The sequence below is a fragment of the Gopherus evgoodei genome, chromosome 2, assembly GCF_007399415.2.
Source record: "Gopherus evgoodei ecotype Sinaloan lineage chromosome 2, rGopEvg1_v1.p, whole genome shotgun sequence".
Taxonomy (NCBI): domain Eukaryota; kingdom Metazoa; phylum Chordata; order Testudines; family Testudinidae; genus Gopherus; species Gopherus evgoodei.
Genome location: NC_044323.1, coordinates 162,945,788 through 163,080,216, shown reverse-complemented (window position 1 = coordinate 163,080,216; position 134,429 = coordinate 162,945,788). Strand labels below are relative to the sequence as shown.

Sequence of the window (134,429 nt, the reverse complement as noted above, 5' to 3'; positions counted from 1 at the left end):
AGCAATGTAAGTAACAATCTCCAATTCCCCTCATCTTACTTTTTTTAAAGAATGGACAGTAGTTTTGAAAAACAATTATGCACTATCTTGTTATTACTTAAAATACTTGCTTCACCCCTAAGCATTTCCTGTGGTTTGGGTCATTTTTAGAACAATTTTTTTCCCTTCCATGCTAAAGACATCACTCAACTGCTGTTACTGCAACTGTGTATCTTCATTGTTGTCTGACCATATTCGGGGCCTGCACTTCCTGTGAGAGGCAGATAAAAACCACATTGGCTGCAATGAAGAGTAGGCACTGACCCGTTGCAGAATACTGTAGAGCCAGGCACAGCAGCACAGGCCCTGTGCAGCAGAGCATTTAAGCATCTGCATAAGTCCATCCCTACTCAGCCCTTTAAGCATGTGCTTAAAGTTAATCACGTGCTTGTGTTGAATAGGGATGAATTGGATATCAAATTCCTGAAGAAACATATGCCCTAGTCAAGCTCTTGTAAAAGAAAACTCTTTTTGCAGAGACCCAAGATAAACCCCCTTTATCTCTGGCTGGGTGAAATATACCACCACGCAGATGAGCAGCACATGCCTAAGTGCCACTTAAGACTTCCACCTCCGCACAAGGTTGCACCCAGGGATCCCAGCCGTGGTTGAAGGAGCTATTGTTTTCATAGCCTCCTTTCAAACCACACATTAAATGAAATTATATGGAACATGCAACTCCTCGGCAGTTTCACAGTCCCAGCCATTGATACTGGCTTTTTCTGATTGGCCATGGCAAAACCTTCAAGCAGTGAGTTCCTCTCGATGCCCCTTCCAGGGGAGGGAGCTTTTCCTTCCTGGTTTATCATCTTGACAGTTCCAGCCTGTCATAAATATTTTGCCATTGAGATAGCACCCTGCCACAGACTCAAACATCTCATGGAAATTGTAACCCAAAATGTGTTATTACATCAGGAGAGAACTGCTGCACTCCCTTTACAGCTGTCCCTCTCAACCACCCCAGAGAGCTGCTTGCAGGAGTGCAGGATCCTAGATACCATTTCTATGTACTTCAGCACTGTTACACCAGCCTTGGATCTGGGCGGAAGGATCTGCTTGTCTGCGTGCAATTAGAGAGGGGTGGGCATCTGATCCTAGGGGGATTGATCAGGCAGCAATCATGCCATAGCAAGTCATTCAAAGAACTGTATTTTTTTCTCCTTGCTTCCCCTAGCTGGCTGATTCATGTTTGCCTCTGGACATCGTCTCTGCTGGTGACAGTAAGAACGAACCACCCCTCGCCTACCTCATCCCTCAGTAAAACTCAGCATCATCATCAGAGTTTGTTATTACAGTAGCCCCCCAGAAGACAGCCCTTGCCCCAAGAAGCAGTGTGAACGCACAGATAAAGAACATGCACTGACTGGATGTACATTGGTGGGCAGATTCACTACCTGGAACAGTACAAATACAGTCTAAATACTCCAGTCAGATTCCATGGCCTTTTCCTCACAGCAGGTTTCCTTAAATAACAGAAGCCGCAAAAGTCTCCAGGTAAGTAAAACAGCACATTTAGCAACAGAGACTTACCCCACTTTCTGAAAACTGAGGAGGGCACTTCCCTTCCCGGCCATTATAGGACACACCACCTTCCATGTCCTAGCTACATCCCCTGCTATTGAGGGTAGGCTTTTCCATTTATAGCAGGCATCACTTCCAACCTGGAGTCACATGACCCCTCTGTTATGTGCTCCCGACCTCATAGACTCATAGACTTTAAGGTCAGAATTCAGAAGGGACCATTATGATCTTCTAGTCTGACCTCCCGCACAAAGCAGGCCACAGAATCTCACCCACCCACTTCTGTAACAAACCGTGACCTATGTCTGAGCTACCGAAGTCCTCAACTTGTGGTTTAAAGACTTCAAGGTGCAGAGAATCCTCCAGCAAGTGACCCATGCCCCATGATGCAGAAGAAGGTGAAAAATCCCCAGGGTCTCTGCCAATCTGCCCTGGAGGAAAATTCCTTTCTGATCCCAAATATGGCGATCAGCTAAACCCTGAGCATGTGGGCAAGACTCACCAGTCAGCACCCAGGAAAGAATTCTCTGTAGTAACTCAGATCCCACCCCCACCTAGTGTCCCCTCAGTCTCAGACGCATAAGACTTAGAAACTGTGCACTGTTTCCCAGGAGTCAAGAGGTCTGGTGCTCCATTGCCTTGTACCTTGTGTGGTCATTCACAACGAGCGCAAAGTGAGTATAACAGTCTACCAGGGTGACTGGGCAGCCTTTTAAACTCCCAATGCACCAGGGCACATGGCTGTGCAAGGTACAGGGCAGTGGAGAATCAGGCCCAAGGTTTATAGGGGGCAGTATTGCGGCACAGGTTGCAAAAGGGATAAATACCCAAAGCCATGCTGCCTGGTGACGAGCAGGTGACAGGTTTAGAGGCACTTCATTCAGGGGCGGCTTTAAGCATTTTGCCGCCCCAAGCATGGCAGGCAGGCTGCCTTTGGCGGCTTGCCTGCGAAGGGTCCGCTGGTCTCTTGGCTTCGGCGGACCTCCTGCAGGCAAGCCACCGAAGGCAGCCTGCCTGCCGCCCTCCCAGTGACCAGCAGAGCGCCCCCAGTGGCTTGCCTCCCCAAACACGCGCTTGGTGTGCTGGTGCCTGGAGCCGCCCCTGACTTCATTATGCCCTTTAAAATGTCTTTTTAGGTGGATGAAAGGTGCTGCAGCTTCAGCTACCTTCTGCTTAGGTGGCTCCTTTTTAGCTCACAAGGTCATGTTTCCTAGTCAGCCAGTCATCAAGGTGTGATTGGGTGCATGGTGGGGAATGCAGTTTTTATCATTTCTGTCTCTTATGTTCACTTTAAAATTCCTTTGTACCCAGAACATTTTTGGGCAGCTCCTCCAGCCCTGGGGATGGCCAAGCACATAACGATAACTGAGTTACACATAAAATTATGCATGCGTTTACATATGAGCATATAGTAAGTATCTGCAGAATTATTATGTAAACACCTATAAGCACATCTGCAATCATAAATATGTGTGCATAATACAGATGCAGTATGCAAACTTTCTGTGCAGAAAAAGAGTTGGGTGAACTAGTCTCAGTAAACAATTTATCTGGTGAATGGAGCCTCTTTTTCTTTAAGTGAATTATCCACAGATGGATTTGGCTTTTTCACAGCTATTTTTCTTATTTTTAATGATTTAATTGCTAGTTTGTGCTAACGTACTTCAGCCTGTGGGCTGCTTGCAAGCTATTTGCCATTCTGTATAATTGTTCACCTATGTTACATGGGGCCAGATTTTCAAAAGCTCAGCTCTTATGAAGGCACCAAATTAATTGGCCAGCTTTTCAGAAGAGTTGGATACTGAGGCCTTTTAAAAACCTAATTCTGGGTGCAAAGCACTTGAAAATGTGTCCCATGCTGTTGTTCCTGCTTTTTGACTGAGTGTCTCCCACGTTCTCTGGAAGATCCCAAGTCAGTTGCCTGAAAACATCTGGCATGAATACTTGTGGTCTTGTGCAGAGGCACATTTACACGAGTATTTACGATCCTTCCCCTTTCTGGGAATAAAATGGTGCTTGCACAGATGATAGATAGCCAAAAGTAAACAAGTCAATACATGTGAACACCCTCAAAATTAATGCCTTTTATTCAAATAAGACAAGGAGGGTGAGATAATATCTTTTATTGGATCAACTTCTGTTGGTGAGAAAGAGACAAGCTTTCAAGCCACACAGAGCTCTTCCCCAGGCCTGGGGAAGAGTGTCGCAGCTAAACACAAGATCACACAGATAGTTTAGCACAAGCAGTTAGGGTATATTCTAGACTTATGTCTACACAGCAAAGACAAACTCACGGCTGGCCTGTGCCAAATTAAGCGGCCAGCTTTTCAGAAGGGGTCAGTAAGTTGGGGCCTGAGGCCTTTTAAAATGACTTGGGCTCGTGGGGCCCAGGCTAACGGGATGTTTCATTGCTGTGCAGACTTCTGGGCTTGTGCTGGAGCCCAAGCTCTGGGACCTTCCCGCCCCGCAGGGTCCTTGACCCTGGGCGTCAGCTCAAGCCCAGACATCTACACAGCAATGAAACAGCCCTGCAGCCCAAGGCAGCTAGCATGGGCCAGCTGAGGGTGTCTAGTTGCTCTGTAGACACATGCACCCCAAGAGACCAGTCTAACTCCTTGTGCTAAACTAACCATTTTATCTTGTGTTTAGCTGTGACATTCTGAGAACCTTCCCCAAGCCTGAAGAAGAGCTCTGTGTAAGCTCGAAAGCCTGTCCCTCTCACCAACAGAAGTTGGTACAATAAAAGATATTACCTCACCCACCTTGTTTCTCTAATATGCTGGGACTGACCCAGCTACAACACCACTTTTGTTCATATAAACATGTGTAACAAAAAGTTAGACCTCCCAATCTGGGCTTTTTCATTAGGTTATTCAACAAGTTTGTCTCTTCTAATTATTCTCTGCTTTCCACTCTTTCCATGTGCTCGCTCCCCCCGTGGAAAGTCCTGGTTGATGTCTGTTAGTATTTCAGACACTCTGCTGGTTACACTTAGCAGGAACATCTTTGGGGCAGACACAATGCTCTGCTCTGCTAAGCAAGGCTCTGATCAGCGTTCTCACTCAGGCAGGCACTTTCTGCTGGATTTCTCTTTCAATATTTCCACATGCAGCACAGAAATGGCATTTTTCACCAGCGCATGCTCAGACTACCCCTACCAACTCTTTTTTCCTTTTTCTTTCTGGCTACTTTGCACTGATTAAAATGGTCTATGGAGTATTTTTAGATCGGGGCATCTTTTGCAGACCTTGTGACTGCACTAAGGCCTGGGACTGAAACAGCCCTGTTTTCTACTAGCACAGTCACATGGGATAAGATCACGTGGGCGCTCCTAACATAGTTATGGAATCTGGAGCCTTTCCTCTTATGGCCCTCATTTGACAGATTTTTTTTGCCAGTGAGGCTTGCACAAACTCCCTTTGGAGAGTGGGATAGTATATGCATATAACTGATCCCATTGCTACATCAAGCCTCAGAGCCCCCAGCTACTCCTCCAGCCACTGGGGCTGGGGGATGCAGAACAGGAACTCCCTGATGAGGGTGTTGTGCCAGCCCCTTGAAGCAGCAGGGACTCCCTCAGCAACAACTGGGATCCGCAGCAGGGCAGGGAGAAACCCAGCCAGAGCCCCTTGCCTTTCTCAGCACTCCCAGTGCCGGCTGGCCCCCTGGAGACACCAGGTCCAAACTCCCCATTCCCTCCCCCCCACACGGATAGGCAGAAATAGAACTAGGGGGAAGAGGGTGGACCATGGAGGCGTTGGAACCTTCCTCAGCAATAGTGAAGAGGAGCAGCAGGGGCTTGGCAGGGCAAATCTCAGCTAGTGTGGCCTACCTCCTCCTTCCACATTCCCCATGCCCTCCTCGCCCTGGGACACCATCAGACTCACGGTCCAGCTGGCTCAGTATCCTGTCTGTGTGCCAGAGTGGTCAGCACCACATGCTCCAGAGGAAGGCGCAAGAACCCCACAGTCAGCAGATGTGCAATTTGTCCCCATCCAAACTCTTGATAGACATTGGTGTAAGCCTTGAAGCAAGAGGTTTTATATCTCTTCCAAATTTTTTATTAGCATTAACTGTTGTAACTCTGGGTGTTCTTATTAGCCATACAAGTGTTCAGTTCTTCTTTGAATCTTGCTCAGTTCTTGGCCTCAATGGCATCATATGGCAGGTAGTTCCATAGTTAACTATGTGTTGTGTTAAAATATTTTCTTTTCTCACTTTTGCATTTGCCACTTTTCAATGTCAGTGCATGTCCCCTTGTCTTGAGTTCTGAGGCAGGGAGACTCTGCAGACTTCACTACAGTCTGAGCTCTGGACGTGATCTTCTGTTGGCAGATTGCTATTCTGCCCCAAACTCTACTCTCAGCCTCCCGTCCCCTGACCTCCATGCTTCCCCCCCATTATTATTTCTGATTATTTGTATGATTAGAGCACCTACAATCCCCATTCATGGACCAGAACCCCACTGTGCTAGGCGCTGCACAAACACAGAACAAAAAGACAGTCCCTGCCCCAAAGAACTTACAGTCTAAGTCAAAGACGAGACAACAGCTGGATACAGACAGACAGGGGAGTACAAGGAAACAATGCGACACTCTTGGGCAGTGGCCCAGCTTACCCTCTCCCCTTTGTCCCTCTCCCCTTCCTTGTTTTTCTCTTTGCTCCTACTCACTGCCTGTTTACCTTATCCCAGTCCCATCATACAATAATAATGACAATACATACATTAATTAAATACATACAATCATAGAGAAACAAGAAATGGAGTCAAGAAAACTTATGGCCATTCCAGTAGTGCCGACTCCAAAATGTTCACAAATCATAAGTCCACTTTCACTTCAAAATCATGAACCAGAGCCCAGCACCATGAGATTGGCTTAAATCTAATGGGTTTTTAAACAATAAATGTGTGCGTGGCAGGGGATCTCTTTGTTTGCCTGCTGTGCCTTTAGAGTTCAAATTTTCAATCTTTTTCCCACAATCATGATGTCTAGAAATGCCCCCCCGCCCTTTTAAACAGCAGCTGAGATTCTAAGATAATAACATGACTCCAGGATCTGGGGCTTTAATACAATTCCCCAAATCACAAGAGTTGGCACCCCTGCCATTCTCCCCCAGTCACTTTACTTACACATTGTACTCTTATCTCCACCATGGGTTGGCTGTTTGTCTCTTTACACTGTAAGCTTTTCAGGGCAGGGCCTGCACCGGCCTATGGGTTTGTGCAGCGTCCAGCACAATGGGGCTCCTGATCCCAGTAGGGCATTAAGTGCTACCACAATATAATACATAATAGCCACATGCTGCATGCAGAACACACCCTTCATTATGGGTTCAAAGGCACAGCGTGGTGGGAAGAGGAAAAGCGAGATCTCCCAGCAGGGCTGATTGTAATAAGCAGAAGCTGAATTAGTCACTGTGAAAGTTTAATCTCTTTAGTCTCTATGGACACACAAAGTGCTACTTGTTCAGGGCTGTGTAGCTCATATGACCATGTAACGTGCTAAGAACTGATGCTTCAAGCTCCTTGAGAAGAACAGCGTCATTTCTATGGAGCCATCTGGCTCTTGTTGGTGGGCGGGGGGTTGGCATAGCAGGGTCACATCCTCTAATGCAGCATACTGTGATGGGTGTGCCCAGAGCAGACTCAGGGGCCATGATTAGTTTATACCCAGCTCTGGGTATATTTATAGTCTAGGCCAGGCCCACATCTATACAGTCAGGGAAGGAGAAACCAATCCCCCAAATCCTCGAGTAAACCTGAAAGAACATCCAGTTCTGCATTGGGTTGGCCAGTCAGGGGGCCAGGGGCATCACCCCATTGAGACTCACCTCCCTAGCAATGCCTAAGGCCCTTGCTGTCCCTGGCTGACATTTGTCCTTTTTATTGATTCGTTCTAGAGAAAGGATGTCCAGTGATTAGGGGACTAGCCTAGGACTTGGGAGACCTGGCTCCAGTCCCCTGCTCTGCCAGAGACACTCTGCGTGACCTTGGGCAGCTCTGATGGTATAAACTGTGTCCACTCTAGGGGTGCTTTGTTGGCACAGTATAAGGTGCAGCACTCCTCATACAGACCTGGCCTGGGTGAGCTCCAAGTTAGACAGGGAGGATAGGGAAGTAACTCAACAACTCACTCAGGACCTGTTATACTGCTAGCTTATGGCTTAGCTGTGAAATGAAAAGCAGTATCTTTGATGTGCTTTTCAACTGCAGAGTTTATTTGACTTCTTCCTGGCTTGGTCTCTTGAGATTTAAACAGAAAACAATCTAGAAACCTCTGACTTTAGTGCAGAAAGAAATTAGGGCAAACATATGAGCTGCTAAACTGTTAGTTTTAATAACATCCAGCATTACAGTATTACAGCTAGCAGGTAGGCTGGTTTAACAGCTACCGGTGTATTTCACATTTCCTTTATTGTTGTAACAGCTGAGCTTTCGTAATGAAAAGCATGACACTGCGCAGCATCACGTCACAGGGAACTCAACAGCAATTTCCCAACAACAGCCACTGCAATGAAGATGGGATAGTGAAACTGTGTTGAATCCCCTGCGTTCCTCGTCCCAGCGCTGGAGCCTCTCTGGGGCCCATTGCAGTCATCACTGAAACAGCATTCCAGGGTGGCCCCGCTCACACTCCTGTACCAAGCCTGGTCACAGAAGGACTTGTAGGAACAAGACTTAATGACGCTATCTGAAAAGAAACACACGTATAAACGGTTACATATTATCATGGCAGTAGGCTACTGTATTGAACAATCTCCTTTTCTCCTGGGTTAAGCTGATCTGTCGAGTCCCATCACTGAGTGAGCTAGAGACCTCCTTTATGCTAGAGACGTGCAGTAAAAATGCCACCTTCCCTGCCCCAGAACTGACTCTCCACCAGGAGATACATCAGCTGAGACAGCTGAACAGCAAAGCAGTGCTGCACAGTGAGCCTGGGGAATAATCCACAGAACTGATATGGGTTCAAAGCCCTCCAGAATCAACTCTCACCATCCCACTGTGCAGTAGGTGGCTAAGTATTGTTCACAGCCACATTGTTTGAAAGGCTAAAGCTATACAGTGGAACAGTGGCAGAGCCCAGAGTAGAATTCTGGCCCATCTGCCTTCCCACCCTGTGCTCTCTGCTCCACACCACTCTGCTGTCTTTCAGCTCCTCGGTTGAAGGGAACTTGGTCTTTCTGGTGTCAGACTGTTGTTTCTGGAGGACCAGAACAGCGCATAGTAAAGGACTTTCTCTGGGGTGGAAAATTCTTGCTGTATATCTCAGACCAATTGTGATGATTTTACAGGATGTCACTGCCCTGTGCACTCACTACTAAAAGCAGAGAATGCCACCAATACCCACAACTGCTGCTACTTCTTAACCAGAAGTCAGCATCAGAGCTGCGACTGTGCGCAACAATTATGGAAACTGCTGGGAAAAATCCCAGTTGCACAAAAGGCTTCCTACAAACCATCTTGTGATTGCACACAATCACGACCAGCATATCTCTAACTGGGATCCAATTATGAAAACGCATGAGCTACAGAATTCTTAGTTTCTCCAGAAGAAAATCTAGGGGGAAATGTTGAGATTTTACTTTTGACCAAATTCTCATTAAAATCTCAATTTCTGCACACAAATGTTCTCCAAGTGACGATGGATCATTTTCCCCAGCTGTCCTCAGGTGACCTTTAGAAATTCCTATGGCTTTTAGACTGCTTTCATGCCTTAAGTATTGGAAACATCACCACTTGAATTAAACTGTACATATTTCTGCATAAGTCAGTGAAAAATAAATACATTCATTTCTTCTGCCCAGACTGTTTCTGTTTTCATAGCTGGAAAGGAATTTCCTTGAGCCTGGACTATTTTACATATTCTATTTATTCACCTTTATGTTTTCCTGGAGCTCTCATTGCTGTACTCTCTGAGCTCCTCTAATGGAGCTTTCTGCACATCTCTCAAGAAATACTTTCTCCATTAAACTGAGCCACAGCGAGGGGAAGGCCCCAATCCTCCAATGTACTAAGGTATTAAATATCTGTGAGTATCTGGGCCTACATGACTTGCTGAAAGTCCAGCAGTGAATCTGTGAAGAGACTGGAATTGGGCCCAGCTCCTCCGAGTTCCTTACCTGCAAGCGAGCCCATCTTTCCTCTGGCTGGTTTGTTGAACTAACAGAGTTGCTTGATTTGAATGGCTCCTGGCAAATGCAAGTCCCAGTGGAATGGTATCATACTGGCAAAAGCACATGGTTTTTATGCACACTTCAGTAACTGGAAGTCTGTTAAACAGCCAGGCTAATTGGCCACTGGTAAGCCCACTTGCCTAGGGATGTGGTGGATTTTTTGTCACTTGGATGCAGGAACCACTGGATACAATTCTCTGGCCTGTGCTATGCAGGAAGTCAGCCAAGAAGCTCAGACTGGTCCCTTCAGGCATTAAAAATCTCTGTATCTATGAGTTTTGGCTCAGCGTAAATGAACCTGCTGATTCAATGCAGACCAAACCTCATCCTTGTTAAAGCTGAGCTGTGAACTAACCACAACACACTTTTACTACCTATAAGCTGTTTCAGCATTCTCCTTAGTTCTGCAGTGCATGGAGTTTAAGGCCCCTACTGAGCACTCTGCTTACTCCCTACTGGTCTAGGAAGCCATGTTAGCTGTTAAGTTATTAACACTTCACTATATTGCTTCTTGGTGGAAACAAAGTCAAGCCAATTCCAGTGCTGTTTCTGGCAAGTCTGCTTAGTCCCAGGAGACTGGCTGTTTGTTTGCTGTAGCGTTTCTCCAGCTTGAACATTGACAGCAGCTAGACATTTATTTAGACGTCTCAAACAGGATTTATGGATTTCTGGGATGGCCCAGAACCCAGGACTGCTGTTTTCCATTTGGCCTTCACTGTGACTTCTACTCAAAAGCTTGGAAGCCTTTGCTGAGTCCTTCCTGCAGGCTGCTGACGCTGAACTCACGGTGCCACAGGAGCAGGCTCTGCCAAGCCTCAGTTCTTTGATCTTGCAATCTGGACAAACCCTCCAGCTAATACTGCCTCTGACAAGCCCTTTCTGTGCATCCCCTTCCCTCACAACAGAAGACTCTGGACATCTGCAGAGAATCCCCTGGGGAAAGTGCTGCTTCTTTTCCTGGAACCAATTGAAATCTAAAAGGAACATTTTAAAAATAAACTCCTAGCTGGGGAAGGTTTCCCCTGCTCTGTTTCTGAGCTTTTCCTCCTTGGGTTCTGCCGGCGACTCTCTCTCCTCTATAGCATGTATCCATTATTCTAGCTTTTGCTCACTTTGTGGGGACTATTTTTTCTCTGCCCAGAGTTATCCTCAATCTCAGTTACTTTTGCTTGCCTCCCAACTGCAACCCCCCACCAATTCTCTCATCTCCATCTGCTGCTACCTACTCTCCTCATTCTCAGCACCATCTGCCCCTCCCATCTTACTCCAAATCCGATTCAGAATTGCTCTAATGGCTTTGGGAAAACACTCTCCCCTCACTGCATAGCCACCAGCTTTCCAACTCACTTCTTCCAGCCTGGATCCATCACCCCTCCTTGCTAGCTCTCCACAGGTGATGACTGCACATTCCTGAGTGCTCCCTCATGTCCCTAAACTCGCTTCTCTTCCTCCAAGATGCTGTCTTCTCCTTTTAAAGTCTCTTTTCTCTTTAGCTTGCAGCTGACTTTTTTAAAGAAGTAATTGATGCTGCTGCATGTGAAGTGTTATGTTCCTGGTATATGCACACAGAGAAGTGAGATAAAAACATAAATGTTCTTGCTGGAAGGTTGCAATGTAATATAACTTTATGTCTTAGAATTCATAACAATAACACCCAAGAACCCCAAAACAGAGAGCGACAAAGCAGGCTGCTCCTTAAAACACAGAGGCACAACTCCCTCCACCTTACCTTAGACTGGCTGCCAGCAGACTCCTGCTGGTAGGCCCTGGTCTCACACTTCCCTTCAGATACCTAACCTGTAAGCAGGCCCAGAACCTGTTCTACACTTGGCAATTTAAAGTGATAGCCTACAATTATAAACAGAGTTTTCAATACACCACATGAAGGTCACATTATAGGAAAATTTTTTGCTGCTCTATGGAACATGCCTTTTGGGCCTGACTGTGTGTTTGCTCCCCTAGATATACATTCACTAGCAATTGTTTTGTCCTTGTCAATAGGGACTTACCTGTTGCAACGATGGTGGAGCAGGCATCTGCATAGTGAGGACAGCTGTGGGATCCTTGTTGGTTGCAATCATCCTCATTCGATGCAATGCAGCTGTGGCACTTTAGAGCCATCCCTTGGCAAAGAGGACAAGAGAAAAGCATGAGTGGAATTGTGCTGCATGTCCTGCAGGCCCAGCCTGCTTTGTGTTGCTTTTCTGATCAAACAGCAAAAGGACATATGAGGGTTGTAATACCATGCTGCATGTCCACAGGAAAGCTTGACCATGGGTCCCTCTGCATGACTTGTTAGGAACACAAGAGTTCCCATACGGAATCAGAAGTCATAGATCCATCAAGTCTTATTGCCTGTGTTACAGAGTCACTGGGCGAGGCTCCCCAAGCCAATCAGGACTTTGGGGAGCCTCCTCTCCTTTGGAGCAGACTTGTTCAGGGCAAGAAGCTCACACAGCTTCACCTCCTGGGTCTCTCCTTGGAGCATTCAGCATCCTCTGCCCCTCCGTGCGCTTCCCACAGCGAGTCCACCCCAGCGGGGTCCTGGGGAAGCCACCATGTTCTGCACCCCCCACTTTGCAGTCAGACGTGACTCTCAGCCAGCCAGTAACACAGAGGTTTATTCGGTGACAGGAACAGGGTCTAAAACAGAGCTTGTAGATACAGCGAACCGGACCCCTCGGCTGGGTCCATTCTGGGGGGCAGTGAGCCAGACCCCCAGGTCTGCCCTCCACCCTTGTCCCCAGCCAGCTCCAGACTAACAACCCCTCCCAGCCCCTCCTCTCTCCTCAGCTCCTTTCCCGGGCCAGGAGGTCACCTGATCCCTTTGTCTCCAACACCTTCAGCTGGCACCTTTGCAGAGGAGGGGCCCAGGCCATCAGTTGCTAGGAGACAGAGTGCCAGACATTTAGGTGCACTGGCCATTTGCTCTGCCAGATACTTAAGAACTGCCATGGGGACACTGAGGCACCAATACAGTATTCAGAGAAAACATTAAGAACTTTCCCAGTTCGTCACAGCCTGCCTCCAATGACCAATAGCTAATGCTTCAGACAAGGGTCCTCTTTGATCCCTGTGGTGATTGGTTTATGTCCTGATTCAAGAGAGCCAATTACGGGTTATTGCTCGCTACACGAATTAGCAATGCACATAAAATTATCCTGGCCTTTTATCTGCAAACACCTGGAAGATAATAGGATTATAAGGAATAGCCAGCATAGATTTGTCAAGACCAAGTCAGGCTAAATCAGTCCAATTTCCTTCTTTCCTAGTAGATTGGGGGGCTGGGGGACACAGCAGATGTGATATACTTTGATTTTAGTAAAGCTTTTGACACAGTCCCACATGACATTTTCATGAGCAAACTAGGGAAATGTGGTCTAGATTAACTTACTATCAGGTGTATGCATAACTGCTTGAAAGCCCGGACTCAAAGTGTAGTTATCAATAGTTCACTGTCAAACTGGGAGTTTCTCTTTAGTGTGGTCCTGCAGTGGGTCCCGCACTATTCAATATTTTCATAAATATCTTGGCTAGTGGAGTAGAAAGTACACTTAGAAAATGTGCTGATGACTCAAAGCTAGGAGGGGTTGCAATCACTTTGAAGGACAAGCTTAGAATTCAAAACGACCTTGACAACTTGGAGAATCAGTCTGAATTCAGCATAATAAAATTCAATAAAGACAAGTACAAAGTACTTCACCTCGGAAGGAAAAATCAAACGCACAGCTACAGAATGGGGAGTAAGTGGCTAGGCAGTAGTACTGCTGAAAAGAATCTGGTGGTTATAGTGGCTCACAAACTGAAAATGAGCCAACTATGTGATACAGCTGCAAAAAAAAAAAGCTAATATTCTGGTGTGTATTAATAGGAATGTTGTATGTAAGACAAGGGAGGTAATTGTCCCATGTTACTTGGCACTGATGAGGCCTCAGTTGGAGTACTGTGTTTAATTCCAGGCAGCACACTTCAGGAAAGACGTAGACAAATTGGAGAGAGTTCAGAGGGTTATAAACAAAAATTATATAAAGCTCTGAAAACTCAACCTATGAGGAAAGGCTAAAAAACTGGGCCTGTTTAGTTTTGAGAAAAGAAGATTGAGACTGGGCCTGTTAACAGTCTTCAAATAGGTTAAGGGCTGTTATAAAGAGGACAGTGGTCAATTGTTCTCATGTCCACTGAAGGTAGGAGAAGTAGTAATGGGCTTATTCTGCAGCAAAGGCGACTGAGTTTAGATGTTAGGAAAAACTTTCTAACTCTCAAGTAAAACTATTTCCCCATGTTTATTTTTTCCCCCTACGGTTCCCTAAACCTTCTTGTCAACTGCTGAAAATGGGCCATTTTGATTACCACAAAACGTTTTTTTTTTCTCTCCTGCTGGTAATAGCTCACCTTAATTGATCACTCTCGTTAGAGTGCATATGGTAACACCCATTGTTTCATGTTCTCTGTGTGTATATATATATATATCTTCCTACTGTATTTTCCACTACATGCATCCGATGAAGTGGGTTTTAGCCCACGAAAGCTTATGCCCAAATACATTTGTTAGTCTCTAAGGTGCCACAAGTACTCCTGTTCTTTTTGCGGATACAGACTAACGGGGCTGCTACTCTGAAACTCTCAGGGCAGTTACTCTCTGGAACAGGCTTCCAAGCGAGGTGGTAGAATCCCCAGCACTGGGTCTGGATTTGATGCCCTCGTGAGGGCTCTTCCAGCCTTATAATTCTATGATTTGATTTGATTGTCTCCCACCGCAGTGAATTTACGTGGTAATCTCGTTATCACACAAAACTGTGCCCATAGTAAAGACAATTCTCTCTGCTATGTGACAGGCTTGATTCTGTCAGTCAGTGATTGATTAGGAAGAAACACCTGACTGGTGCTTGAGCTAATTAACTGTAACTTTCCTTTGCAGAACCTATCAAAGGTGCTGCTCTCAGGACGCAGTAAAGGGGAGAAAGTATGAAAGATCATTTATAGCGCTATTCATGCACAGCCCATGTGGACCAGTGGGTAAGGGCCTGGCCTAGGAGTCAGGACACTGAGCATGTCACTTCATCTCCCTCTGTCCTTCACTTTCCCCTGTGTGTGCGAGGGGAAGTGCTTTGAGCCAAGTCTCTCTCAGACATGCAAAATATATTCAAAATCTTCCAGAAGTGACTCAAGCTGATGAGAGCAAAGCTAAACTGGACCCTCCGTTCCTTCCCAGTTCTCGTTCTGCAAAATCTTCCTGACATTACTCTTTCCCCTATTCCCTTAATCTTACCAATCACCAAAAAGAACATTTTCATTAAAAAAACAACTAAAATAACCATCTATAACTCTCTGTGGCCTTTTGTGCCAAATTCCGCTCTGATGTAACTGTTTATGGTGGTGTTTTCAGATGCCATGGCAACAGGCACAGTATACAAACCTGAACAGCACAGACACCCTTGCAGCCATCAGTTTTACCAGGAAAATCATGGCACAAGAACTGCTGTGATGTTGCCGTGGCCTCTGCTGTTCTCATTGGAGAGTAATAGCTGTAAGAAATGACTTAGCAGGGGCATTAATGCAGTTCTGGTTTCCAGCACAAGCAGGGCCTCCCAGAGGATTCAGGGGGCCTGGGGTCTTCGGCGGTGGGGGAGAGGGGGTCGGAATTGTTGCCGAAGACCCGGCACTTCGGCGGCAGGTCCCAGGGTGGAAGGACCCCCTGCCACGGATCTTTGGGGCACTTCGGCGGCGGGTCCCAAAGTGGAAGGACCCCTGGCCACTAAACTGCCGCCGAAGACCCAGAGCGGAAGAAGCTCTGGCGGCTCGGGCCCCACAGGAGTTTTCTGGGGCCCTCAGAGCGAGTGAAGGACCCCGTTCCAGGGGCCCTGAAAAAGTCTCGTGGGGGCCCCTCAGGGCCCGGGGCAAATTGCCTCACTTGTCCCCCGCCTCTAGGCGGTCCTGAGCACAAGTGGCATGCTATGGGAAAGGCCCAAATGCCACACAAACTACTCAGGAGCCTGAAGATATGGGTAAATCCAGCCTGTTAGTATATAAGCATGTCAACATGGACTCCGACACTGGGGAGACCTGTCCATTACTCTAACACATCTCTATGAGCTCTTGAGGCAATCCTCCTGTGCATCACTCTCAGGCTTTTGCATGGTGCCTTCCAAAGAAGAAAGCCTTGTGCTAGAGTAGGACATGCCATGGGTTTAGGCTCTCTGCTTTGGAGAATAGGAACAAAGTCCCTCAGTGGTTCACCCAGCAATCAGTGGTGCTCCGGTTGCAGCTTCTCTGACCTCACACCCCCACAGGAGCGCTAACCTCCACCTCCAGAGTATTCTCAGCACCTGCCTGCTGTGCACACAGCAGCGTTCTTGGAGCTTAAATCCATAACCTCAGGATTGGCCCAAACACGGACATGCTTGCATTATGACATACGGCATGCACACTGGATATGTTGTGCATTTGAATGAATGAAGCTCTGTTGCATGTAGCACCTCACCTGTAAGCTGCATCCCAGTGTGCTGTACAGGAAGGGATTAAACACAGGGTTAAAATGATTGTGAAGCATCACCTGCTCACATAGACCCACTGAGAAGGTGCTAACATGTTTGTGTCACTTGAGGACAAGAGACTTTAAAGCACAACACTGGTTTACAACACCTGCAGACCAAAACCCTCAACAAAAACTAGAGAATCCCATCTGAGTCTAAACCTTGGTATCTACGAGTGTTTGATATTGAACCATCCCTACCGAGATATCATTTATGTGGTCAGCTGTACCTCATGCCAGCACCCATGTTCTCAGCTGAACAGAGCCCTCTCGTGGCCAGAAAAAGAGCTCAGGATACCACTGGGAGAGCAGCTGGGTTTGAATAATCTTGGCTGCCTATTCTGTTGTTGCTGCTGCTGCTGCTGCTGTGTTACGAGGTTCACCTCACAGGAAGCGAGGGACTGGATTTCACAAGGGAAATGGGACCATAATGGGGCCAAATGACAGTAAACGCTAATCATTCTTTCCAAGAAACAGTATAGTCCAATTTATAGAGCCCTGATTCGTTCTCTGTAGTGTCAGCGCAGTGCAGGTGAGTCCTGAAAACCCAACTATTCTGCTTGGAACCACTTGGAGGATTGGTGGTGCCACCCTCCTGTGAAATGGCAGCATGTGCACCCTCTGTGTCAGGGAGAAATTCTGTAGTCAGTGGGAATGTGGCTTGTGTAAAGATTGGGTCAATATTGAGTATGGACTTCAGGATTTGGCTTTAGAGACCTGGATATGCCCCTGGCCAGTGCTCCTGGCTGTATCCTGGCCCCCATATTTGCACTGCCCTCCCCTCCCCCGGCATGTGCACCTGTCTGTATCCTGCCTCCTCACCCCTGCCCTCCCAGTATATGAACAGATGGATATGACCTTCCCGCCCCACCAGGATAGGCATCATTCTATGCTGGTCCCACATACTGCGCAGAGATCTGACTGTCCCTTGTCTGTGAGAGAGGAGAACATTTTCAAATATCAGCCATTGCAAATCACAACATCTCTACAACTTAGGGCACAACACCAACGACCGGCACGGCAGTAACAAGTGTCTAGCTGTAATTCCAGCCATCCCATCTGAACACTGTGGTGTGCATCTGGTTACGTTTACAGAGGCTCTTGCCTCATTGTTTTAAGGTGTCACCTGCTCGCAAACCAAACAGCTCCTTGGTTTCTGAGTATCTAATTGTATCTCCCCAGGACCTCAACGTAGAGGTTCTCCTAGCCCACCGAGATGACTGCTAGCCCAGTCTGGGGAAGCAGAGTGAGGCTTCCAATCCTCCATTGGAGAAGGGGGCAGATCAGACTCCCCGCCGTCACTGCCTGAATGGGAAGGGAGCTGGCAGGAAGAGAGAATTCTCGACAGGGGCCTTTCCTGCTGGGAGGAGAAAACATTCCTGGAAATGGTGCAGAACAGCCTCTAGTGAACGAATAAAAAACGCCAGCGTCTCTTCAAAGAGGTTGTCTAATAGCTCGTCATACCCTTCTAGCCTGGCTGCCTTTGATTTTGCCAAGAAGCAAGTAATAACGCTGCACTAGACTGTAGGACCCGTAAGTCTATATAACAACACACTCTACACCATGGCATAGCACTTTCAGCTGCAAAACAGCTGCTCTGCCTCCCTGCTTCAAAGTAGCTTTTCCAAGAAATGATACCAGAGAGCGAAGTTTTAAACTTGCAACCAACATCCTAGCAATGAAAACATCTCCCTAATCAGGGAACAACTTGGATGATCCAGATCTCCAAAACACAAGGAACCAGCCATTTCTCTTGGGAGAAGCTAGTTCTGGAGTTTCCATATGGTGCAAAGTGGATTTTATGCCTGCTTTTCAAACATCCTGAAGAGGAAAGTGTGAAGGGAGGTTATTTCCCTTTAGGCTCTCTCCAAAAGAGAAGGCACTTTCCTCTGAAGGAAAGTGAATTCTCTGCTGGGAAAGGAATGCACTGTCCAATAGGTGAAGTATTACGCTCTATAGAGATGAAACAGGGCATCAGACAGATAAGCTGGCAGCTAACAAGCAGTGCAAAGTTATGCCAAGAGCTGTTTCTTCTACCATCAATTTCCACTACATGGCACTTACTTTCTGCTGCCAGGGACATGAAGATGACCAGTGCCAGGAGGGTCTTCATAGCAGACATTTCCTGGAGTCTCTGGAATGTTCAGGACAATTTCTGGTGTGTAGTAAGGTCTTCCAAGTAATCTACCAGAGTGATGGGCTCAGCTGTCCAAGGATAACATACTTAGTGCACTATCTGTGGTTAATACCTTCTTAGCCACATAGGACAACAGGCAGCATCCAAGGGCACTGCCAGACCTGCATACAGGGAAGGGTTGACTATAGGCTGTACTCTGGGTATCTCAAGGCATAACTTAGTTTTCAAGGATTTTTTATCCTGTGAAAGAATAAATCAGGAACAGTCAGTGACTTACTTAATGTACCACGGGTGGCTCTGGAGGGACCTCGGTTTTAGCAAAGCACCTGACCACAATATTCTTCCATCAGTTTAGACGTAAGCTCCTTAGGGCAGAAACTTTGTCTTTGTGCCTGTCAGTAGAATGTCTAGTACAGGTAGCACTATACAAAAGATAAATGATAATGGTATGCCTGGCTTGGATGAGTACCCATCCCTGTTACCTCTAATCTCTAGAAAGCACAGTTCAGATACTTCTCCTCTGAGTCAGTAGGTATTGAGTGAAAACAGGCTCATTCAGATGAGCGAGGTATATCTCCAAATCACTTCTTATAATCACAATGAAAAACAATCCCACAGGTAGGAACTGAAAGTGAGGTTCCCTGCCGTTATCAGGATTACCCCTGGATCAAGGGTTGGAATAACACATTCAGAGAGACGCAGAATTGTCTAGTGGTTCATGCAGGCAATTCTGAGACATAATACTCACAAGCTAATCCTGTACCACTGTGACCTTGGCCACGCTCAAATAATGTCTCTGTCTCAATTTTCCCACATGTTCAAAGAAAAGGGGGAACAGTGACACTGCTCTACCCTTGCCAAAGCATTCTGAGATCCTCACACAGAGAGGAAAAGTATCAATGATCATTTATTTAAATCCATTTAACATGTACCTCCCCATTGCTCTGGTTGCACATGTGAGATTTACTACCCAGCTCCAGCAGACTACACAGGCTTGTTTCCAATCTGGGAAACTTTAGTGCAAAGGATCCAGTTATTTCTCAGATGGGGGAAACGGGGGTACATGACTCAGAATGGCAGGGCATTGGGTAGTTCGGCAATTGCACACAGTACTGAAACGTCCTTCTTCCCTTAGAGAGCTGTGTCCTGGCAAGGTGAACCGAGCTGCTGGAAATACAGCATTGAAGTACAGTGTCCCACTCGTTTTTGCATATAGAATGCTTCTCAGCTGCTGGAAAACACTGATGTTGCAGTGGATTTTTAAAATGCCGATAATGCTGATCGACAGTGCTAAAAAAGGAACCTGCCTCCTCCCATTTGAAGGAGCTCAGCCTGGACAGACTTCTTCCATTCCCAAATCCTCCACCTCCATTTACTTTGAAACTCTCCCAGCCTGAGGATTATCAGTGATGAATATTAACACTGAGCATTTACACTGTGTGATGCTTCCTTGCCCTTCACGACCCCACGGTCAGGCTGGGAAATATCTGCCTTTTTACAGATGGAGAAGCTAAAGAGGAGAGGTTACGTGATTTACCTGAGGCCATCAAGAGAATTGGTGTCAGAGCTGGGATTAGAACTGAATCCTGTCTCCTGATCTATGACCACAACCCTTTATTCACCCTTCTGCAGCCAGCCCTCCCAAAATCTGTCACCATGCAAACCCACAAAATACAGGGAACATTCCCTCAAATTAGTATGAAACTATAAAGCATGTGACCTGAAGGCACTGGAAATTAATCATTTTTGAAATTAATTTTGGGTGCATTTTAGAGTCCATAAAAGCCAGTCTCAGGATTTGATTCTGATCACACTTGCAATGGTGTAAATCAGGAGTAACTGCATTGAAATCAATGGAGAGACACCTAACCCTGTGTAAATGAGGTCAGAATCAGGTCCTCAATATACATACAATAAACTAATACAGGAAAAGCATCCAAGAATGGTAAATACAGTTTTTATTCAGGCAATGAAACATGGAAAAAATATATTAGTAATCATTATTATAATCTCATTTGTGTGAGTATAACTCTTACAAATATTTACCTGACATATAAAAGGGAAATTATTGTACATATAAAATTTATGCAGATGGCAGTTACATACACTATACAAAGCAATCCTGATAGTAGTCAATGCAAAGAGTTCTTCTTCCTGCCTCTGGGAGGGAAGAGACTGCACGAGAGATGCAGTGGAAACAGATTTGCAGTCAGGATGGTCATTAATTGGCACTTTACTGCAGACAAGAGATCTACTGCAAATGTACACTTGTAGACGGCAACATTAATAATTTTACAGGCAGGCAACTCTGACAGTTAAAAGGGGTGGTGCAATTCTACAGGAAAAAAGAGAGAGATCATGCTTTGAACTTGGTTCGTGGCCATTTGCAAGTTTCCAAGTATTAGCGATACATCTTGGCTTGTTCATTAGGGAAGGAGTCTTGTGTTCACAAGATACTTGTAAAAATTACTCAGCAAAGCTTGAGTATTGCCATTATCTCCCTGTACAGAGAACAGCACCAACTTTCAGATCTTCCTGCAAATGCTCCTGAATGGCAAACAACGATGTGGCATCTTTACAGACCTGAATAGAAAGGTCTACCGATGATGAGCCAGTGTATACCAAAGCTTTGCCTCTGGGTCTGTACACTATAAAGCAGCATACAAGATAAAACAGACTCACTGATTTAAAGTTCCATACATCTTCCATTATATATAACTATAACCATTATATATGTAACTATAACCATATTATAGTTAATAAATCATTCCTTAGGAATCTCATTTGCCCAAATTCTAACGGCATGCTGAGAGGCACAGAAATGGAACAACACTCAGATGATATAGACAGTGAAAGTGCAATCACTGGACTCTGGGGAACAGACACTAATGGGAAAATGCTCTCAAATCGGATTACTCCTGAGGGGGAGAAAGGAGCTCTCTGTAGAACTGTCTTGCACTTCAGCTCTCTTACCTTTGGAGGAGAAGGAGGTTTGTTAAAGATTGACTTTGCAATTTGCAAGCTACAGTTCTGTATAGATGCTGAGACTCATGACTGTATTTTATGGAGCTGTGTTCTCTGGAGTTTATCAAAACCTCTCTGCAAGGACGCATCATCTCAGAGCAACCAAAAAAAACCCTCAAAGAGAGACAGCTACCTCAAAACATGCTAAGATTTGAAGAATCAGTCTCCCAGTGCCCTAACGCGCTGGATCTCCAGACTTTAGCCCTTAATAAGCAAACCTTTAATACTTTTGTTTTAGTCCCTTATGGCCCCAGTGAGATAGCAAATGCAACTACGTTTGCTCAGAAATCTAATTTCGCTTCTCTTAACACAGGTGGGAGTGAACATGAGTGGCATAATATGGGGCAGTGTATCTGAGGGCAGAGATTACATCAAACAACTATTCATAACAAAGAAAGAATGGACTTAATGGACATATTTTACACTTTTTTAATGTGGATTTTTTTCGGGATGAGGAGAACCTGTGATGTGACTCACACATAAAAGGGGTTTTTATTAAACATGCTTTATTAAGAAACCTCTTCTCAGTTCTGCGGCAAACTTGTGTTTATTCAGAGGCTTTTCTCATCGGGTAGTACAATAATGTTTTACAAAAACTCAGATTTGGTTCTGGAGCTGCCAGGCAGGTTTTCAGTGCCATTTGGCTACTACCTAAACTCTGCTACAACATGGACACTGTTGGCAGAGAGCAAGTCAGCCCAGGATCCTGGCTACTCTTTTACAATTTATGAATGGCTTTATTTAAACTCAACATTTTGAGCACATTGGGTGAAATTCACACCTGTGCAGAGGACTAGTGCCAAGACTAGGTACCACTCAAGTCTTATCAAAATCACGTGCAACATGAGTGGTGCATGGACCTTGTGCTGGAATTTTGCCCATATTTACTAGGAGAGAGTTAAATGGATCCTGATTAAATCAGAAACAACCTGAAATTTGCTCCCAACTCAAAACTAACCCAAAACAACAAATAACTTCGTCTGAGATCTGAAAAAAACTTGATAAACTCTCCTCCCTCACACATCTTTTTTTCCTCTACTTTCTACCCATCCCTGCTGGGGCTGGAAGTGGAGATGACAAGCTCCTCCCACAGAACGGTTGCTCTCAACAAGGTTTCTAGCCCAAATCTGCAGACCCCAGAGGTTCAGAGCTGTATCTCAGTGTTTGGCTTCTTTCCTTTGGGGGCTCACCTTTGATTCATCTATTTGCCATTGTCCACTTGCAGTAACATCTAGCTAACGCCTGTCAAGAAAGAGTCATTATTATTCAAGAATCACAACACGATTTAGGTACGTTCTGCAAACAAGTGAGCGAAAGAGAATGGTCCCACTTCAGTCTGGCCATACTCAAACTATGGTATAACCCAGGGGCAAGCAATTATTTTTTGTCAAGGTCCAAAATTTCTTGGTTAAGGTATAGTGAAGGTCTAGACTTCAGAGAAAATAAGTTAAAAAATAACAATAATGACGATAATAAATAAATTAAAATATTCTGGCATTCGTTCTAAAGCATCTGGCCATCCGGATTTGGCTACCTCTGGTGTAACCGGATCACTGAGGTTGACAGGAAGAGCAGCCTCGTGGCCGCATGCTCTCCTTTGTGTGTGGTTGGCTCACTGACTGCCTGGAGGGGGTGGCCCGTCTCCCTCTGTAGATTCTGATACAAGCTTTCCTACCAACATGCTTGAGGGCTGTGTAACTACTGCACCCGGGGGAACAGCACAGGAATGGGGGGGTTCCTTTCCTGCCATCACAATAGTCACAAAAACGCTGGGGGTCCATATCCCACCAAGGGAACGACCCCGGGCTAATTTTGGAGGGACCTTCTCCAGTGCACAGCAGGATACTACTTTCAAAGGAGGCATGCTAAACTAGTCCCATTAGCTAGTCATGTGCTAGGGGCAGGGTGGCACCATCTTGGTCTTGTTCAATGTATAATCATCATCTCCCTACAGAATACATTTCATAAAGTATATTTCTAGAACTATATCTCCAACAGAAACAGATGTGTGCTCTGCATGGTCCATGTCAGGAACCAGAAAATAGAAGAGTTTGATTTTGGTATGAAACGATAGCAGCCAAAAGACTTGCTAAACTTTTACATCAGCCACTAGCTAGGGCTCAGTTCCAAAACAGCAAATCCTTCCCTGGTTTGATACTTCACCACTATCCACTCAGGACTTTAAAATAGGATCCACTACCACCCCAGCTGTTGCCTAGCACAGCCCATGTTTTGTTCTGGAGTTACATTCTCTGTCTGAAAGGCAGGACTGCTTTGCACAAAACCTCAGACAAATGGTTCCAAAGCATAATTCCCTGACCAAGAGAAATTAGCATGGACAGAACAGTTCATACAGCTTGTGAGCATCACTGCTGTCAGGCTAGGGGTACTGCACCCTCGTGAATGCCATATGGATGAGACCAGCTGCAACTCTGCAGGGTGGGAAAGCATTGCCAATGCGCAAACTGGCAAAAGTCATTGCTAACTTTGGCTCATGCAACTGTATGGTACAAAGTATGGTACAAAACCAAGCTACATACATTTAAATATACATCGCCCTGCAGAACTTCTGGGTCTCTACTGCAGTATGAAAGGTGCTTCAGCAATTCTGCATGAATCTGGCTTGGTCCAAATAAAGGGAAAATGCATACTACAGTTCCACTGAGTGGTTTGCTTTCATAGCTAGTATGATTCAGTTTCCTGCTCATTTGGACCTGCGAGTTTATTTAATGGCTGTTTGCAACTGACTTTGCTTGTACTAGTTTCTGGTCCTTTTAGTATTCGTAAAACTGCAAAGGCATTTCTGAGAGCAAGACACAGTCCAGAGCATTTTGCATCATTTTAAATGGCATTCTGTATGGACTTGGAGAAAAGGATTTTAGGACATTCACCATATGCATAAATTAGGGCCTGCTCCCTTCTTTCTGCAGTCCCCAAAGGGAGAGGTCACTCCTCTAATCTCACAGCAGCATTATGAACCAATACCAAAGAGCTCTGCTTTGCATATTTTGAATTACTATTAAAATACTACTAATCAATGCCAGGAAATGATGGTGCTAGAGGGCAGCACTGGGGAAGTGGTACCATCCCAACAGGATATGTACAAAGTGGGTTACCAAATATGCAAGCACATCTGTCTGGATGGAAGATCCAGCTGTGCAGCTGTGAGGAAGGACCCACCAAGGCTGATGAGAGAGAACAGAGAGCCCTAGTGCAAGGACAATAAAGTGCACTGACCAAGGATACCTCTGCACTGCAATCTGAGGTGTGACTGCAGCTCAGGCTGACACACCTGCGCTAGCCTGGTTAAAGGCAGCAATGTAGATGCGCAGTACAAACATGTCAGGGACCCTGGGTACCTACGTGCATTGCTGAAGCCCATGCTGCTGCATCTATATTGCTATTTTTACCCATGCTAGCACAGGTATGGCTACCTGAGCTGCAATCACACCTCAGAGTGCAGTGTAGACATATCCAGAGAGACACTTGGGCTTCCCTCCCTAGCTGTTGGCAGGACACGGGATCAGGACTTGCTAGGACATGTTACATGAATATACACTTGGATTAGCATATCAGAAATGAATCAAAGCACTTTCAGGCAAACCAGTTCAGGTGTAGGATTAACCAGTTAATCAAAACTACATGCGCGTGTGCGTGTGTGTGTTTGTGATTTCCTGTCAGATACCCCTGATTTTAACATCATTACCTCCCTATCCCAGACACTTCTGCCGAGACCCCACAGTGCCTTCCTTTCTCAAGTTGCCAGTATTGCACTGTCAGCTCTTGGCACCTGGGTGTGGGCTTGGCATCATAGCTGGGACCTCCCCGTTGTTTTTAGGAGAAAAATGCCAGCTGGTTAGCTGCTCGACAGAAGGTACCCAATAAAAATCCCAGCTCTCATATGGGTACAACTGAAAGCAGCTCCCTAGCTGCCAGAAAGGGACCCCAGAAAATGTCCACAGGCCTGACTGAGGTGCTCTCTGTAGGGGTGGGCATGTGGCTGCTGATGACACCACAGGAAATGCACATGTCCTGCCGGATTAGGGAAAAGCTGAGCTGAGCCCTAAAAACCTGGGGTTGCAAACCCTCTGAAACAATCAGACTAGAACCCTTTGGGACACCAGCTTTGACTCTGGGGTGATGGGATCCTGCAGTCAAGTGGGGCAGGCAGCTGTGCATATGTGCTTTCTCTGCTCAGGGGAGATTATTCCTGGAGAATAAGGCAAGGTGCGCAACGTTACAAAATAAGCAGCCAAGTGCAGAGTGTTGGACGAAGGGCAGTGAGGCTCAGTCAGTCTTTCCCATCTTTGCAATCAACTCGTCACAGATCTTGGTCAACTCTTCAATTTCTTGGTTCTGAAAGACAAATGGTCACATGGAGATGAAGAGCTGAAGTTCCCCGATGGCCACAGGTAACCAGTGAGTGATCAATTCCAGACCCCTTCCCCACCGGTAATACAAATAAATCATCTTCATTATCATCATAAAAGGGAAGGCATGGCCCCTTGGGGGAGGGGGGCAGAGCCAATTTGCTTCTGCTGCTGACCCTCTGCAGGGACTGGGGCTCTATCACATGGCATGTGGGGGCCAATGAGATTGCTCTGTAGTTCAGGGCATTCGCTTCTGCAAACAGCTTTATGGCTACTAATCCCTTTGTAATGCCATCCATTGCATTTCAAAGCAGCTATCCTTGTAGTATGCAGGCACTCTGGCATGTGCCAGCTGAGTGAATGGCAGAGAAGGATGTCGAAAAAGAGACTTACTATCCACGCTGGTCTCCAGGAGATCTCCCTAGAATGATGCCAGAGATCTGCATTCCAAGATAGTCCTGCAGGATCTGCTGTCTAGGCAGATCCTGGGGGATCCTAATGACAACTTATCACTCTCCAGCTCCATATAACTGCCCAGGTCCCTGTCTAGGAGCACAGTCCTGATACAGCTCAAGTCGAGGATCAGCTGGGACACACATTCCATGGTGCGTGTGAGTTTAATAGCCGCATGGAGACACCCCAGTATCATTTATCGTCTGGATTTCATGTCCCCAAGTGGACGGTGCAGCTTGAAATGCAGCTGTTCCCAATAGCCACAGCAATATTTCAGTGTGATGTTAAGTGGAGAACAGGCAGAGATTTAAAGAACAGAATTTATATTCCTCCCCTCCTCACCCTGCCTGGCTTTGAGCTAGCTTTTCTGAGACCCTCTCTCTCACGCTGGCTGTGACCTGAGGAATGATCCCAAGATCAGTAGGAGACACTTTAATAGCAACTGTTTCCACTGAAATCAATAGCTAAACAAACACCACTTCAGGATCCAGATGGGGGCAGTGGCCAAAGGGCCTTTACCTTCTGTTGGAGGGCTCTCTCCAGCGATTCCACCTTCATCTGCTCTTTGCGCAGCCCAGCATGGAGAGCTGCACTCTCAGCTTTTGCTTTTGTGCGCACCTGAGCAATTTCTTCATTGGCTCTACGTTGGGGTTTAGAGAGAGAGACACACACAGGGTGAGCAAGAATATTTATCGCATTGGCCACAGCCCAACAGAGTAACATTACACAGTGCCACAGGGTACAGTTATCTAAATGCCTAGCAGAGCAAAGGATAAAGTCACCTGTTAAAGCAACCAGTAACAACTGCACTTGCTGTGCTGGCTCCAGTTCTCCTCCATGTTTATGAGCAATAGATTCTGAGGCTGTGTCTACATGGGGATGTTGCAATAGTTTAAACTTAAATTGGCTTTTAAACTGGTTTATTTAAGATGGGCAAACCCCTGTGTAGACACACTGCTTTCGGTTTCAGAGCAGCTTTTCTTGAGATAGCTTAAGTCAACTGCAACAAGTTTAAGATGAACAAAAATAAGCTCCTTATACCAAAATCAGACTGTGGACCCAGGGGTTTGACTGGTTTAACTACTTCTGTTTAAATTCACACCTTCATGAGCTAATTCAGTTCAAACTAAATGGAAGGATAAACAAAAATGAATCTGTGACTAGTATTTTTGTTTCAAAAGGGCTAACTTTACAAAATTAAGGAAATTAGAGAAGTGGATTGAGCTGAAGAACTTGTGGATCTAAAGGTGGAGGAGGCCTGGAATTACTTCAAGTCAAAGTTGCAGAAACTATCAGAAGTCTGCATCCCAAGAAAGGGGAAAAAAATCATAGGCAGGAGTTGTAAACCAAGTTGGATGAGCAAGGTTCTCAGAGAGGTGATTAAGAAAAAGCAGAAAGCCTACAAGGAGTGGAAGATGGGAGTGATCAGCAAGGAAAGCTATTTTATTGTAGGGTGACCAGATGACAACTCCAAAATATCGGGACCGCCGCAGAGGGAGCGCCTTTTCAGTTGTTACACTCACCGTGTCCGAGTCTTCGGCAGCACTCCGGTGGCCGGTCTTCAGTCGCTGACGGTCTTCAGCGGCATTTCCGTGGTGGGTAATAAATCTTGCTGGCAAAGAAAGAAGTACTTGCTGCCGAAATGCCACCAAAGACTGTCAGTGAGTGAAGGACCTGCCACTGAAATGCCACCGAAGATACGGACACGCCAGGTGAGCGTACTAATTGAAAAGGCGCTCCCTCTGCTTGTCACCACTGCCTGAGCAAAAAAAAAAAAAAAAAGGCCACCCTGCACGAAACAAAATATCAGGACAAAAGGCGTCCTGACCAGAGTTCGGTTGGGACGCAAGACAAACTGCTCAATATTGGGACCGTCTCAATTATATCGGGACATCTGGTCATCCTACCTTATTGAGGTCAGAACATGCAGGGATAAAGTCAGAAAGGCCAAAAGCCATGTAGAGTTGAACCTTGCAAAAGGAATTAAAACCAATAGTAAAATGTTCTATAGCCATATAAATAAGAAGAAAAGAAAGAAAGAAAGAAGTGGAACCGCTAAACACTGAGGATGGAGTGGAGGTTCAGGATAATCTAGGCATGGCCCAATGTCTAAACAAATACTTTGCCTCAGACTTTAATAAGGCTAATGAAGAGCTTAGAGATAATGGTAGGATGGCAAATGGGAATGAGGATATGGAGGTAGATATTACCACATCCAAGGTATAAGCCAAACTCGAACAGCTTAATGGGACTAAAATCGAGGGGCCCAGATAATCTTCATCCAAGAATATTAAAGGAACTGGCACATGAAATTGCAAGCCGATTAGCAAGATTTTTTAATGAATCTGTAAACTCAGTGGTTGTACCGTACGACTGGAGAATTGCTAACATAGTTCCTATTTTTAAGAAAGGAAAAATGTGATCTGGGTAACTACAGGCCTGTTAGTTTGATGTTTGTAGTATGCAAGGTCTTGGAAAAATTTTTGAAGGAGAAAGTAGTTAAGGACATTGAGGTCAATGGTAATTGGGACAAAATACAACATGGTTTTACAAAAGGTAGATCATGCCAAACCAACCTGATCTCCTTCTTTAAGACGGTAACAGATTTTTTAGACAAAGGAAACGCAGTGGATCTAATTTATCTCGATTTTGGATATAATGACAGGATATTCAAAGAGCTTGGCTTGTTCAGCCTAACCAAAAGAAGGCTGAGGGGAGATCTGATTGCTCTCTATAAATATATCAGAGGGATAATTCCTCTCCCTCCTTGGTATTTATTTAAGCTCAGTACCAATGTGGACGCAAGAACAAATGGATATAAACTGACCATCGGGAAGTTTAGACTTGAAATTAGATGAAGGTTTTTAACCATCAGAGGAGTGAAGTTCTGGAACTGCATTCCAAGGGGAGCAGTGGGGGCAAAAGACATATCTGGCTTCAAGACTAAGCTTGATAAGTTTATGGAGTGGATGGTATAATGTGATAGCCTAATTTTAGCAATTAATTGATCTTTGACTATTAGCGGTAAATATGCGCAATGACCCGTGATGGGATGTTAGATGGGGTGGGATCTGAGTTACTACAGAGAATTCTTTCCTGGGTGCTGGCTGGTGAGTCTTGCCCACATGCTCAGGGTTTAGCTGATCACCATATTTGGGGTCAGGAAGGACTTTTCCTCCAGGGCAGATTGGCAGAGGTCCTGGGGGTTTTTCACCTTTCTCTGCAGCATGGGGCACGGGTCGCTTGCTGGAGGATTCTCTGCAACTTGAGGTCTTCAAACCACAATTTGAGGACTTCAATAACTCAGACATAGGTTAGGGGTTTGTTATTGAAGTAGATAGGTGAGATTCTGTGGCCTGCATTGTGCAGGAGGTCAGACTAGATGATCATAATGGTCCCTTTTGACCTTAAAGTCTATGACTCTATGAGTCTATAAACAATGAGCAGGACCCTTCTCAACGTTACAGATTCTTTCAAAGACTCTGGTATGAATCTAATATTTTATTTATAAACCTGGTTGAAAGACTGAAATCAAAGTTCATTCTTGTTTCTCCCGAAGTTCCAGACTCAGCCTGCATTCTGCAGAGCCCACATGTGGGATTCTTACTTGTCTAGTTTTTCTTCTGCATGGATTTTCAGGGCTTGATACCGCTGCTCTTCCTGTTTGACCCGGGCTAAGTAATCCTGAGCACACTTTTTCAAAGCTTCTTCATTCTGGAAGATAAAAATTGCAAAACAATGGTGACTACTTTGAAATGGAGTTGAGCATGTCACACTGTGCTGATACGAACTACAAAACTGACACCCAGATGGAAATTGAGGTTCACAATTTGAAGTATTTTTTATTCTTCTGACAGATTGCTCATTTATGCTACGGCCTTTTTCCGCCACTCTGATAATGTTTTTATAATACCTTGCCTTTGCTCCAGCCCTTTGCTTGGATCCCTCTGTTACTTCTGGGGTCTTATGGTTCACAGAGTACAGGGAGAATGTGACTGTAAAATCTATTAAGAGGAACAGGCTCCCTGCTGCGATCAGCTCCAGCAGCTCTTATCACTGGCTTCCTGTGACATTTACAGCCCAGAAAGGTACCCTGCTTATTCATCCCAATGTTGACAGATAAACGCAAGCACCAGAAACATCCTTCAACTGAGGGCAAGGAGTAGAGCTGGGCAATTTTTTGACTTGTTTTTGGTGAAAAATGGAGATTTGGTGACATTAAAACAATTTGCAAATTTGTGTCAATTTTGCCAAATTGTTTCAAATGAAAAAAAATCTGAAAAAACCTAAACATTTAACTTCAATGTTTTAAAAATAAACCATCCTGATGTTTTTATTTGAAATGACTTTTAGCTTAGAAATGTCCTTTAATTTTATTGTAAAAAATGCTCCATAGCAAAACAAAACATTCTGACCACCCTGAAATGAATTTTTTTTACTTTCTGATTTGCTGAAAATGTCAAAAAAATTCATTTTCAGTTTGACCTGAAACAATTGCGTCTCCCTTCCCTCTCCCCCACCGTCCCAAAATCTTGGCCTTGCCAGTGTATTGAGAAATCTGTTATTTGCCCAACTCTACCGAGGAGCATTGATTCAAAGTAGCGTTGGGGACATAGGACAACCAAAACAGTATTGGACAAGAAACAGTAATAGCCTGTGTGCTTCTATAACCCCTTAACCAGAAACCATTGGACAGAACATCACACAGGCAGCACAGGAGGTACAACAAGGAAGAGGAAAGCAAGTCACTCAAGAGAGTAAAGGACCTTCTTAAACCCTTCCAGAATGCCCTTCAGGTTCTCGTATCTCCGAAACAGATCCGACAGGGACCTTTCTACGGAGTTCAGGTCTGCCAGGGCCTGTTCCTTTTCCATTGTGAGCTGCTGCAGACTCTTCTGGGAGGCCATGTTTGTCCTCTGTTCATCTTCTGTGAATTAGAAGTAAATTATATTTACATCAAAACTGTCCTTTTCTGAAATGGAGACTGCTGCCGCCGCGCCCCAGGGTTATCACTCCAAATTGCCCCGTGACAGCCCTGGCTTGGATTCCAAGCAGGAGGGACTCCCAGGAGCAAGCAGAGATGAAAGTATAGCTGCTGTCACTGCAGTGGTCCTCACTGGCCAACTTCAGATGTTGCTGATGGCTCTTCCAGGGGAGCTTCTGTCAGCCCACTTTGGCTGGACGATACATCGTCACGGTGGAAAGCCGGGGGTAGCGGGATGGGGTGGGGTGTCTAATAGAGAGGAACGTCAGGGCTATGGGAACACATGGAACTTCCCACTTAGAAAACCTAACGGTCATTTGTCAGAATGGAGAGAAGCTGGTCAGGGCAGATGGTGCAGTGGGAGTAAGGGATTCTGCTGCATGCTCCTTATGGAGGCCAGTCCTGGTTGTAACAGCAGATGGGCACTGAACTAGGGGAAACAGATGAAACTGGGTCCATTTTTCTCTGTGTTGTTATTGTGATCAGCATCCCACAAGCCATCCCGAGGCCACTAACTTCCTAACGCTAGTGACGGCTGCCACCTAGAGAGACCTTACCTATCATCTGGGCAATGGTCTTTTCATATTCAGCCACGATTTTCCTAGAACGAAAGGGGACAGGGGACATTTACACACAGTCTGGGGTTTCGTTTGTATTTGTGAAGCTCTGTTGCTGGCAAACTGCAGCTGGTATGTTGTTGCCATGCACACTTCTTATGGCTTTGGAAAACAAAAAGATACCAGCCAGTTCCAGAGGCAGCCTGTGTGCACAGTCTGAAGCTATATATAGTCCCTGAAACAATCTAGACTATAGGATTTTACTCTTAGCACAAAGAACATGATAGACTTGTTACAGTCTGAGCATGATGAGCTCAGGGCTTGTAATATGTTCCATCCTGAGCATGGCTATCCATGTTATTTTATTACCACCAGAGCGAACCAAACCACAAGAATCACAAAAGAAGAGATGCACGAGCAGCTTTTCAGTACCAAGCAATTCAGCACCCCAAAATCAACAGCTTTGCTTCAATATACCCCAGTGGCTGCATGGAATGTCCCCCAAGAGTCAGGCACGATTTGATCTGTAGCTCTGTGTGGAAATGCTAAAGGATAATGTTGGAGAGGTGAACACCTCAGAGCTCAGATTTTTACCTCATTTCCAAGACTTCTTGTCGGCTCTCTTCATATTTTTTCTTCCATTCATTTGCTTCGATCTCCTTAGTGATTATCTACATGATAAAGGAAACAAAATGCAAACTCTAACTCTCCACCTCCAGGCATACAAGGGCTGTTTTCCGGCAGGTGGAGCCCTACAACTGAAGCTCAGCTTCAGACTATGACTTGAGAAAGACATAGAGTATAATCAGAGACATTAAATCCAACCACTAGCAATGCAAAACCTGAACGCTTTGATATTAGCTGAAGACAGCTCTTTAGGGGGGAGGGAGAGGTCAGTGGTTTGAGCATTGACCTGCTAAACCCAGGGCTGTGAGTTCAATCCTTGAAGGGGCCATTTAGGCATCTAGGGCAAAATCTGGGGATTGGGCCTGCTTTGAGCAGGGGGTTTGATTAGATGATCTCCTGATGTCCCTTCCAACCCTGATATTCCAAGATTACTAGCAATGGGCAAAGATTTAATCTAGATTCCAGTGCTGGCTCAAAATGTTTGGAGCGTCTAATTGCAAGCATTTCTGCTGAAAATTATATGCTTATGCCATTTGAAAAATAAACATTAAGTGGCAAACTTGATGCATAAGGAGATGATTGCCCCAAAGCCTGCCACTGCACATCAACACAGGTGCTCACCTGGGGTTTTATAGAAAGGGACCTGTACAAATCTTAGATACATTCATGGCTATAAAACTCTCCCCTTTTGGAGTCTTGCTTTTACCACAAGACGATGGAAGTGTGAGAGTGGGGGGATCTGCTGCTGTCTTCTTTGCAGGCACCTTCTGCAGGCCAGGAGAATTGCTGGCCAAGCAGTAGGAGGGTACCCAAGAGGAACCAAAAGATTCTCCAGCACTCGATGATTTAAAATCCAGACTAGAGGCCTTTCTGGAAGGTGTGCTTCAGCCAGACACAAGATTTTGAGCTCAATACAGAGTAATGGGGTGAAATTGTAATGGCCTGTGCAATAGAGGTCAGCCTAGATCTACTGTTCCCTTCTAGCCTTAAACTTCATCGCCTGCCCCACCTTTTCCGCTGAGAGTGTCACCCCGCAGCATCTCTGCCTCTCTGGGAGGCTAGTTCCCACATCCTGGATACACCTAAGATGTGCGGCAGCAGAGGTTATATTATTAGTGTGTGGTAGACCCTAGAGGCCCCAGGCAGAGATGGATTCCTGCTCTGGGTGAACACATTTTGCTGCCCTAAGCAGGCACCAGCCCCGACAGTGCTGAGTCACCATTACCTCTTCTCTTATTAAAGTGAGCACGGCTGTTTTGTCAGATTCACTGAGGCAAATGCTTTCCAGAGGACTTTCACTTCCACTCGCTCCGGTCGTCATGGCCCCAGGGGCTTTGTCCTTTGAATACAGGCCACAATCACCCTGCGGTGACAAGAATTACTGCTCAATGACACATTCAATCTGCAGTTTTTCTGCCCAACTGCCTGTCTTTGGGGTATGTCTCCACATTCTAAAGTCCTTCCTTCACCCATCCTGTATATGTACACTGAACATTCAGAGGCCCGTCTCCATTGTGGGAAGGAAACAGTGGAGTGTCTGGTCTGGATACAAACCCTATCACTCCAGTCATGCCCAGTCCCCTTCAGGTCCCATTGTCTACTGAGCCAATTCCACCCTCTCTTGAGGCTGGATGAGTGATTCCCTCCAAAGTCACTTGAAAATGCAACTGTCAGATTGGCATATGGGCATACGCTTCCATTGCAGAGTGAGGGGGTTTGACGCATGCTCTAGAAGGAGCAGGAGCTCATAGGATGTGTGCACAGTGAAGGGAAAAAGGCCTCAAGGAAAGTCTCTTGCTAATGCACCTGACGGGCAAGGGTGTGAGTCCCTTCCAGGTCAGCCTGGCCTTTGTCTCTAGGCTACCACCCTTTAGAAATCCAATAAACTTTGAGTCCTGAATAGGATGTTAGATTTAAACCAAACGTAGAAATGACAGAAAGCCTGTTTCGCAGGGCCTATATCAGACAGTTTCTAATGAAGATGTTGCCAGAGCCAGATCCCACAATATTATCACACTCCCTTTGCTACATGCCGCGGGCTGCTACCGATTTAAAACAGCTCCAGGGACATGAGCTTTGCTAAGTGTTGTTAATTGCAGCAGCCTATGTCAGGGCCTGCAGGGGACAGCGTATCCTGTGTCAGTCACCTCCCATTTAATGGGGGATTCACTACAGCCGGAAGCAGTTGTATAGATGTTTGCTCAGCCTGGGTTATTTTGCTGGGCTTCACAAGTGGTTCTAGGGTCAGACAGCCTTCATGCACGGAGCAGTGTCGATTATCTGTCTCTGCAGAGCAGCCATCTATCTGACATTCCTGTGCAGACAGGGTCCAATCATTGCTTCCCTGATTGGAGACAGATTGCCATCCCCTTCCCTCTGCATTAGCATGTGCTGTGCAGCAGCAACCTCTTCTTGGAGCAACTGGGCCAGCCAGGTATTTAACATGCTTCCTTAGAGCAGGAGGTCATCGGATAGGGTCCTTCCAGTCTGTGTTCTCTGGAACGCTTGCTGCATATTCCCTGACCAATTACTCAAAGCAGCCTCATCCAGGACACACCCCATGAAAACCAAGAGTCTCTCCTACCAGGGAGAACTTCACAATCTAATACCCTGATCTGGAAATCAATGCACCTTTCACAGATTTCCCTTGCTAGTCTTACTAATGAGCAAAGTCGCATATGCTCTACCTTGGGACTTCTCCACTCAGAACCCATCTCCTCTTACTTAAATGCAAGGAAATCACAATGCTAAAATCATTTAGAAAAGGCCTCATATACTGCACTGCTGAGGGGGTCTATTCTCCACTGTTGCAATCAATCTAGCTTTAAATATCTCCAATCCTTTCTCTCGGGAGATTCTCCACAACCTGACCGATCTCACTGTTAGAAAATCTTTCCTGATACCTAGTCTCCTAAAATGTCCTTTTCTTAATTGTATGCCACTAATCCCAACTACACTCCCTTCCCAGTTATCTGCTTGGCCACAGGCCACAAAGAGAGAAGCATTATACCGAGGAGCTAGTCAAAGTTTGTGCAATGTTTTGTTAAAGAAAAACACCCTTTCTCTGAGCAGTACATTCTAGTGTTTTTCAGTCGTGAGCCAGATGCAGAATCTTGTTTGGTTAGTGAGGGTGAACTTTCTTATTACGCAGCACAGCGGCAGGTGAGTGAACACAGCACAGTAATGGGAGTGTCAGCTGCTCTCGGCATAAATACTCTGAGACCCCAAGCTGGTGCAGTTGGAAAAATCTTGTTAATGCGACCCCTGCCCAGGGCCATGCAGTGCACCAAGAGAGGAGCTCTTGGATGTAGGTTGGAGATTTCCCTATGATATCCTACACTAGGGCACATGCTCTTGAGCACTCGGCAAGTAACAATCCCCCATGTTTCCCGCCCCCCAAATCGGCCACTCCCACTTTCTGCCAAGCTCCCAGTTCCAAGGAAGGAGCAAGCTGCCCTGGACACTGACCATGACTTGTCTGACTGAGTGGAGAGTCTCCCTCTAATGTGGCTCAATACCCCCCTGAGTCCTGCATGCCCATGTCCACCCCAGAGCCTCTCTGTACCAACTAATGCATTACACTGAACCGTTAGAACAGCTGCAGGGCTCTGGAGACCTGAGCTGGGAATCCCCACAGAAAGCAAGTACTTTCCCCTTGGTTTGCTTTACTCATGTCCTTGGGAGGCTTAGGGTAGTGAAATTTGTCCCAGGGAAGCTGAGCTGGCTGCCGGGGTTAATCTCATTGTCATCTGCCTGTCACCTTCCTCTTTTAGCTGTTCCAGCCGTGTGGAGCTGAGCCAGCATAGCACATCCCCCTGCCCACGGCTCTGTCACAGTAGGGAAGGGATTTTATCTACACACCGGTCACAGCTGCTCTGACACTGCTGCCTGGCTCCCAGCAGTGCTACTGTGCATGAGGCTGAGCTATCAGGACACAGAGCGACTGAGGAGAGTACTGGCAGCAGCAGTGCTCTCTTGATCACCAGAGCTATTTTATCTCGTCCTCAGTGGACACCATTCTAGTTGTAGGGAGGGAGCAAGCAAGCTGGCTTCCAGAAGCAGAGTTTGGGGCCCTTTCCAGTAGGGTGTGAGAGCTCACTTCCCCGTCGCTATTCACTGTGATTGGTTCCAGAGAGACACAGGATTTTTATTCACTCCACCAGTCTGTTTTCTGTTTCTCGCTTTTCCTCTCTTCTCCCATCCCCAGCAGCAGACACTGCAGTGGCACACTACCCGAGACCACTTCAGCTCCATGCAGCGCCCAGCAGAGGGAGCCGAGCATGCAGCCCATGCGGACAGCAGACTAGCTGTGCATTGAGGGGCACAGCTGGCAGCAGTCCCATCAGCTTTTAAAAGAGCCTCTTGCCACATGAATCCAATTCATGTTGCAAGGAGATTACACTGCTGGTCTAATAAAGTCCACAAGAGCATGACACCACATGCCAATCTCCCCAAGCACATGGCAATGGGAAGGCAGCTGGCAAGGACACAGAGATGGTCTGCAGGCAAATGCAGCAGCTGTCACTGCCAGCACCTCACAGCCACCATCTGTCTCTGGGGAGAGTTGTTGCAGCTATCGGGCTGCATTGCCTGCTTTTCACCAGCGGCTGCTACAGGATTCCAAGTGATGGGGACAAGACTCTCCCTTGTCACTGGTTTGAGCTTTATCCCCTGACTTCTCCTCTTCCACTTCATTCGGGCTGTAAAGCTTCATATCTGGGCATCTTAAAAATGCTCCGACAGCATCTGCGTATGTCTCCACTGCCCATCTGATTCTGGGGACCACAAACATCCACTTGTCCATCACGCGCTCCTGACCACGTGTGGCTCACACACTCCCACCTGTCCTGATTCTCCATGGGATTCCTGGGTGTACACAGTACCATCCCTTCTGCGGACAGTTCATTTGCCCCTGCCTTTCCCTGCCTATACCAGCACCCTCCCATCCGCCTGCCTGGACAAGGTTTTGGGCTGCATGCACAGAAGGAAGGCCTCTCTCTAGAAAGCACTTCAAGGGCTGCTGTGAAATCAGGATTGGTTAAATCCCCAGTTCACAATTTTAAATACATTAGCTCCCAAAGAAGCTTTCTCCTGAGGTGCTTTCAGAAAGACTTCCCACCACTGGGTGATCCAGAGGCCACTTGGCCATTTCTGCAGTGCCCTGGAGGATTCAGGCCTGTATCAGGGAATGTGGAATATTAGTGGTCAGAGAGCAGGGATTTGGCGTGCTCACTTAGTATATTCAGCATAGTCTCCCACTTTTCACTGTGCATGCAAGTGTTGCAATATGCAGGCAGAGGCCCAGCTCTTACTCACAAAGAGCACTTCTTACTCATGCAAACAACCCTGCTCAAGTCAAGGAATGTGAGTAAGAATCAGGCCCGTGGTGAATCACAGTGTTTCAAAGGAGGTCACTGGCACAGGAGAAGCGACAGGTCAGAGTAAAGGTGAAGCTGCACTTACCAGGAGGCTGCTGGGCCCATCCTTCTCCTTCTGTTTGGATGTCTCTTTTTCGAACCCTAAAACACAGGGCACGACGTGTTACAGCTGCCTTGAGAGCACGACTGTCACTCCAGCAAAGAGATTTGCTGGAATAGAAGAGTTTAAGGCCATCTCTTGCAGTTCCCTAAGGCTCAGGATTCCAGGCTCTGTGGGGTTCCTGTCCTTACAAAGATGGACAGTTTTATTTTGGGTCAGCACATGGCCTATCAGTTTTCCTTACACACAGGGACATGCCCACCCAGGGGGGAACCTTGACAACAGCAAAGGAGCAGATTTTTTGAGGTTTTTAAGGTCAGGCTTGACAAAGCCCTGGCTGGGATGATTTAGCTGGGGATTGGTCCTGCTGTGAGCAGGGGGTTAGACTAGATGACCTCCTGAGGTCCCTTCCAACCCTGATATTCTATGATACCAGCACCTGCTTACCAAAGGAGCTGGCAAAGTATGCGGAAGACAAAGCAGCAGCTCTGTATAGGTACAGTACCAAACCATACTGATACTGAATAGGGGCCCCAGGGAGGATCAGAGCCCAGAGCAGGAATGATGGGCTAGGGGTGAGGCTGCTGGACTGAAACTCAGGAGACCCAAGTCCAGCTCCTCACCTTGGGCAAATCAATCTATCCTGTGCCTCAGTTCTCCATCCGTGCAATGGAGATGAATGATACCCCACTGCATTCAAGCTGTGGGGATACAAGCCATTAATGACCAGGAAGTGCTCAGATACTGTGGTACGGGGACCATACAACTCCCTAGATAAGCTGCGTTAGGTGCTGTACAAATACACATGAAGATGAGATCTTGAGCTTTTCCTGTTTTCTAACAGGATTTACTTGAGTGTCTACAGTCACAGTCATTACCCATGTACTCTGTAAACTTTGGGGTTTTCCTTGGGGTCCTTTGGCTTGGGAAGTGTCATATCAATGTAACACAGAATCACAGAATTGTAGGGCTGGAAGGGAGCTCGATAGGTCATCTAGTTCAGTCTCCTGCACTGAGGCAGGACCAAGTGTTATTGATCCTGGGAGATGTTTGTCCAACCGGTTCCTGTCAGGAATCTAAGATATTATTAGAATTAATAGTCCCTACGGGATAAGGTGATGTGCAGCATAGGTGGCAACTGCCTACCCTGAGAGCTCTGGGTCAGGCACAGAGGTTTTGCTCTAGCCCCGGGGCTCAAGACAGGAGTAATGGATGGGCACAAAGGAGATCAGAGTTAAGGGGAAAACCCATCACGTGATGGAGCTTAGAAGGGATGAGCTGCTTCACTCATTCAGCATCCTTTGCAGGCCAATCTGTAGAGAGGTCCTGCAGGAGGCAAGGTGGTGCAAGTCTCACTCAGTGGGTGCGAGACTCACTCCCTAGCACGCTCGCTCACTCTCACACACACTCCTAAGCTTATCTCAGTTTTAAGTAAATATATAGAGATTTCAAATATTTTTACTCAGGCACTGCAGGAGACAACAGTAAGCTTGGAAAGATGTTTCCCAAGCTTGTATACTGCAGTAACCATGGAGACTACGGGCCTTTGTGCGATACATGTGCAAGAGGACAGAGGAGGTTACGTGGGGATTGTGCGTGTGAATACTGGATGGGCAAAAAAATATGAGTTTGCCCAAAAAACGAGTTGGACTTGATCAAAAGTTTGCAGCTTCTGCAAAATACAGTTCCATATTTAAACTGCACTGAGCAAATTAATGTCCTCAGTGATCTCCAACCACCCAGGTTTTTGTTCCAACCAGCAAACAATTGTCTTGATTAAAATCCACTAGTTTGCACGGCACATAGAATTCTCACGTGTCCTAGCCTTTAGTGTGAATTAGGACAATGAAGCATTTCCTATGCAATATTAAGCACCGTACATTTTAAAACAAACTATTAAGTGCTGGTTGAATTAAACAGCTGGCCCATTGGATGTCACCAAGGACCAAAGATGAGAGTCCCTGTCTTAAGCAATGACCTAGCACACCTTCTGGAAAGTGTCTCTCTTTGGCCTTGACTCTCACTCTTAAGGACAGCCAGCCCTTAGCATCTCTGTAAAGGGCTGGTGTCCATCTGCTCAATGGGCGTGGGGATAAAGGGATCCATGTAAGTGCAATCAAGGGAGTGAGGACTCTTCCCCTCCAAATGAAAATCACTGGCCCGCTCCCCACAAGGGCACCCAAGAACAAGAGCGGCAGCAAAGCGGTGGGCTTGCTGATTCAGCATTACCCACCCCGTAGGGCTTCCCTTCTGCTGAACTCAGAGCAAAGGGGGGAAGAACGCTTTCGTGGCCATGCTGCCATGTGCAGTTGTCCTTGACAGGTGCCATTCACACCACTCCCCTCGGCTGCTGGATCCTGACCTTGGCAGTGACAAGGTATTTTCCCAAGTTTCGAATTTACCCCCATCTGCATCAGATTGTTGGTAAATGTAGAGACTGTAGGACATTTAAAAAAGACAGAGCAGTTGGGAGTTGGGACTGTCCATGAACAAATTTTGCCTCTGATGTGTGTTCATGGGTTTCCTCTGGCTTCCTGTGCCCCAGGACACCCGTCCCCTCACTGTGCTTTGGCCTCAGAGCCAGCTCTGTCCGAATAAGCATTTAAGGGCAGGGTTTTTCCCCATCTTTGTGCTTGACAAGATGCTGCCCTGATGGCCCATTTTCTCCATTACCACTTAGAGTAGCAATGCTGGTTGGTTTCCGAGAGGAGGGAGGGAGGTGCCCACCATGCCTCTGCCCCCCATACTCTCCCCTGCTGCCACTTGGAGACATTGTCACACACCAAGAGGAGGAAGGGCAATTTCAGTCCTCCAGGGTGCTGCCTCTGAGCAGTTTTGACCACAGCCACTGACCTTTCCAGAACCATACTCAGTTTGGCATGCACACAAGATGTCTCCCATCTTTCCACCACTCTCCAGCTCCACAATCTGGATTTGCACAACCACCGGCAACAAATGTGACGCTGAATACTGACTGAGTGCAAGATCCTTCACTCCCTGCATGCTACCAAACAGGTTTGTATACTCTTCGGCCAAAAAAGACCATTGTGCCCCTCCAATCTGAGTTCCTGTATAACACAGGCCATAGGACGGCCCTGAATTCCTTCCTAACTAGAGTAAATCTTTCAGAAAAACATCCAGTCTTGATTTAGAAATGCCAGTAATAGAGAACCCACCACAAACCTTGGTAAAATCATTCCATAGGGTTAATTACTGGTGCTGCGTTCCACCTGAGATGTGTCTGCATTTCAGTGATGGTTGCAATGACTCACACATATATAGTCTCTGTAAAGCGGAGAGATCATTTGGGATGAAAGGCTGTTGATACTGCAGGTGGTGGCAAGCAACAGCTGTTCCCCCCACTCTGAATAACACAACTATAAGCCTCACACCAACTGGCCCTGATGATCTGTCAAGAGAGTGGTTCAAATGTTCCTTTCTGTTCTCACCAGCAGCAGAGGAGAGTAGACAAAAGCTGCCTCCTCCAATAACTGATGTCTGTGGAAATTGTGCAACCCTACATGACTCCAGTATATAATTTATTAACCCTATGTTCCTAAATTACACCGTGGTGCTCTGTGAATGTGATTGGCAAAAGCAAATGTATCATCAGAATACAATTATGATGGAAAGCAGGAAGTGAAAGGGCTCACTCTCCACTGCTACAAATTCTAGTTCATTTTCTCCACTTGGTCTATTGTTATTTTTTATTGTCTAGATTTTCAGTAGGCCTGATTCTGCATTGCCTTGCACCGTGGCCAATCTCTTCCCTCAGTGGAAAGTGAGTGCCGAATGCAACCAAATCAGAATGGTGGGAAAGATGTAAGTTTTGCACTGTGACGCATGGCTACCCAAAGAGCAGGGTGCTGGGGAATCAGGCCCTGTGAGTCTACAAGAACAAATATGTGAAATAATTGTTTTTCTCCTTATCCCACGAAACCTTTATTTCCCTGGAATACTCAACAGCTCGTGGCGCAGTTAATTTTCAACGGTGACCTCCCATGTAGAGAGAAGTAAGAATTCTCTCCTCCAGGAAATATGCCCACAGAGACTATTACAGTTATTTCTCACATTTCAGGAGAAATGATTAATGTGTAAGAAACAAAACTTGCCAGGAGATGGCTGCAAATTTTCAGTGTGGCAGTTTTTGCCGTTCTCACCTGTAACTTTGACATTGATTTAATATCACCCTTGCTGACTTTTAATTATTTCAAAATGGATTGGCTGGAGCTGCAAATACAATAGAAGACAAAATACTGCCACAACTGTTTCTGCAGACCTTGCTTAGAAAATCCAAATGTCCTTACAGGCATGTATCCAGAACAGTTTTCATTTATATGACTCTTTAATATACAAATCTACATGATCTAGTAGACAGGTCCTGGGACTAAAATCTAGGCACATCCAATTTCTAGTCTAACTCGAATTAATGTGTGACCCTTAGGCAAGTCAGCTTAACCAGTCTGTGTCTCATTGGTTACACTTACGAGTTACAGTGCAATAAAGGAGCCTCGGGTGCCCTAGCTCATTTCTCGTCCACACTGGCAAGGCACGTAGAGCGCTCTGACTCCACAGCTACAGTGCTGCTGGTACTCCACCTCAGTGAGTGGAATAACGTTTGCTAAGCCCCCACTGGAGTGCCGTGGCGCTGGTGTGAACGAGGTGTTGCGTTACTGTGCTCTGATCAGCCTCCGGAAACATCCCACAATCCCCTTAAGTCAAGTGGCCACTCTTGTCGTGAAATCGGCTGCAGGAATGTGGAAATGCCCTTTCAAAGCTCCATTTTGGAGAAGCTCGCTGCTTATCAGCTCCGAGAAAAGGTACTGTTTGCTTTGAGTGAGAGAGAAGCGGGAGGACGGGGGTCTGAACTTACAAGACAGCATGCTGACACACTCTCAGCACCCCAAAAACCGACTCTCTCTCTCCTCCCACATAGGCATAACACACTCCCTGTCACACTCCACCCCACCCCACCCCACTCCACCCATTCGAAAAGCAAGCTGCAGTCACTTGCATGATGGGATAGCTGCCCATAAGACACTGCTCCCAGTGCCACAAATGTGGCCACGCCAATGCGCTTGAAGCTGTCAGTGTGGACAGACTGCAGCGCTTTCCCTACTGCCGTCTATGAAGGTGGGTTTAACTTACAGCGCTCTAAGTCTGCAAGAGTAGCCGTGCCCCTAGTGGCCTCATCCGTAAAATGAAGAGAATACCTTGAGGGATGAGCTACCTTACTGGGCTGTGAGGACTAGTTAACATCTGAATAGTGCTTTGAACACGTGTTATATAAATTGCTCACACTTCTTCTAATTACTGTTACTAAATATCAGTCCACATGTTACCAACTCTCAGTCTCCCCACGCTCACACTGGGCAGATGTCAAAAAAGCAATAGCGCACCCACAGGAATTGATTTTTGATTCATGTTTGATTGTTCTGAAAGAGCACAAGCTGGTTTTCGGCTTGATAAAAGTTTGGTCCCACTTCACCCCACTGGATTCACATGACAGAACAGACTCATGGCTTAGACAGGGAATTTGCAAAAGCGGCAAGGCAGCAAGAGAACCAGTGTTGTGAGAGAGAGGACTGTTTGTGATCCTGGATTTATTCTATACATCCATTGTCTGAGCCAGTTTCCGTCAGTGGCCATGGAGATGAACTTTCTAATGTAATGCTGTGAGCTTCTGTACAGCACTAAAATTAAAAAGGGCCTATATAAAACCAACCTACAATCACTGACTTTTCGTAATGTAAATAATACAGATGAGCAATTTGAGCCTTTAACTAGAATATACTGTAGCTTCCTGCCCAATTAATGTAAATAAGATGTGAGATGCTGCTGCTCACACTGCTCTGTTTGCCGTTAGAGGTTATTTTAGAGGTCACTTGGATTTCTGAGCCTACATGCTGTATATGTCTATAGCGTTAGAGAGAGATATAAATAGATATATGCTTCCATACCTGCTTCTGAGGATGAAAACGCATGATTTATGGTAGATACAGGAACATTGGAACATTCAAAGTACTCCAGGTCGTCTTCTGGCTCACCTTTCACCTCTGGCCCGGATGGTTTCTGACTGGAGGATGTAGATGCCAGCTTCTCTTCATCAGTAGCGTGGCCATCACAGTTTGCAACATCTGGGATTTTTGAGATCAATGCTCCTTCATCCTGTGGGATCAAGGCAGGCAATTCAGCAGGGCTAAACTAATCCATCGGGATCAGGCTAATGCATCATCAGAACAGCTAATGAAAAACAAAAGAAAACTCATCAAGCGGGCAAGCTGCTCCTATTGGCACCTCAGGAAGGTTTTGGAAGAGAGAAACACATGGCAGAAAGGAATGGACAAAATCCATCAAGCTGTGTGATCACAAAACTTGGCACTGCACCGCTGCCCCAGAAATGGACAGGGGACACTTCCAAGGAATTGCCCCAGTTCCCTCCTATGAACAACACAGAAATGTAGAGACCATGGTTTCATTTATTGGCCAAAAAACTTATCAGGGCAGGGAGGGGAAGGATTATCGGATAGTTGCACATAAAACATCTCCATCGTGGATTCTTCCAGCTCCTCCTCATGTTGTTCACCTGCTCCCAGAAGCCAGGATTTGGCGATGTTGAGAGCGATTTTCATCGGACAAGGGGGATGTAGTGCATTCTAGTGTTTTCCGGGACATCTGCAGGCTGGTTCTGGGTTGTTACAGGTAAATATCAGTTTAAAGCTAAGCCCTCCAAGCTCTTCTCATGATTATGTCCCCCCTACATCAGACTGGTATCAGGAAAGACATCCCTGAATCAGGATTGCAAATCCTCCTCCTTCTCAACATGCTCACTGCCCACACACAAGCTCCTGCTGGCCTCCGAAGAACACAGGTAAGTACCATTTGCTTAACTGTACCTGAGTGCAAACATCCAGGACCAGGGATTGCATCTCATATTTCTTCACCTTGCAACCACTCCTGCAACAAGAAAAAGAGACAGATTCAGACCCAGCTTTGCTGTTCTCACCAGGAGGAGGATGGGTGGAAGAAGCAGCATGTGCAGAGAGAGGCTGAAGCAAATGAAGGGCAGCCCCGGTGCTTGCATTGCATTCTGCTGATGGGACAGCCCCAAGCACTCATTAGGAAAATATTATGGCAAAGCACGTTCTTAAAGCAAAACAAAAAAACAACCCAAACCAACCAACCAACCGTTGTTTTCTTCAGAATGTTTACTCCTTTGCAAAGGAAAAGCCCAGAGGAAGCATCTCCAGTCAGCTCTCGCCTGCTGATGGAGAGGATTACAAACAACAATAAGCTCGGCCAAAAAGGGTTTCTCTTACTAGGTCATTGGCCTGAATCTCTAAAGCTTTATCTGGAGATATTATCCAGGGGTTTAACATGCATGTTGGTCTTCCAGTAGGACGAACCATTCCAACAAAGAGACCCTCCACAAGCACCAGTGCATGTCTCCCCAAAGCCATGTGTTACTCTGTTCTATCTACCTCGCGGTTCTGCATAGCGCTCATCTCCATAGTATCCGCACCTTTCCTAGCAAGTCAGATATGCACAGCCAGGCCCGAACAGACTTTATGGGGTCTTCTGCTCTTCTCTCTTCCCTGGTCGTAGTGCACTCTGCTTGGTGTGAAGGGCAGACTCATTTCATTCCTTTGTATTTTAATGATCTATCGAGTGACGGTGAAAACGACGTCTCAAAGAGGAGCGTGCTGCAGTATTCCCTAAAGAAGGCTAAGCTCAGGGTGACTCTGAGCTCTTCTTGTGGCTCATTCCAGACATGGATCCCCTCAAATGAGAATGCTCCATCTCCAGTTCTCAGGCATTTAGTCCTGGGTTTTGCAAGCTGCACTGTCAATAGTAAATCCTGAATGGAGATGTGGTTATAGGTGTATCTGGGTCCTAACACACTGATGGCCCAGGCCTTGAATTAACTCTGGAAGCAGACCAGGAATCAGTGGAGAGACCATATGTCACGGAGTCACCGGGCGATGCTCTGGAACTGCACCCCACCAAGCCAGTCAGGACTTTGGGGAACCTCCTCTCCCTTGGAGCAGACTTGTTCAGGGCAAGAAGGTCACACAGCTTCACCTCCTGGGTCTCTCCTTGGAGCATTCAGCATCCTCTGCCCCTCCGTGCGCTTCCCACAGCGAGCCTGCCCCAGCGGGGTCCTGGGGAAGCCACCGGGTTCTGCACCCCCACTTTGCAGTCAGACGTGACTCTCAGCCAGCCAGTAAAACAGAGGTTTATTCGATGACAGGAACAGGGTCTAAAACAGAGCTTGTAGATACAGCGAACCGGACCCCTCGGCTGGGTCCATTCTGGGGGGCAGTGAGCCAGACCCTCAGGTCTGCCCTCCACCCTTGACCCCAGCCAGCTCCAGACTAACAACCTCTCCCAGCCCCTCCTCTCTGCTCAGCTCCTTTCCCGGGCCAGGAGGTCACCTGATCCCTTTGTCTCCAACACCTTCAGTTGGCACCTTTGCAGAGGAGGGGCCCAGGCCATCAGTTGCTAGGAGACAGAGTGTCAGGCATTTAGGTGCACTGGCCCTTGGCTCTGCCAGATACTTAAGAACTGCCATGGGGACACTGAGGCACCAATACAGTATTCAGAGAAAACATTAAGAACTTTCCCAGTTCGTCACACCATAGCACGGGGGTGAGACATGGTAGCTTGGTACATGTTCCCAGTTGTCAGCCCATTGAGGAGCTGGGTAGCCGCATTCTGCCCAATCTACATTCATAGCCACAATCAGCAAGTGTGGTTTCACTTTCCCACCAGGTTGCATCCTTGCTTTAGGCCCTGTGCTGAGCTTTGCTTGGGTTAAGGGTCTGTTTTTTCTTGGACTCCATGTTGATTCATTTCAACCAATGTGTTAAACAAATCTAGCAGACAGCACTGAGCTTCCAGGGCCGAATCCAGCAGAAAATAACTCAGGCTCTCTGAACTGAGCAGTCAAGCATGCAGGGCTGAGAGGCACTATTCTCATTCTGGCATTTGGCAAAACAGACTGGCCTTGTCCCATGGACTTGGAGCATGCACCGAGGGATGTGGAGGCAGGAGTCTCTGGGGCACAAGAGGAAATGGGGACACCTGCCTTGCAGCAGGATAACATGCACAAGTGCATTCATCTCTCTCACACAGCACAGGAAGTCATGTTTCACCATCTTGGCAGGGAGCAAAGTTTCACCACCACCTCATTGCCCCAGTTAGCAACCTATTGTTCCAGCCCTTGGTTTTTGGTTCCCCAGAGGACAAACATTTGCTGAGCTTAAGACAGATCTTACAGACATTTACAGGAAGGATCACTGCCCCCTGCTTTCTCAATGCTCCTTACCAGCAATTTTGCAGTGCTGAAGTATGAAAAGATTTGCATTGAGGCCCTACTCCAGGAGTCCCCAACGTGGTGCCCGTGGGTGCCATGGTGCCTGCCCGTGGCATCTATGTGCGCCCGCCTACTGGCTGATAGAAAAGCAGCTGCCGAAATGCCGCAGAGAAGTGGCAACGTCAAGACATCAATGTCAAGCGGCCGCTTCTCGGCAGCATTTCGGCAGCTGCTTGTCCAGCGGCCATGCTCCTTGGTGGCTAGTCGTCAAGCGTCCGCCACACTGAAAAGGTTGGGGACCACTGCCCTACTCCATAATAATCCCCTTCTCCCCCCCTCAGTTCACTCTCAAATAGCCCTGTTCTGTTTTCGCGCCTCTGCCCATTTTCCCTCATGGACACTCTCCATGCAGGGATTACTAGTACTCCAACAGAGCACAATGAAATCCATTATATGCTGGCCCATGAGGGAATCTGATTTGGAAGCTAACATTCAAATCTGTGTCTGCCTCAAAACCCCACTCACTCAACTTCAGTTTTCTTCATAAGGTTCTAACACAAGCGGTTGAATCTCAAGTCCAATGGGGCGTGGCAGATAGCAATCTTCATAGGTACAGAAGAGGGCCACAATGCGACCTGCTGGGGAGAGGGTTCTCATATCATCTGGTAACCAGTTTGACCAGAGTACCCTATCCCCTGGTATGCGATCCACAAGCTTGAGGGAAGGAGAAGAACCAGGCTAAGCTGCTCTCAGCCATAGGTTGCTATTACTCACATTCCACTAGCCAGCTAAGTTTTGCTTCTCTCTGCTAGACACATTTGTGCTCTTCTGCTGTTGTTCTAATCCTGGAGCATCAATATAAAGTGACCTGCTTCAATAACCTCCATGGCTTTCAATCAGCAAACCCTGAGGCTACCAGAGTCAACAGGGATATGGGACTACACAAACTAAGGAAAGCAGGCCATGAATTACCTTCTTTCTACAGCACATTGGGTGCCAGTACTTGGGACTCAACTAAAGCAAAGAAGATTGCATTCAGCTCAGGAATAGGTCTGGTAAATGGATTCCTAAATATGTGTACAATAGGAAGCTCCCTAGTCCATAAGTCCCAATTAAAAAACAAAACACCAATAGTCCAGAAAGGCTGGTCAGTTTTCAGTCTGAAGGCAAATGCCAACATTTGCATTCAGTTTTGCTGAATACTGTTCAGTATTGTACATACTGTAACTGACCCTTTCTCTGCTGGCATCTCTAGCTGAGAACTACGCAGACAATAAAGGCACAAATGGGGTAACATAATGTAAATAAACTATGGGTAAGTCTCCCATTCCAGATAGTTCTGAATTTCCCTAAATCTACCAGCATAACCTATATAAATCCTATCTCCTCGGCTGCTCTCCGGAGTGGGTGATGGGCGGTGTTAGACAGTCACGAGTAAGATGAGTCCATCTGTTCCAGGAGAGTAAAAGGACCCTAGAAACCTGGTGTCAGACGATCTCTGCTGCTCTCCTCGTTACTACAGGAAAGCACAAGGGAAAGTGCAGAACTTCCACAGTGACAACACTGGGAAAAACACAGCAAGGGGGGGAAATACTTTCCTACAAGAACACGCAATATTTCACTGGTCCATTGTGGCTGGGGTGCTCATGCAAAGTGCTGTGGCGTACACGACTAGTTTGTTATGGTCAGGCTGATCACACATGCAGGCTGAGCACACCGCTGTGTTACTGTTGGGGGCTGATGCAAGCTGGGGTGGCACATGCTGGTTTGCTATTGTAAGGTTTTGTGATGGGTCTAGATGAGGCTTAGCCTCGTGAGGGACAATACCCCAGCATGTTTCAGTCTATCTGGCTGCTCTAAGCAGGCTTTAGGGGCTCAGTTAAAAAAAGTAGACAATCAAAAAGGTGTCGCCCCAAGGTGAGAGCTATAACCTAGGAGTGAAGACAGCTGCCCCTACCAGTCACTAAGCAGAATTAACCAGAATGGTTTTGTGCCATCAATGTTTGAGTCCATCAAAGGCAGGATTCTCTCCCCACTCACGGCAAGCCTGGGCCCAAATACCAGCTAGATAGCTCAGACTCTTCGGGGCACGTTCCTCTGACAGCGTGGGGTGTCATTCATCACGACCAGCTCCTGAACAGGCTGGCTGCCTGATGTTCTAACCCAGTGCTTCTCAAACTTTTGTACTGGTGACACCTTTCACCTATCCAGCCTCTGAGTGCAACCGCCCCCCCTCTTACAAATTAAAACCACTTTTTAACATAGTTAATAGCATTATAAATGCTGGAGGCAAAGCGGGGTTTTGGGTGGAGGCTGACAGCTCGTGACCCCCCATGTGATAATCTCATGACCCCCTCAGGGGTCTCGGCCCCCAGTTTGAGAACCCCTGTTCTAACCTAACCCTAAGATAACAAGACAGGGCACTGGCCTGGCAGGCAGAAAATCTGGGCCTTATCCCTGGCTCTCCCACGGACCTGCTGTACGACTTTCAGTTACTTGTGTTTTCTGTTTCTCCTGTTACCATTTGTCTGTCCGTTCTATTTAGATGGTAAAATCTCGGAGGCAGGGACTGTCTCTTACAATGTGTCTGTGCAGCAGCTAGCACAACAGAGTTCTGATCTTGGCTGGGGTCTAGGGGGTACTACAGTACAAGTAATTCACATTAATCTATGCACTGAGAGCGTTTGGTCTCCACCCTGCCTAGAGAGAAGCTGTTTACCGTCTCCTTGCCAATCACTGGATAGGGCCAGTAGTAGTTAACTCATAATGCTAATACTTCCCTTGCTGAAGGTTGCTATTCTTTGCAATCCATTCTGGTTTATTTTACTGTGCAGGAGATCTGCACTGAGCCAGGTAAACCCTTCCCAAGTCCTAAAGACATAACCACAGGAAGTATGAAAAAGAAACAGGTTTTCTGAGTCCCTGGGCTCGTCATAGGGCTGGTCTACTCTACGGGGGAAAATCGATCTTAGATACGCAACCTCAGCTACGTGAATAACGTAGCTGAAGTCGAAGTATCTAAGATCGAATTACTCACCGTCCTCACGGCGCGGGATCGATGTCCGCGGCTCCCCCTGTCGATTCCGCAGCTCCGTTCGGGTTGGTGGAGTTACGGAATCGATATAAGCACGTTTGGGGATCGATATATTGCGTCTAGATGAGACGCGATATATCGATCCCCGAGCAATCGATTGCTATCCACCGATATGGCAGGTAGTGAAGACATACCCAAAGCCTCTGTGAAGCTATTTCAAGCTGTTCTGTCCATTGTCCTATTGAGTCTCCTGCCCTTGGAGCCATTCCTTTAGTATTCGCTGCCTGCCTCACTACTTTACAAAGGCTAGTCAGGTGGGGAGACTTCCCCTCCCCGAGGAGAGAATCATCTGAAGGACAAAAACAACCTTTGTCTCTACAGTGTATGGATCCAGGAGAAGATCCCCCTAACTTAGGGGTATGGCTACACTTGCACTTCAAAGCGCTGCCGTGGCAGTGCTTTGAAGTTTCGAGTGTGGTCGCAGCGTCAGCACTGGGAGAGAGCTCTCCCAGCGCTGCACGTACTCCAAATCCTCTACGAGTGTAGCTTGCAGCGCTGGGAGCTGTGCTCCCAGCACTGTGGCACTGTTTACACTGAGGCTTTACAGTGCTGTATCTTGCAGCGTTCGGGGGGTGGTTTTTTCAAACTCCTGAGCGCGAAAGTTGCAGCGCTGTAAAGCGCCAGTGTAGCTATGGCCCCAGTGGTTCTCAACCAGGGGTACGAGTACCCCTCGGGATACATCAACTCAGCTAGATATTTCCCTAGTTTTACAACAGGCTATATAAAAAGCACCGGCAAAGCCAGTACAATCTAAAATTTCATACAATGACTTGTTTATACTGCTCTGTATACTATACACTGAAACTTAAGTACAATATTTATATTCCAATTGATCTATTTTATAATTACATGGTATAAATGAGAAAATAAGCAATATTGGGGTAATAGTGCACTGTGACACTTGTGATTTTATGTCCGATTTTGTTTTTAAGTGAGGTGAACCTTGGGGTACGCAAAATCAGCCTCCTGAAAGGGGTACAGTTGTCTGGAAAGATTGAGAACCTCTGGTCTAACCAACACATTGATTTCATACACTTCTATGTCATCAAAACACACTGGAAGTTGACATGCCATGGTAGCAAGCACAGAAACACACCCACAGTACCACCACCGTCTCCCTTTTTCATTCCTTTGCACACAGTCCATCACAGGGCTAAGCTGTCTGATGAAATAAGGTCTGAGAGGTGTGAACACGAGTCAGACAATGAAACTCAAAAGGTAGGAAGGAGCCTGCATGCCATGGAGAGAAGAGGGGTTGGAGAATGCTAATAAACTCTAGAAACAAATAAAGAAAACAGAAGAGAGTACTTACAACAGAAAACAGAGAAATTTCACTTGTTCAGTAGTCCTGATGCATCAAATAATAGACAGGAAAGAGAGACAGACAGATGGAGAAAAAAAAGCATGTGAAACGACCTGAATATTATCTCTCATTCGAATAAATGTAACAAGTTGCACAGTTCTCTTTTTTGGGGAGGAGCATGCAGATAGGAGATAGTCCAATTCAGTGTTTATTATTATTGGAGAAGACATGAACATTCATGCAAAAATCCAAAACCCCGGGACGCAGGTGCCTGGAACAGTTTATTCTGCTCCTAAATAAAGAAGAGATGGAACCTGAAACTTTAAGTGATATTCCATTGTCTGCTTACTCTTAACCACTTCAGAGACAAATACAGAGGAGTGCTGGGGTTTAACAGATCAATATAGATTCCTTGCAAGATATTTCTGAAAGATGTCAGAGAGACCAGTTCATTCAGGTTTGCCAGGTTTTCTCCATTCTCTCTCAGTTAAAATCCATCCTCCAGGTTTCCCCCCTCATTAAAATTTCACCTAGACAACCAGTGAGCAGAATGGTGGCTTGTTTCATTTTTAATGTCAATTTAAGCACAAACTGTGTGCTTCCCAAACTTCCCCATTTAACCTGTTTCCTGCCTCTCCTTCTTCTGCTGGTTCCATCTGCCCCTTTGGCCGTGTGAATGTCAGTTAATAATTACAAGAAAAAGACCCAAATATTTAGTGCGAAATGATTCTCTTATAATAATCCTTTCTACCTTCCTGCCTGTTCACAAACTACATATTGGGGTTATATCAAAAGATTAAACTGTATTTCTGGTGTTTTGTATGTTGCAACTTCAAACTCTGGGACTCAAGTCACCTGGAGACATCAATAAGGCACAGAGCCTGCTTGGAAGAAACCTGAGATACAACGGGTGAAAGGCTTACAGTGACATAAGATACAATTCAGCCTGCATTCCCAGTTGGCACTGTGAAACCTCAGTACTTACACGACCATTTTAAATAGCATGCTTTAAGAACGAAATATGTATTTAAAGAATCCCACATGTATGTGTACCAAAATAGTCCTGCAAGGGAAGGCAAACTGCACGCTGTCTGGGCAGATGTGATACAGCCGACAGAACAAACGGCCTGACTGTTTAACCATACTTCTCGTCATTAGCTTCTCGTCATGAAAGAGGAGGTTCCAGGATGACCTGAAAACCATTTCAGCAATATATGATGAAAGAGACATCCATTTGTATTGAATGGAAGAACCACAGAGCCTGCAGCACGCCAGCCATTGGAAAGCCCCCTCCTGCCCAACTCTCACATAAAGGATTTGTTTTGAATAAACCATTTAACAGCAGGGGATTTTAAAGTTCATATACTGGAATCTCAACTACCTGTTCTCTCTAACATGCCAGGATCTCAGGTGATTTCTTACAACCAGGTCCCACTAAGAGACACTAGGCTACTTGGCTTTTATGACTAACACATGCACTGCTGAGTGTATTTGGCTTGTTCATCCAGTCAATTCATGAAGAACCACTGGATGAGAAAAAAACAAGACACGGCCACCTGTGTGAAAATACAACAGGGCAGGAACAAACTGTAGTGACACTGCAGAATCTGGCTGCCTGCCATAGTTGTCTCTTTCAGCTCATTCACCAGCACGACTAGCCTGGATGAGAACAAAGTGGCAGAAAACAGGAGCATCACTGCAATTGCTCCCAAGGCATCTGGGAAACAAACAAGCAGGCTGCCATCCCACAAAGCAAACCTCCAGCTGCCTGACCCCACAGAGAGCACAAAGAGCAGCCAACCCAGCACGTGGCATCACTCACGTTATCAAGCGTGACTTGGCCTTCTTCGGAGAGGCTTTGCCTACCGTCAGCTCCTCATCCTGAACCTCCAGGGTCTGAGACTCCAGAATTTCATTGAGATTATTATCAGCTGTGGGGCAGGAGTCAGCAGCTGTGTTGGCTAAGCTCTTGGTTGGTTTAAAAGGATCCACTGTGTCAAAGTTGTTGGGGTCAAAATGATAGGAAGCCTTTGGGAGGGGTGGGGAGTTCTGCATGTTCGAGCTGCTGCCAAAAGGGTTGAAGTTAGGGTCGTCCCACTGACTGGGATCCACCGAGTACAAAGCTTTGGGGAGAGGCACCTCTGCTGGAGCCTTTTCCAGGCCATCAGCACTCACAGGTTTATTAGCAGCTTCTCTTTGTCGTTTAGGGGTTAGTTTGCTGGCAGATTTTCTGCCAATTTTCTTTGGCAGGGCTTTCTTGACCTCTCCGTTCTCCACCCCATCCGTAAAATCAAATTCCAGCTTCAGAGCATGGCCCCGGGGCTCCTCAGCCAACTCCACCCCGGAATCATTGGTGTCGCTGTTTGAAGCCATGAAGGTTTGCTGAGCTGCGGAAGGAGAGTTTTGTATTTTGGAACCTGCCATCACAAAGGGGTTTATTTTCTCATCATACTCAGCAGGACTGAACTGGTAAGATGCTTTGGGGACAGGGATGCCCTCCGTGGGTGCTTCTGTTTCTGGGGTCTCTCCAGCTGTTTTCTTTCCACGGGAAGATGATTTTACTTTCTTGAGCTTGCTCTTGCTCGGCACTGACTCCAGGGCCAAAGTTTCAGCCTTTGACTCAGCATCAGCCAACCCTTCAAGAGTGACAACCATGTCTTCTTCTGACATCACCCACTCTTGGGTAGCTGTGGGTACATTGGATGGTAAAGTCTGGTCTGGAGCCAACACTACTGAAGATGGAGAATCGGTTTCTTTTGTGAATGGTGAAGAAATATCCAAAGGCGGCTCCGTTTCTGGCGCAACTCGGGTCACTGATGAGTCTTCATCAAGTTTGCAGTCAGTTTCTGCTTTAGAATTCTTGTTGGCTTGAAGAACGGCAAGATGAGATTGCACTTCATCTTCAGAGTGCTTCTGGGGTACGTATGTCTCAGAAATTTCAGCTACCAGCTGTTCATCATCTTCACATAATTCTAAAATAGATAAAAGCAGCTATTAAAACCATGCCTGCTCTATAGCATTCTAGCATATTCTGCACCTAGACATCAGCTGAATGAGTTACAGATTGACGTCCCTATGATTTTCCTCTTCTCAAAGCTGCTCCAAGATTCATAGACAAAAAGATTGATGTATTTATTTAGATTTAATTTATCCCCAGCTGCAGATACATTCTGTAGAATTTAAAGTACACAATCCAGAATCTGAAGGTCACCATGAGAGAGAATGCCCACTCACAGACCAGAGCCACTCACCTACCAACAAACCTATAACATCCTCTCCCTATGACAGTACTACCACCGTAATGCCCAAGAAGAAAGATGGGCTTAGAAACTTGATTGGAAAATTAACAAATCTGAGTTGCAGAGAACCTAACCCCTAGCTAGGACTGATCAGACAGCGTTTATTGTGACTCCCAAGTATAAAATCTAGGTTGCAAATGTAGAATAAAAACAACAAAATGCATTATTGTCCACTGCGATGAGAAGTAAAAAAGCCAAATCAGTCTAAAGCAACCACAACTTGAGAAAACAACCTAGAAGTTCCTCTGAAACAACATAATTTTACTTTATTTCACAGACAGCGGCAAAAGGGGCAGGTCTCTAGGGATAAGAGGCAATACAGATATTTTTCAACTACCTTAGTTATATTTTGTCATTGAGCTAATATGTGACAGGGAATTTTTTCAAGTCCTTCTACAAACTACCAGCTTGTGCCTTGCTGTTATTCCATGGCCATAGCTGGAGACGCATGAAGTGGCTTGTTCAAAAGAACACCAGTAGGAGCAGCTATGTACTTTGCCATTTGGATACAGCCAGTTAACAATACTACCAGCGGCCATCTCATAAGCTCCATGCCTTTCTCCATTTCTTTACTTCCCATCCCAATGAGGGGAAGTGTCCTGTTAATGGAAGAGGAGTATGGTACAGTACTACACCACCTTCAGCCAGGGCCGGCGCTTGCATTTAGGTGGCTTAGGCAATCGCCTCGGGCGCCAGCATTATTAGGGGGCTGAATTTTGCTGGAGGGGGCGGCAGGCGGCTCCGGTGAAGCTGCCGCAGAGGTGCCTGCGGAGGGTCCGCTGGTCTGCGGCTCCGGTGGTGCTGCTGCAGTCGTGCCTGCGGATGGTCAGCTGATCCCGCGGCTGCGGTGGACCTCCCGCAGGCACGAATGCGGAAGCTCCACCGGAGCTGCGGGAGCAGCCGACTGTCCACAGGCAGGACTGCGGAGCCGGGGGACCAGCGCGCGGGGCGGCGAAATGGCCGTGCGCCTAGAGCGCTCAAACCTCTAGCGCCAGTCCTGCCTTCAGCCTAAGCATCATTTCTCCCAAGTCCGTGCGATTCACTTGCATTTACAAGGAGGCTGTTTACACCAGTCCAGGGTTCAATTATGTCCGCTTGAAGGCCCCATTACATTGCCAAAAAGCTGTCAAGTGGCCTCAGTGTAAAGAAAAGCAGTCTCAGTGTTTAAAGGACAAATTAAGGCTGCAGCTTGGGTTACAAGGGCAGCTGAGCAGAGCTGGACGGTGCTATGGCAATTTGACTGTGAGTGCACATGTGGGTGTCCATACTTCACTGGGGGAGCAGGTTAACTGCAGGTAGTGTATGGTACACAGTTATTCACCTTTGTACAGTTCCACTTCGAGCAGTAAATGTGTTAGGTACCCAATTCCCTACACCCCTTTGAAAGCCACAACCTAATATCTCTCCTCTATGGCAGCCTTTGTTAGGTGAATGCAGATTTCAGGCAAAAAAACAAAAACAATAAAACAAAACCAAAAAGCAGCCAGAGGAAAGAGTGCTCCCTAAAGTCAGTGTTTGCAGCCCACAGAAGCACAGTGTAACGTCCATGCTGGATTGGTCCCACGATATTCAGCCGCGACATTCTGAGTGAGTTTCCCAAGCCTGAAGAAGAGCTCAGTGTGAGCCCAAAAGTTTGTCTCTCTCTCACCAGCAGAGGTTGGTCCAATAAAAGATATTACCTCCCCCACCTTGCCTGCATTTCAGCATTCCTGCAGGCAAAGGTGCTGTTCACAGCAGACAGGTTGAGACCTTTGAGATGATGGTCCCAACTTTAACTGCTCCCCTGGATTCCAGTCCTCTCGGCTCTAGGGCCACGCTTAAAAGTATCCTGCGAATTTACAGGGAACCTCTGAACATGATGCAGCCCAAGGAAAATCCCTTTGTATGTAGGTCTCTAATCTCCAGCAGTGACCAGTGTCACACGCCTTCCTGCAGGGTGAGCGGTGCTATGCAACTCCCCCGCCCACTCCAGCACACGGAAAAGACATGATGAGGCCTGAATTTGTCACAGTGACACTAGCAAGGGGGATGCTCGTTTAGGTAAGGCAGCACCTGCCCCGAGTAAGGGTGGCTGGATCAGGTGCACAGTAAACGTCTAAAGGTTTCCTAAGGACTCATATGCTGAGCCCCACAGGGCAGGAGTTGGTTTGACAGTGGCTCTGCTTGCTTCTGACATCCTTGTGTTTGCTCTCCAGAAACTGCCTTATTAATCCTGACAAGCACAGCAACCACTTGGGGGCTCATCAGTCACCAAAGAGCCCTCCTGTTGCATAATGCTCCTAACATCAGGGTGGTGATTCTGTGCCCCTTCCGGAGCACTGATCTAAACCAGGAAGCCAAGCCAAGCTGAACTGTCTTAAGCTTTCGCTTGCTGTCATTTATTTTATGCTCCCATTTCCCTTTGAAGGATTCTTTATCTTCCTGGTAGTCATCTTCCTGGGAATGGGCTGTGAGCTCAGAAGCACAGAGCGGTCCCCTCACAAGTCAGGTACCGGGGAAGGCGATTATCTGAAGACAGTTTTTGCAAACATTAAAATGCTGTGTGTCTGAATCAGCAAAGGAGACACATGACCAATCAGTAGGTTCTCTGATTAGTATTTTAAACATCTGCTCTAGGTATAGAAGCCCCATGCCACCGGTTCTCTTTCATTTACACAAAATGCATGGCTCACATCCCTGAGATGTATAAATGGGAGACGCCACAGTGCAGTGAAAGCAGACAAGTGTATATGCTTGAGGGGAAAATATACAAAAGGCAGGGTCTGTTAACAGAACAGAGGGTGTGTTCAAAATGATAGATTTAGCTCACAACCAACCAACCCAGGAATATCTCTGAGTTTTTCTAGAAGATTCTCTCTCCCCACATCCCTGGAATGTTGCCTAATCTCATTCTCATGGCAGCTAGCCCCCTCTGCAGAAATCCTGTCTACATATTCATATCATGCTCAACACTATGCTGTCTGAAAGCCTCAATCCTGGATCCTGACCCACAACTTCATCACTGCCGGCCACAACTACTGCAGTTCCCTCCCGCCATTTGTCTTCCTAAATCCTTTACTTTTTAATCTTTTCTTCTCATTCAAGGGATCCTCCTCTGCTCAGACACTTTGAAAACTACAGCCGTCAAGTGTCTAGATGCAGAAGGGATGGTACAGCTGTGAGCTGGGCTGAGAAGGGAGGGGGAAATGCCTACAGTAATGAAAGCCCATCCTCAACTCTTCTGCATGCCTCCTGCGTTTTGGCAAGGGGCATTTGGCCAGATTTCCCAGTACTCAGCACTCATAATTGAAGCCTGAGTTTTAAGTGCTCATCTCCCATTGCAACCCCTATGGCAACCCCTCTGGATGTCTCTGAAAAATCTGTCCTTGGCTGTGGTGTACAGAGCTTGTTTGAAAATCTGTAATAGCACAGGAGACTTCAAGGCGTAGTGCTAGTCCTGTGAAGCCAGTACCACGACCTGTGATTCTACCTCCGGCCAGCCAGTGTAAGCAGTACAGCAACATGTCTGAAATAATGCAAATGCTAACACACTTTCACAAGGGGAATATGAATTATGGTAGGCGGGACAGCCCATCTGGCCTGCTAAACATCAAAGCACTCATCTTCGTAAGGAATTTATGTCTATCAAAGTGAATCTGTCACCGTTCCATGTTTTCTGGCTTCTGGGTGCACTATGGATCAGCAAAGGAAGGTAAACATGGAGCAGAGAAATATCCACATTCCTGCACTAATCCAGGATGCTGAACCAAGCCTGACTCAGCTGGTGGCTTCTGATTTGCATAATTGATCCTCAATATGCTAAAAGCCTTGGAAATGAAGCATGAAGGACTGTCTGCACTCCAGGCTGGGGAGGGAATGTCCTCCGCTAGAAACTACCTTCCTGCCCTTGTGAAATATATTACCAAATACAACCACAATGAGATGACTTTTGTGAAGCCGTGACTGTATAGCTCTCCAAGTCAGCACTGGGGAGGGTCTTCCTCCCACTTGTTAACAGGATAATTAACCCTTGTTAACAAAGTTCACAGTGCTTTACTAGGCCTGTTCTACAGTGTTTCAGGCTACTGCTGTGGTACCTATTCCTAAGGGAAGATCTGACCCTAAAATTAAAGGGTCACAGGACAGCCACATTTTATACTCCGGGGCAGTGCATTCTCCTCATAGCCAACGTGTTGACAGGCATAAACTTAAATCAGTCTAAATTAATCTACCTTGAGTAAATAAAAGAACAAGCTACTCCATCTCTGTGGAGGTCACCTCTCTGACCTCTGCTGTGAACCACACCCCTGTGTGAGAGTTGCATGCGGGTTTGGGTTCTGCGGGAGAATGACACTTTGCTTACCATCACTTTGAGCTTGGATGTTGAGATTGGCTGGAGCTCCCTCATGGGAAATACTGGTGAACTGACTCTTCTGGGAAGGCACTTTGATTTTGTAATTTGCTCCCTCCTGATGCCCACCAGAGCCCAGACTTGCTAACCCTGCAGGCTGTGGCAGAGCCCACCTTTCCCCTAAGCATGTGGGGAGCTGGGTTATACTGGAAACAGGAAATGTGCATTAAGGACGCTGACAGGCTTGCAGCAAATTCCAAATGGCAAGAGATGGTCACCGCAAGGCACTGATCATTTGGGTGGAGGACTGTCTTAACTTGATGGGAGGGACAGCGGTCACTAAAATCTAAACTGCAGAAACAAACAAATGCAGGACTGGGGTCAGAGCCCCAGCACTTGTGGGGCAACAGGGGATGCAGTGCTGGGTCTGGGGGACAGCCTTTGTAAGAGAGAAAAGCCAGTGGGGCAGTAAAGAGCAGCCTTATCTCTTATTCAAAAAACAATCCAAAAACTCTTCAACCTCCATGGTCACTCAATTACAGACCTAAAAGTTGCAAAAAAACCTTCAGAAACAGACTCCAACGAGAAACTGCTGAATTGAAATTAATTTGCAAACTGGATACCATTAAATTAGACTTGAATAAAGACTAGGAGTGAATGGGTCATTACACAAAGTAAAACTATTTCCCCATGCTAATTTTTCCCCTACTGTTACTCACACCTTCTTGTCAACTGTTGGAAATGGGCCATCCTGATAATCACTACAAAAGTTTTTTTCTCCTGTTGATAATAGCCCACCTTAATTGATTAGTCTTGTTATAGTTGGTATGGACACACCCATTTTTTCATGTTCTCCGTGTATATATATCTTCCTATTGTATTTTCCACTGCATGCATCTGATGAAGTGGGCTGTAACCCACGAAAGGTTATGCCCAAATAAATTTGTTAGTCTCTAAGGTGCCACAAGGACTCCTCATTCTTATCTCTGTAGTAGAAATCCCCTCTTCACATTCCCCGAATGCACATGCCACCCCGCCTCTGAGGTAATCCTGGATTCCAGCTCCGGGGTCTGGCTACCTTGTTAATATCCCACAGGGGACAGCGGTAAGGCAGCAGACGATCCTTGTACACACAGTACACACCCCCTCAGCTGTGTGAGGCCCGGAATGGCACAGTGTGGCTCTGGCCCTTCAGAACTTGCCCACTCTCCCAGCAGCTTTGACTCTCACTGCTTCTCTCCGCAGTGTGTCTGAGGGGGTGTGAGGCTCTGTGCTGATTACGTGATAAGATTATTTTACATGCCATCGGTTTTTCCACATCACGGCCAGGCTGTACACAGCGCCCTGGTGGATCCTAGGCCCACCCAAAACGCCCTACAGGGGTGCTGGTTTATCCACAAAGACCTGTAGCTGAGAGGAGGTCAGGATGAGTAACACTGCTCACCCAAACAGCACTAGAGTGACCAGACAGCAAGGGAGAAAAATCAGGATGGGCGGGGGGGTGGAATAGGAGCCTATATAAGAAAAAGACCCAAATATCGGGACAGTCCCTATAAAATTGGAACATCTGGTCACCCTGAACAGCACTGTGTAAGGACAGGGAGCACGGGAGTTTGAAAATGCCCCTCCTTGAGCCTAGTGGGCCCTTCTCCACAAGTGTCAAACGGCAACATTATCTCAAGCGTGAGGGTGTTTTGCTGCCATGAGCCATCCGGAAGGCCATTCTCCATGGTGTGCTCCCCTGCGCAGGATGCATGCAGGCTTACTATTCAGCAGGGTGTTGGCTGCATAGTTCAAATTCCCCTGTGTAGCCAGTTCATGGCTAGGGCCCACCCTCCTCCCTCCCCAGGGCCCACCCTCTGCAGGGAATCAGTCAGAGGCTGGGGGAGAGGATTAGTCTAAAGAGTTTTGAAATGAGATGTTCCAACAACAACAAAGCCCGTTATTCGATCCGGGCACTGTTCAGTACAAGAGCCCTCTGCTAACCTCCCAGCACCAGCCAATTTCTCTATTCTGCTTCCACTGCTTTTATCTGGGTTGGGGTAGGTGGGTGGAGAGAATAAAAAACTAGTCTCTCAACACTTCATATCCAGCTATGCAAACTGGGCCAAATCCATCTCTCTGGTTTTACTAGCCACTATGCAAATTCACTGCAGCCTAATCTGCCTACCCAGTGGACAGCCCAGCCAGAGAGCCCTCCTCCCCCAAACTGGCAGCTGCTCTTCCTCCTCCCTGCATTTCCTTTGACTCCAACTTGCTTGCCCATCAGTGGCAGAAGAACGACATGCGTTTTTCAGGAACAATGACACAGGATGCAAAATGCAAGTGACCCACAGGGCCTTCCCTGCACTCGGGAGAAAAGTCACTGCAGCAGCAGACGCAAGTACCTGGCAGTCCATCTATCCCTCCAGCTAGCCTGGGAATGAGCAGAGCCATCCCAATTGCTATTGCAAGCTATTCCTTTTGGGAATACTTTCCAGCACTGCCCTTGCTGTGTGCTGCTCTGCTCCTTACGCAGAGGCCTGTGTGTGCATTTACATTCCAAAGAGAGTCTCTCCTGCCGCACAGCCACCCCCACGCTGCTGCTGCGTGAGTCATGTTTGGAGAATGTGCATGCAGGCTGTGCAAAGACCACCAAGCTCCCCTTCCCTCACGTGTGCATGGCAGAAGAGCCCAAGTGCGGCACACTCAGCCGATTCTCCTCAAAGCCCAGCTGCTCCACCAGCCTGACTGCATGGTGCTGGTTTGTATTAAACTCTACCAAACGCTCTAAAGTGACTTGGAAGGAAACAATTTTACGATTGACAGGCTGCTCCCAACCAAAGCCAGGAGGCAGCGCACACTGACCCGCTGAATGCAGCCCGATCACAACTCCTTTGGGGCAACTTTTCTTACTGACTTCTTCGCTGGCTCCTTTGATCATGAAAAGGGCACCCTAATTCTTCTGTGCAGCACGTCAGAGATATGGCCATGCCCCGCAGTCCCACTGTGAAAACAGACCATGCAGTCTGTGAGCCATTCTCTGTGGCTCTGGAATCCACTGCATGCCTGGTCACTTTCACATTGCAAGGGAAGATGAATTGTTTTGTTCAGGCTTTTCACCCACTGTAGATGGTGAAGCCTCCTGTGGCAGTCAGACCCATGGCTAGGGAGAAAGGCTAGTCTTGGGATTGAGGCACAGAGCTGAAATCTAGGAGATGTGGGGCTGGACTCTCCACTGCCCTGCACCTTGGAAACTGGTGGCAGAATGTGAGACCGTTCCATACCCTCATTGCACAGGTGCAAATCACAGCACAAGGTGCTGGGCAGTGGCGAACTGGGCCGCTGAGGTTTATCTCCAGCTCTGCCACTGACTTCCTCCATGACCTCTGGCAATTCACTTCCACTCTCGGAGCCTCAGATTCACCATCTGCAAAACACAGACCCTGATACTCCCCCAGCTCACAGGCATAAGGGCTGGAACAGTTTGTACAGTGGGGGTGCTGAGAGCCATTGAACCAAACTGTAAATCCTGTGTGTGATGGAAACCACTTCAAGCTGGGGGGGTGCTGCCGCACCCTCAGCACCCCTACTTCCAGCACCTATGCTCACTGGGGCAGTGAGGCTTAATGCGTTGGGGTTTGGCAAAGCACTGAGGACCCCCTGATGGAAGGGGATATAGAACTGTAAAGCAGGGTTTCCTCACCTTTTTGATACCAGGGACCCGCTGGCTGCCTTCCTATACAGTGTCAGAGAGACTGGTGCCAGTCCATGGACCGGTCGTTGGGAGATGCTGATGGAAAGGATCGGCTGTGGGGGTGATGAATGCTGTGCACATGCCTAGCAAGGCCGCAGCGCTGGTCCTGTCAGGGTAATTGGTTTGCAGGATGGAATTGGCGAGCAGGTTCCCTATTTTATACTCTCTTGAACAGAATGTATATAGAGGGCACTGCAGTGGTGGCCACCTTATACACATGTACAATAACAATAGTACTCGCTAGTCTAGGGAATGAAATGCAATACTGACTAACCCAAACACAGACCAAACGTCCCATCCTCTGCCATTTCCAAATGAGTCAATAAAAACTGGCAGCAGCAACACGCTGCAAAGACCTTGTTCCCTTTTTATTCTACACATTCCAGCCAAATGAACCAGCAATGATTCCCCACAGCCCGGCATGCCAAGTGCCTACGAGAACAACCCTTTACTATCTATAGCCTTTCCATTTGACTCATTCTTTGTGTGTTCCATATGTTACACATGTCCCTCTTCTTTGGCAGGGCTCAGACACTGAGCAAGCCCAGGACATTTGGACTGCAGACTCAGCTCATATTTTTAAAGCTAGACTTTTCTCTGCTGGTTTTTCACTGTTGTTTAACAGACACTGGTCTGTTTTAAGTCTATTTTGCTGTTAAGCATTAGGATACTTGTGAATGGTGCTTTACAAACCAACCAGTGATAATGCTGTTAATATACAGTATAACATGAGCCTGAATCACAAGTAAGAGAAGTAAATGCTGGTGAGAGCTGCTACAATCCAGGATCTATTTTCAGTCCTTCTGCTTAATTCCTTGTGAAAACTAACTCTGTAGGAGGGAAGGAGGAGGTGTCTTTAGAGAGAGTAGGGCAGAATTAGGGTCTCTATAGTCCTGGATGATAAAGAAAAAAGAGTTAAGAAGATTTTGTGTGGAAAGTGAGAATGAGCCAGTGGCCTGGCCTGAAAAATGAGTGAGACGTTCTGTATTTATGACTCTGACAATGTATCTATCCCTAACTCGACTGTCTATGCAACAGTCCTCCCCCGTTCAGTGCTTTGTCCTTACAGTTTTCGTAACCTAATTTTGTTTCTACATACATCACAATTTTACATGGATAAATGAGTTTCTAGTCCCACTAACCCATCTGAGCACTGGGAATGGCAGTGGCATGTCTGTGCATGAAGCTTCTCCGGACAGCAGCCATTTCCCAAACACTCTGGGCACCCTGATGTCGCTGTCCCTGATACCTCTGTTGTTTAAACACTGATAAGCAGTCGTTAAACTGGATTGACTACTGACTATTGTATCAATGACAGCTACCGCAGCTCTTGAGTGCCAGGCAGCTCGCCAGCTGACTGTGCTAAAGTACACTGCCCTCCCAGCCTCCAGGGGAACCAAGGTGCATTGTTATGAGGAGGGTTTAATGTATGCATTAGCCAAGGTCCAGCAGCCTTATATCCCAGGAAGCCTTCCGAGCATAGTATATGCATCATGAGTGGCCTCACTCCATCATTTCAAGAGCCAGGTACGTCACAGAAATTTTGCTGGAGGGCAATGGATGGAGCCTCCTAACAGACTGTTTTTCGTATCCGGAGAGAGATGGTGACTGCTACCACTGACGGGAACTACCGCAGGCCTGTGCCTGCCTCACTCCATCAGCAGCTCCGAATTGCTCCCTGGTCAAGAGCTCCAGAGACCCAAGTCCATGTGGCTGGAGTTGGGTTTGTGTATTCTGGTAAGGTTCGTGTTTTCTAATGGATCTATTTCATCGGCAGCAGCTGAACCCAACAGCTAACTACCGGAAAGGGACAAGCTCGCCAGGAGCCATCATCTGTACAAGGTGACCTTCCAACAAGACCTCAATCTATGTGCCACTCATGCAATTTGCTGCGCAACACCCATGAGGAGCTGGCTCTAGCAGCCAGTGGCAAACCCCTCCTGTTTACCAGAAGTAGCACCGGTATGTAGCTCACCCCTGACATTCAGCTGTCAGTGAATGAGAACATAAATACAACACTTCCTACAGTCAACTGGTTGCCCTCCCTTAGCAGCCCCAGCCCCATGCCCTGCAATACAGCCCAGGAACACTGCAGCCTTTGTCCATGATACCATGAGGAGCCAGTTCATTTGTGCACTGAATTTTGGCCCAGGCAGTAGTTTTTAGGAATAGTTCTTCCCAGGAAAATCAGTTGCAAAATGCAGTTCTCCGAGGAATTTAAAATGTTTACGTGCCTCCCTGAGGCCTTGTGCAATGTGCTTCCTTGAGCCAGAGTCTTTGTAGAGATGATCAGAAACCTTGCAAAGAAAATCTCCTGAGAAATCCCACTCTCTGCACCCCAGAACATCAGCCTACAAATGGAGTAACCTCTGGCTTTTCTAAAAAGCAAAGGATTGCTCTGCTAGCCCTTGGCAGTCAGAATGCACGAACCTCTCCACTCAGGCAAACAAACAGCACCTGCTGCCAGTCTAGCTGGACCAGCACGAGGGTCTCTGCCCCAGCAACAGCAGGGGACCAGGGTCACTAATGATGGATGGTCCCGTAGTGGAAAGGCCTGGCAGCAGATCCCAGCGCTGACTGCATTCACGTGGCACTGGGGTCTGATGGTGGGCCGGAGTACAGGGAACATCACAGTAAGGAGCAGCTCCAGCTCTTGAGCTCCACAGAGTCACAACTTAGGGCTTGTCTACATCACAAAGTTGCAGCGCTGGTGAGGGGGTTACAGCGCTGCAACTTAGGAGGTGTACACATCTGCAGGGCATCACCAGCGCTGCAACTCCCTGTTTGCAGCGCTGGCCGTACTCCCGTTTTGTCTTGGGTGTAGAGGATCCAGCGCTGGTGATCCAGCGCTGGTAATCAAGTGTAGACACTTACCAGCGCTTTTCTTGACCTCCGTGGAATAAGCAGGTATCCCAGCATACCTGAGGAAGCCTCTGGTAATCAAGCAGGTCTCCTTCCCCGGTTTGCAGGGGAGTTCGGGGAACGCGAGAGCAAACCGCGGCGAAGCTGGTCTCCTTTCCCGGTTTGCTCTCGCGTTCCCCGAACCCCCGTGCAAGCAGGTCTCCTTCCCTGCGGTTTGCAGGGGGGTTCGGGGAACGCGAGAGCAAACCGCGGCAAAGCTGGTCTCCTTCCCCGGTTTGCTCTCGCGTTCCCCGAACCTCCGTGCAAGGAGGTCTCCTTCCCTGCGGTTTGCAGGGGGGTTCGGGGAACGCGAGAGCAAACCGCGGCGAAGCTGGTCTACTTCCCCGGTTTGCTCTCGCGTTCCCCGAACCTCCGTGCAAGCAGGTCTCCTTCCCTGCGGTTTGCTCTCGCGTTCCCCGAATCCCCGAGCAAGCAGGTCTCCTTCCCTGCGGTTTGCTCTCGCGTTCCCCGAATCCCCGAGCAAGCAGGTCTCCTTCCCTGCGGTTTGCTCTCGCGTTCCCCGAATCCCCGAGCAAGCAAGTCTCCTTCCCTGCGGTTTGCAGGGGGGTTCGGGGAACGCGAGAGCAAACCGCGGCGAAGCTGGTCTCCTTCCCCGGTTTGCTCTCGCGTTCCCCGAACTCCCCTTGAAGCCGCCCAACAGCGCTGCAGTGTGGCCACATCTAACACCACTTGCAGCGCTGGTTGCTGTAAGTGTGGCCACTCTGCAGCGCTGGCCCTATACAGCTGTACTAATACAGCTGTAACAACCAGCGCTGCAAAATTGTAGATGTAGACATACCCTTAGAAGGTTTCCCTCAGTCACAGCACCCCACTGGCTGAAACAACCACCTAATGGAGCAGAGGTAACCAGCTGCAGCTCGAGGGAGGTGAATTACAAACCCAGCATAATCAGACTGAGCAATCAGCAAATGCCTGTGAGCTGAACACCAGGGCAATAAGTCCCTGTTGGGTGAGGGAGGGCAGAGACTAGATCAGGTCACCAAGCCAGCGCTGCATGCCCAGTGGGTAGTCCCAATGTACTCCATGTCCCCGGCTACCCTCTCACCCAGAGACACTGTACTGTGCTGTTCCTACCCTCCTACATATGGCCTTGGAGGTCTACAAGTCACCATGCTCTGATGTGATTCAATCACCTTTCCAGCAGATTGAATGGATGAGTGGGGAGGGTCCCACTGAATCCTTTTCACAGATAGCCTTTCACATGGTTTACAAAGCCACCACATTGCAACAAGAAGCAGATGTAGACATGAGATTTGACAACAGCACCAAGTCTCACAGGGGCATTAACCCTGATTTCCACTTAGAAATTCAATCTGGGAGTATGAAGGGCTAACAGGGCTGGCGAGCACCCAGGGTAATTCAGGGTTGCAGCATGTAGGAGAGAGCAGATGACTGGATTGAGATACAACGGTATCATAATTGCATCATGGGATCTTGGTTGATAGCAGCCATAGAGACATGAGAACCTGACTGGGCAATGAAGCCCTTGGTTCTCTGCAGCTCTCACTGGCTGTTTTTTAAACAATGAGGATCCAAGATTTTAACTTTCTAAAATTTTAACAGCAACCACACTGGGAAGAACTATTAAAAACCATTAGTGCATGAGAAGTATGCACATTCCAACCCCTTTTAGGGCCAGCATTTGAACAAAGGTAAATTCAGATAGGATTCCTGGCACTCAGAACTAACATGGCTGTTACTCTTTTGCAGTATATTCAACCTACAGTTTTGTGTCAGAGCAGTGGACTCTGACTATTTCTGCACACAGTTTATATGCAATACCATCCACACACCATGAGATTCCTTGTACAGCTCTGCCAAAGCCCTTCAATGCTGGCCGGTTGGAGCCCCTTCTATTTCAGTGTTAATTCCCCACGCCCCACCCCAGCTCTGCCAATACACCTCAGCTGTCACCTGTTATTCTAGATTTGGGCTTACAATGCACAGGCTATCATGTCAGATTGTCCAGCTATGCTTCTGTTACCTGGACAAATGCCCAGGAACAACTAAAGTGAGACATCCAAATCCACTTAATTTGTGACTCAATCAGTCCCAAGTATCCAGAAGTCAACTTCTGTTATCTCTGCACTGTGCCACTGAGATATAAAATCCCCTTTCCCCATGCAACAAAATCTCAGCTGCAGACAGTATTGAGGAAGGGTTGAGGGATGAAACATCACATCAGCTACTGTGAAAGGCGGCAGAGTTGTGCCATCGCAAATGGCAAAGGGCCTGCCCACTGTAGGGCACCCATCAATCAGCTGACTATCAGGTGACTCCCCGAGCCAACAAGAGACATATTTACCCAGGCAGGGTTTTCAGGAAGATGTTAGGGAGGGCACTTTGAAAAAGAAGAGTCTGCAAATACCCTTTGCTCCCTTCCATTCGACTGAGCAGCTTCTGGCTGCATGCTATGCTTTCCATTGTGCCATGGGAAAAAGCCTCAGCCCCTCGGGGTAACGCACAAAACCAGATCTATAGACATCTTTGCTGTATTGCCACATTCCCGCTTGCTCTTTATCTCTGCTCTAGGGTAGCGGGTGGGTGTGACCAACTATTGCAAAACAACCTGATTATAACTGCGCACCACGAGGGCGTGAGCTGGGAAATCGAACTGACTCTGTCACATATCAGTGCAACTCTTGGCCCCTCAAAACTGTTCAATAAATCAACATTTCACTCAACTTAAAATGGCCCTTTGCAGCAGGTGCATAGCCCAGAGCATCTGCATTTAAACTGCGAACACCTGGCAAGCATTATTCAAAAGAACAACTTCCCCTTCCCAGCCCCAACCCCTTTTCTGCATCCAAAGCAGAATAAAATGAGACCAGAAGATTCATGGATCTCTTTACCTTGGGTTCTGGCCTCGGCCACAGCCAATCCCAGCAATGGGTCACAGATCTCCTTTACAGGTGACCGGATTGGGGTTTCTGCTTCAGGGGTCTCAAAATTGCCTTCCGAATCCGAGCTGCCAAGGAGGGGAAAAGAATGAAGAATTACCACTTTCAAGGCTAGCTCTGAAATGCTTCACATACATTCCCTAAATATGCATCCAGACTGGATTCCAGCTCCCAGGCCAATCAGCAAATCAACCGATCTGCAGATGACATCCCGTAGCTGGAGTGATTCATTCCCAACACACCACGCTAATGAATGGAAAAAGGTAGAGGAGGTGAAACCATGTTACAGTCAATTCCCCTTGAAACTTCCCTTCCAGCCTCCCTCCCCCAGATGCCCATCTATCAGAGATTAATCACATAGCACCAGTACACTCGGGTACCTTTCACACAGATTGTTTTTATGTGAAAACACACACTGACTATCTCAGCATGGGTCAGTGACCCCTGGGACATGGCATCTCTGACTGGAGCCCCTTCCTCTAAAGCTCCAGCTGCTCTGGATGTTGGGAAATTCAGAAAACAAGCCTTTCCCTGCGTGTTTCATGTCTGCTAGCACTTGCATTGAGATCAGAGAGCACCATGTCAGAGCAGCTGCTGGGGCCTGCCGGACTGCTCTGCCACAACTCCCTTTCCCTACGATTGCTGCATCTTCGTGGGACTAAGGCTGCCTAAAATCCACGAAGCTGAACATTTCTGAAAAGGAGCGCAGATCCCAGGGTGCTGGGAATTAATAATGCTAACGCTACACACTGTCTAGGGAGCGGAAGGGAAGGACAGAATTAGCAAAGGCAGATGCAAATGATGAACATTCAATGCACTGAATAGCCAACAAGCTCTTAAGGGAGAACTGATAAGCAGGGTAGATGCAGTACATGGGACTTCACCGAGCCACAGCAGAGCATTTTGTCCCTGGAAGGATGCATCGTGCTATCAATGCCATTACACGTGCAAGTCAGTGGGGACAGGAGATTAATGGGACTGTAACAAGTTCAAAGGCTGAGTCCTAGCAAAGCAGGGATGCTGCATACTTGCCTGAAACTCAATGATTTGGTCTCTGCCTGCGAGTCGTCCTCCTCTATCTCTTGCTTTACCCCACCATCCTCACCGTCTCCAGCACCCCCCCCTCGCACAGCAGACCACGTCCACTTGGCCCACTGGACTGGGGAGAGGATCTGCCAGGGGCTAAACGCCATGAGAGCAGCTTTCCCAGGTCCGGCTGCCAGGGGATTCTTTTCAAAATGGAGGGTAACGGTGACAAATGCCTGTAAATATTTCTAGCTGAGGCACGGATGTGGTTAAAAGTGAACCATCAGATCCCCGCTCTCGGCAGCTTCCTCTGGGGCAGGCTGCCTGCAGAGCTGCGGAGACTCTTCCAGATGCTGCACGCCCCTGTCGCCGAAACTTAAACAGCAGCACTGACTTGCACTTCCAAAGAATGGTAAGAGAAAGGGGCAATTTGTCCCAGATTTCCAAGGTGCTGCACAAACCCTTGTCAGCAGAACCTGCTCCACCACCTCAGCCCTCTTCGCTCCATCCGAGCCCCCTGACTGCTAGAATCAGCTGGCTGCCAGATAACAGACTGTATATTCTCCAAAGAGCCTCCCCCTCGGACTGTACTACTCTCGCTGGCAGGGAGGACGCCTGGCTCTGCGCCTCCCATCCTTGTCGCACGGGAAGCTTATTTCCCCTGCTGCTTGGAGACTGGCTGTGACCAATTTGCGGGGTGAAGTGAGCAGACTTCAGGCTTGCTAAGTTAAAAACACCAAGGGGAGAGGAGAATTCAAAGTAACTCCCCCCTATCCATGCCATAGCAACAAAACATCCACTCTGGGAGTGAGTAATTGCTGCCTTTGATTCAGTGACTATTTATCCTCCCCCTCGCTCGCTATAGAACAGATCTCCTTAGGACCCCAGCTCTTCCAGGTAAATTACAGCTGCACACAGAGACCCCTCCTCCCAGTGCACTTCGAGGCTCCTCTCACAGTGGCTCTATTTATCTCGGTACCCAGGGGGTAAGACACAAAGATGCTGCACCCAATGGAGCTGCCTTGTATTATTTCATGCTGTTGTTGAGATGAACTTTCATTCCTGCCCCCACCCCCTCGCTTTCCCTTCTGCTTTCGCTGGGGTTTCTCTCGCCTTCTTGTCGAGCGAGCGTTTCTGTAGTGAGCTGGCTGACTGGTTAAACCTCAGCTCCTCTGCATTTCTGACGGGTGTGGGGGAGCAGCTGGGCTTCCTGGTTCTCTTTTCACCATGCAGCATGTTTCCTGCTTAGGGGCTGCTGCTCAGAGCAGTTCACATGGGCACTGCCCGCGAGGGGACCGCTACTGTCCTGCAGAGATAGGGTAATGCCGACCACAAGCATGTGACTGCTTCTGAATGTCTTTCGCATGCTGCTCCTAGAGCCTGGCTGAACACCAAGGGCCCAATTCCCCCTGGCCTCGCAACACGTGTGGGGTGTAAAATGTGACCGTTCCACTCTGATAGTCTTTCACCCATGTTGCAACGGTGTAGACTGAGTGCACAAAGGCAGAGGAGGATTGGTCCCAAGGAGCGGGATTTTCCTCTCACTTGCACCAATCTAACTCCACTGAAGTACGCCTCATTTACACCAGCCTGGAGCAGCGGACTCAGCCCTGGGCAGTATCTGTATCCTGCCACGATGCAGCAGGAGGGACTCAATGAGCCAAGAGAGCCCTGCCACTAACTGCCAACAGAGCAAACACGGTGCACTCGTGGGCAAGGGAGTTTTCTCCATTACCCAGACCCACAGACGTTGTGGACAAACAGCACACCTGGCTTTTAGGAGGCCACTCTCCCAGACAGGAGTCCCCATGCCCCACCTTCTTTCTGCAGGACGTGAGGTTTCCGATCCCAGAGGCAGCACAGACCTGGTACAGCCACTGTGGCTGCATGTCCTGCTCCAATGTGGGACCTCTCTGGTTTTTTTGAGACCCAACTGGCATTTTAACCACCTCTGGGCAGCATAACAACTAGAGATCTTCAGTGGGCGTAGGTCCTCAGCCCTGCGTCTCTCCGACATGCGAAAGAAAACATGATTCTGCTGCACAGGAGTGTTAGAGTGGCCCACTTAAAAGAGGAGAAGATGTCTTTGATATCTAAAGAGCAGAATTAATGTCCCCACCCTCTTACCAGCCCCCAGACAGATACTGTCTCCCCCCCGTGCATGCCTAGTCATTGGGAATGGTAGTAGAGACGAGGTCAGCCTGGCAGCCGTCTCTGGGCTTGCAAGCTTACATGGGGTGCTGAACCTCAGCCATATGCCTGAGCACAGCCCCAGGCCTGCACTTGGTGGCCAAAGAGAAAAGGGTATATTGGCCACGGGCTATTTCTCAGGTTCTGTGTTGTGCCCATGTGGAAGGAACAGCCTCATGGTCTTACTATCCAAACCACAAGCATGCACTGTACCACCTCTTCAGAAAGCAGACACTGTCCAAACTCCACCCGAAAGGTCCAGCATGTGGGTAGAGCAGGGATCTGGGCCATGGTATCTGTACAGTAACTGGGGCAAACCCCTGCCCTAGACACTTTCCCGGGAAATTCTGGCTCCATTAGTTTGGGTTGATATTTGAGGCTTTTAAAACCTCCCTGGAGGAGCGTTCCCAGGGCAAACCATTTATTTATTAAAGAAAGGTGTTTTTAAAGAGATTTCAGCCTCGCCTTGGGATGTGACCAAATTCCCTGCAAAAATAAGCTCAGCCAGTAAACACTAGTCAGGTGATAACTCTCCATAAACAAATGCCTCTGGAGCAGTCCCTTGGGAATCTTTCCATAAAGTGGGATCAGGCTCTAAGAGTCATCAGCGCGTAGACAGACTGTCTCCCCAGTTGTCATGGAGTCACCGGGCGATGCTCTGGAACTGCTCCCCACCAAGCCAGTTAGGACTTTGGGGAGCCTTCTCTTTCTTGGAGCAGACTTGTTCAGGGCAAGAAGCTTACACAGCTTTACCTCCTGGGTTTCTCCTTGGAGCATTCAGCATTTTTTGCCCCTCCGTGCGCTTCCCACAGCGTGTCCACCCCAGTGGGGTCCTGGGGAAGCCACCAGGTTTTGCACCCCCACTTTGCAGTCAGACGTGACTGTCAGCCAGCCAGTAACACAGAGGTTTATTTGATGACAGGAACAGGGTTTAAAACAGAGCTTGTAGATACAGCGAACCGGACCCCTCGGCTGGGTCCATGCTGGGGGGCAGTGAGCCAGACCCCCAGGTCTGCCCTCCACCCTTGACCCCAGCCAGCTCCAGACTAACAACCCCTCCCAGCCCCTCCTCTCTCCTCAGCCCCTTTTCCGGGCCAGGAGGTCACCTGATCCCTTTGTCTCCAACACCTTTAGCTGGCACCTTTGCAGGGGAGGGGCCCAGGCCATCAGTTGCTAGGAGACAAAGTGTCAGGCATTTAGGTGCACTGGCCCTTTGCTCTGCCAGATACTTAAGAACTGCCATGGGGACACTGAGGCACCAATACAGTATTCAGAGAAAACATTAAGAACTTTCCTAGTTCGTCACAGGCTCTAAGAGTCATCAGCGTGTAGACAGACTGTCTTGAGTTCATTACTTCCCACACATCAGCGAGAGGTGGACCAGGTCCCCGACACCTCCCAGATTCACAAAATGCCAGGGTGGAATGGACAGGAATTTGGCAGCAGGTTTGTTACAAGCGCTGGCATCATCAGATTTGAGTCAATTGCTGCTAGGACAATCTCAGCCTTCCCAAGCAGAATGTTTGCAGATGAAGATCCAAGCTGCGGGGCGAAATCTTTGCATTACCTTGGAGGAAAAAGGTTTGTGTTTCAGAGTTGACTCATCCATCTTCTTCCCCTGCCACTTCCAGAAACATTCCGGCAAAGGGATAACAATTGGAACAAAAGCTTTGAAACTCAGCTCAGTGCAATGCACAGAAGTAATAGTGACCTTGCACAATTCTACATAGTCTGCATGTGACAGGCCAGGATCACAGACAGCATGCATCTGTAAGGGGACTGTTGCCCCCTTACTAACATTCAGTGGGAGTATTTGGTTGCTAGCTCCCAGCACTAAAAAGGGAGGGGTCGATGGGAAATCAGGAGTCTGAGACTGACAGTCTCCAGGATCAGTGTGGAGAGGCCAATGCTCCAGATCAGCCTGATTGACAGGGCAGGCAGGCTAATCAAGGAGTCAGGAGGCCAGGGGGTCCAATCCTCTGTGTGAGCTGGAATTGTCTGAGTCAGATGAAGTGGGGCCACAAGCTAAGCTGCTGGGAGCAGAGCTGCAGCCCAAAAAGCCAGAGCACAGCCCAGAGAGAGCAGACTTGCCCTGGGAGGGGAGCTGCAGCAACCAGAGCCAGAGGGGCCAGACAAGCAGCCCAGGAAGCGGGTGAGAGCTAAGAGAGAGTCACAGAAGCAGCCTGCAGAGCAGACCTGCCCTGGGAGCAGGGCTGGAGCCAGAGAAGCCAGAGAAGCAGCCCAGGGAGCTGAAGGCAGAGCAGCAGAAGCAGCCATGCTGAGGCAGTGTGGAGCTGGGGCTGGAGCAGTACGGAGCTGGGTGCAGTGAGCAGCAGGGGAGAGCGAGGGGGACCCTGGGCAGTGGGCCCAGCACAGGGAGATGCCTCAGCCAAGAGGCTCTGCAGGCCAGACTCTGTCATAACCCTGACAGAGTGGGGGTGACACTGGGGAGAAGGGTTCTGCCACCCAGAGCCTGAGAGTGTGTGGCCACTGCCAGAGCAAGTGTCCAACCCGCAGCATCCCTGCAGCACAGCCAGGGCCTGAGAAGGAAGCTTGGGACCTACAAGGAACAGACTGTGAACTGCCCTGACATTCCAGAGAGACTTATTGTAATGTTCTCTGCCACAGAGTGGGGTGATGTGTTTTCCTTTAACCTTTTCCATTTTTCCTTATTCTTTTTTTAAATTAATTGTTTATTAAATAACTTGTATTTGCTTTAAATTGTATGATGTGATCAATGGGTCAGGGAGGTGTGCAGTGCAAAGAGAGTACCCTGGAGTGGGGACACCCTAGTCCCTGTCCTAGGTGACCACAGCAGGGTTGGGGGTTGAGTCCCCCAGGAATCCAGGGCCCAGCCTTGTTGGGGTTACGAGGACTCTGCCAGACAGGAGAGTGGAAGGGGAGTCCTCAAGGGCAGGGAGACCTCTGGGTAAAGGAAGTGGGAGCGAGGACTCAGATCCTTCCGCCAGCCCACTTCACTGGGGTAGCGCAGAAGCCAGGAAAGTTCCCCACAATAGCAGAACCATTCCCCCGCTTACACATCTATTCTGTAAATGAGCAGCTAATTGCAATAGTTAGGAATGCTTTCACATGAGCATAGGAATGCCAGATACCAGGGCATAGGTGTACCAGATCAGACCAGTGGTCTGTCTAGTCTAGTGACTGTCTCTAACACTGGCCAGCATCAGATGTTCAAAGGAAGGTGCTGGAATCCCCATTGTGCAGAACTGTCAAATAACATCCCCGATGCGGCCCCATTGTGCTAGGCACTCTGTAAAATCCTGTCTCTCCCCTGAAGAGTTTAGCCTAAATATACAAGACAGGCAAAGGATGGGTGGCGGAGCCAGAAATAGAACTAAAGGAACTTGTTCAAGGTCATGCAGCAGGGCCAGAAATAGAACCAGGTCTTCTGACTCCCGGTCCATGCCCTGTCCACTGGGCCACACTGCCTCCCATGGGACACTTGAGCCCTACGAAATTCACCCTTCCAACACCCCTGTGATGTAGGACCGTGTAATTATCCTCTCTTCACTGAGAGGAAACTGACGCTCCAGCGGCACATGGGATGGTGTGTAGTGTACAGGCATTACCTGTGCTGCTACAGGCCACAGTAGGACATTACATGGCTAATAATTGCAGAGTAGAGTGAGGCGCTGCCTGGATGTGTAGAGAGCCGTGTAGGGTACGTACCCTGGGGGTTCAGGTGTGTAGGGCACTCGCCTCGCCTAAGCTGTGGCTCTAGGGTGACCAGGTGTCCCAATTTTATAGAGACAGTCCCGATTTTGGGATGTTTTTCTTATATAGGCTCCTGTTACCCCCCAGCCCATGTCGCAATTTTTCACACTTGCTGTCTGGTCACCCTATATGGCTACCCATCTACACAGCTATTTATAGCCTTGCTAGCTGAGTGTGCAGTGTCTGTACTCCGCATGCTGCCTGAGTGTAGACATACCAGAGGAGTTAAGTGACTTGTTCAAGGTCACACAGGAAATCAGTGGCAGAGTCAATAATAGAACCTAAGCATCCTGACTCCCAGCACTAGGCTTTAATAACAATACCATCCTCCCCGCTGGCTGGTGGTAATCGGCATAGAAATCAGTTGTTTTTCCCTGCAGTTTGTGCACTTCTGGGCTGCAGAGTATAAGCTGGTTTTGGGGGAAGATCTTTACAGAAGCTGATTTTGAGAGATGTGATGATGTTGCATTAATAGTCCAGTAATGCTGCACACTATAATCTGAACACTGCCTCCCCTGAATCACTTTTTACCCAAGGACCTAGCTAGTGTGACTGCATTGCTGCATTTAAAAATAGAACGTGGCAATTCAGATTTTGCCAGTGGCTCTGCTGAGAAAGATGACAATGCGAACAATGAAGAAGTAAAGATGGCCGGGTTGTCGGCAGTAGAAACACAAGTCCATCTCTGCTGCAAAGAGGAAGTATCTGGCTCAGCAAATTTCTATAAACCTCCACTTGTTGGACGGGGATCAGAGACACGTGAGCCAATCAGGAGGAGGAAATTAACAGCATCCTTCAATTGTGAAGGCTGCACAATCAGTACTGCCAAGAAAGGAGCCTCCTGTCATCCACAGGCAGGGATGGGGGTGGTGAAACCAAACTGTAATGCTTCAGAGGCACTGTAAGAGACGTCAGGCAGGTGGACAAACTTTGTACATGCAGTGCCCGAGGGCGTGAAGATACCAGGGATGGTTTAAGAGCAGAGTCAGCATCCACTTGCCATTTATTTATGATAGACAATTAAGAAAAACACCCAAACCATCCCAGCCTGTCAGTAATGCTGGCACACACAGAGCAACACCCAAGTGAAAGAGCACACAGCTAGGAGGAAACCAGATTTTGACATGCACCTTCAGCATCACCAACAGCCAAATGCTGCTCAGCACCCTCAGCAGGTGTGACCCCCAGAGCAAAGAGAAGAGCGAATCTGCCGGTTTAAAAGCTACTGAGCCCATGACGAGATCCAGTGGGGCACAGGCAGTCTGCAGCCTGTGCCTGGTCTGCCCATCGAGCAGCATCAGTGATTGTATTCACTGCAGTGCAGTATGTTCCTGGATAAGGGCCTCAGTGCGCTAGGTGCTGTACAAACACATGGCAGCATTAGAAAGAGGGTAGTGCCATATAGCCTCGGATTACGCAGCCCAAGTCTGCACCCGGGCTCACTCAGTGCCTCCATCTGGAGCTCCCCACTTCATAGACACACTCCTGCATCACACCATCCAAGGTCCCACGGTGCCCTGCCCTCCAGAGTTTGTCCCCCACTATTTTCTGAAGGGAAGATCTTCAGGACTGAGAGCAGAGGTCAGCACTATCCTCAGACTGTGCCTGAGCCTTCTGTTCTTATGTGAGAATGAGCCATGAAGTTTCCTGTCAGCTTTGTGATATACCAAAGCCCCTGGCAATGCAGGGCAGAAGATTCTGGTCACAGTCACTCTGATTCAGCAGTTCCTGGGCCCTGCTGGGTCCCGCAAACAAATGACTCTCCTGGCTAGCTTTAGTATTACTTTTAAATGAAAGGCTGAAAACCAGAGGCTGTTTCCACACAGCAGCAAAGCTCTGCAGAGGTTTAATATCCATCTATTTAAAGCTCAACTCCCTGTCTCTCTCTGTTCACAGCCTCCTCACTTGGCGCTTTGCTTCGTCAACTACTGTTAGAACAACTCTTATGTGTTCCTTCCACATTACGAACACTGAGAGCTCCATTGCCCCCCAAGGCGCCCTGTGCAATCCAGTCACTGAAAATGTAATTACAACGTCGCTGCTACTACATCAGTGTCTGCAAGGCTATTGTTTGGTGTCCGCTTTAATGGAGGCAGAAAAGCATAAATATTTCACGGACCGACCTGTTCGGTTTTAAAGGTCAGTCTGAACTGAACGTCAATGCATGCAGCTTGCACACTGTTATTGTGTACTTTAACCAGACTTGGCTGGCTCTGCCCTATCCCTTCCTGAGACCTTTCTTTAAAGTGCTCACCACCAGTCAACACCAGTCTCCAAAGGGGCAGCCTTGCAAACTCCCATCAGCACAGGGTGAGCTCCACAAGCAGCATTCACGAATTGCAAATGAATCCCTACATCTGGAGCATGTTCGGAGATGTCTGTGCAGATCAGTGGCTCCAGAGGGAGGGTTATTTTAGAGTCTGTCCTGCATTTTGTGCTCCTGCCTGGTTTCCAAGTGCTTTTGAGATGCTACTTCTGGACGGACGGCAGTATTTGCGGGAGGAAGCCCCTCTCAGTCCTCTTCCCAGCCTCAGCTTGCTCCCCTCGTTCTACAGTGGGTTATGTTTAAAAACCCAACACAACATCACTGCTCCACCTAAATAAGCAAAATGCATTTTTCCCTTTTGTATTTTGCAAGTGAGAAAGGTGACAGCCCGAATGCCTTGGAGAACAAATTTGTCTTGACACAGGTGCCCCATCAACAAAGCAGCTTCATTCACATGGCTCCACCCTAAACTAGAAGGATCCTGTCTCTGCGGGCAAGAGGGAAATGGTCTCCATGGCCCATTCAGCCATCAGCCCCTCTGCTAAGTCTACCAACAGCGAGACCACTTAGTTCCAGTTCTTCATGCACAGATTTGCAGGCCAAAAGAGACCATGATGATGGCCCCATCAGATCTCTCCAATGGTGACTGGGTGATGGAGCAGGAGTGCATCCACCGACTGGCTGCTGAACAGCATTCAGACTGTGATGAATTTGGATTGGGACCAGTAATTCAGAGGTGAAAAGGCTCAATGTCTCCTCACCAGCCAGCCAGTCTCCCCTCAAACGTCACTAGTGACCTTATTAACCTGCTCAGGGACACAAGTCTATCTTTCCCATCTCAACACACCTGCAATCCTTTTGCTTACAGGATCATCCAGCCTCTTGCTACTCCAGCAAATTTTGTGTCCCTGTTGATCACTGGTTTTGCAACGTTTGTGCAGACTCCATTCTAGCTGCTTTCAGGATGGAAGGGGAGAGTGTACAATGCAGGGCATGAATCCCTTGTTCCGTGACAGCAGCTGCACATACCAAAAGGCTCAGAAATCATCTCTAAATTTGTCCCTTGCTCTGGCTTTTCTAACAGGAAAAGTTTCTCTGTTTTCATAAAATCATAGAAATGTAGGGCTCGAAGGGACCTGCAGAGGCCATCCCAGTGCTGAGGCAGGACCAAGTAAACCTAGATCATCCCTGACAGGTGTCTGTCTAATCTGTTCTTAAAAACGTCCAATGACGGGGATTCCACAACCTCCCTCGGTAACCTGTTCCACTGCTTAATTATCCTTAGAGTTAGAAAGATTTTCCTAATATCCAACCTAAATCTCCTTTGCTGCAAACTATAACAATTATTTCTTGTCCTACCCTCAGCGAACAGGGAAAACAATTGCTCACCATCCTCTTGATAACTTTTTTACACATCTAAAGACTTTCATCTCCTCCCCTCCAAAAAAAAAAACAAAAAACAACCCCCCCCCCACCTCTCTCTTCTCTAGACTAAACATGTTCAGTTCTTTCAACCTTGCTTCATGGGACACATTTTCTAAACCTCTTATTTTTGCTGCCGTTCTCTGGACTCTCCAATTTGGCCACGTCTTTTCCTTTAAACTGAGGTGAGCTAAAATAAGGTCTTTTATACAGAGCACCACCTAGTGGCTGAACAGTACAGTACAGTTTAACATTCCACTACACGGTGATAGCAGAGAAGCCAAGGAACGGAGCATGGAGAACGGGTCTTCTCTCTCCCTGGGAGGTGGCTGCTCAAAGACTCATTGACCCTAAGATCACAAGGGACCTTTCATGATCATCTAGTCTGACCTCGTGCACATCACAGGCCGCACAACCTTGTCCACCCACTCCTGTAGCAGGCCCATAACCTCTGGCTGGGTAACTGAATACCTCAAATCATTATTTAAAGATGTCAAGTTACAGAGAATCCCCCATTTACACTAGTTTAAACCTACAGGTGCCTCGTGCTCCATGCTGCAGAGGAAGGTGAAAAACTCCCAGGGTCTCTGCCAATCTAACCTGGAGGAAAATTCCTTCCTGACTCCAAATAGGACTCTCAGTTGGATCCTCAGTTAAGGCTCCTGGACTGCTGGGGGAGCAAATCCATCGCTTAATTTTACTAACACGAAATAAAGCCTGTTGCAAATAGGGGCCAAAGCCCCAGCTACTGCTAAGGAGCGCACAGCACAGACAACGGGTCCTGGGGGGCTGCATACAAAGTTGGAATAACACTCACACATGCACTGCTCCCACCCCAGACAGGTCCTCTGGCAGGTGTTAAAATAGTCTCATGGTTATGCAGGATGCCAATCGCCAAAAATGACATAAAGAACAGCTATACTGGGTCAGACCGATGGTCCATCTAGCCCAGTGTCCTGTCTTCCGATAGTGGCAGGTGCCAGATGCTTCAGAGGGAATGAACAGAACAGGGCAATTATCGGGTGATCCATCCCCTGTTGTGCAGTCCCAGCTTCTCACAGTCAGAGGTTTAGGGACACCCAGAGCATGGGGTTGTGTTCCTAACCTTCTTGGCTTATTTCCATTGATGGACCTATCCTCCAGGAACATATCTAATTATTTTTTTAACCCAATTATACTTTTGGCCTTCACAACATCCCCTGGCAACAAATTCCACAGGTTGATGTGTGTTGGGTGAAATAGTACTTCCTTGTTTTTGTTTTAAACCTGCTGCCTCTTAATTTCCTTGGGTGACCCCTGGTTCCTGTGTTAGGTGAAGGGTAAATAACACTTCATTCTTCTCTTTCTCCAAACCATCTATGATTTTATGGACCTCCATCATATCCCCCTTAATCATCTCTTTTCTAAGTTGAACAGTCCCAGTCTTTTTCATCTCTCCTCATACAGAAGCTGTTCCATTCCCTAATCATCTTTGTTACCCTTCTCTGTACTTTTTCCAATTCTAATACATTTTTTCTGAGATGAGTCGGCCAGAACTGCAGGCAGTATTCCAGGGGAGGGCGTACCATGGGTTGATATAGTGGCATGATATTTTCTGGCATCTGAGGAAATCTATGCTCGCATTCCTTTCTTCAGGGATAGTGATGGCGTAAGAGCCTCTCCAGAGACTCAGCACAGCCAGGGGAACCCCCTTCCTTACACTGGGGTGATCCTCCCAGACACACCAGCCCAATGGCCAGTTCCCTCCAGCAGCGCCACACTCAAGAATCAGGCTCCAGAGCTTTGCAATCCTCAGATCCTTCCGCAGCTGGCAGTCTATGAACACACTGTGCAGGACAGTAAAATAATTATCATCATGGTATCATTTCTTCAGCGGCCCCTGCTCCCTAGCCCGGAGCAGGTATCTCACCGTCCAGTGTGTAATGCGCACACTGCTTTGCCACATTTCCAGCCTATGGGCCTAGTCCTGCAAACCTGCATGGCCAAGGGTAGCCCTCATTGAAGCAGAGACTCTGTGCTCAGTGGGGCTGCGTGAATGAATAAGGCTACTCATGGAGCAAGGGTCAGGCCACAGGACATTATTTCCTTCAGCAACTGCTGCATTTTCCTGATTGCTGCAGTTTTCTTCCTCCAGGAAGGCAGCTGGAAATGCAAGTCTAAAAGCCAACACAGCATGACCAGTGTTTGTCATAGTTTAACCCGAGATGCCCTGGGTTGGAGAAAGGACCGTGTCTGGAATATGTGTTTTGGTCCCGGTGTGCCAGCTCTAGGAAGGTATAGGTCTTGTTTTGATCTTCCTCAGGAGATGCACTGTAAGTCGTCAGCAGTTTAGTTCCTGGTGCACACGTGGCCAGTGGTCCATGGCCATCATTTGTACTTGTCATCAGATTTTCCTTTTTCTCCTTCAGCTGTTCAGCTGACTAAGAAAGATTTCATTTTAACAGTTCTGCTCCTTTGCAGCCTTCAGTTAATTGGTTCCATTGTACTGAATTTTCTCCGGCTGTGATTAATGCCCAACTGGCAATTGCAGAAACTCTATTTTACATAATACATTTCACTACCAATGAACAACAGTATACAAAGGCTAAACAACCCGGAACCCATGGTTTGGGTCAGTGAACTTTAGGAACTTCTCCTGCACAAGAAGTTATATGATCAAAGTTAACTCTTAGGAGTCTAGTTCAGAAAATTACCAGTTTAGGCAACTGAAAAGGCTCTGCTCTGCCCTGGAAAATGTGCCCAAACAGAGCAGGGAGACTGGGGTGGGGGTACATCTCCACAGCCCACAGCAGCGAGTCCCAGAACCTGGGCTGACACACTCAGGCTTGTGGGGCTTGCACAATAGCACTAAACCCAGCTGTGTAGATGTGGCGGCTTGGGCTCTGAAGCTCCCCCGTCACTAGGCTTCAGAGTCCAAACATCCCCACAGTTATGTTTCCTGCTGCAGCATGAGCCGCGAGATGTGCTGCCGTGGGCCGCAGTTCACTGCGTAGGCGTAACTGGGATGTGCACAGAGCTGGGGAGAACTCCAGAACATCACGGGGGCAGTTCACTTCGGGTGAAACTCGTTCCTGTATAGAAGGGCAACATGGCACTTAAACCCTATGCTGAGGGCCTCAGTGGGATTTCAGTGGTGCAAAGACCTTATCTTGGTACTCCAGCTCCACCCCACGATAGCCTGGCTCTCTGGGAAGATGTTTTGCCTCAGTAACAGCAGCACACTCCAGAGACCGAGCCTTGCTAATGAAATCCCTGTTACTGAGCTCAGATGTTTCCTCCTCTATGTGCAGCCAGGCTCCGCACTGAGGCTGCCCACACAGACAGTGGCTTTATCCTCAGTCAATGGCCCTGTGACAGGCTGGATGACAGAAACCTCCCTGGGAGCTGCCAACCAATGTGCCAGAACTACCTCTGCTCCTGTTTTCCCTGCCAGCTCAGGACTCTAGCACCCTGTCTTGCTGAGCCAGACACTCCTGTCTGCTCCAACACAGACCCAGCGTCTGAATTACATGCCCCAAAGCTGCAGGTTTACCTGAAAACAGCTCACAGAAGGGTTCCTGTCTTTAACACTCACATGCCCAACTCCCAATGGGGTCTAAACCCAAATAAATCCGTTTTGCCCTCTGTAACACTGATAGAGAGATATGCACAGTTGTTTGCTCCCCCAGGTATTAATACATACTCTGAGTTAATTAATAAGTAAAAAGTCATTGTATTAAATGCATAAGGTAGGATTTAAGTGGTTCCAAGTAGTAACAGACAGAACAAAGTAAGTCACCAAGCAAAATAAAATAAAATAAAATAAAACACGCAAATCAATGTCTAATCAAACTGAATACAGATAATCTCATCCTTAGAGATGCTTCAGTAAGTTTTTTCCTCAGACTGGATACCTTCCAGGCCTGGATACAATTCTTCCCCCTGGTACAGCTCTTGTTCCAGCTCAGGTGGTAGCTAGGGGATTCTTCATGGTGGTTCTCCTCCTCCTTTGTTCTGTTCCCCCCTTTATATATCTTTTGCATTAGACAGGAATCCTTTGTCCCTCTCTGGCTCCCACTCCCTCCTTCTCAATGGAAAGACACCAGGTTAAAGATGTATTCCAGTTCAGATGACATGATCACATGTCACTGCAAGACTTCATTGCCCACTTGCCAGCACACGCATATACAGGAAGACTTACAGGTAAAACACAGCCATCTGCAGACAATGGTCCTAGTTAATGGGAGTCATCAAGATTCCAAACCACCATTAATGGCCCACACTTTGCATAATTACAATAGGCCCTCAGAGTGATATTTCATATTTCTAGTTTCAGATACAAGAGTGGTACATTTATACAAATAGGATGATCACACTCAGTAGATTCTAAGCGTTGTAATGATACCTTACAAGAGACCTTTTCCATGAAGCATATTTCAGTTACATTATATTCACTTATTATTAAATTTTTATAAAACCATATAGACTGCACAATGTCACAGCCCCATTTCCACAGTGTGCCCAGTCTCCAATCTGAGGGCAATGCCAGCGTGTAAGTATATTTCCTACAGCCTCTCCGTGCCAAGGATGGACAGACACAGTTCACGTGGCAGCCCTGGCCCCATGCTCACTGCTCTTCAGCCAGGGGCTGTTCACCCATGCCGGGTTTCCCTGGATTCGCTCTGCACATTTCACAGAAGTTCAGCTCTAGTGAGGACAAAACAAGAACATCAGCGACTCACAAAATGCTGCTGGCAGCATTGCAGGGCCTTTTGCTGGTGGTCTGGGTGCAGAGGCCCAGGCTGGAGGGAATTCCTCTTACACTAGAGCCAGCCCCTCCAGATCAGGGCAGATACAGTGGGGTGCCAACCTCCTCCCTCACTTGCCCATCAGGAGCGCAGAGCATTCAAGGGCAAGTGGTTGAGCTTAGAGATTGCTTTCACCACAGCACCCTCAGTCAGGAACTGGAAGGGGCTTCTCCAGTGCACCAAACTGGCCCAGTAACCTTGTGGGGAGGTCATGTACGGTCAGGAGCGGCACCAGGATTTTTGGGGCCCTAGGCAAGAGTCCTTCTGCGCTCCCGGTCGTTGGCGGCAATTCTGCGGCGGAGGGGTCCTTCCACGCTCCCGGTCTTCGGGGCACTTTGGCGGCGGGTCCCAGAGTGAGTGAAGGACCCACCGCAGAATTGCCACCGAAGACCCGGAGCGTGGAAGGATCCCCCGCCACCGAGGGTGGCAAAATGCCACCCCCTCAAATCCTAGTGTCCTAGGCGACCGCCGAGGTCACCTAAATGGAAGTGCCAGCCCTGGGTACGGTAACATTTCCCTGGTGCTAAACTGATGAGTTGCCCCTTACTCTGGAGGGCTCCAAGCACACAAAGTGAAGCTCTCCGTAGATGGGAGCATGGCCAAGAGGCCTCAAAATGTGTGCTGTTGTTTCACAAAATCCTGAGAAGGTCCTTTACCCATTTCCTTATCTGAGGTGTCAGGGCTGCCAGCTCCCAGGAGTCTCCTGAGGGCTTGTCTACATCAGAAAGTTGCAGCGCTGGTGAGGGAGTTACAGCGCTGCAACTTTGAAGGTGTACACATCTGCAGGGCACCACCAGCGCTGCAACTCCCTGTTTGCAGCGCTGGCCGTACTCCCGTTTTGTCTCGGGTGTAGAGGATCCAGCGCTGGTGATCCAGCGCTGGTAATCCAATGTAGACAGTTACCAGCGCTTTTCTTGACCTCCGTGGAAGGAGGAAGCCTCTGGTAATCAAGCTGGTTTCCTTTCCCGGTTTGCTCTCTCGGTCCCGGAGCCACCCAGCAAACCGCAGGGAAGGAGACCTGCTTGCTCGGGGTTCCGGGACCGAGAGAGCAAACCGGGAACGCCGCGGTTTGCTCTCTCGGTCCCGGAGCCAGCCAGCAAACCGCAGGGAAGGTGACCTGCTTGCTCGGGGTTCCGGGACCGAGAGAGCAAACCGGGAACGCCGCGGTTTGCTCTCTCGGTCCCGGAGCCACCCAGCAAACCGCAGGGAAGGAGACCTGCTTGCTCGGGGTTCCGGGACCGAGAGAGCAAACCGCGGCGAAGCTGGTTTCCTTTCCCGGTTTGCTCTCTCGGTCCCGGAACCCCGAGCAAGCAGGTCTCCTTCCCTGCGGTTTGCTGGGTGGCTCCGGGACCGAGAGAGCAAACCGCGGCGTTCCCGGTTTGCTCTCTCGGTCCCGGAACCCCGAGCAAGCAGGTCTCCTTCCCTGCGGTTTGCTGGGTGGCTCCGGGAACGCGAGAGCAAACCGCGGCGAAGCTGGTCTCCTTTCCCGGTTTGCTCTCTCGGTCCCGGAACCCCGAGCAAGCAGGTCTCCTTCCCTGCGGTTTGCTGGCTGGCTCCGGGACCGAGAGAGCAAACCGCAGCGTTCCCGGTTTGCTCTCTCGGTCCCGGAACCCCGAGCAAGCAGGTCTCCTTCCCTGCGGTTTGCTGGGTGGCTCCGGGACCGAGAGAGCAAACCGCGGCGTTCCCAGTTTGCTCTCTCGGTCCCGGAACCCCGAGCAAGCAGGTCTCCTTCCCTGCGGTTTGCTGGCTGGCTCCGGGACCGAGAGAGCAAACCGCGGGGAAGCTGGTTTCCTTTCCCGGTTTGCTCTCTCGTCCCGGAACCCCCCTTGAAGCCGCCCAACAGCGCTGCAGTGTGGCCACATCTAACACCACTTGCAGCGCTGGTTGCTGTAAGTGTGGCCACTCTGCAGCGCTGGCCCTATACAGCTGTACTAATACAGCTGTAACAACCAGCGCTGCAAAATTTTAGATGTAGACATGGCCTGAGAGTAGGCATTTCCCTAACAACCCCAGCACCTGAATTCACAGGGAGAACATGAGAACATCAGCCTTCCTTTAAAAAATAAAGTAAGTTTCAAGCCTTCCTGGTTGCAGAGAGAAACCTGAAAACATGACCCCTGATGGCTCCAACAGCAGGAGGTAAACAAACAGACCTCAGTATTTTTTAACTATTTTTTTAAATCTCAGGAATGTAGGGGCCTGACTCAGGATTTCTGAGCTCCGGAGGGATACTGAACACTGCATCCGATCCTCATCCCAGATGCCAGCACAGCTGTTGCTATGGTGATGCTGTTATCTGTGGATAAAGGGGAACAAATGTCTCCGATTTTCCCAGTAGGTGCAGGGGATTTGGGTACCATGCACTCAAACCAGAGATCTGACATGTGGTCATAGTTGAGCTGCTGTCATTTAAATGCTGATGAAAGACGTTCTTCATCTTAGCAGCAGGGCTGAATGGAGAGAGCACATGAGAAATCAGTGATGGGTTTCTTTGATTGTGGGAGGACAGCTGGCGTGGGAGCTGCCTGCACTGGCCACACATTCACCAGGCTGGCTTCCTCCAACTGCTCTGCCATTCAGATCAGTGGGGACCTGAAAGGACCCATTAGCTGCCCCCCAATGACCCCACAGCTGAGACTGCCAATTGTAAGTATGGTGCCAATGTACTAGTCCATGGCATTCAGTAGATTTATGACAGCTGCAGAGGTGAGACCTAAGTTCCCCCTAAGCTGCATGGCCACGCAGCTGCTTATTAAGTCCCATGCAGGGGCTCAGGGCTGTGGCGGGGAGAGGTGCCTCTCCTTGCTGATCCCAGCATGGACGTGCCCCTCCCTCGGCCCCAACCCAGCCCTGGGCACGGACATGCCATGGCCCAGGGAGAGGCATCTCTTCCCCACCCCCAGTCCAGGTGCTACTGTGGGGAGAGAGAGCTGGGGGGAGTCTTCTCGCCACGCCATAGCCCCCAGGTAGGCTGCACCCCAAACCCTCAACCCTGGCCCCACCACAGAGACTGCACCCCCAGTCAGAGCCCTCACCCCCTGCACCGCAAACCTCTGCCCCATCCCTGAGCCCCCATCCCCACCAACCTGAGCCCTTACTCCCCATCACCCACACCAATCCTCTGCCCCACCCCCACCACACGAATTTTGTTATGTGCACCAATAGGGAGGTGATGTGTCAAACATCACCTCCCTATTGGTGCACAGTACAAAATTCATTCTGTACATGTGTGGGAAAAATTAGAGGGAACACTGGGTGAGACTCTAAAATTCAGTTCTCAGACAGTTGCAGACCAGATTTGGACTCTGTTCCCTGGCCAGCGCTTGGCTCCGATAATGGCTTTTGATAGTACTGACTTGCCAGTTTCAGATATAGAATTGAAAGAACAGAGAACCAACATATGGCCAAAGGCGAAACTCAGGACACAGCAGGTTATAGCACCAAGAGGATCAGAGATGCTTTAGATCAAGACAGTACTTGGTCCTGCCATGAGGGCAGGGGACTGGACTCAATGACCTCTCGAGGTCCCTTCCAGTCCTGGAATCTATGAAAAAATATTTGTCCATAACTAGTTATTCAATAAATCACCCAAGGTGCACAATACATTCAAACCATTCCATTTAAACAGTTGTGTGAGGATATATTTACTTCACAGTGGGTGAAGGTTTCACAAAACAAACAGGAAAAGGCTGGATTTTGTGTCAGGTTGCTGTATTTACCATCATGTGGGGTTTTTTTGTTTTAAAATGAGTACCTTTATCATAGTAGAATCATTTATTAAAAACATGTAAATAAACATGATCTTTATCGCTCCATTGCAAAAGAAGCAAACCTTTGGGAATGGTCTTAGAAGAGAATTATTCACAGGAGGAAAAAGTTAATCCAGTGACAGATGCTATAGAAAGCACTGGATAAAAAGGTACATAGAAGGTTTCATAACAAAATTTCCCGACTTCTGTTGCGACACCAAAGAGATGAATGTTGGATAACTCCTGTCTGCCACTCACCTACAGATGTTAGAGAGAAAATTTAAGGAAAGGCTTAATATAGTTCTTTCCTTGACAATCTGCCTAGTCTAGATAAGCAGCATGGACCTAGGAAAGAGTGAGTAACGGAAAGATTCAAAAGGCTACTAGGAAACAAGAATAAAGATGGAAAAAAAGATCACAAATGTATCCCATGGAAAACATTCTGCAAGCAGGAAGGGGAGAAGGAATAAGACAAAGAAAATCAGGGGAATAAAGAGAAATGACTTAAGAGATGGAAAGGTTAAAAAGTCAGGAAATGAGAGATGGCCATTGGTTCATAGCCTGCAGTGAAATTACTGTGTGATCTGATACTCTTACACGGCAGATGAGGTTGAGCTGGGTCACTGCTTGGATGGGAGACCTCAAAAGAAATCCTAGGCCTTGGCTACACTGGAGAGTTGCAGCGCTGGTGGTGGCTTTACAGCGCTGCAACTTACTCACCGTCCACACTTGCAAGGCACATACAGCGCTGCATCTTCCTGGCTACAGCGCTGCATGTACTCCACCTCTGCCTGGGGAATAATGACTGCAGTGCTGGTGATGCAGCGCTGCTCCGCCAGTGTGGCCACCAAAAGCGCTGTTATTGGCCTCCAGGGGTATTCAGAGGTATCCCAGAATGCCTGCTCAGCCACTCTGCTCATCAGTTCAAACTCTACTGCCCTGGCCTCAGGTGACCCGCCCTTTAAATGCCCGGGAATTTTAAAAATCCCCCTTCTTGTTTGCTCAGCCAGGTGTGGAGTGCAATCAGTGAATCTTTCCAGGTGACCATGGCTCCACGTGGCAAACGAGCCCCAGCATGGAGCAATGGCGAGTTGCTGGACCTCATCAGTGTTTGGGGGGAGGAAGCTGTGCAGTCCCAGCTGTGCTCCAGCAGATATCAAGGGCCATGCTGGAAAGGGGCCATGACCAGGATGCAGTGCAGTGCAGGATTAAAGTGAAGGAGCTGTGGAGTGCCTATTGCAAAGCCCGTGAAGGAAACCGCCGGTCTCGTGCTGCCCCCACGACCTGCCATTTTTACAACGAGCTGGACGCGATACTTGGGGGTGATCCCACCACCAATCCAAGGACCACAATGGACACTTCAGAGCGGGGGGGGGAAGGTGGAGGAGGAAGAGAGGGAGGAGGAAACCGAGAGTGAGGGTACTGGGTGGGGGGAGACACCCTGGAGTCCCAGGAGGCATGCAGCCAGGAGCTCTTCTCAAGCCAGGAGAAAGGTAGCCAGTCGCAGCAGCTGGTACTTGGCGAAGGACAAGCAGAGGAGCGGGTTCCCGGTAAGCGGCTTTTATTTTCAGGATCGAAATGTTTCGGGAGAGGAGGGAGGGTTAGGGCTGCATGCATGCCTAGATGTGGAATAGCCCATTGATGTGGTCTATCATGTCGCGGTAATCGGCCTTGGTAATCTCTTCAAAAGTTTCAGTCAGAGTGTGGGCAATGTGCTTGCGCAAGTTTACACGGAGAGCCACTGTGGTCCTTGTCCCAGACAGGCTAATGCATCCGTGCCACTGTGCATGAGGGGTGGGGAGACCATTGCTGCACACAGGCAAGCTGCATAGGGGCCAGGGCGGAATCCGCATTGCTGTAGAAGACCCTCCTGCTCTTCCCAGGTGACCCGCAGCAGCGAGATATCTTCCAGGATCAACTCCTGTGGAAAATTTTGGGAGAGTGTTCAGTGTAGGTGCCCCCTGCAGCTGTTTGCTTTTCCCAATGCACAGAAACCCCTGCACAGCCGTGAAGCAATCAGTCCCCCTTACTCACCATTTCGGGGCTCCTGTGGGTTATGTGTGCTCTCTTTGGTATGGGAAAATTATGCTAAAGTAAAGACTGTAAACTCCTTCACTGTGTGGGAATAACTGTCTGAGATATAAACAATGCTGCCTCTGTTAACTGTTGCCTTTTTTTCCTTTCCACAAGCAACCTTAAGTTCTCAGCTGCCCATGTTAACAGCAGCTCAAAGACTCCAAAACCTGCGGAAGAAGTCGCGAAAAAGCAAAGACGACCTGCTGCAAACAGTTATGGATCACTCTGCCAGAGAGAATAAAAAACTGCAGCACTGGAGGAAAAGAGAAAGCAGGATCTGCCAGAGAAATGCAGCGGCCAGGAAGAAAAGTATAAAGCAGCTGATAAGCATCCTGGCGCGCCAAGCAGACTCTATCCAGCCACTCATAGCCATGCAGGCAGAGCACTACCGCACCGTTCCACCCCCCCCATCCCAAAGCTCTTTCCCTTGCGCCCCCATGTCAGCTCCAAACCCCCTTCCCCAGCATCCAGGTTCTTATCTCCACCAGCTGCCTCCAAAACCTGTACGTTCACCAACCAGCCCTGAGAACTACGACCCTTACCCTCTGCACTCAACCCCCATCACTATGCAGTATTTTCATCCTGAAGTGCAACAGTCATTGCACAGCACTCCAGACAGGATATATTCAAACCTGTGACTGTACAGTTCCCCACCACACCCCCCTGCCCTTTTAGGTTCCCAAAATGTTGTGTGTCTGTCAATAAAGTTATTTTCTTTTCAGTAAATGAATTCTTGGCTTTGAAAACAGTCTTTATTATTGCAGAAAGTCAAAGATACCTTAGCCCAGGAAAGAAACAGGCACTGCAAATCAGCTTAGGAAAAACAGATTCCTACTAACATTGTAACCACTACACTTCACTCCCGTGCAAGGCACCAAACATTACTGTTGATTTTCAGCCTCAAATTCCTCCCTCAAGGCATCCCTGATCCTTGAAGCCCTGTGCTGGGCCCCTCTAATAGCCCTGCTCTCTGGCTGTGCAAATTCAGCCTCCAGGCGTTGAACCTCAGAGGTCCATGCCTGACTGAATCTTTCACCCTTCCCTTCACAAATATTATGGAGGGTACAGCACGCGGATATAACCGCAGGGATGCTGCTTTCCCCCAAGTCTAGCTTCCCATACAGAGATCACCAGCGCCCTTTTAAACGGCCAAAAGCACACTCCACAGTCATTCGGCACCGGCTCAGCCTGTAGTTGAACCGGTCCTTGCTCCTGTCAAGCTTCCCTGTATACAGTTTCATGAGCCAAGGCATTAACGGGTAAGCAGGATCTCCAAAGATCACAATGGGCATTTCATCGTCCCCTACTGTGATCTTCTGGTCTGGGAAAAAAGTCCCTGCCTGCAGCTTCCTGAACAGGCCAGTGTTCCGAAAGATGCATGCATCATGCACCTTTCCAGGCCAGCCTGTGTTAATGTCAATGAAACGCCCACGGTGATCCACAAGCGCCTGGAGAACCATAGAGAAATACCCCTTCCAATTAACGTACTCGGATGCTAGCTGGGGTGGTGCCAGAATAGGAATATGCGTCCCATCTATCGCCCCTCCACAGTTAGGGAAACCCATTTGTGCAAAGCCATCCACAATGTCCTGCACGTTCCCCAGAGTCACGGTTCTTCTTAGCAGGATGCGATAAATGGCCCTGCAAACTTGCATCAAAACGACTCCAACGGTCGACTTTCCCACTCCAAACTGGTTCCCGACCGATCGGTAGCTGTCTGGAGTTGCCAGCTTCCAGACTGCAATAGCCACCCGCTTCTCCACCGGCAGGGCAATTCTCAATCTCTTGTCCTTGCGCCGCAGGGTGGGGTGAGCTCAGCACACAGCCCCATGAAAGTGCCTTTTCTCATCCGAAAGTTCTGCAGCCACTGCTCGTCATCCCAGACTTCCATGACGATGTGATCCCACCACTCAGTGCTTGTTTCCCGAGCCCAAAAGCGGCATTCCATGGTGCTGAGCATTTCCGTGAAAGCCACAAGCAATGTCATGTCGTACACATCAGGCGACTCGCAATCGTCATCGGACTCCTCATCACTTTGGAGCTTAAGGAATAGCTCAACTGCCAAACGTGATGTGCTGGCGAGACTCGTCAGCATACTCCTCAGCAGTTTGGGCTCCATTTCCCACAGAAATCGCTCTGCACAGAAACCTCTGGGAGAGTCACAATGGCGCCAAATGTGGATGTAAAAACAGGGACTGCTGGGATGTAAAGCGATGCATCACGGGGCGTTGGGACAGGAAGCGGAATGACCCGCACCCTTCTGTCCCCTTCCCACAACCCATGGCGCCAAAATGGGACGAGGTGCTCTGTGGGATAGCTGCCCATAATGCACCACTCCCAACAGTGCTGCAAATGCTGCAAATGTGGCCACACTGCAGCGCTGGTAGCTGTCAGTGTGGCCACACTCCAGCGCTTTCCCTGCACAGCTGTACAAAGACAGCTGTAACTCCCAGCGCTGCAGACCTCCAAGTGTAGCCAAGGCCCTAGGAGCTGCAAGAAGAACAATGTTTTGGTGATTCAGCAAGAAGCACTCTGCCCTGTAAGGCTGTGCCCTGCCTTGGTGCTTTCAGAGATGTAAAACTAAGGTCCTGCCCACCTGCAGTCATGACATCCCATTTTCTATTGTGTAAGAGCAGGGATATCAGTTCCAATGGGGTGGAAAAATTCCATCTCAGATGCATTGCTAATTTTCCCCCAGTATCCTCACTTCCTGCCCTGAGCTGTTGTGTGATATTGACATTAAACAACTGCTGTGACCCACCCCAGCCATAGGTGAAATGACCCCTCTGTATCTCTCCTCTACCGCTCAGCAGGGATGTGAGATGTCATTCAGTAATGTATGGAAGCATTCTGCCACTGTTTGCTGGGCAGAAGGCAAGAAGGCACTAGAAGAGTTCAACAGGCTAGCAGTAGATTGAGGTCTTTTCTATGTTTTGGTTCATCTTGGAAAGGAAATAATTCTTGAACAGCTTCATCAGTCCTGTTGTTCTTACCAGCATCCTGCAAATTCAGTCCACACTGGATAAGCTACTGCTAACATGGGCTTTGTTATGGAGAAATCAGAGAAATGTAGGACTGTAAGAGACCTCAGGAGGTCACTGCACTGAGGCAGGACTAAGTATTAACTAGACCATCCCTGACAGGTGTTTGTCTAACCTGCTCTTAAAAATCTACAATGACGGAGATGCCACAGCCTCCCTAGGCAATTTATTCCAGTTCTTAACCACCCTGACCAGCACCGGTGCAAGGAAGTTTCGCGCCCTAGGCGAAACTTCCACCTTGCACCCCCCATCCAGCTAACCCCCCCCCCCCCACGGCAGCTAACTCAGCCCCCCACCTGAGGAGCCCCCCGGCAGCAGCTACCCCCCCCCACCACGACAGCTAACCCCTCTCCCCCCCGTCCCCTCATGGCAACTAACCCTACCTGGGGAGACTTCTCCCCTTTCCCTCCTGGCCACGGCAGCTAACGCTGCCTGGGGAGACCTCCCCCCTTTTTCCTCCCCCCACCACAGCAGCTAACCCTGCCTGGGAAGACCTCCCCCCACGGAAGCTAACTCTGCCTAGGTAGCCCGCCCCAGCTCACCTCGGCTCCGCCTCCTCCACTGAGCACGCTGGTGCTGCTCTAATTCTCCTCCCTGCCCAGGCTTGGGGCGCTGATTGGAGGAGACTTAGAGCTGGGCTGTGTGCTCAGCGGAGGAGGCAGAGTGGAGGTAAGCTGGGGCAGGGAGCTGTTCCCCTGTGCACCCACTCCTCCGTTACTGCGGGCGGCCTTCCCTGCGCACCCCACCCCCAGCTCACCTCCACTCCACCTCCTCGCCTGAGGGGACTTTTAGGAGCCCCCAACCACTAGGTGGCCGCCTAGTTTGCCTAAATGGCTGCATCGGCCCTGACCCTGACAGTTAGGAGGTTTTTCCTAATGTCCAACCTAAACCTCCCTTGCTGCAATTTAAGTCCATTGCTTCTTGTCCTATCCTCAGTGGATAAGGAGAACAATTTATCACCCTCCTCTTTATAACAACATTTTATGTACTTGAAGACTATGATCATGTCTTCCCGCCTGCTCAATCTTCTCTTTCCAAACTAAATAAACCCGTTTCTTTCCATCATTCCTCGTAGATCATGTTTTCTAGAGTTCCAATGATTGTTGTTGTTCTCCTCTGGACATTCTTCAATTTCTCCACTTCTTTCCTGAACTGGACACAATACTCCACTTGAGGCCTTATCAGTGCCCAGTAGAATTACTTCTTGTGTCTTGCTTACAACATTCCTGCTAATACATCCCAGAATGTTTGCTTTTTTTGCAACTGTATTATATTGTTGACTCATGTTTAATTTGTGATACACTATAACTCCCAGATCCTTTTCTGCAGCATTCCATCCCAGGCAGTCATTTTCAATTTTGTTTTTGTGCAATTGATTATTACTTCCTACGTGTAGTACTTTGCATTTGTCTTTACTTAATTTCATCCTGTTTATTTCAGACCAGTTCTCCGTTTGTCCAGATCATTTTGAACTCTAATCCTGTCCTACAAAGCGCTTGCAACCCCTCCCAGCTTGGTATCATCCACAAACATTATGAGTGTACTCTATGCCATTAACCAAACATTTATGAAGATATTGAATAGAACCAGACTAAGGACAGATCCCTGTGGGACCCCACTCGACATGTCTTTCCGACTTAATTTTGAATCTCTGAACTGACTACTCTCTCAGTGTGCTTTTCAAACCAGTTGTGTACCAACCTTATAGTAGGTTCGTCTAGGCTATATTTCTCTAGTTTGTTTATGAGAAGGTCATGTGAGGCAGCATCAAAAGCTTTACTAAAGTAAAGATACATCACATCTACTGGTGCCCCACCCCTCCATACACAAGGCTTATCACCCTGTCAAAGAAGGATATTAGGCAGACTTGACGAGATTTGTTCTTGACAAATCCACATTGACTTTTACTTATCACCTTAGACTTGCTTCCCTATGGAATCTTACCTACCAATTCTATGAGTTTGCTAAAGTCTGCCTTCTTCAAGTCCATTGTTTTCCCTCCTACCATTCCTTAGAATCATGAACTCTTCTTATTTCATGATCATTTCACCCAGGCTGCCTTCTGCTTTCAAATCCTCAACCAGTTCCTCCCTGTTTGTCAGACTCTAATCTAGAAGAGCATCTCCCTTAACTGTTGTCTCCAATGCATTCCACAAACTTGTTGGATAATCTGGGCCCTGCTGTATTATTTTCCCATCAGCGGTTTGGGCAGTTGAATTCCCCCATCACCAACAAATCCTGTGTTTTGGATTATTTTGACAGTTTTAAAAAAAAGCCCCAACCACCTTTGCTTCCTGGTTAGGTGGTCTATAGAAGACATCTACCATGTTATCACCCTTGTCTTTTACCCTTTACCTTTACCCAGAGACTTTCAGCAGGTCTGCATCCCACTCCTATCTCAACCTCAGGGCAAGAGTTTACATCGGGGTCAGCAACCATTCAGAAGTGGTGTGCCGAGTCTTCATTTATTCACTCTAATTTAAGGTTTTGAGTGCCAGTAATACATTTTAATGTTTTTTAGAAGGTCTCAGTCTATATATTATACAACTAAACTAGTGTTGTATTGTAAAATAAACAAGGTTTTCAAAATGTTTAAGAAACTTCATTTAAAATAAAATTAAAATGTTGATCTTATGCTGCTGGCCCGCTCAGCCCGCTGCTGGTCTGGGGTTCTGTTCACCTAGGCCGGCAGCAGGCTGAGAGAGGCCTGCGGCCGGGACCCCTGCTGGCAAGGGTCAGGCAGCCAGAACCCCAGACCAGCAGCAGGCTGTGTGGGGCTGGCGGCCGGGACCCAGAGGGCAGGGGGCAGAGGGCTGGCTATGTGGGGGGGTGCAGGTGTCAGGGCACAGGAGAGCCTGGGTATGTATGGGGGTGCCAGAGTCAGGGCTAGAGTTGTTGGAGGGGGTAGGGAGAAGTGGAGTCAAGCAGAGGGCTGGGTGTGTGAGGGGGGTACAGGGCTCAGGGCAGGGGCCTGGGGTGTGTGTGGGGCAGAGGGCAGTGTGTGTGTGTTGGGGGGAGGGGGTCAGGGCTCAGGGGAGAGGGCTGGATGACTGCCCCCCTGAGAACTCCCAACCCCCCTGCTCCTTGTCTCCTGACCACCCCCTCCTGGAACCCCTGCCCCCAACTGCCCCCCAGGACACCACCCCCTATCTAAGCCTCCCTGTTCCTTGTCCCCAGACTGGATCCTACCCTCTACCTATCCCCTGACTGCCCTGACCCTTATCCACACCCCCATCCCCAGCCAGACCCTCGGGACTCCCATGCCCCATCCAATTGCTCCCTGACAGGACCCCCAGAACTCCCAACCCATCCAACCCCCCCCCGATCCCTGTCTGCCTCAACCCCTCTCCACACCCCTGCCTCCTGACAGGATCCCCAGAACTCCCAACTCATCCAACTCCCCCAACTCCTTGTCCCCTGACCACTCCCTCCAGAGACCCCCGCATCCTAACTGCCCCCCGACCCTCCTTGCTCCCAGTCCCCTGACTGCCCTGACCCCTATCCACCCCCTGCCCCCTGACAGACCCTGGGACTCCCATGCCCCATACACCCCCCTCTGCTCCCTGAATGCCCCCTCCAGAGACCCCCGCCCCTAACCACCCACCCTCCCCATCCAAAGTGCTGGGGGGGGTGCTTGACCCCTGGCTCCACCCTGCCACCCCTTCCCCCAAAGCTCCACCCACCCTGCCCCTTCCCCCCACCCCTGCCCCACCTTTTCCCCCCCAGTTCCGCCCCCTCCCCAAAGCGCGCCACATCCTTGCTCCTCCGTTTGCGGTGGGTGGGAGGCGGACGCACTGATCTGCGGGGCCCACCAGTGGGCAGGAGGTGCTGAGGGGGTGGGGGAGCTGATAGTGGGGCTGCTGGTGGGTGCTCAGCACCCACATTTATTCCTCGTGGGTGCTCCAACCCCGGAGCACCCACAGAGTCAGCGCCTATGCCCTTCTATACCAATACACCAGACATATGAATTATCCCACCAAGTTCCTGTAAAGACAATTACGTTGTAATTGTTATTATTCACTAGTATTTCTAGTTCTTCCTGTTTGTTCTGCATACTTAATTTTTTAAGCAACTTTTCAGTGTATCTATTGGGAACGTTAGAAGCAATAACCACTAGAGGGCTCCTGAGGATGGCTTTTTCAAATGAAGATGACTGAGTTTAACACTTTGGCCCCCCTTCCTGCCACCCACTATAACGATCACTACAGGCGTGTCTGGAACGCAGAGTACATGAGAGGAACAAGTTATTCCTCTTACGGTATAGCCAGTACTAGCCAATGGCTGTGAGGGGAAAGGCTTCAACACTTGTGTATGATTTCCTGCTTTGAGCACCTTTATCTAACTGGATAATTTACACCAATCAGAAAGCTCAAAGCAACGGCAATCGCCACACAACTCCTTTCTCAGAGGGAGTTTAATTTAAAGTGAAAAGTACTGGTTTGGCAACCCCGGAGAGTGAATTCCTCCCTTTATCCAGGCAAGAGCAGTGCCAGCTTCTCCACTGTGCTGCCAGTGCCTGGTCTTGACGGACCACCTTGGGAAGTGAGATGGAAGCTCAGGCTGCAGGACCTCTGCGCTGAGACTGACAGCTGGGGGCTTTTGGGTGTGGACACCTGCCCAAGATGTCTAAGAGCAGCAAATCGCCGCACCTAGGGCACTCAATCGCTTCCAGGCTGGAATGCTTTTCATTCATTTCCTCCCTGCGCCAGACTGGCATCCTGAGCTACAGGCAAATCCCATCACTGAAACTCTCAAACAACCTATGTTCTAAGCACAACAGTCTAAACATCTGCACAGTCCATTCCTGTGTTTTAGCTCCTTACCCAAAATTTTCTACCCTGGTCCTTTCAGCCTATAATTAGGCCTATTATGAAGTACCTCCTCGTGAGCGGAGTTGTGCTGTAACCACAGTTCCATAACATTTTGCCGTTGCTAGGAAATGTGCAGGGGCGAGCAGCTCTGACGAAGCCCAGAGGAATTCTGTAAATGAGTGCAGGAGGTGAGTGCTGCTGCTTGCTGACAGCTATGTTCAGGAGTATCCGTATCTAGCCCTCACCCCATCTCAATAGGATGGGACGCTGCTTTCTCAAATATTTGATGTTTGCCAGCCAAGATCTCTAAAAGGCAATGAATATTCTGCGTGTGACGTGACCTCTGCATCTATTTCTTTGATGATAATTTCTGGCTGCAGAGAAAATGGCAAATAGAAGCCACAGCTGTTTTCTAGGTACAACGCCGTGGTGCATTTCGGCTGTCACAGCAGTTCTCAAACTTTAGCAACCTGAGGACCTCATTTTGATTTAAAAAAATTTTGCAGACTCCCAGCCCCACTCTCAGCCCCACTCCACCCCTTCCCACCAAAGCCCCACCCCTGCCACGCCTCTGCCCCACCCCTTTCTGCCCCCCCAAGTGTGCCTCATCCCCGCACCTCCCTCTCCCTTCCAGCACCTCCTGCATGCTGCTGAACAGCTGTTCTGCGGTGTGCAGGAGGCGCTGGGTGGGGAGAGGGAGGAGTTGATCAGCCATGCTGACAGCCCTGGACATGACTCACAGACCCAATGAGAAACCCTGAGCTATCACAAACAGCACCATGGGATGCACAGCTTCCCCCTCACTACCAACTGCCTCCACATGGAGGGAATAATAATAATAATAATAATTGGAGATATACCAATCTCCTAGAACTGGAAGGGACTCATAGACTCATAGACTCTAGGACTGGAAGGGACCTCGAGAGGTCATCGAGTCCAGTCCCCTGCCCTCATGGCAGGACCAAATACTGTCTAGACCATCTCTAACAGACATTTATCTAACCTACTCTTAAATATCTCCAGAGATGGAGATTCCACAACTTCCCTAGGCAATCTATTCCAGTGTTTAACTACCCTGACAGTTAGGAACTTTTTCCTAATGTCCAACCTAAATCTCCCTTGCTGCAGTTTAAGCCCATTGCTTCTTGTTCTATCATTGGAGGCTAAGGTGAACAAGTTTTCTCCCTCCTCCTGATGACACCCTTTTAGATACCTGAAAACTGCTATCATGTCCCCTCTCAGTCTTCTCTTTTCCAAACTAAACAAACCCAATTCCTTCAGCCTTCCTTCATAGGTCATGTTCTCAAGACCTTTAATCATTCTTGTTGCTCTTCTCTGGACCCTCTCCAGTTTCTCCACATCTTTCTTGAAATGCGGTGCCCAGAACTGGACACAATATTCCAGCTGAGGCCTAACCAGCGCAGAGTAAAGCGGAAGAATGACTTCTCATGTCTTGTTTACAACACACCTGTTAATGCATCCCAGAATCACGTTTGCTTTTTTTGCAACAGTATCACACTGTTGACTCACATTAAGCTGTGGTCTACTATGACCCCAAGATCTCTTTCTGCCATACTCCTTCCTAGACAGTCTCTTCCCATTCTGTATGTGTGAAACTGATTGTTCCTTCCTAGGTAGAGCACTTTGCATTTATCTTTATTGAACTTCATCCTGTTTACCTCAGACCATTTCTCCAATTTGTCCAGATCATTTTGAATTTTGACCCTGTCCTCCAAAGCAGTTGCAATCCCTCCCAGTTTGGTATCGTCCGCAAACTTAATAAGCGTACTTTCTATGCCAACATCTAAATCGTTGATGAAGATATTGAACAGAACCAGTCCCAAAACAGACCCCTGCGGAACCCCACTTGTTATACCTTTCCAGCAGGATTGGGAGCCATTAACAACTACTCTCTGAGTACGGTTATCCAGCCAGTTATGCACCCACCTTATAGTAGCCCCATCTAAATTGTACTTTCCTAGTTTATCTATAAGAATATCATGCAAGACCGTATCAAATGCCTTACTAAAGTCTAGGTATATCACATCCACCGCTCCCTTATCCACAAGGCTCATTATCCTATCAAAGAATGCAATCAGATTACTTTGACACGATTTGTTCTTTACAAATCCATGCTGGCTATTCCCTATCACCTTACCACCTTCCAAGTGTTTGCAGATAATTTCTTTGATTACCTGCTCCATTATCTTCCCTGGCACAGAAGTTAAACTAACTGGTCTGTAGTTTCCTGGGTTGTTTTTATTTCCCTTTTTATAGATGGGCACTATATTTGCCCCCTTCCAGTCTTCTGGAATCTCCCGTCTCCCATGATTTCCCAAAGATAATAGCTAGAGGCTCAGATACCTCTTCTATTAACTCCTTGAGTATTCTAGGATGCATTTCATCAGGCCCTGGTGACTTGCAGGCATGTAACTTTTCTAAGTGATTTTTTACTTGCTCTTTTTTTATTTTCTCTTCTAAACCTACCCTCTTCCCGTAAGCATTCACTATACTAGACATTCCTTCAGACTTCTCAGTGAAGACTGAAACAAAGAAGTCATTAAGCATCTCTGCCATTTCCAAGTCTCCCGTTACTGTTTCCCCCTCCTCATTGAGCAGTGGGCCTACCCTGTCCTTGGTCTTCCTCTTGCTTCTAATGTATTGATAAAAAGTCTTCTTGTTTCCCTTTATTCCCATAGCTAGTTTGAGTTCATTTTGTGCCTTTGCTTTTCTAATCTTGCCTCTTCATTCCTGTGTTATTTGCCTATATTCATCCTTTGTAATCTGACCTAGTTTCCATTTTTTATATGACACCTTTTTATTTTGTAGGTCACGCAAGATCTCGTGGTTAAGCCAAGGTGGTCTTTTGCCACATTTTCTATCTTTCCTAACCATCGGAATAGCTTGCTTTTGGGCCCTTAATAGTGTCCCTTTCAAAAACTGCCAACTTTCTTCAGTTGTTTTTCCCCTCAGTCTTAATTCCCATGGGACCTTACCTATCAGCTCTCTGAGCTTACCAAAATCCGCCTTCCTGAAATCCATTGTCTCTATTCTGCTGTACTCCCTTCTACCCTTCCTTAGAATTGCAAACTCTATGATTTCATGATCATTTTCACCCAAGCTTCCTTCTACTTTCAAATTCTCAACAAGTTCCTCCCTATTTGTTAAAATCAAGTCTAGAACAGCTTCCCCCCAGTAGCTTTTTCAACTTTTTGAAAAAAAAAGTTGTCTGCTATGCAGTCCAGGAACTTATTAGATAGTCTGTGCCCCGCAGTGTTATTTTCCCAACATATATCTGGATAGTTGAAGTCCCCCATCACCACCAAATCTTGGGCTTTGGATGATTTTGTTAGTTGTTTGAAAAAAGCCTCATCCACCTCTTCCACCTGATTAGGTGGCCTGTAGTAGACTCCCAGCACGACATCACCTGTGTTTTTTACCCCTTTTAGCCTAACCCAGAGACTCTCCACCCTTCCGTCTCCTATGTCCATCTCCACCTCAGTCCAAGTGTGTACATTTTTAATATATAAGGCAACACCTCCTCCCTTTTTCCCCTGTCTATCCTTCCTGAGCAAACTATACCCATCCACACCAACATTCCAGTTGTGTGTATTATCCCACCAAGTTTCAGTAATGCCAATAATGTCATAGTTGTATTTAGTTATTAGCACTTCCAGTTCTTCCTGCTTATTACCCATACTTCTTGTATTTGTATATAGGCATCTAAGATACTGGTTTGATCTTGCCTCCCAGCTTTGCCCTGACCCTCCTTTCTCTCTGCCATTATAGCCCGTGCTCCCTCCTGTTTCCAACCCATCTCCCAGGTCTTGTTCCCCACTTACCTGTGGGCTTTGCTCACCTGTCCCCGTCGAACCTAGTTTAAAGCCCTCCTTACTAGGTTAGCCAGTCTGTGTGCAAATAAAGGAGTATCCGTATCTTGACCTTGAAGGTCATCAAGTCCAGCCCCCTGGCTTCACTAGCAGGACCAATTTTTCCCCAGATCCCTAAGTGGCCCCCTCAAGGATTGAACTCACAACCCTGGGTTTAGCAGGCCAATGCTCAGAGATTATTCTCCATGGGCTATGCAGCCGTTGAGATTGCCAACATGAGACATCAGATGGTAATGAGGACTCTGTCACAACTGATCTGGACATATTAATGGAGGTAGAAGGTTCCATGTCCCAGCCTTAGTCCCTTGGACTATCTGCTTCCCCTACGCTTAGCTTTATAGTAGTTTAGTAATTGCTAAATACTGACACGGCATACCATCAAAACCAGTTCATCATTTGGCAGTCTATCAGGCAGATTCTGGCAGCAACACAGTATTAAGCGTCAAACCAAGTGCTTTCCAACTTGTTGTAGGGCATGAAACTTGGACCTGCTACAGGCATCACATTCAGCTTCTAGATAAGTTCCACTTACAACATCTGCATGCCATACTCTGCATCACACAGCAAGATAAAGTTACCAGTAATGGGGTTCTGGAACGTAGTCACTCTGTCGGGACTGAAGCCATGCTCATCACATCACAGTTACGCTGGGCTGGACGTGTGCTGAACAACAAATTCAGTATTTGCCTTAGTATCGCAATCGGCTGGTTGATACAATTACATGAAAATATCAAGCGCAGAGAGAGATTTGGAGAAGAAGCAAAATCTTGCTTGGAGGTTTTAAGAGGCACAACTGATGCTTCAGATTCAATGAAAACTGATGTGTGCCTACTTTTCATGCTGCTCCACAGAATATGAGAACAGAAGGTCACTGGCTTAAATTAACGGCAGACACTAGGAAATACTCTTTTATGCAGCATGAAGCCATCCTGTGGGGCTCCCTGTCACAGGAGTGAAGCACTGTATTACAGCAGAAATGCTAAAAAGGGACCAGGAATAATGTAATAACAACCTGTGTCATTTTGATGGGTAAGATAAGGGTAATCAAATCACATGCTCCAGGATAGAAGCCAGAGGGCAGGAAGGAATCCTACACTTGATATACAGCATTACACAATTGTTCTAGTATATTATGGCAGTTTGCCACTTTCCTCTGAGTTGTCAGGGTTAACCCATTGCCAAGGGAGGATGAAGAACCTGAAGGACAGGTCTGCTCTTCTGTGGGAAAGTTTGTGTGTTTCCGCAATGCGTATGAAAGATGCATTCTAAACATGGACCATTTGACTCCAAGAAACCTAATGAATACAGCCCTGGAATTCGAGGCAGGCAGAATGCAATTTCCTCCCTTCTAAACTCATTATCACTACGCCCTTGTTGCCAGGAGCCAGCAGGAATCTTAACTCCATGGGGCATATATGATGCCCAGGAGAACCCAGAAAGGATATTCTCTGTGGCCTTGAGGAGGTATGAATGAAATGTTTCAGCCCATTGTTATTGGTCACTGCTCCTCGAGATGACATTTGCCAATTGTCAAGGTCCCATAGAGAGATCATTTTGCACAAAATGAATAGGTGGTTACTGCCAAGCGTTGTGAGCCCAAAAGGCCATCAACCAAGAAACAAACCAAGGGTACATTCAAAATATCTTCTCCCACCATTCTGTTACCAAGACATTTAAAAAATAATCACTAATGTTTATATAGGACTTGCACAACAAATGAATGTGCCTGCTGCTTCTGTTGCTAAAGTTAACACACACAACTCACCCTGTGCCGATATTGCTAGTGACAGGATTAGAAGATTCAGTGTGGTCCAGTGGTGAGGATACAATATTGGGATTCAGGAGAATTGGATTCAAATCCTGGTTCTACCACTGAGCTGTTGTATGAACCTGGGCAACTCTCTTTGTCTCTCTATACCTGTTTCTCCTCCAATCCTTTGTCTGCTAACAATTAAGCTCTTCATAGCAGGGACTGGACCTTACTCTATATCTGTACAGTCCCTAGCACAATGTGGTCGTGATCCACATAGGGTCTCTAGGCGGTTACTGTAACACAAACTGTACATTGACCTCATCCTAACCGCAGAGGGGAACATAGTCAGGCTAATATAAGGATTTCGTTTAGAAATCGCTGGTTCACAAATGGATAAAGGACAACAGCAGCCGTGCTGGGGAATATGGCTACCAAAATCAGGTTACATTTGGAATTTCACAGACTGGAAGGGAGACGACAGTTTGCCTAAGGTGACAGTGTGTCTCATGGACACCAGATGCAAGAGGATGCTGACAAGTGGTGATGATAGAGTCACTTCTCTCTGGCCCTCCCTGTCTCTTGCTTGTTCTCATCGGAGGCTGGTTTGGGAATTGGGTAAATGCTCTAAAACTAGTTTTGCTAGCTGGCTCCGGGCTTCTCAGAGAATTAGAATAAAAGGGCAGGTGTCTGAGTTACAGCAGCAGCAGAACTCTGTTTCAAAGATGATGAACTCCTCATGGCATGTACCTTTGTCAAGCAAGATGCAGAATTCAGGTGATCCATACGTTTTTGTTATTAATATAGAATAATCAATAACAAATATTGCCAAGATGGTGAAGACCCAGCACACAATCCTTAGACAGCACCGAGAAGACCATCAGACTACCTAGAGATAGTCAGGTTACATCAGGTAAAATAAGCAAATACCTTTTCTTCCTTGGTCAGTATGATGTACCATCTCATAATGCCAACACCTTCCCTCATACCCAACTCCATCCTGATCAGTTTGCCAACCGAGCTTCTCTCCCTCCTGTAACAGTCATGTGCATTTCATCTCATGCCAGGTCATTGTTATTTCTTTCTTCTTGTTACCAGCCTCCGCTCTCAGACCCCCAGACATTCTGTCTTGGACATTAGCTGTTGTACTAATTGATTTGTTTTTATAATAAACAGTTGTGCCAGGCTTTACTCGGTTTGGCTTGCTTTTGTTACATCCTTGGTTGTTTATTAAGCATCTTTTGCATCTTCCTAAGGGCTACAAAGCAAGCAGCTGCCTTTCCATTGCTGTGGCATGTGCTTTCCTCTCAGGATTTTCTCACACACAGTGTTGGCTAATTTGTCTTCAAACACTGACTCCAGCATTTATAGCAAACAATGGTGTGTTCTTCTGTTTGGGATCACCCTCCATTCACATTCGAGAAAGCATTGTTCATGAGATACAGCAAAGACTTTAAAAGCTAACTTTGCTAACTCCCTCTCTGAATCCAGTGTTTGTGATGCAAACAAGGACTGGCTTGTTAAATATTTACTACAGGTGAACACCTGCTTCGGGTATGTCTCCCTTTCTCCCAAACCTGGCAGAGACATTAACACACTACAGTACACATTTTCATAAAAGGGGCACAGGTTATCTAACTGCATAACTAGAGGCCTACCAAATTCACAGCCCATTTTGGTCAATTTCATGGTCATAGGATTTTTAAAGTTGTTATACTTTCATGATTTCAGCTATTCAAACCTGAGATGTCAGGGTGCTGTAATTGTAGGGATCCTGACCCAAAAAGAAGTTGTGAGTGGAGGTCAAATGATTATTGTGGAGGGGGTTGCGGTACTGCTACCCTTACTTCTGTACTGCTGGTGGTGGGGTGCTGCCTTCAGAGCTGGGCACCCAGCTAACAGCCACCTCTTTCCAGCCGCCCAGCTCTGAAGGCAGCGCAGAAGTAAGGGTGGCAATACCGTGATCCCCCTAAAATAATCTTGTGACCCGCCCCCCACAATTCCCTTTTGGGTCAGGCCTCCCAATTTGAGAAACACTGGTCTCCCCCATGAAAACTGATCTTTTGTGGTCTCAAGACCACAAAAGATCAGTTTTCATGGGGGAGGCCAGATTTCATGGTCCATGATGTGTTTTTCATGGCCATGAATTTGGTAGGGCCCTATGCATAACCAAAGCCTTGACTTAATGCCTGATGTATCCTACATGCCTCATGAGCTGGCCACGGGTATATTCTCATTTTAAATCATTTTATAAAAGAAACATACTTTATAACATGCAGATATTCCTGGGGTGGGGAATGTAGCAGACAACTAGCTTATTCTTTTAAAGTTGCTCTCAAAGTTGGATTTTATGATTGGCAGTATCTGTTCTTCCTCGCAGATCATGTAATAATGTCGTTTTGCCTCTATTTACAGATTTCAAACTCTGCTGGTTAAGAACAGCATGTTCTGGGTTTACAACACACAAAACCAAGTCTTGGTCCAACTTCTGTGCTACCTTTTCTAGCCACCACTGACAGACAGCAGTGCTCTAGGGCAGGATCCCTAGGCTTAAAAGATAAAGTTTTATTCTATTAAAAGCCTGGGATCTCTTTGTGGGGCTGCGACTTTATCGAGTTGAAAACTTTCAGGATTATACTGAGCGGTGCTGAGTTGAACAGGCTTTTGTTCTGTTCCCATTGCTGAAACAAAGAAAAAAGTCCCAGCAAGGCAGGGCTGTTTCATGTGCCAAATCAGATTATTTCTTAAGGGCAAAAGCATTTTGAGGTCACAAGTTTGAAAAATGGGCCACACTTCTTATCCACTTTGAGAAAAACTTATAAACCTCTCCCTCTCTCTCCTAACTTTTCTAGCCTGCTCTGGTATCACCAATCTCCACTTGTTATAACCTGGTTTATACTCACAGGATCACTTTAAACCATTTAACTTTAATTATAAAGTTCACTCCTTGCTGTTTTCATTATGACTGGGAAATATAAACAAAATGGCAACTGTTGATTTTGACTTTAAACTTCGGATTAAATGGGAGCACTGCAGAATAACAATCTGGAAGCTGCGGTTTCATCAGTAGAAGTATGAAACAAACACAACACTCCACCGCACTAGATCTGGAAAGAGAAGGTGTCTTGCCAATAACCAATCTAATAACCTCTTTCTAGTTTATACACATACTTGCAAACCATTTTTTTCCTGCATAAAACATGTTTCGACGCTTTGAATGTCAGCGTGTAAATTCTTTCCCACATGAGACGAATGAGCAGACACAGTCACATGAATAAGATGCGTCTGGTGTCATATCAAATAATATTTTTTTAAACAAACCACTAGAAAACTCTCCAGTTCCAAGAAGCCCCGGTATTACAGACTTTGAGTCACTTTCTTTGGTCAGGGACAGCATCCCTCTGCTGGGAACCCAGACCCCCTCCTCCTTCTGCATCACAGAGGCAGCGCTCACAGGGAGCTGGTCGGTTCATGCCTGGGGAACATGGACTGGGGGAGAATCACAAACCCCATACGCCAGGCCAGCTGCAGCAACGCAGCACAATGGGACCCTCTCCTGCGCCCCCAGCCTCAGCCAGTGAGCGCTGGGAACAGGAAGGGTCACAGGGCAGGTGCTGAGAGTTGTGGCTACCGGAGTCCCGCGCCCTGCAAGTGTAACCCCGAGTGCTGCGGCCCCCCCAGGATTTACCTGGTCTCCTCGCGCCCCGGGGGTTTCTGCCCTGCAGCAGGCGGCTCTCTCTGCCTCTGGCTCTGCGCCCCTCCCATGGTGCCTGCGCCCGCCGGGCTGGGGGCTGCGAGCGCTGGGGCTGGGGCTGGGGCCCCGCACTGCTGCCGCGCAGCTGCACTGGCCGCTCGGGACCGGGCGCTGCTGAGCCCCAGCCAACGCCTCCGCCTCCGCCCCCGCCGGGCTGGGCGACTGCAGCCCCGGGGCTGCCGGGAAGCGCCAGGCGGAGGTGAGGCGCAGGGTCCCGGGCCGGGCTCGCCTGGTGGCACTGCCTAGGGGGCGCCCCGGGAGCGCTGCGCCCGGTCCCCTCTGCTCCCCGGACAGCGCTCGGACTCGTCTCCGCTCCAGCCGGCCCCCGCGAGCAGCTGCTACAGCAGGGAGGGGGGGTGCGGGGGCCTGGGGTGAGGATGCCCCGCAGAGGGGCAGTGAGAGGGATTTGCAGCGAGGGGGTGAGGATGGCCTGCAGAGGGGCAGTGAGAGGGATTTGCAGCGAGGGGGTGAGGATGGCCTGCAGAGGGGCAGTGAGGGGGATTTGCAGGGAAGGGGTGAGGATGGCCTGCAGAGGGGTAGTGAGTGGCAGGGGTTGTAGGGAGGGGGATGAGGATGCCCTGAAGAGGGGCAGTGAGTGTGGGGGGGGCTGCAGGAAGGGGGGATGAGGATGCCCTGCAGAGGGGCAATGAGTGTGGAGGGGGGCTGCGGGAGTTGGGGTGAGGATGCCCTGCAAAGGGACAGTGTGGAGGGGTGGTTGCAGGAGGGGGTGAGGATGCCCTGCAGAGGGGCAGTGAGTGGGGTGGTTGCAGGGAGGGGGTGAGGATGCCCTGCAGAGGGGCAGTGAATGGGGTGGTTGCAGGGAGGGGTGAGGATGCCCTGCAGAGGGGCAATGAGTGCGGTGGTTGCAGGGAGGGGGTGAGGATGCCCTGCAGAGGGGCAGTGAGTGTGTATGGAGGGGGGTGCCCTGCAGAGGGAGCAGTGTGGGGGGGATGTATGAAGGGCAGGAGAGGATGCCCTGCAGCAGAGGACAGTGAATTTGTATGGGTGGAGAGGTGTGCCTGCAGGAAGAAACTAGGGACCAGGTGCCCTCCCTGCAACCCCCTGAATCCTCTCTTTATTTCAGTGTGAGGTCACGACATTTCACACTCTGTTCAGATTTCGCTGCAGAGAATGATGTGCCTGCCAATGTGCAGAATAGGAGTCAGACATCTTAGGGGCTTAGGAAAAGAAACCACTCGGTGCTCAGCCAGGAGAGGAAAAGCCTGCAAGCCCTGGGACTTACATCATTTTGTGGGGGTGCAGTTTCTGCATTGTTTAAAGGAGCGGGATGCAGTATACTCCACATGAACAGACATCTACAGCTGTTCCTGATCCACAGAATTCCTCCAGACAGGTCCCATGCTCACTGGACACTGAGTCCAGGTCAAAGCCGATGTTTTACATTTACATTCCTTGAAAAAAGAATAAGAACTAAACCCCAGCAAACTGGTGATATGTCATTGTTCCTTGCTCGCTATCTCTGAATTATCACAATGTCAGATGTTCCAAACAAACTCAACTAGCCTGTGTCCGGTATGGGGGGGTTGTCATTTTCAGTCAGTTCTGAGGGGAAGATTTTCAAAAGTGCTGAGATCTGTTCTTCCTTTTCTAAGTGCAGTTGCACTTTCGGTTGAAGGGTGGGTGCAAATCTGGGTGCTTGCACTTCTCGCTTCCTGACCGTGGGTGCAACTCAGGCAGCTGGAACTGCAGGTGCTCTGATTTCAATTCATTCTGCAGGTACAAATTGCAAAGGAAGAGCAGGCCTCAGCCCTGTTGACAATTTCCTCACACCCGTCTAAAAGTGGGGGCATAGAATTAAAGGGCCACCTGCATCATAACAACAGCCCCACTAGAACAGTCCTGTAGCAAAACCCCATTTCCAAAGGGATCATAATATTTGTGTCAAAGTAGGAGAGAAACAAACATTTTATAAAGAACTAGCAAACAGCTAAACAGAAAATACCAGCAAATGGTTTAAAATGCTTCATTTGGAACAAAACCAGCTTAGCTTTTTTGAAAAACTTCCTATAATCTGGATAGCATCTCTCACACACAGGCATGGGAGATTTTCATCCGTATAAACCTGGCCTATAAAGAATTCTTGTACTAACAAACTACTGAAACAAATTGCAGTGCGTGCTTGGGACCCAACTGTGTACTTCCAGTGCCAGAAACTCTCCCAGAGAAGCCAGTGGTTTTCATGCATAAAAGATACAGCATTCGGCCTGTGGTGATGGTTGTACAACAGGAAGGGATGGCAACTGGGGTAATATGAGGTGTACACCTACAGAGAGATTTTTAAATTAATGTTGGTAAATGCATCATTATAAGAAACGAATATGGTATGGGAAGGGGATGCTGAGGAGATCCCATTTTCTGGCTGATTTGCAAATGAGCCTTCAGATCACCCTGTTTGTGTACAGAGTGCATGACTTGTTGTCATTGGTATGTAGTGGTTACTGGGCAATTGTCAACCATTCTTCAGCACTAGTGATTTTCAGTTTTATTAATAATGACAAGCTGTAATCTGGATGTGCCTCTGTGGTTAAAATAACAGCCACATATGGGTGTAATAATAAAGTTGTATCCTATTTTATTAAACTAAACATTACCATGCAAAGCTGTACTTAGAGATGCAGTATTTTACCTCTTGCATAGAAATCACAATCATTGGCACTTTTCTGGAGCTTTTTATCTGAGGATATCATTGACCTTCACAGTCATTATGCCAGATCCTCCACTGGTATAAATCACCATAGTGCCACCAAACTCAATGGAGCTACAGATTTACCCAAGCGGAGGATATAGCCCATCGTCTCTAGCCCATCACTGTGTTATCTGGTCACATTCATTAATCAACCCTCTCAGATCCTCTGTAAGCAGCTGTTAGCTCCAGTCCACAGAAGAAACTGAGGCACAGACTTGCCCAAGATCGTGCTGCAAGACAGTAGCAGAACCACAGACAAGATCCAGGAGTCACGATTCCCAGAGGTTTGGACTCCAAGCTCCTAAATAGACACACTTTCCTGCTCTCACCACTCAATCCATTTGCTGCCATTGTATTGTACTGGTGCAGAAGATCCAACACCGACTGCGTTTAACTATACTACTCTCATCCATAACATTATTAATTATACCACAGTGAAGGTCTGACATCAAAGTACCAGTATCCAGAGACATTAATCAAGTTTCATTATGTTTATTTTGGAATTGGCTGTTTTCCAAGGGTTTTTTGGGGTGAATTTGAGGGCTGTACTCTTCTTATCTTATATGTAATGCACTAAAGTGTACACTGGCAGAATGGGAAAGACCATCAAAATCCCATCTATGCAGCAGGACATGTCCTGAGGCCAGGTTTCTTAATGTTGCATTTCAGGAACAGATGTAAACATAATAGGTGGATTTTTGTGTGTAACAACTGCAAAGTCTGATTCACGGCTGCTGACAAATAATCTCCTCTTGAGTTTGTGTCAAGAGCAATCAGAGGCTCAGTGACTCTTATCTGGGGCAATCAGGAACCTGATCGAGGAGTTCCTGGTGAGGCAGATATTTCCAGCAGTGCTGTGTTTCCCTGAAAATAGCCTCTCCCCCTGGAAAAAACCATTCCACAGGAGTGCTGCAAAGGATCTGGGGGTTACTGTGGATAACAAATTGAATATGAGCCAACAATGTGAAATGCATTTGTGAAAAAGACTAATATCATTCCGGGTTGTATTAACCAGTAAGACATGGGAGGTAGCTGTCCTGCTCCACTCAGTACTGGTGAGGCCTCAGCTGGAGTACTCTGTCTAGGTGTGTGTGCCCCACTTTAGGAAAGATGTGGATAAATTGGCGGGAGTTCAGAGGAGAACAACAAAAATGATAAAAGGTTTAGAAAACCTGACCTATGAGGAAAGGTTAAACTGGGCATGTGTAGTCTTAAGAAAAGAAGTCTAACGGGAGGGGGAACCAGAGGGTTGGTATACAGAGGATGTTGATCAGTTGTTCTCCATGTCCACTGAAGGTCGGACAGGAAGTAACGGGCTTAAACTGCAGCAAGGAAGATTGAGGTTAGATATTAGGAAAAACTTTCTAACTCTCAGGGTAGTTAAGCTCTGGAACAGGCTTCCAAGGGTGGTTGTGGAATCCCCGTAACTGGGGGGTTTTAAGAACAAGTTGGACAAACACCTGTCAGGGGTGGTTTAGGTTTATTGATTCTGCCTTAGCACATGGGACTGGTCATGATGACCAGCATTTGAAACACGTAGAAGACGACATCACTGGTTGAAGTTTTTCATTTGAACATTTTATTTATTTATTTTTTGGACCAAAAGTGGCTTTTTTGACAACAGGAAAACTTCTGTGGTCAATTCTGGGAATTTTTGTCAAAACACTGAAAACTGAAAAATGTTCAGTTTGGGGATTTTACTTTTTTGTTTGACAAAAACCCAAACATTTTCAAAGAAAAAAGTAAATACAAAGAAAAACTCTTCTCTGTTTTCTTTTACATTTTTTTTCCCTACAAGAACAAAAAATCATTTCACCACAGCTCTGTTGCTGGGGTATTTCTTAGAGGGTTGGTCTCACGGGATGAAGTACTTGTTACTCATTTGGATGAACTCTGCACTGCACGTACCCATGTATACACACAACACTGAAAGGTGCCAGATGTTGTCCACATAAATAAAGACCTGGAATTCCTCCCCTCTGCATGCAAAGGGATCACAGACTACAGCATTTAGCATGGTTCTAATCACAGGAGCATGAAAACCTTCCCAGATTCCCCAGAGTCTAAAGAAAGCATTTTAGACAAGCGAAAATTACCTTCTGTGGTTCAATTCTTTACAGGGAAAAGTCTGACAGTCTGGAGGCTCCTGCTGCCCTGAGTATCACCCAGAAGAAAGCCAAGTCAGGTGAAAGTCATGTGGGCACTGCAGTAGGTCTCCTACCCGAGTGCATGCAATCTACGAATAATCCCTAGGATGTGGCTAAAGCCAACTGACGTGTGCAATGTCCCGTGTCAATGGCTGAGCAGTGCAAGCAGTTCCCAAGGCCTCCTTGACATGCAGGGGGATTGTCTGGGTTACTTATCAGTAGTAACTGCCAAAGAGTGGCCTCCAGCCATCCGAGGCGCTTATTGTTCATCTCACTCAAGGGTTTGATGGGTGGGGTGGGGTAATAACCCAAACAGTCATTTGTTCCTGAACAATTAAGAACAGGGCTCAGAGAATAGCCTGGAAAGGGCTCCCTTAAGAGTCTCCAGCACAGCATCTGCACAGCATCTGCTAAAGGGACATGGCAGTATGATGTCTGGAGGACCGATTGCACTGGTACAGCTATTAGACGACCACTTGCTGTCTGCACTGGCACTGGGATGATGCTGAACAGGGCCGGCTCCAGGCCCCAGCGTGCCAAGCGCGTGCTTGGGGCGGCATGCCACGGGGGGCGCTCTGCCGGTTGCCGGGAGGGCAGCAGGTGGCTCCGGTGGACCGCCCGCAGGTGTGCCTGTGGAGGATCCGCTGGTCCTCTGGGAGGTCTACTGGAGCCGTGGGACAGGCGAGTGGCAGAACGCCCCCTGCGGCGTGCCACCATGCTTGGGGCAGCGAAGTGGCTAGAGCCAGGCCTGATGCTGAAGAGGATGGTTCTTAGCCTAGCTCAGAAGAAGTGCAGGCACGATGGTGGTGTGAAAGCCAGTGTGCTGCTGGACAAAGCTGTGCATGGGGACACGGGGTGCTTTGCAGACAGGCTAGATGGTAGCCCTTGGAATGTTCTGATGTAGGCAAGGTTGAAGGGATGACCTGACGGGCTCTTTACTGACTAACACCTGCCTTTTTGGTTGCCCTGCGGCAGGGAAACCCTAGCAGTAAACTCGTGTTCCAAGAGTTCTGGGTGTGCCCCGCTGCAGAGAGAAAGCACAAAGCCCTGATCTCCGGTCTCGGCAGGCAAGTGAAGAGGGAATGATTTTTTATGCCGTTGTTTTTACCTGTCACTTTTAAGCCTACACTTATTGTACGTTCTGCTGCTTAGCTGGGATCTTAGAGAACTGTTTTGTAAAATAAATCTGGCCAGTTCCTGTAGTGTGTAAGATAGGTAGCAGCACTTTAATAGCTTGTAAGCCCCTCTGGCTGTGGTACCTGTTTTCTTTGTGTTAGGGGCAGTTTGTATGTAGCTAAACTGCATGTTTGTATTTACTATTTTGTATTTGTATTTACTCTTTAGTAAACACAGTTATTCAGGACCCAACTGTGGTCCTGCAGTTGCTGCATATATATTTTGTTGTGCAAAGAGTAAAAGAAACTGCAACTCCTCTGGGCTGAGATCAGAGAAGGTGCTCTCCTGACACTGACTGTCCCTAGATATGAGCTGGGGGGCGTGCAAGCAGTGTGTTTTCAGATGGGTCTTTAGCCCAGGAGGTTTGTGCTGCTCCTTGTGGGCACCTTAATGCAGTACCTTCAGGGCCAGATTTCCAAGTGCTACTCACCCACTACCGGAGCCAACATGCTGAGCTCTGTTGAAAGCCTGGCCCCGATGTGAGTGCTGAACTGTACTAAAAAGTCCAGCCTTCCAATGTCATGTGCCCAGATGCCACATTTTTGGGACAATCACATTAATTAAACAACAGGTGACATATTTTTAAGCCCTGAGATTTCTGGATTGACTCCATAGAACACAATGACCCCAGAGCCAGGCTTTGCCAGTTGTAGTGTTGCTGGATTGGGAGTTATGAACACCATGCTGGGTATTCGCTGCTCCCTGCATTATTTCTGTCTCTTTCACTTTGCAGTTGTGGGCTAAGTATTGTCTCTGCCTCACCCACGGATCTGACTAATACGGAAACAGTTTGACATTCCCGAGAAACTGGCCTTTGCTCAGACATAACAGATCCTTGCACTGATGTGGTGGGAAGCAAAGTTACAAGGGCAGTGCCCCGAGACTGGCAGGGCTCCTTTGGGCCAAGGAAGCTCTTTAATTTTGATGCCTCTGGTTTTAAAATAATTTCCAGCAGCTATTTTCATTTAAAACAGCTTTTAAAGTGCTGCTGTTTTCTGCCTCAGTAAAGCCCAACATGCCTGCAGATGCAAAACGCTACCATAACTGGATGCATTTCAACTCAGCCCTGCCACCTTGCCTCCCCAAGCAGACTGAAGACATATTTTTGGCTCCTGACCTTACTGCAGGGCTGGGGTGTTCTATCCAGGCTTCAGTGATTTATCTCACAGATGTGCCTTCACCAGGCATCATGAGACAGGGAGTGCTGCCAAGCTGCAAGAAGTCAATATTTCCTAAGAAGTCTGTCCTGTCAAAACAGCCATCTGACCTTAAAGGGTGAATCCTCCCATAACATATATGGGCCATCGGCTGGCTCGCTCCTTCGGTAGCTGGCCTGCGATGCAGTCGCTGTCAAATGGAGCCAACACTCACGCACCATGTGTGCATTGGCAAATGAACCTCAGTGGTGTGGGAAGGGGCCAGGCTGTTCAGTCACATCTGCAGACACAATGTGCCGCTGGCAAAGGGGCCCCTCCATGCTACTGATAAACAATTGCCCCGTCTCTGTGCTACTGTCAGATATCATCACACACACACTTGCTTAGTTGACAATTATTTAGCTGTTCATGAGAAAATAGAGCTCTTGACACCAAGAATCTAAATACGGCGCTCTCTCATATCACCTCACCCGTCGGTAGATCTCAAAGCACTTGACAAATGCTAATTAAGCCTCGCAACCCCCATGAAGTAGACCATGATTATTGTCCCATTTTTCAGATGGGGAAGGTGCAGACACAGAGAGGTGAGATGATTTGTCCACTTGATAACACCCCTCCCAGAGTCTGGAAATGAGCACAGGTCTGAGAGTCAGGACACCTGGGTTCATTTCCAGAAAGTGGAAGGTATCACAGGACTGTAATGTCCAAGCACAGCAAACAAACCCTTAGTTATTCAGGCCCATCTGAAAGCATTTAAGACTGGCTCCTAATGCTGTGTAATGCATGCCAGTAATCCAGTTTCCCAGAAGGAAGAGACTGGCTGTCCTTGGGATCATCAAGAGGCAGAAATACAGCAGGCGTGTCCTACAGAGAAAGTTAAACATCTGACCTTGTTTACAAAGCAGCCAGTGGTGCCTGAGCACAGAGAGCAGTGGAAATCTACTCACGCAAAGGGCTGCGGAGAAATCCACTGCAGAGTCCCTGCTCCTTCCCGTGAAGTTTAGAACAGCTTCCTGCCGTCGGCTGCAGCCCCACAGCCCTCAGGCACCCTCAGGACCAACATGCGTGAGCTGGCCTGTAGCGGCTGCTGCCAGCAAAGAAACAGCTGGTAATAATTAGCCAGAAACTAATTCCATGTAAAGTTCTATGTGCCTGGAAAAAGAGCACACCAAGCCCTTGCCTGCTGCCCTGGGGCTCAGGCTTTATGTTTTGTTTCTGGGGAACATGACTAAGACTGTACGTGGCTGTTACATGGGGTCTGACTTAAATGCCTCCTTGGAGCCTCCTGATTCCATGTTGAATGCTACGCAGTCTCCAAACCTGCTCCAAGCATAGCACTAGTGAGGGCTGATGGGGGCACCAGAGAGTGCTGCTGCAGAGGCCACAGGGTGCTTTTTTGCTGCCAGGAGGCTCTGTCCTCCCAGCTGTCTCACACCCTACCTTGCCTATGGAAGAACATAAGAATAGCTCTACTGGGTCAGACCAAAGGTCCATCTAGCCCAGTATCCTGACTGCCAACAGTGGTCATTGTCAGGTGCCCCAGAGGGAATGAACAGAGCAGAGAATCATCAAGTGATCCATCCCCTGTTGCCCTTTCCCAGCTTCTGGCAACCAGAGGTTAGGAACACCATCCATGCCCATCCTGGCTAACAGCAATTGATGGATCTATCCTCCATGAACTTATCTAATTCTTTTTTGAACCCTGTTATAGCCTTGGCCTTCACAACATCCTGTGGCAAGGAGTTCCACAGGTTGATTATGTGTTGTGTGAATAAATACTTCCTTTTGTTTGTTTTACACCTGCTACCTATTCATTTCATTTGGCAACCCCAGTTGTGTTATGAGAAGAAGTAAATCACACTTCCTTATTTACTTTCTCCACACCAGTCATAATTTTATAGACCTCTATCATATCCCCCCTTATTCGTCTCTTTTCCAAGCTGAAAAGTCCCAGTCTTATTAATCTCTCCTCATATGGCTGCCGTTCCCATATCCTTACTCATTTTTGTTGCCCTTTTCTGAACCTTTTCCAATTCCAAAATATCTTTTTTGAGACAGGATGACCTCATCTGCACACAGTATTCAAGATGTGGGCATACCATGGATTTATATAAAGGCAACATGGGAACATGCAGCATTCCTGGCTACCTGCAGCAGCCTCTGAGAGAAAGGGATGCTGAGCCGGGGCCCCTATTCCTGCCAGGATTAGGCACTGAGGGTTACTAGGCAGAAGCTAAAAAATCACTAACTTTAAGGGGGACCTTTGTCTCTGGGGAAAGGTTACTGTCCCCTGACTTCCGTGGGCAGAGACGCGCTGGCACATTGCCCTGCTTCTTGATTATCAGAAGTGCCTGTGTGATGTGAACACCAGTTTTCTCCCTTTCATGGACAAGCTGCCCCCCGCCCCAGCTATGCTGGCAATGTCATGATGAAGAACTTGGAGGGAGGAACTTGCACAGACCCCAAGCAGTGGGGCTGGCTGAAAATCTGTCACCGTGGCTCATGGCTAGTCTCCCCTTGAGCCAGAAGGCCGTAAGGAGGTTGTCGGTTGCCACAGGTGTCTTAGGGCTGTTGTGCCCAGTGCTATAAAAGGGCCAGGTGGATGTTAACATTCTCAGGGTACTTTGGGAAGAATTAGGGATAGCTCCAGGGTCCCACCCCATTCCCTCCCTTCCTTGGGATGTATGTGCAAGGCTGAGTGTGAGCCCGTGCTGAGCGCAGGATGTCTGCTGCATTGGCCCCTGCACTGCCAGCACCAGCTCACCACTGCACAGAGCGCCCTGGGGGTCAGTAGCATGATGGGTGCTGGAGAAAACCCAGCCAGCTCTGTTCTCCTTTGGGGAGAAAGGGAGGGGTCTGGGATCAGGGGGCGTTATTAGCTCGCGGGGATGTTACTGGATGCCCCAATCTCTGCCTGGCTAAGAATGGAAACTTTAGTTCTCTGACACTTGAAAGTAGCCCTCACTCCCAGCCCTGCTTGCAGCTGCCTCGTGACAGCCCTGTGCAGCGTCTCTTCCACAAAGCACCTTCCTACAGCACCCTTCCAGCTGCTCTCCCCCATCACCCCACCTGCAATCCATGCACCCAAGTTCCCAAGGCACTTCAAAGGAGCACCCAGGCGATTGGAGTCTGCAGAGTCTGTGGTGCAGGAGGGTCTGAGCAAGTCTCTTCTGACAGGAGCCAGCAGGTTTAGGAGTCCGTTCCCCATTCTGAGGGGGAAAACACTCATTTCCAAGGGCAGCGGGACAATCCCCCTGCTGTGAGCAACATGAGCTCATGGATAAATAAAGCAATTCTCCGTCACAGTAGCTACCTCTCAGCCCTGTGATGGGGCCACAACCACCTCCCCTCCCAGTCAGGCCAGGCCCCATCCTGCTCATGCCACAGTCAACAGGACCTGTGCCACTGGTTTCCCTAGGAGCAAGACTACACCCCAGCTCTTCTCCCAGAAGTACTCAAAGGTGTAGGGAAAGTAATCCTGGCTGAAGCGTAACATGCTGCCAGCCCCTTTCCCCCTCAGTCTGCTCCAAGAGCTCTCTTTCCTTCCCTACCTTTCCAGCTGCAGGCTTCTCCCGGGTTGCTCTGGTGCTTTGGCTCTCACTGCGCTACCTGCCCCTTGCTTCTTGGAAAGCAGCAAGCAAGCCCCGCGCAGGGCAGGAACTGTGGGGAAGGAAGGGGACGGCCAGCAGCAGAGCGGGACAGACGGGGGGCGGGGGGGTATCTTTCCGAAGGCTACGAGCTAAAAGGAAAAGGATGTTTTGTAATATTTGGCCAGCACTTTGCAGGCAGAGAGAGGAAATCAGCTGTGCCCCAGGGGGCGCAGAGACAGACCGCTCTGGCCGAGGCTTACAGATCAGCAGCTCCCGAGCTTGTCTGCAACTGAGTATCGCTGTTTAAAGCCCTGTCAGGACCTTGTACCTTACTCTCTCTCCCGCTCCCCATTTCATTATTTTTTTTTAGCTGAGGCCCTGTTGGCATCATGCCATAAAAATGTGCTCGTGGGGAACGTGGCAGGCAGGGCCTCTCCCCAGGAGAGAATTTCTCCTCTTACAGAAGAGACGTATCTTGTGTTCGCCAGCCTCTGCTGGCTGGTGAGGTGAAATAAGGGGGCTTCTGTGAGATCTTGTGTGGAGTTGCCTTGGTCTAGCATGGGTAGCAATGCTGCAGCCCTGCCCCCTGCTGCCCCACCAATGGGCCTCAGGGAGCGAGGGGGAGTGGGCCTTTGGTAGCTCATATGAGACTGCCAGCAAAAGGGGTAGCAGATCTCTAGATGGAGAGGGTGGGGGAGGGGGGCTGACATGATGTATCCCCAGGGTGAGCTGTTTGCGGTTGCTGACCCATGCCATATGTGTACAGTTGTGTCTGGCCTGCAGCCAGGCTCCTTGTGCCAGGAGGGCAAGGGGCTCCGTGGTGCAGAGGATTCACCCAGGAAGGGGGTAACTGGACAGCTGGCATTGTTTGTCTGCTCCCTGCTCCTCTCCACCAGCATATGACACACTCTGGCACACTCCCACTTCCCCTCACTCAGTCCAGGGGCTCCAGACACTGCCCCACCCACCCGCTGACTTAACTCCCCGTCAATGATGCAGGCACCTGGATTCCCACCAGCCTGCAGCCCAGCATCAGGACAAGTTACCACGGAGATACAAGGCCAAGCTCAGGCCTGGTGTCAGTAGTGGAGCTGATGGAGTGGCACCGGCTCCTAGCCGGTCTGAACTTGGCCCAATACTGATAACTGTGGTAGGGTTCGGAAGGGGCCTGGGACAGACAGAGGCAGGTACAAGGGAGTCAGGATGACCCTGTCACTGATTCTGTGCCTTAAGGCATCAACTGGGAGGCTCAGGGAAGGACTCCCCACTAGGGGAACATATCCTACGCTGGCCCAATGAGTTATGGGTTGTTATCATTACTCCTTGGGGTAGCAGCAGCCACTGTCTGCCAGGCACTCTCCAAACACATCAAGACAGTCCCTGCCCCCATGGGCCCACCATGTAAGGCTGCAAGTTCCTCGGAAGCATCAAATAAGAGTTGCACAGCAGAGTACAGCCGAGCAGGACCTGCTGGCTACTCCGGTTCTGCCTCTCAGCTGGGAGACAAGTGGCAGGGAGCTAAGGGAACTCTCCGTGTTATGGCAGAACCAGGGCCCTCAGCCAGGTCAGGATTCCCCTGGGCTGGGCACTGCCTGGACAGACACTAAAAGACCCTGCACTCTACATTGAAAAAAGAACATGCTGGACGTTTGCGTTTCTGAAGGGGAGGCATCAGCAGTGGTGAGCTAGAGCCGGTTTGCACCAGTTGTTAAAATTAGAAGCAGGTTTAAAATTGGTTGTTAAAGGGGTAGCCAAACTCGGGCCACGGCACTGTCCTGTCTGGCCAGTCTGAGCTCCCAGCTGGGGAGGCTCCCCTGGCCCCTCCCTGGCCTTCTCCCCTCTCACAGAGCCCGGCGCCAGTGCTCTGGACTGTTCCTGGGCAGCTCGGCAGCTCCTGCACTGCTGCTTTGAATGGCATGGTAAGGGGATGGGACTGCAAGCTCCAGCGAGCTATGCAGCATCTTTACACGCTGCCCTGAGCAGCATGGTAAGGGGGCCGGGCTGGAGCTGGGAGGAGGGGTTGGATAAGGGGCAGGGGGCGGAGGTTTGGAGGGATGGTCAGGGGATGGGGAACGGGAGGAGAGGGTAGGCGTGGGAGTTCTGGGGGGTCTGTCGGGGTGGTGGTGGATGGGGTCTGGGCAGGGCCGGCCTTAGGATTTATGGTGCCCTAGGCGAAATTATTAAACTGGTGCCCCTGTGCCTGATCTGCTCTTAGCAACACAAACATAAGCTTATAGTATTGGAAAACTTGCCACATTCACATTATTAAAACCAGTTTAACTTAATTAAGCACACTGTAATGTTGATGGACTAGCACTAAAGAAACAGCACTATAGAAAAAATTCTGATATGACAGAATGATGCTGTGATGCAGTAGGTACTGTCTGTGTGGGGAGTGGGAGAGCAGGGGAGGACTTTAGGGGATGGACGATGCCAGAGCCTGTAACCTGAGCTAGGTAAGGGAGGGGAAAGGTCAACACCTTTGCCCGGGAAGGGGACAAAGGAAGGGAGTGGCAGGAGGGAAGCAGTTGGAGTTTGGGCTTGGGGCTGTGTGGGCAGAATTCAGGGTATCCTAGCTAGGATCCAAGCACCCTGAAAGCCCAGATGGACTCGGTGGAGGGGTCCTGACTGTGCCTACAAGCTCTGCTGTAACCGGTGTTCCCGTTGTCCAATAAACCTTCTGTTTTACTGGCTGGCTGAGAGTCACTGTGGGTCCCAGGAAGAGGGATGCAGGGCCGGACTCCCCCACACTCCGTGACAACTGGTGGCAGCGGTGGGATATACTGCACCCCGTGGACGGCACTTCCTGCAGTAAGTGACTGGGGAGCAGTAAAACGAAGGGGTGATTAACCCTTGGGAGTGTGTGCCCAGTGAGAAGGACTTTGCAGTAACAGGGTCCCCCGGGGGATTGCAGCGAGCGGTCCCAGGGGCGGAGGAGTCTGCAGCTCGACCCTGGAAGAGAGGTGGTGACCTCAAGAAGGGCTGGTGCACTAGGGGTCCCCCTGGAAACCGTGGGGAGCGGCGAGCACCCCGGCCTGTGAGCGCCCAGCAGGAAGATGTATGCCAAGCGGCGCAAGTGTGACCTGGTGGAGCTGTGCAAGCAGAGGGGGCTGCACCCAGGGAGGCTCAGCAAGGACCAGCTGATTGCCCAGCTGGAGCAGGGAGACCGCATGAATGAACAGAGCCCTGTCTCTGAGGGAAGCAGCCGGGCAGATGCAGCGCAGGCACCAGTGTCTGTCCCCGCTGGGAGTGGTCAGCCGGCAGACGAGGGCTTCCCGAGACCCCCCCTTCCTAGGCCTAGGGGAAGGGCGGGGAGGAGCCCAGTGTATACCGAGGGCACCGTGACACCCCCGGCCAGCAGGGGATCTGCCCAGCGAAGCTCAGCCCCCAGCAGGGGATCCTCCCGGCAACGCTCGGCATCCGTGGAGCGGACGCGGCTGGAATATGAAAGGGAGCTGAAACGGGAGGAATTTGAGTTAAAGAGGAAAGAGCTGGAGGAGAAGGCGAAACAGCGTGAACATGAGCGGGAGGAGAAGGAGAAACAGCGTAAACATGAGCTGGAGCTGGCCCAGCTGGCGAGCAGTGGGGCCCTGGCTGCGGTGAGTGAGGGGGGACCCAAGCCTACAAAGAGCTTTGATAAGCACTTGCTGCCCCGGCGTAAGGAGGGGGAGGACATAGATACCTTCCTGACGGCCTTTGAGAATGCCTGCGAGCTGCACCGGGTTGACCCTGCAGACAGGATTGCAGTTCTCACCCCCTTACTGGACTCCACAGCCGTGGAGGTGTACAGCCGACTAAAAGGGGCGGAGGCAGGGGACTACGAACTGTTCAAACAGGCCCTGCTCCGCGAGTTTGGGCTGACTCCTGAGATGTACCGGAAAAAGTTCCGGAGCCAGCGTAAAACCCGTGAGGTCACATACCTACAACTAGTCAACCGGGCGCAGGGGTATGCCCGCAAGTGGACAGCTGGGGCCCAAACTAAAGAGGACCTGCTTGACCTATTCATACTGGAGCACCTGTACGAGCAGTGTCCGTCCGACTTGAGGCTGTGGTTGATGGACCAGAAGCCGGAGAACCCACAGCACACAGGCCAGCTGGCCGACCAATTTGTGGACAGTCGGGCAGGGGATGGCAGGGAGGAGTCTCGAAGGAGCAAGCCTGCCTCAACGCAGAGAGAGAGTCATCATGGGACCTCCCAGCGGGGTCCTATGGAGAACCCCCCCAAAAGGGGAACATCCAGCGGCAGGTCCCTCCGACCCACTCAAGGGGACCCACGAGACATGGGCTGCTATCGCTGTGGCCAACGAGGTCACATACGGGCCCAGTGCCCCAAGCTCAGGGACAGACCAAGCAGACCCAATCCGCAGAGGGTGGACTGGGTAAAAACACAATCGGAGGAGGGGCTACATTCCCAGGAAAGGGGGGCTGGCAACGTACCACCTGTGGATGCTCCAGGCTCCGGGTTTTTGGTTTACCGGGTGGGCGCGGGGCTGCCCCTCCGGAAGGAGTGCATTGTTTCCCTGGAGGTAGATGGGAGGAAGGTCACTGGGTACTGGGACACGGGCGCAGAAGTGACGCTGGCCCGACCCGAGGTAGTGGCCTCAGATCGGATGGTGCCTGACACCTACCTGACCCTGATGGGCGTGGGCGTGACCCCATTCAAGGTGCCCGTGGCAAGGGTACACCTGAAATGGGGGGCCAAGGAGGGCCCCAAGGATGTGGGGGTACACCGATATTTGCCCACTGACGTGTTAATGGGAGGGGACCTCGAGGACTGGCCTAATAACACCCAGAGTGCCCTGGTCGTGACTCGTAGTCAGAGTCGGCAAAGGGCACTGCACCCCAACAACGGGGAAGGTACTCGACCCGAGGTGCAGGACCCTAACCCAGGGAGCGGGGAATGCCCAGGGGCACAGTGCAGAGAGGCTGTGGCCTCAGACCCAGCCAACAAGAAAGAGCCGGTCCCCATCCCTGTCCCAGCTGCTGAGTTCCAGGCCGAGTTGCAGAAAGATCCCTCCTTGCGGAAGCACCGGAACCGGGCTGACCTTAGTGCGGTACAGACCATGAGGAGAGGTTGCAAGGAGAGGTTCCTGTGGGAGAAAGGGTTCCTGTACAGAGAATGGGCTGCCCCAGGGGAAGTAGAGTCATGGGGGATCAGGAGGCAGCTGGTGGTTCCCCAGAAGTTTCGTCACAAGCTGCTGTACCTGGCCCATGACATCCCTCTCGCGGGGCACCAGGGAATCCGGCGCACCAGGCAGAGGCTGCTACAGAACTTTTACTGGCCTGGGGTCTTTACCCATGTCCGACAGTACTGTCAATCCTGTGACCCCTGCCAGAGGGTGGGGAAGGCCCGGGACAAGGGGAAAGCGGCTTTGAGGCCTTTACCCATCATAGAAGAACCTTTCCAGAAGGTGGCCATGGACATAGTGGGACCCCTCAGCAAGATGACCCGGTCAGGGAAGAAATACATCCTGGTGGTGGTGGATTTTGCCACTCGCTACCCCGAGGCGGTGACCTTGTCCTCTATCGAAGCAGACACAGTGGCAGATGCGCTGCTGACAATTTTCAGCCGGGTGGGGTTCCCCAAGGAGGTCTTAACGGACCAGGGGTCCAACTTCATGTCGGCCCTGCTCCGGTCCTTATGGCAGAAATGTGGGGTCCAGCACAACTGGTCCTCAGCGTATCACCCCCAGTCCAACGGGATGGTAGAAAGGTTCAACGGGACGCTGAAGATGATGCTAAAAACATTTATGAACCAGCACCCGCAGGATTGGGACAAGTACTTACCTGACCCGCTGTTCGCGTACAGGGAGGTGCCCCAGGAATCTACCGGGTTTTCACCTTTCAAACTGTTGTATGGAAGGCGGGTAAGGGGGCCCCTAGACCTGATGAGGGACGAATGGGAGGGGAAGGCCTCTCCCGAGGGAGAGTCAGTGGTGGAGTATGTCCTGACCTTCCGGGAAAGACTGGCCGAGCTCATGGGCCTGGCCAGGGAGAATCTGGCCCGAGCCCAGAGGAGGCAGAAGGTCTGGTATGACCGCACGGCACGGGCCCGTGCCTTCGCCACCGGAGATCAGGTGATGGTTCTCATCCCCGTGAGGAGAAACAAACTCCAGGCCGCCTGGGAAGGGCCCTTCAAGGTTATCAAGCAACTGAATGAGGTAAACTATGTGGTGGAGCTGTCAAACCGGGCACATCACCATTGGGTGTACCATGTGAACATGATGAAACCATACTATGACAGGGGGAATGAGGTGTTGGCCGTGTGTGGACATTGGGAGGGGCAGGGAGATGACCCCTTAGTAGATCTATTCCCTGGGACCAAAGCGGGTTCCCCCCTGGAGGCGATTCCCCTCTCTGATCAGCTGACCCCGGGCCAGCACGCTGAGATCAGAGGGGTGCTGCATCTATACCGACAGCTGTTTTCCAACCAGCCTGGACGCACTAATTTGACTGTCCACCGGGTGGAGACCGGGTCACATCCCCCTATAAGATGCTCCCCTTTTCGGGTCACTGGGAAAACTGCCCAGGATCTTGAAAGAGAGGTCAGGGACATGCTGGCTTTGGGGGTGATCCAGCCGTCTTCCAGCCCTTGGGCCTCGCCAGTGGTGCTGGTTCCCAAGAAGGATGGGTCAATCCGGTTCTGTGTGGACTATCGAAAGCTCAATGCCATCACCGTATCTGATGCCTACCCTATGCCCAGGCCTGACGAGCTCCTAGACAAGCTGGGAGGTGCTCGGTACCTCACCACCATGGATCTTACCAAAGGTTACTGGCAAGTGCCGCTGGACGCAGATGCCAGGCTGAAATCGGCCTTTATCACCCCTCTGGGGCTCTATGAGTTTCTGACCCTGCCCTTCGGCCTCAAGGGAGCGCCAGCCACCTTCCAGCGCCTGGTGGATCAGCTACTGAGGGGGATGGAGAGTTTTGCTGTGGCGTATATTGATGACATCTGCGTCTTCAGCCAGACCTGGGAGGACCACGTGTCCCAGGTTAAACAAGTCCTGGACCGACTCCGAAAGGCTGGGTTAACAGTAAAGGCTGAGAAGTGTAAGGTGGGGATGGCTGAAGTATCTTACCTGGGCCATCGGGTGGGGAGCGGCTGCCTGAAGCCGGAACCAGCCAAGGTGGAGGTGATCAGAGACTGGCCTGCCCCCCAAACCAAAAAGCAGGTCCAGGCCTTTATTGGGATGGCGGGGTACTATCGAAGGTTCGTGCCCCACTTTAGTGCCATAGCCGGCCCCATCACTGAACTGTGCAAAAAGGAGAAGCCAGACAAGGTGATCTGGACTGAGCAGTGCCAGGAGGCTTTCCGGGCGCTGAAGGAGGCTCTGGTTAGTGGCCCAATTCTGGCAAACTCAGATTTTGACAAACCCTTTATGGTGTTCACCGATGCCTCAGACATGGGACTGGGGGCGGTGTTAATGCAAGAGGATGAAAAGGGGGAGAGACACCCCATCGTGTACCTGAGTAAGAAGCTGCTACCCCGGGGACAAAGCTACGCGGCCATCGAGAAGGAATGCCTGGCCATGGTATGGGCCCTTAAGAAGCTAGAGCCATATCTCTTTGGGCAACACTTCACCGTGTACACCGACCACTCTCCCCTGACCTGGCTGCACCAGATGAAAGGAGCCAACGCCAAGCTCCTGAGGTGGAGCCTGCTCCTAAAGGACTATGACATGGATGTGGTCCATGTGAAGGGAAGTGCCAACCTGACAGCGGATGCGTTGTCCCGGAGAGGGGACCCTGAACTTCCCCAGGTCACTGGGCAGAGTGACCCCGCTCAGTTCAGTCTCGAAGGGGGGAGAGATGTGATGCAGTAGGTACTGTCTGTGTGGGGAGTGGGAGAGCAGGGGAGGACTTTAGGGGATGGACGATGCCAGAGCCTGTAACCTGAGCTAGGTAAGGGAGGGGAAAGGTCAACACCTTTGCCCGGGAAGGGGACAAAGGAAGGGAGTGGCAGGAGGGAAGCAGTTGGAGTTTGGGCTTGGGGCTGTGTGGGCAGAATTCAGGGTATCCTAGCTAGGATCCAAGCACCCTGAAAGCCCAGATGGACTCGGTGGAGGGGTCCTGACTGTGCCTACAAGCTCTGCTGTAACCGGTGTTCCTGTTGTCCAATAAACCTTCTGTTTTACTGGCTGGCTGAGAGTCACTGTGGGTCCCAGGAAGAGGGGTGCAGGGCCGGACTCCCTCACACTCCGTGACAGATGCAAACAATATTTTTTTTAATTTATCAAAATTTTATTGGAAATTTATATGAAGAGGTATTGAAACAAAGATTTGTTTTTAATTAAAAGCAATCTTTCTGGCTTTTTTGGCTGCAAAATCAGTAATAATGTCATCGTATGACAAAGACAAAGTTGTGTCTTGTTCGATCGCAAGAATAGCAAGACCAGTCAAGCGTTCCTGACTCATTGTAGAGCGGAGATAGTTTTTAATGAGCTTTAGTTTTGAGAAACTCCGTTCTCCTGATGCTACTGTTACAGGAATTGTCAGTAGAATACGAGTGGCAATGTACGCATTAGGATATATGTCAACAAGTTTGCGGGTATGAATAAACTGTACAATGTCCATCACCGATTTTGCATGTGGCAACATTGATGACAGTGTACTCAATTCTTCATACAGTTCAAGTCCATTTAAATCAAAACTATCACCGTGCTTCAGGAGGCTCTCTAGATTCTTGCACTTTGTCATTAGTTGCTCTTGTTTTCCTATTTCGTTGAATTTAGTTATTTCATACAAAAATCCAAACTGTTCATGGTATACTTGCAAGGTATTAAACCTTTCATCAACAGCAGATACTGATTTATCTATCACAACATTAAAAAATTCAACCTCAAATTTCTTTTCTGGATCGTCTATGGGCAAGATCTGCTGTACAGATTCTTCATAAAGAAGTGTTCCTGGCCTTTTAAACTCATATTAACTATATATTTACTTTATGAAAGTTGGAGAAAACATTGTGAAAACGTAAAACATTGGCTGCCCAACTTCTGGGCTGGCAAAAGTTATACTGACTCACGGGGGGAAAAAAAAAGCAGGAGAATCTTAGTACAACATATGGTCACTCTATACCAGGGGTCGGCAACCTTTCAGAAGTGGTGTGCCAAGTTCACTGTAATTTAAGGTTTCTCATGCCAGTAATACATTTTAATGTTTGTAGAAGGTTTCTCTCTATGTCTATATTATATAAATAAACTATTGTTATTATCTGAGGTCTTGGCCACCGGTCCTGCTCAGGCCACTGCCAGCTGAGTAAATGAAACCCCAAACCGGCAGCGGGCTGGTGGCTGGAACCCTAGACAAGGATCCCAGGCCCTGCTCAGCCCGCTGCTGGTCTGGGGTTCTGACCACCAACTCCTGCCAGCCAGGATCCTGGCCGCCAACCCCCCCCCCTTAGCCCGCTACCAGCCTGGGATTCTGCTCACCCAGGCTGGCAGAGTGGGGCTGGCGGCTGAGCTCCTGACTGGCAAGGGGCCGGCAGCCGGAACCCCGGAGTAGCAGTAGACTGAGTGCTGCTAGCACCCCAGACTGGCAGCAGACTGAGCCACTCAACCTCCCACCAGCCCTGCTCAGCCCGCTACCAGTCCACTCAGCCCACTGCCGGCTGAGTGAATGGAACCCCAGGCTGACAGCAGGTTGAGTGGTTCAACTGGCCTGCTCAGCCCACTGCCAGCCTAGGGTTCCTTGGGGGTCCCCAGGCCAGCAGTAGGTGCTGAGTGGGGCCGATGGCTGGTATTCCAGCTGGCAATAGGGCAGCAGCCGGAACCCCAGAGCAGTGATGGGCTGAGCCGCTCAGCCTGCTGCTGCATACCATCAAAAATCAGCTCACCTGCCACCTTTGACACGTGTGCCGTAGGTTGCCGACCCCTGCTTTATACACTAGTAAGGAGATGAGCATATTACAGTTGTTGGAGGGCTCTTATCAGGAGTAACAGGCTATAGGAAAGTCAGTCAACATTTTTTGTTTCTCTGATGAAAACTGACCCACTCCCTGCCTCAAACCAAACCTGTCACTAATAATTGTCAACAACTTAATTTTCTGTTTTTGGCTAAGATATTGATTTAAAAAAAAATATTGAAATTGGATTCAGGATTGTTAGCAAGAATTTTTGGCAAACAAAGTTGTTAAATGACAATCTAAATGGCAACACAGTACTGCTTTCATGCTTGGCTCACCCCCCAGCCTGCTGGTCCAACAGCTGCACTAGAGGAGGAGATAGGTGGAAAACTGCAGGACCCCAAAATCCACCTCTTGGGGTGTAGAGTGGCAACAGCAGCAGCAAACCCTCAGGTCCAATCACATGCCAATGGGCACCGCCGCCAGCCCAACAGACCATGGTGAAGTTAGCACAGCATCTGATCTCAGGGATGGGGCACCCATGGAGCCACAGCAGCTCGTCCTGCCCTGTGCAGCTCCCCCCGGATGAGATGGATCGCTGGCAGGTGGCAGCCCAGGGGAGAGGCGCTCCCCAGGTAGGGTGGCCAGATCCAGATGTCCTGATTTTATAGGGCCAGCCCCGATATTTGGGGCTTTGTCTTATATAGGCACCAATTACCCCACCTAGAGTGACCAGACAGAAAGTGTGTAAAATCAGGACCGGGATGGGTGGGGGTGGGAAGGTAAAAGGAGCCTATATAAGAAAAAGACCCCAAAATTGGGACTGTCCCTATAAAATAGGAATATCTGCTCACCCTACCCCAATCGCCTATCCTGATTTTTCACACATCTGGCTAACCCCAGCCAAGCCCTGTGTGACATTCCAATTCTGGCTGCCTGCAGAGGAAGTGAGTTACTTTCACTTTCATTCCTCAGCACCCAGCCAGCCTCCCCTCTTCCCCAGCACCTCACCCAACCCAGCCCTGACGGAGGGGAGGGAGGAGAGAGAGAGGGGTGCTCCTGGGGAGGAGGGAGAAAGGAGGGGGTGCTACGTGGGGCAGAGGGGAGGTGAGCTCCTTTCCCAATCCCTACCTCCTCCCCAGAGACCCCAGCAGCCAATCCCATTCCTCAGACTGTGCTGCATTCGGCTTTCTCTAGGACCCAGCAGCCCTGCTTCTACACTGTCTGGGCTGCCTGCAACATGGTGCCTCCAGGGAGAATGAGGCCCTACGTGGCTGCCTATTCTGCCTATGCCTAAGGACGGCCCTGGGTCTGGGCACTCAGGGGACAGGGAGTGGGGCGAGTTGGGTAAGGGGTGGGGAACTGGGGTGCAGTTAGGGTAGGAGAGTTTCAGGCTTGTACTCACCGACAGCGCTTAATAACTGGTTCCCTACCGGGTCAGCAGCAGCACTCCTGCTCTGGGTCTTCGGTGACACTGAAGGACCTACCACCGAAGTGCTGCCAAAGACCTGGTAGGGAACTGGTTATTAAGCTTTTGGCAGCTTATCACTGGGCGTCAGGGTCCTACGAACACTGCCCAGGGCCCACCCTTTTGGGGCATGTCTGCACTAGAAAAAAAGGGTGTTCCCACCTCATAGTAAACTGACATTTGGTCAAATCCTAGCAAACAGAAGGCAGTTTGTGGTTCTCCTAAGAGTTCGCAGTTCGAGGTAAAGTCTACAGGGGAGCCTAAGGCTTATCTGGAGCTGCGAACTCGTGGGAAAAGCCACAACCTGCTTTGAGTGCACCAGGATTTTACCTGGTCTTAGTTACATGTTCACCACCAGGAAGTTAGAACCTTATATCCTAGTGAAGACGAGGCCTGGGCAGACGCTTGTGCAGCGGAGGGGGTGACTTGCTCTGCTTGCTGTTCTGAGGTTTTCCCACAAGGTGGCAGCATTATTATTCCAAAAGGTATCCCTGACTGGCCCCTTTCCAGCAGGGGAGGGCCGAGTTCTGAACAGTCCCTTAAGATTTCCCAGTTCAATGGGGCTGGGCTGGCTCTGCATCCCTAGCCAGTCACTCTGCCCAAATTTTGGAATGAACTCCCGCTCTCCCATAGTTCCAGGGCCCTATGCCAGGATCTCTCGCTGATGGAACTGGCATTTCATGGACCTAGACCAACACTACAGGATCTCTAGCTGTAAAATAAAATCCCCAAGAGAGAGCTGGAGCCCCATAAGCATCGCTTAAAAACGAGTGCCCTAGGCTGTTGGCTCTATCTATGATGGTGCTGCGGGATGGCTTGGCTTCCACACTCATTGTCCTCTTTGCACCTGTAGCGTATTGTTGTTATTTGTCTTGCGGCAGTGCCTGGGAACCTCAGTTAAGGACCAGGGCCTTCTTGTGCTGAACACGGAACAACAGAATGTAACAATATAAACAGCCCCAGATACAATATTGCCAGCCCCAAACATGAAAAAAAATTCATGGGTCAACTCCCCCACCCCACGAGATTGGCTTAAAAATCATGAAATTTCAAAAATAATCATCATCGTCATGTCTGGGCTCTTATTTCCCTTTATTGATTGTGGATCGGATGGACTGGAGCCACATTTTCATGCTCGTCTCCGTAATCACAAGGGCTAGAAATGTCCTTAATTTTTGAATGAAAGTGGAGAGTCTCATTTAGTCACAGACTCCAGCAAGTGCACTCAAAGAAAGACCCACATATTGTGACACTCAGTCAGGCCACACCCTACCTATCATCTCTCATTTGCTACTGAGATAGCAGCTTCGTCTCCCCTGGGCCCCTGACGCCAGTCTCCATCCCCCCACTTGTTAAAATTTCAAGCGAGCACTTTCAGGCTTTCTCCCACACTGCCACAATTGCTTGGGAGGAGCTCCCTGTAAATATCTGCAAAGCTACCTCATGATTTACCTTCAAACACTCCTCCAAACTCTCCTCTACTGTGATGCCTACATAAAACGTGACAATCGGCAGGCTTTTGGTGTGCTGAGACCACTGCCTATCGTGATGTCATTCTTTCTTATCCTTCCCTGTCTGTCTGTGTATCCAGCTAGTGTCTCTTGTCTTATGCTTAGATTTGTAAGCTCCTTGGGCCAGCGACCGTCTTTTTGTTCTGTTTGTGCAGTGCCTAGCACCTAGGAGCCTTCTCATAAGATAAGTAATCAGTCATCATCAGAGGCAACTCTGAAGACAGGAGGCAACAGCTGAACAAAAGAGACAACATGGGAGGCTGTGGGTATAAGACAAGTTGACCAAAGTTTCAGCCCTTAAAGTGAATATTACCGAGATCTATGAACATGTGGAACAAAGCGTTTTGCCCCCTTGGCTCTTTTAGTCTATTGTGAACCAACACTCGACAGGCACTCAGGAGAGTGCCCAAGGACTAGGCTGTGGGGTGGGGGGAGAGCAAGGGATCAAAAGCAATTTCATAGTTTTTAACGCTCACAGCGTTTCCCTTCAGAACTTCACTCCTTTGCACTGTGTGCGTAAAGCAGAGTATGATTAATGGGGCTCGGTTCCCATCTGGGCAGTGCAAGCTCCCAAAGCCCTGCTGAGGCAGGGAGTGACAGGAGCCTGCAGAGGGAGCGCAAGGAGAGGCAAAGAAGGAAGCTGGGTCTGCGCAGCAGCCATTTCAGCTTGGCAAGGAAAGTTGCTGTGGGTGGAGAAGGGGAAGGACCGCCTGCTGGGGGTGTGGGGTCATTGCTTTGGAAGGAGTAAGAGAGGAAGGGGTGGGGGAAAGAGGCTGCTTGGAATGGGCCACACACGCTGGGGGCATAGTTTTTTCAATCGGGTTCCATAAACATGAGATAAACTGAGCTCCCCTGGAAGTTGCTCTTTCCAGATTCTCTCTCCTGTGTGGAATGGGGGCAGGAAGGTCGCACTTGGCAGGGGGTGGCTCAAAGCTGCTCTTCTCACCACAGCAGTTAGGAAAATGGTGGGAGAGGAAACAGTGCATGGGAGAGGAGTCAGCATCCTCTGGCATAGCCATGCAATGCTCAGGAGCCTATACCCTCCCCTGCCATCCTATCGCTGTGCTCTGCTTCCAGCACTATCTTGGCGCCACCCCAGCAGTGCTACAGAACCTTTCACAGGAGGCTGTCCCGGCCAGCTGGCAGTGGAGGGGCACTCGTTCACCCCAGCCCACGCGCTGCCACACTGGCTTTAACAGCAGCTTGGATAAATCACGCCTCGCTCCCTCATTTGGAAGAGTCTCTCATTCATCCATGGCCTGGTGGCCATAACCTGATAACAGCTCTCTCTCGGGGCGCCGGCCACACCAGAAGAGTAACCCAGGCACCTTAGTCAGTGGTGCCGGCAGCTGTAGACACGTTACGCATGCGTACCATTGGCAGGAGCAGGGCTGCTGGGGCGGGGCCGGGGGGGACACAAAAAAGGAAGTTTGCCCTTGGCCCCCATATGTGAAGGTCCCCAAACTGAGTGGCAATGCACCTTGCATGTTGGGCTGCAATGCTGCTCCCAGAAATTTGGCCCGGAGGCCCCTCCATCACAGGGGAGGAGCAGCTGGGCCAAACCCGAGTGACGCCAGGCTAAGTTACACAGAGTGATGCTGCTGCACATACTGTATGAAGCAAGCCCGAGTTAAGGACTGGGTCCTGATTGGAGAGGGGACTTTGGCCTGTGTGTAACAAAACAGGTGAGCACTCCCCCTGAATTCACTGGAACTACCTGGCGGCTGAAAGTCACTGACAGGCTTAAGTATCCTCTCGAACCGCACTCTAATTCTGTCCCACTTTACCTAGACAAAAGCTCTTCCTGCAAGTCACAGGAGGAACACCAGCCCACCCCAGCTGAGGATCTGGGCCACTGAGCATGTGCATTGCTAATGAGGGGAGCAGAGCTGGGCTCAAGAGAGTGGATTGTTCCAGCCAGAACCACACGTTAAAAATAAACCTGGTTTGGACAAGCAAGCTTGTTGGTTAGCCGCCCTGTTTAGTATGTGTATGGATGGCCAGCACTGGCTAGCCTCACCCAGGTTCTGCCCCGGCTACCCCTACAGCCCAGGCATTTAGCTGCTAAGCTAGCGGAAGCCAGGAGAGGGAGGGGGCATAGGTTCCAGCAAGTATCTCTGTATGGTCCCTTCAGCAGAGGGCAGTGGCGTGCACAGGGGTTCACTTAATTACTGGCTGGCCTCCAGCGCCTAGAACATCAGCCCCAACCTTGCTCTTTCTTTTCATCTGAAACTTCCTGTTATTTATCATTTTAATTCTTTACCTCTTCAGCAGTGCAGAAAATTGGCACTTAATTTGCCCTGGGAGCCAATGCGCGGTAGATTAATTGACCCTTGTTGTATCCCCCATGTAACGTCTCGGTTCGTAAGCTCAGACTTGTGCCACATTCATTTCCTGTCCACTCATTGTCTTATCTGCCCATTCAAGAGACCTTGTTTGAGTTCAGCTCAGAGCCAAGAGTCCTGGAGAAAAAACCCAGCTGCTGGGGATGATGGGCAGGGAGAGGCCTGAACTACACAGCTTTGCAGGCTTCAGTGGAGCTGGCTTTACAAACAGGTTTTCCTGCAACCTCAGGTCATTCGCTGTCTCCAAGGAGCAACAGTCTGTGCATCACCCAAGCACTTGTGAAGCCCTGACCCCCTGCAGGCAAGAGCTGAGCAGTTCAGAACTCCCTCTCCCTGAGAGCTGTACTCGGGCCAGTCTGAGATACTCTCTCTGTTGCTTTTGGGTTGTTTTCACTTCTCTTCCTCCCTGAACTGCCCAACAGACAATTCTAATAACTGCCACATTTCAGTGAGCTGCCTTTAGAATAACAGATCCCAGAGTAATGTAATTACCAGGGCCGCCCACGCATTCGGCAGGAATTGCTCCAAACTCAGAGCATCCTGCTACAATCTTGACTTTCCCAGTTGTTTTCCAAGGGCTGGTCCCAGTTGTTTGCCTTTGTGCATGCTGCAAGGACCTTACAGCAAGTGTGTTGTTTTAGGCTGGGGGAGTGCAGAGCATACGGAGCGGCAAGCACGAAACTTGCAATAAAAGCAAATGTATCACGATCACCCAAATACAGTCTTGGCTTCGCTCCATTTTCCTTTTTGTAGCATTTGGGACATATGTGAGGAAGGTGCAAGTGGAGCAACCTAACAATGCAATTCAGAGCCTAATACAGCTCCAGGTGTGGCTCATGACTCAGGCAGACCAGGATCTAGCAGCAGACTAAGATTTTCCAGGAGAATTGGAGCAATGTAGTAGGGAGAGGAAAGACTGAATTCTTCTTTCTTGGGATTTCCGGAAAAGGCCCATTAAATGATAAGTGCATCTCCCTGCAAGCTCCGGAGACTTTTCATACTGTTTATTTATTAAAGGGGCACTTATTAAATCGGTGCTTGTGTTGCTAAATATACACCATACTGCACACAGGATAGATAGCAGGGCTGCAGGAACATCGCTATGGTGCCATCAATTCTGTACTGTGCATCCTGAATGTTGCATGAAGGGAGAGTTTTTTGGACTGAATATGTCACTACTCACTGTGCAT

General features: G+C 48.8%; 1 protein-coding gene across 6 annotated transcripts; it reads right to left on the bottom strand.

Annotated features, from left to right (window-relative positions):
* Nucleotides 1–25,057: 25,057 nt before the first annotated feature.
* TACC1 (transforming acidic coiled-coil containing protein 1) lies at nucleotides 25,058–118,164 on the bottom strand. 6 transcript variants are annotated; one of them, XM_030552214.1, is made up of 14 exons: nucleotides 118,033–118,164; nucleotides 68,750–68,865; nucleotides 53,433–54,582; nucleotides 51,620–51,655; nucleotides 44,794–44,854; nucleotides 43,858–44,065; nucleotides 37,883–37,938; nucleotides 33,645–33,782; nucleotides 32,387–32,463; nucleotides 31,793–31,836; nucleotides 31,018–31,178; nucleotides 29,859–29,965; nucleotides 26,771–26,891; nucleotides 25,058–25,784 (listed from the first exon to the last, which is right to left on the bottom strand). In XM_030552214.1, exons 3-14 carry the CDS (start codon nucleotides 54,278–54,280, stop codon nucleotides 25,716–25,718), a joined length of 1,926 nt encoding a protein of 641 aa, XP_030408074.1. In that variant the 5' UTR covers nucleotides 54,281–54,582; nucleotides 68,750–68,865; nucleotides 118,033–118,164; the 3' UTR covers nucleotides 25,058–25,715. The 6 variants fall into 6 exon arrangements, with proteins under 6 accessions (XP_030408074.1, XP_030408071.1, XP_030408069.1 ...); XM_030552211.1 differs by lacking the exon at nucleotides 118,033–118,164 and adding an exon at nucleotides 107,229–107,360; XM_030552209.1 differs by lacking the exon at nucleotides 118,033–118,164 and adding an exon at nucleotides 69,830–70,497.
* Between the last annotated feature and the right edge of the window lie 16,265 nt (nucleotides 118,165–134,429).

What these genes read in the sequence shown, in the direction of transcription:
- TACC1 (XM_030552209.1), bottom strand. Translation starts at nt 69,990, where the DNA reads ATGGCGTTTAGCCCCTGGCAGATCCTCTCCCCAGTCCAGTGGGCCAAG. An exon ending in GGCCGAGGCCAGAACCCAAG is followed by an intron (nt 54,583 to 68,749) that starts GTAAAGAGATCC and finishes TATCTATTTTAG; the next exon opens with AATTATGTGAAGATGATGAA. An exon ending in TCACTTTAATAAGAGAAGAG is followed by an intron (nt 32,464 to 33,644) that starts GTAATGGTGACT and finishes TTTATCATGTAG; the next exon opens with ATAATCACTAAGGAGATCGA.